This window comes from Drosophila teissieri, chromosome X (assembly GCF_016746235.2).
Source record: "Drosophila teissieri strain GT53w chromosome X, Prin_Dtei_1.1, whole genome shotgun sequence".
Taxonomy (NCBI): Eukaryota; Metazoa; Arthropoda; class Insecta; order Diptera; family Drosophilidae; genus Drosophila; species Drosophila teissieri.
The window spans coordinates 21760735-21888487 of record NC_053034.1 but is presented as its reverse complement, the minus strand read 5'-3'; the positions used below and the strand labels follow the sequence as shown (position 1 = coordinate 21888487).

The 127753-nt window shown below is 43.1% G+C and overlaps 16 protein-coding genes and 1 long non-coding RNA gene across 61 annotated transcripts; 7 read left to right on the top strand and 10 right to left on the bottom strand.

Moving 5' to 3' along the window:
* Window positions 1–7329: 7329 nt before the first annotated feature.
* On the bottom strand, window positions 7330–8607 carry LOC122624976 (104 kDa microneme/rhoptry antigen-like). Its single transcript, XM_043804785.1, has 2 exons — window positions 8433–8607; window positions 7330–8123 (listed from the first exon to the last, which is right to left on the bottom strand). The coding sequence occupies exon 2, from the start codon at window positions 7858–7860 to the stop codon at window positions 7330–7332; it is 531 nt and encodes a 176-aa protein (XP_043660720.1). The 5' UTR covers window positions 7861–8123; window positions 8433–8607.
* Window positions 8608–17610: 9003 nt separating this feature from the next.
* Window positions 17611–18717, bottom strand: LOC122624593. Its single transcript, XM_043804231.1, has one exon. The coding sequence runs from the start codon at window positions 18611–18613 to the stop codon at window positions 17897–17899; it is 717 nt and encodes a 238-aa protein (XP_043660166.1). The 5' UTR covers window positions 18614–18717; the 3' UTR covers window positions 17611–17896.
* A 2989-nt stretch (window positions 18718–21706) lies between these two features.
* On the top strand, window positions 21707–23618 carry LOC122624611 (clusterin-associated protein 1). The gene is made up of 4 exons (XM_043804266.1): window positions 21707–21766; window positions 21830–22993; window positions 23128–23412; window positions 23478–23618. Exons 1-4 carry the CDS (start codon window positions 21745–21747, stop codon window positions 23585–23587), a joined length of 1581 nt encoding a protein of 526 aa, XP_043660201.1. The 5' UTR covers window positions 21707–21744; the 3' UTR covers window positions 23588–23618.
* Window positions 23619–23917: 299 nt separating this feature from the next.
* On the bottom strand, window positions 23918–39440 carry LOC122625296. Of its 5 annotated transcripts, XM_043805376.1 has the most exons (7): window positions 39109–39436; window positions 38037–38586; window positions 37413–37886; window positions 37230–37351; window positions 25216–25333; window positions 25027–25155; window positions 23918–24596 (listed from the first exon to the last, which is right to left on the bottom strand). In XM_043805376.1, exons 2-7 carry the CDS (start codon window positions 38520–38522, stop codon window positions 24129–24131), a joined length of 1797 nt encoding a protein of 598 aa, XP_043661311.1. In that variant the 5' UTR covers window positions 38523–38586; window positions 39109–39436; the 3' UTR covers window positions 23918–24128. The 5 variants fall into 5 exon arrangements, with proteins under 5 accessions (XP_043661311.1, XP_043661310.1, XP_043661313.1 ...); XM_043805375.1 differs by having other exon boundaries at window positions 25027–25333; window positions 39109–39440; XM_043805378.1 differs by lacking the exons at window positions 37230–37351; window positions 37413–37886; window positions 38037–38586; window positions 39109–39436 and adding an exon at window positions 25551–25609.
* On the top strand, window positions 25688–29686 carry LOC122625295 (protein phosphatase 1H). 2 transcript variants are annotated; one of them, XM_043805374.1, is made up of 3 exons: window positions 25688–26368; window positions 27665–29130; window positions 29341–29686. In XM_043805374.1, exons 1-3 carry the CDS (start codon window positions 26013–26015, stop codon window positions 29454–29456), a joined length of 1938 nt encoding a protein of 645 aa, XP_043661309.1. In that variant the 5' UTR covers window positions 25688–26012; the 3' UTR covers window positions 29457–29686. The 2 variants fall into 2 exon arrangements, with proteins under 2 accessions (XP_043661309.1, XP_043661308.1); XM_043805373.1 differs by having other exon boundaries at window positions 29338–29686.
* On the bottom strand, window positions 32430–36699 carry LOC122625294 (ribosomal protein S6 kinase 2 beta). Its single transcript, XM_043805371.1, has 2 exons — window positions 34130–36699; window positions 32430–33697 (listed from the first exon to the last, which is right to left on the bottom strand). Exons 1-2 carry the CDS (start codon window positions 36279–36281, stop codon window positions 33114–33116), a joined length of 2736 nt encoding a protein of 911 aa, XP_043661306.1. The 5' UTR covers window positions 36282–36699; the 3' UTR covers window positions 32430–33113.
* Window positions 39441–41346: 1906 nt separating the features above from the next.
* On the top strand, window positions 41347–42392 carry LOC122624785. Its single transcript, XR_006326511.1, has 3 exons — window positions 41347–41531; window positions 41600–41829; window positions 41974–42392. It is a non-coding gene; the product is annotated as an uncharacterized LOC122624785 (long non-coding RNA).
* Window positions 42393–55466: 13074 nt separating this feature from the next.
* On the bottom strand, window positions 55467–76439 carry LOC122624485 (inositol hexakisphosphate and diphosphoinositol-pentakisphosphate kinase). Of its 26 annotated transcripts, none has more exons than XM_043804047.1 (17): window positions 75824–75939; window positions 74934–75064; window positions 74273–74331; window positions 69312–69744; window positions 68970–69212; window positions 67774–68272; window positions 67437–67708; window positions 67202–67382; window positions 66952–67149; window positions 65119–66139; window positions 64748–65060; window positions 60364–62370; window positions 59257–59649; window positions 57848–57920; window positions 57565–57796; window positions 56734–57310; window positions 55467–55971 (listed from the first exon to the last, which is right to left on the bottom strand). In XM_043804047.1, exons 1-17 carry the CDS (start codon window positions 75829–75831, stop codon window positions 55619–55621), a joined length of 6993 nt encoding a protein of 2330 aa, XP_043659982.1. In that variant the 5' UTR covers window positions 75832–75939; the 3' UTR covers window positions 55467–55618. The 26 variants fall into 26 exon arrangements, with proteins under 26 accessions (XP_043659982.1, XP_043659983.1, XP_043659981.1 ...); XM_043804048.1 differs by having other exon boundaries at window positions 74273–74325; XM_043804046.1 differs by lacking the exons at window positions 74273–74331; window positions 74934–75064; window positions 75824–75939 and adding an exon at window positions 70870–71894 and having other exon boundaries at window positions 60364–61200; window positions 61258–62370.
* Window positions 76440–76442: 3 nt separating this feature from the next.
* LOC122624486 lies at window positions 76443–80200 on the bottom strand. 5 transcript variants are annotated; one of them, XM_043804069.1, is made up of 6 exons: window positions 79932–80197; window positions 79659–79839; window positions 78080–79585; window positions 77314–77547; window positions 77052–77199; window positions 76443–76573 (listed from the first exon to the last, which is right to left on the bottom strand). In XM_043804069.1, the coding sequence occupies exons 1-5, from the start codon at window positions 79943–79945 to the stop codon at window positions 77077–77079; spliced, it is 2058 nt and encodes a 685-aa protein (XP_043660004.1). In that variant the 5' UTR covers window positions 79946–80197; the 3' UTR covers window positions 76443–76573; window positions 77052–77076. The 5 variants fall into 5 exon arrangements, 4 of the variants coding, with proteins under 4 accessions (XP_043660004.1, XP_043660002.1, XP_043660003.1 ...); XM_043804067.1 differs by having other exon boundaries at window positions 79659–79842; window positions 79932–80193; XM_043804068.1 differs by lacking the exon at window positions 76443–76573 and having other exon boundaries at window positions 76851–77199; window positions 79659–79842; window positions 79932–80193.
* Window positions 80201–80917: 717 nt separating this feature from the next.
* On the top strand, window positions 80918–88229 carry LOC122623850. 3 transcript variants are annotated; one of them, XM_043803210.1, is made up of 4 exons: window positions 80918–81063; window positions 82175–82561; window positions 85948–86252; window positions 86614–88229. In XM_043803210.1, the coding sequence occupies exons 2-4, from the start codon at window positions 82479–82481 to the stop codon at window positions 87348–87350; spliced, it is 1125 nt and encodes a 374-aa protein (XP_043659145.1). In that variant the 5' UTR covers window positions 80918–81063; window positions 82175–82478; the 3' UTR covers window positions 87351–88229. The 3 variants fall into 3 exon arrangements, with proteins under 3 accessions (XP_043659145.1, XP_043659144.1, XP_043659146.1); XM_043803209.1 differs by having other exon boundaries at window positions 82172–82561; XM_043803211.1 differs by lacking the exon at window positions 80918–81063 and adding an exon at window positions 81130–81262 and having other exon boundaries at window positions 82172–82561.
* A 17-nt stretch (window positions 88230–88246) lies between these two features.
* Window positions 88247–89373, bottom strand: LOC122623851 (tRNA methyltransferase 10 homolog A). Its single transcript, XM_043803212.1, has 2 exons — window positions 88528–89373; window positions 88247–88467 (listed from the first exon to the last, which is right to left on the bottom strand). Exons 1-2 carry the CDS (start codon window positions 89273–89275, stop codon window positions 88247–88249), a joined length of 969 nt encoding a protein of 322 aa, XP_043659147.1. The 5' UTR covers window positions 89276–89373.
* Window positions 89374–89869: 496 nt separating this feature from the next.
* Window positions 89870–91752, top strand: LOC122623938 (uncharacterized protein C18orf19 homolog A). Its single transcript, XM_043803336.1, has 3 exons — window positions 89870–90552; window positions 90614–90759; window positions 91010–91752. The coding sequence occupies exons 1-3, from the start codon at window positions 90122–90124 to the stop codon at window positions 91159–91161; spliced, it is 729 nt and encodes a 242-aa protein (XP_043659271.1). The 5' UTR covers window positions 89870–90121; the 3' UTR covers window positions 91162–91752.
* A 1741-nt stretch (window positions 91753–93493) lies between these two features.
* LOC122623016 (ubiquitin carboxyl-terminal hydrolase Usp2) lies at window positions 93494–105227 on the bottom strand. Of its 8 annotated transcripts, none has more exons than XM_043801894.1 (11): window positions 105169–105227; window positions 103576–103700; window positions 102856–103508; window positions 99187–100083; window positions 95983–96193; window positions 95337–95483; window positions 95062–95275; window positions 94676–94998; window positions 94407–94556; window positions 94272–94350; window positions 93494–94139 (listed from the first exon to the last, which is right to left on the bottom strand). In XM_043801894.1, exons 3-11 carry the CDS (start codon window positions 103360–103362, stop codon window positions 94067–94069), a joined length of 2601 nt encoding a protein of 866 aa, XP_043657829.1. In that variant the 5' UTR covers window positions 103363–103508; window positions 103576–103700; window positions 105169–105227; the 3' UTR covers window positions 93494–94066. The 8 variants fall into 8 exon arrangements, with proteins under 8 accessions (XP_043657829.1, XP_043657830.1, XP_043657832.1 ...); XM_043801895.1 differs by having other exon boundaries at window positions 105071–105176; XM_043801897.1 differs by lacking the exon at window positions 99187–100083.
* Window positions 105228–105625: 398 nt separating this feature from the next.
* On the top strand, window positions 105626–108481 carry LOC122624380 (DDB1- and CUL4-associated factor 7). Of its 2 annotated transcripts, XM_043803890.1 has the most exons (6): window positions 105626–105775; window positions 105844–106411; window positions 106481–106673; window positions 106953–107412; window positions 107470–107651; window positions 107708–108481. In XM_043803890.1, exons 3-6 carry the CDS (start codon window positions 106483–106485, stop codon window positions 107904–107906), a joined length of 1032 nt encoding a protein of 343 aa, XP_043659825.1. In that variant the 5' UTR covers window positions 105626–105775; window positions 105844–106411; window positions 106481–106482; the 3' UTR covers window positions 107907–108481. The 2 variants fall into 2 exon arrangements, with proteins under 2 accessions (XP_043659825.1, XP_043659824.1); XM_043803889.1 differs by having other exon boundaries at window positions 105626–106411.
* Window positions 108482–109828: 1347 nt separating this feature from the next.
* Window positions 109829–111492, bottom strand: LOC122624379 (protein tilB). Its single transcript, XM_043803888.1, has 4 exons — window positions 111345–111492; window positions 110436–111282; window positions 110045–110257; window positions 109829–109979 (listed from the first exon to the last, which is right to left on the bottom strand). Exons 1-4 carry the CDS (start codon window positions 111352–111354, stop codon window positions 109868–109870), a joined length of 1182 nt encoding a protein of 393 aa, XP_043659823.1. The 5' UTR covers window positions 111355–111492; the 3' UTR covers window positions 109829–109867.
* Window positions 111493–112591: 1099 nt separating this feature from the next.
* On the top strand, window positions 112592–114059 carry LOC122623155. Its single transcript, XM_043802133.1, has 2 exons — window positions 112592–113463; window positions 113849–114059. Exons 1-2 carry the CDS (start codon window positions 112760–112762, stop codon window positions 114057–114059), a joined length of 915 nt encoding a protein of 304 aa, XP_043658068.1. The 5' UTR covers window positions 112592–112759.
* A 107-nt stretch (window positions 114060–114166) lies between these two features.
* Window positions 114167–117625, bottom strand: LOC122623154 (solute carrier family 35 member E1 homolog). The gene is made up of 4 exons (XM_043802132.1): window positions 117088–117625; window positions 116399–116607; window positions 116197–116322; window positions 114167–115455 (listed from the first exon to the last, which is right to left on the bottom strand). Exons 1-4 carry the CDS (start codon window positions 117413–117415, stop codon window positions 114997–114999), a joined length of 1122 nt encoding a protein of 373 aa, XP_043658067.1. The 5' UTR covers window positions 117416–117625; the 3' UTR covers window positions 114167–114996.
* Between the last annotated feature and the right edge of the window lie 10128 nt (window positions 117626–127753).

The following is a 127753-nucleotide window of genomic DNA, read 5'->3' as shown; positions in this document are numbered from 1 at the left end:
CACATTACTATGTAATTTGTAATCAACGGCTTGGCTTTTAAAAAGGACTGCAAAACTGCAGACGAAATCCATGTTCAATTCATTTTCGCAGCGCTTCAATTAAAATGTTTGTCCACCACTTGAAACTCGAAACTTTTTCTCCGGACGAAATTATGGCCCGCCCAAAGTTTGCAGGGTGACCGGGAGGACGCCCTAAGCTCCAGCTCCGGCAATCCCCCAAAGAGCCGTTCAGGTGGCTCATAAATGCTAACTGACAATCGATAACTGCCGGGCATAAATCACGGCGGAATCGACGGTCCCGCTGGCGCCATCTGGGGGTCGCGTTAGCCGAACGCCGAGCGCCGAAAGTGTGACCGAGTCCACGGAAAAACGGAAAATAGAGCGACCACACACAATTCAACTTGCAAATTGCATTTATGCATTATTCAGCGGATCTGCAAGCAGCAGCCAAAAGCGCAATTTGCAACTTTTGCCAGCCATATCAACTATGTATTTAAAACAGAAATTAGACACGACACCGGCAATAACAAAAACAGAGAGGTCCACACGTCGAGGACACGGCACCATCAAAGGCAGCGTTACGCACTCGAAAAAATGTCGGAACTACTTTTCAGTATTTGAAAGTGTTATTACTTAAACACGGCTCTCAAGTTACTTAATGCACCCAGCGGAGTTCAGAGCTCAAAGTTTATCCAAATACCTCAGACTCATGACAAATATAAATGTTTCCGAAAGTGGGTTTTCAATAAGTGTTTGAGTGTAGTAGGCAGCCAAACAGCGCTGACAATGCGCGCCCAAAGGGCGCTGGAAAAATCACAAAACTTTTACAATTTCAACGGGTAAAAAACTGGCATAGCGTCAAAGGGAACACGCGCGACGCATGTACATATGTATGTATGTATGTATGTTTATATGTAAATGCATGTGCACTTCTGTGGGGCGCGGGGGCGTAGGCGTGGCTCGTTCACAAAGGGCTGAGGGTGTCAGTCCAGGACAACGCAGGAGGACGAATTTCTTGGAGCTGGAGCGCGACCAGCAATATTTGCCGGCATTGTCGCCGTCGCGAACCGCGGAGCCAGTGTTGAGAACTGCAAAGTGAGTGAAGCACTTAAAACACTTTAGCACTGGAAATTAGTAAGATGAAATATAGTGAGTGGGCGCAAAGTCATAAGATTGCTTATGGATTACAAATTATAGTAATCGTAATATTCAGAAGTATAGTATGGATACATACTATGTTTGCAACCTTAAGATACAGAAATTCAACGTAAAAATACTGCTTTTTTAATCGAAGAAATTAAAGCAACTTTTCCCCCTTGCCAACACTGTTCTTTAAAACAGTTCCTTAACACTGGACCCGCAGACAGAGAGGCTTCGAAAGTGAAGGGAAAGGAAGAAGGAGCAGAAAGAGTAAGATATATGTATAGGTATGTAGGTAGTTACATATGAGTGTTTGTTACCTCTGTCCGCCGTGCGCTCTTTTCCTGCTCGTTTTGCAAAAGTTTTGTTTTTCCGAACAAAACTACAAACACAAGCAAACATGCGCTTTCACACACTCTCGCACACACACCCACAGACAAGGAAACAGGACATGAAAGCGCATTCATTGCTGCTGTTTGCCCGCAGTTGTGCGTGTTTGTGTATGTGTGTGTGTGTGTGTGTGTGTGTGTGTGTGGACGAATCTGTGTGCTCGTGCGCTTGCAGCAACTTCTAACCCAAAATGAATGAATAAAGTTAGTCAGACAAATTGCATTTCCCGAAAATATTATCCCAAACAAGTAATTGAAAATTTGTTGGTCGTATTTATGCGCCCGTTCCCCACAAAAATGAATGTGTGACTGAGGATCGCCGGATTCATATGGAATTGGCATAAACATTGGTTGATAAACAATTGATCCGAGGTAAAGGAAGACATGTACATATATTAGCTTTATAGTCCTGAGAATTTATACAAGCAAACGAAACAGGTCCCAGCTGCTCAAATATGAAACTTTTACCATTGTAAACTATAAGCCAACTCAGCTCTTATATTAATAGCATATTTTCTGCAAAATTATTTATTAGGGCCCTAAATTTTCGCTCCATAGTAAATTTAAACATTCACATGTGGTCCTCCACAGAGCTTTTAACTCCACAATTCATAATATACCTGTTACTCGTGGAATAAAGGGGTATACTAGATTCGTTAAAAAGTTTGTAACTGGTAGAAGGAAGCGTTTCCGACGCTATCAAGTGTACATATGTATATATTCTTAATCAGGATCACTAGAATCGATCCATCTTTTCTTCCGTTTGTTTGTCCGTATAACCGTTAACATCCCGGGAACTATATAAAATAAAAGTTTAATGTTAGACGTGTTTACGTAATCGCAGGCACTTTTGTTTCAGAAGATTGCCACGCCCACTCTAACCCTAAATAATAAATCTAATCCAAAAAATTAAAACGACTGTTTATAGATTCGTTGTTGCATATTTACATTGATGGGCTAATCGTTAAGATCACTATGGACAGAATTGAATTTATTTCAATTTTTGGAGCCTAGTTGGAACAGTGTTTTGCAGTTTGTGGGCGTTAAGAGACGTGGCGAACGTGCACTGCGTATGATTCACTACAATCTACATACGTTTTAAAAACATTTTTTCTAATAGCTCATGGGCTCCCGACGTTCATACGGACAAGAAAACGGACAGACAGATAGGCGGGCATGAACTCGATAGTCGGCTATGAATTCTGATAAGGAACAATTAAAATAATTAATTATTATACTTTGCAGCGAATTAAGCATGCTCTTTTGCTAACTGGTATAAAAATTAGAGAATTTAATTCTGTGCGTAAATATGGCTCATTGAATTTTCGGCCTGCATTTCTACTACTTCAGTAGTAGTAAATGGTTACACGCTTAATTTTCCAAACACATCCTAACATTTAATGCATACTTCATTTAACTTTACCGCATTTACATTTTAGTGACTGCAGCTGTAAAAGCAACGTTTAACGTTATTCATCCTGACGTGGACTTATTTCCATGACTCATTCTAAGTGGGTTCTTACAACTTTTCCGATCATATGTTTCACCAAGTGTTTGATTTAAAGGGAAGTGCAACTTTGGCAGGCACTGTGGGTGAGCGGAAGTGTTGCCTTCTACACGTACGCACATTTCGCAAACTGCACTAAATTAAGGTAACTTCATGCGGTTCTTCTGCTCCCCACTTTAAGCCCAATTTCCACCCTGTAAGCCCCTTTCCTGTTCTCCTTCGTGACCACGTTCACTCTCTGTTTAAAGTGTTGGCCCGGCTAAGCCAAAAAACTAACTTACACCTAACTAAATGACAAAGTTTTGCCAGAACACCCCAAAACACACATATGCAATTGGGCAAGGGGGTGTAAGTCGGGTAAAAGGAAGGGAGGTAAAAAGGTGGCTGGGAGTGCGGGCCGAAAGGAACCAAGAGTTGGTTAGACTGCGGACCGGTAATATAAGGTAAACATTTCTTTCTATGCATATGCGAGCAGCTTGAACAAGTGCCTCCCTGTGAGTGTGTGAGTGAGCCACCACACGGACGGCAAAAGGCACGCGCTTTGCTCACTCACCCACAATCACATGCATGCAGCAGCAGCGGAAGTACTACACTGCGAGAATACAGTCGCAAGTTCGGGTATTACAGAGATTATATTAGGCTCTTAATAACTGTACAAAATATCATAATAAATAATGAAATACAAGGTACAAATAAATCCTTGATACTTCCCAAGCCCGCTCGACGTGTTAAACATTTTATAGCTGATTAACAAGAGCCACTTAAGAGTAACCTATATATTTATAACTTGTCTTTGCTTATTGTTATTGCTGTGTTTTTTCGGTGATTTTTAATATATTTCTATGATATTAGGGTTCTTTTCTTTGTAATGCTTTCGGAATGCATTTTCTGCACTAGCTTGAGCAGTTGAATTTCAAGTTTGTTGTGTTATAATTAAAAAAATACAAATTTTCAAAATATTACTCATACGACATGAGTGCCAGTCCAAATTTGCGTAACTTTCTAAATCATTCATAGAACAAAAAGGGAAAAGCAATAAACAAATGTAAAATTAAAAAGAGTAATAACCAGTGAATAAGAAGACACATATCCAATTCTTCGGCCAACTGGTCGTATGAGTGATACTATTTAAGAGCGTAGATGAGCACCTACATCGCTTTTTTGTTTTTGTTTTGTCCTTTGAATTGTGCGGCTGAAGATAAGTGCCTCCGAATTTCCAGAAAAATTCAACTCACCCAAGGTGCACCTCCAAATATTTCCAGCGTAGGGCTGGTTGAGGTGCAGAATGCCGGGAATCTTCTCCATTTTTTCTGGTGGTTACTACTTTAACCGCATAAACGAATGCTGAGAACGGTGCTGCACGTGTGTGAGTGCGAGTGTGTGAGTTTGCGAGCGCGCGAGTGTCGGTGTATTGTATCTGTGTTTGTGAAGGGGCGTGGCTGGCCGCCCACGGACGTGGCAGTTACCGTTACAGTTACCATTACCGTTGCTACTCTCACTGTTGCTGTTTTTGCTGCTTGTTTGGTGTCAGCTAACCGGATGGCCATGTTTTGGTTTTTTGTTATTTGCGCGGCACACATACACACACATGCACACCAACCCCAACACACATGAGCACACACACACACACACACACACATACTGAGTTGTAACAGGCATTTTTACACATTTACAAGTTGCCACTTTATATTGCATAATATTACCAAGTCCCTACATGGGCCACCTGACTTTTTGCAGACCTCCCCCGCCCCACAACCATTTCTTTGCCGTGTGTGTGGTGTGTGTGGTGTGTGTGGTGTGTGTCAAGTAATTCAATAATTACGCTCTTGACATCATATTCGTGTGGCATTTTCCGGCTGTGTGTCTGCGTGCGTGAGCGGCTTGAGAGTTGTGGCTGGAAAAGTCACACGCCGCTTAACAATTAACCCACCGCCTTTTGTTACGCCCACTTTACAAATACACACCCAGCACACAGGCACGTGACATTGTGGTTGAGCTGGAAAAAAGGTGAGAGCCAGCAAAGGAAAGTGGAGGGAAAGTGCGGCAACTTATATTTGTCACTTTGCAGCAGCTGCGCAATTTACGTAGCAATTAAATTGGGTTTTCAACTCAAGGTTTCTTAAGGCAAAATGCAGTGGCTGACAAGAGGATTTAAAATTAGCATAATTATACATAATATTAGGTTGCGGAAGATGCATCGAAATCGAATTTCACTGCGTTATTAATTTGTTAACGACCAAAAAGAACATCACTAAACGGATATACATTTGTTTGAAATACTTGGCGATAACTTCACACGCAAATTATACATTAATCACATTACGTAATAATTACAGTGTAAGGAAAAAACATGGACATAACTTCTCAGTTCGTTCAATAAAATGAAGCAAGTGAGCATGGCGTTTTTCATCACTGAATTTTGAATATTAGCCCTACCCTAATCATACAGATGTATGTATGTATGAAAAAACTCGATGACACCGAGAAATTATGAATATATGTACATACATAACTTATATGAAGTTTATATACTCTTTGCAGAACAAGTATGGCAAGTACTTGCGGATTTTAATCAATAATAATAACAATTTAATCAACAGTAGGGCTTTAAGTCTTGGTAAATTCTGGCGGAGCTGGCTTTTAAGAAATACTGATAAGCAGTAACTTGGCTTCAAAATATAAACATACAGGCCAAAGCCTACAAAATTAGTTTAGTCGAATAGATAACGTGAAAAGGTGCAGTGGTACACCCATGCGCGCATGACTAGGAGCTGCGAACAAATCTTTCAATTCTTTTGCATCTTAAAACAGCTTCAGAGAGGACGTGGCCAAAAGTGTTTAGGTTAATCGGTAGGTAGATGATGGTAAGATCAATATATTCGCTTTGGATAAGCCAGCTGACACGGCCATTGTGTGACCCGCCGAACGCGCACATAGTAGTAAGACATAAAGAACGAAAATGAAATAAATTGAAGTATAGAAACACACACACAACCCGCATTTAAATTCAAACCCAATGCGCGCGCGCTCCAAGGATCGTGCGCGACGGGTCACACTGGCCCGCAATAGAACGGCCACACTAATGCGGCCCAAATTCGGTTGGGATATGCGGACAAATTGCCTCCGCCAAAATGCTATATAAGGCGCACCACAGCCCTCCACTCAGTTCGGCCAGCGATCGGCGACAAGACCACTAGGAGGAGCTAGCACAAACGGACCAACAGCCAAGGATCAGCGGTAAGGAGTTCAGAAGAGCCATAGGAGACGGGTAAACGACGTGGTAACTAACTAATCATAGTAGTCTTTGCGTATTACGTCTTATTCTCCGGCTCGGTTCACCGGCCCGCGTTTGTAATTCGTAGTAGACCTCATCGGCCTCTAAAACTCTTCCCATAATTAGTAGACCTGACCGGCCTCTCAAACTCTTCTCACTTAGAGTAGACCTGGTCGGTCTCTCAAACTCTCTCCCCTAATTGGTTCACAGGCGTTGGAGGAACTCGCAGTCGCGTGACCCGACGACTATTGAGCTGCCATCTCGAGAGTCCGGCGTCAATCCGTACCCGTCGTAGCGCTGTACGGCCCTAGGAACGAGACAGGACGGCACCGAGCCAACTGGCTGCCGATCTCGCTACGATGACAGTAGCCACCCTGAGACGACTATGAACACATTGCTTACTTACGAATAAAAACCCGATATCCAGTTACTGTGTAATTCCCCCGTCTTCTCCTCTGGGACCCGGGTCGGATTCTCTTCCAGCAACTCACCTATCTGAGACGAATCCTGGCCATCCTTGAGCCACCCGAGCACTGACAGATCGTCACAAGAAGACTTTCGCCAGCATAATCCATTATATAGCCATCAGATTTGGTTAGCCGAGGCTTATATACTCTTGCAGTAATTATATATTTTACAAAAAAACCCCGGTACACCAATCAACCAAACTATGATTTATTTTCTATTATTATACCCGTTACTCGTAGAGTAAAAGGGTATACTAGATTCGTTGAAAAGTATGTAACAGGCAGAAGGAAGCGTTTCCGACCATATAAAGTATATATACTGATCAGGATCAGTAGCCGAGTCGATTTGGCCATGTCCGTCTGTCCGTCCGTATGAACGTCGAGATCTCAGGAACTACGAAAGCTAGAAAGTTGAGATTAAACATACGGACTCCAGGGACATAGACGCATAGACGCCACGCCCACTCTAACGCCCACAAACCGCCCAAAACTGCCACGTCCACACTTTTGAAAATTGTTTTGATATTTTTATGAAATAACAGTTTACTTTGTTTACATTGTTAGACAGGGTCTAGGTTCCTTGGGTGCCTTTCTTTTTCTTTTTGGTGCCTTTGGTACCTTAGGTTCTTTCGGTGCCTTTGGTACCTTAGGTTCTTTCGGTACCTTGGGTGCCTTAGGTTCTTTCGGTACCTTGGGTGCCTTTGGAACTTTAGGTGTCTTCGGCACCTTTGGCGCCTTAGGCTCCTTGGGTACCCTAGGTGCTCTTGGTTTAGGCTTCGGTTTGTTTTGAGCAGCTTCTCTTTTCGGCGATATCTCAGTTGCTATATCCGTGCCCGATTCCTGAGGGGGCACCTTCTTAGCAGGTGCTTTTCTGGGAGCTCTGGGTTTGATCACCTTGTCGATCGGTTGTACGGTTAAATTCTGCTGAATCGGTGGGATCCCAGTATCAGTTCCCAGGGGCTCACCCAGTTGAATTGGTATAGTGGGTTCTGGCACCAAGACGTCGGTATGATTTTCGGGAAGTATATTAGGTTGTGGCACCTTGGCCTCGGTATGATTTTCCTGAAGTATATTCGTGTTCATGGCCTTGTTGGCTCTCTTCGTGTAAGTACGCTTGGCTGGAGGCTTTATTACCTTTCCGATTGATCGTATTGGTACATTTGGAGCAACATCTTATGAACTTCGTCTCACAGCCCAACGGGACTGGTTTTGTGATGCCACCAAATTCGCACTGCTGGAGTGTGTGGATTTGGTGGCATTAGAAAACCAGTCCCGTTGGGCTGTGAGACGAAGTTCATAAGATCGAAATCCATATTTTCTCCTGCAGTTGGCCTGATCCGATTGGCCTGAAAGCCTGAGAAAAAGTAATGTCAGATGAATTGTTCAAGTCGAAGATATGAAAGGAAAAGTCAATGCCTACTATGAACACCAAATATATATGTATATATATATGTTTGCTGTGACAAAAAACAGCAAGAAAATGAGAAATGTATTGTTAAGTCTGCCGTTTGAAATGCGTAATTGGTAGAAGTATGGAACAAAGACATGCTGTTTGAATGAATAGTGGTAATAGTGGAGCTCGAAGTGCGGCCAAACTGCGGCGTCGAAGTTTTATAACCTATATGTATGTAAGCAGGAAAATAAGTAAAACTCACCTGCGAATGGGAGCTCCGCAAATTGTCTTCAGTCCGATTGTCCGCATTGGCGAAACCATAGTGGTCATATGCAGCCGCGTTTCTGTTGTTTTGGTGATAACTCATGATTGTGTGTTGGCGATTTATATTTTTTCGTTTGGCAGTGATGTTCTCCTGCCAACTGAACTAATAGTACTGAATTACTGACACCTCACTCCACTGGCAGCTCTGAACTCGTTGACGTATTTGTCAGTGCTACTCGGATAAATCAAATTAATCGGCAAAGACGTCTACGATTTCAATTAGTATTTAATACCAAAAGTTACGAAAAAAAGGAATGCCACAAATTATGGCAAATGTACGGCAAGAGTTGCCTTCAAGTTTCGACGCTCGTCCAATGATATTCCACCTGGCGGCCTAAATGTTCTGTTTATTAATGTGCATTTCAATTGGGGCAAATAATATGCTTATGTGATTTATGTATGTCAAAATTGCGATCGGCAGTTGCCGTTGCAGTGGCAGTTGCAGTGGCAGTTGCAGTTTGGTGGCCCACGAGCGAGGCTCCTTTGGATGGCCAGTGTTATGGTGGCTCCTGTTTGCCATTTGCCTTCGCACGAGTTACAATCCTGTGGCCGGGGGAGGAGAAGCTTTCAAAAAAACAACTGTGTAGTTCGGGGTATAAAAGGAGAGAGAGTCTCTTTATTACAAAAAGTTGTATGCTTAGGCAAAATGTCTCTTCGGCCGAGCTCGTGTTGGCGATCTTCGTTAAAACTCCTCGGCTCTGGATTTGTTGCCGGGTCGGTGTTGTTTCCCTGTGGCCGGGGAGAGGGGCATGTTAACTCCTCCCCCCCCAGTCCGAAGAGAAGGCCATAAGGGGAATGGCCGGATCGGAGAAAGGTGATTAGGTGACGTGTAGTTGGTGCCACGAACTCCGAGGACATTTTGAATTTGACAGTTTTTTTATACCCGTTACTCGTAGAGTAAAAGGGTATACTAGATTCGTTGAAAAGTATGTAATAGGCAGAAGGAAGCGTTTCCGACCATATAAAGTATATATATTCTTGATCAGGATCAGTAGCCGAGTCGATCTGGCCATGTCCGTCTGTCCGTCCGTCTGTCCGTACGTCTGTCCGTCCGTCCGTCCGTCCGTCTGTCCGTCCGTCTGTCCGTCTGTCCGTATGAACGTCAAGATCTCAGGAACTACGGAAGCTAGAAAGTTGAGATTAAACATACGGACTCCAGGGACATAGACGCAGCGCAAGTTTGTCGATTCATGTTGCCACGCCCCCTCTAACGCCCACAAACCGCCCAAAACTGCCACGCCCACACTTTTGAAAAATGTTTTAATATTTTTTCATTTTTGTATTAGTCTTGTAAATTTCTATCGATTTGCCAAAAAACTTTTTGCCACGCCCACTCTAACGCCCACAAACCGCATAAAACTGCCACGCCCACACTTTTGAAAAATGTTTTAATATTTTTTCATTTTTGTATTAGTCTTGTAAATTTTTATCGATTTGCTAAAAAGCTTTTTGCCACGCCCACTCTAACGCCCACAAACCTTCAAAAACTGTCAGTGATGAAGACTCTTCTTCACACTTCCACTAGCTGAGTAACGGGTATCAGATAGTCGCGGAACTCGACTATAGCGTTCTCTCTTGTTTTTAATTAATATTCTAACGGTAGCTATAAGATATATTCGTCCGATTTTGATTAAATTAAAGCCCACATCCCACACCTTATTAAATAAAGTGAAGTGTGCTTAATTCCAATAGCCCATTTAAATATTTTTTTAAGAACCTTTGAACGTAGTAGCGGATAAGGCTCCTATTTCGAGGTAGAATACAAAATAGTTAAATATTTGGGTAATGTTGAAAGGACGTAACCAAAAACCCATAATTGTTTTGCAGTTTACCGAATTACCAATGCAGTGTTACCTCATAAAGAAGAGATCCTATGAAACGAGAAACATTGAATACGTTGGTGGAAGTAAAAGTGGGGAATATTAAAATTCCTTTAAAATACCCATGTATAAACATGATCATGACATATTTTATAGTACATATATAAGCACTAAAAGCGTTAGTACAATCAGCAATAGAATACAAACTCCTATCAACCAATAAACAGATACTACGTAATTTGCAGATAGTTTCTTCTAATTTCCACCTCCCTTTAAGCATCGACCTTTTTAAGTCCTGGCGAAAACCATTTAATGCTCATACTTAGAAAGTGCGAATAAAGAAGGTATTATGTATGTTTGCAAAGGCCAATTCCGAGTCCTTTGATATCTGGCAAATGAAAGCCCGTTCTATTATCGACCTGTCAGTCATCCGCAGTCCACTGGCAACCACAAATATGTGGGCGATACTCAGCTGAACTCGATGAACGTACTTCAGAAACCTCTCATAATCCTATTCCTGTACCAAGCGTCTTTCCATGAAACCGACCAGGGTATAACAGGGCGATATCAAGCTCCAGTTTCCAAGAAGCTTCTATGCGAATGGCGTAGAAGGATGGGTTTTGGATTGGGGAGAAATGGCTCTCCTTAGCTGTTTTCAAAGATTTTGCTTAGTGGAACAACGATTTTGTAAAATGCAGCAAAAGCAAGAAAGTCCAAAGCACAGGCACGAGATAGTGCCACAGCCGAAGTCCGAAAGTTCCATTTTTGTAGTTTCCTTATTGTTGCATTAATCAGTCGGAGCGACGTAAACAAAGAACCAATTTATAGAAATCCTGGTTATTAAGCGATATATTTGAGTGCCAAATAGTGGAATTAGGTCCAGAAAGAAGTGGGTCTTAAGTTTATAATATTTTAAAATAGTTTGCGCTCTCGTCTTAAATGGACTAAGTCACTTAAGCTTGCTTTCGTCAACTCATCGTCAATCATCCACCTTGAGTTCACTTGTATACCCTTACTTGTGGAAAGAGTAGATTAGGCATGCAAATTGTAAAGATGATTGCCATTCCCACACTTTTGAAAAACTGTTGAATTTTGGTATCTTTCATTATGTGGTAACAATGTGAAATGTTGATATTTCTGCGCAGCACTCATTCTAGCTGAGTAACGGGTATCTGATAGTCGACTGCGGCATTCCCTCTGCCTATATTGGAAATCCAGAGAGATTGCCCCGATATCTAGCAACAGGAAAAACAACGATCTGGGAGGGGGCCGACGATTAGTGATTGCCTTCAAGTGCTTCGCCCTGACTTGCCGCCCACCACGCCCCCCAAAGCGGGCGTTAAGCGAGGGGGGCGTCACCTGAAGCACTTGGGAGCACCCTGCCTATTCCAACTTTCCCAGGGGAGGTCGCGAAAATCTGGGGCTGGGTCGGATAATTGGTGGTGGGTGGTGGGTGGTGGGTGGTAGACGGAGGCTGGCGTGTGGCTGCTGAAAAGGCGCGTGTTGAGCAACAGAATATCGATTAACATGGCTTTAATGGCATCGTCCTTGGCTGCCGTCAGTGTTGCGAATTTTAGTATATAAATATTTTTTTGATTTTATTACACACAAAAAACACTTTGAATAGAACTTTTCTTTCGTATGGTTTGAAATCTTGAGAGCTGGCCTCTTTAAATTGTATGTAACCAAAAAAACAGAAAGATATACATATTAACGGATGCTTTACATTGGCGACCCTACTACAGCAAAAGTTTGAAATCCATCCAATGAAAGAACCATGTTCAGCTTTTTCCAATCCGGGCCAAGCTGAAGCGCCGAACTTTTTCACATTTTCGAGACAAGTCCGTACCCGTGGCCCCCGCACTTCCGGTGTAAATATGCCAACATCTGGGCCCAGACTTCGTAGGCCTCTTAAATCGTGAATCGTGAGCGAGTTTGGCGGCATTAATTGTGACAGATTGACGCCATCATCCCCCCAATCGCAGTCCCTTTAAGCCTTAAAGTCTGAAATGAGATATTAATGCATTTAAGTTCGGTGCCTTGGGGGGATTGTAATTGACTTGGAATGGCCGGCATCTGCAGCGTACCGACAGTTGTCGGTTAAGCGCTATTTAATTGATTTGAACTTTGGCAAACCCAAAAATGTGCAGTAAGCCTGCCAATTCCATCTATTCCATTTAAATAATTAATGTGAATTGCCCAATTAAATTGCAATTCGTAATTGGACTTGCATAAGACCACCCCTATAAAATCTATAACTCGCATAATTTTATTTATTATTTTATCATTATTATTATCCAGTATTCCGACGCTTTTGAAATCGTTTTTACACGTTAATTATTGAGTATACAAATACAATAGGTAATTTTTTTTTTAACATTCTTAAATTCCAGTTGCAGATCTTCGGAACAAAGTATTTTAAAATATATGATCGAGTTCCTATATAGCTACTAGTGCCAAAATGTTTTGAACGCCAGAATTTAGTTAAAATGGAGGTTAAGGAATATCAGCATTAGCAGAAAATATATTTAATATTTAGACATGACATTTATACGGACGGACAGACAGACAGACGAACATGGCTTAATCGCCTCTGCTAGTGATGGAGGTTAAAAATACGATTACTTACTTTCGAAGGCGTCTGGTTTCGGCTTCGGTTTATATTAAAACACCCAAAAAAAAAGCGAAATATTTCAGGAACACTTCGATTGACCGATTTGATTTTCAGCGGTAATCCAACCGATGCGAGTGCCCCAAACAAGAATAAAATTCATAAATCAAATTTCCAACCTTTTCGAACGCACGCCACGGCAAACTCAAATGTATATCTACACTCCGAGGCCTAATTGAAAATGCAAATTACAGTCGAACACGAACTAAAAATAATAATTGAAGAAAATACCCAAAATGAAAGTGGAAATGCAAAACAAAATATCGATTGCGGAATCACAAACCTGGTAATGCTTTTAAAAAATGATTTTTCACAGAACGGCGCACGCAATTAAGGCGTTCTAAATCAAAAGGCAATGTGTAAGCAGGCGAAAATATATAAAATATTCGTTTCATATACATACATACGTATATTTACACAACGGAGTGTAAAACCAAATATATTTAAAATTCTTCCCCTTCGAAATAACCATTAGCCGATCAGAACGATTCCTGTCATAATAAAAAATACCCAAAAGTTTTAAAATGCAAATCTTATTGTGGCTATCGATTACTGCGGTCGAAGAGCAGAACAAAACAATTTCTGTGCATTTAACTTGTTCGCCTACATATTTACAATCACACAAATGTACTTCTAGCTCTGGATTTGGTTCAATTTAAGTTTTGCTTTTTGACAAATTGCCATGTACATACATACATACATGGGTGAGTTCTATTATTTATTGCCAATGCGAAGCGTTGATGAAGCGCGCACTCAACTCCTAACTGAATTCCAAGGATACAAAAATTGGGAAAAATATTTAACACACACATGTAAGAAGTTGATTTGAAATATTCAAAGACTGGATACTGCCTTTTTGCGCGTACTTGGTGCAATGTATAAAAGCCAAGTAACTGGTATATGTTGGCTTTAAATAATATATTCTGCAATTTACGTATAGTGAGAATGGTGCTTCTAATAAATTATTTGTATTAGTTGGTGTATGTGTAAACTTCTTTAACAATTAACCGCCTTGGACATATTGTAGTACAAGCTGGTTCCCTATCTAACTACTTGCAATGGAACTCAAATTACAGTAAAAACCAAGGGAGAATGCTATAGTTTAACTCCTCGAATTTTAGATACCCGTTACTCAGTCCGAACGAGAAAGATCAATCTTCTTTTTGCATACCGAAAGAAATTGGCCAAAAAACAAAAAATTTATTACAAAAAATAAAAAAGAATAGAATCTCAATTAATCTCAATTTTCTAGCTTTTATAGTTCCTGAGATCTCGATGTTTATACGGACGGACGGACATGACCAGATTGAGTTGGCCATTGATCCTGATCAAGAATATATGGATGTACCTCATGCGGTCAGAAACGTTTCCTTCTACCTTTTACAGACCTTTCAACGAATCTAGTATACCCTTTACTCCACGAGTAACGGGTATAAAAATTAAAATGACATGCTTTGCGAATGTCAACGCGAAATGTTTATGCATCATTGATTTCAGCAACAACACAATCCAGCAACAGCAACAGGAACAACAATCGCCTAACAATGACCTTCCCCAACTAATAAAATTCGCTCCCCTGCAACGAAAACCACAAAGGAGGATCAAGTGTGCCTGCTAATGACAGGACATTCGTGCTAATGCCATTCAATTTATATTAATTTAAGCAAAAGCACTTTTATCCACCAGCAGTTCTGCCAACATTTAATTAGGATTTTAAAGTAGTTATGCATGGAGCAGTTATGATGGGGTAGATGAACATAATTAGAAAACATGAATCCCATATTTGGTCTAAATGTAAAAAAACTGATGGGAATAATTGGGGAGAGTAACCTAATTTTGTGATTAATTGATTCTGTTTTTCTTAAGCCGAACTTGATTTAAGCCAAATACTCCGGTTAATTTCGAATTGATCTGAACCATTTCGGTTCGGAGTGGTTCAGCTCCGGAGCGGTTCACAGTCCTGACTTTAATTTAAGTGGTTAGTCTGTGGACCAAATATTAATTCAGTTGTGCATCTTCGAAGGCTTTCGTCTCGGGTTTCACTCATCCGCCTTCTGTTTATAGTTGCATGGCTCCATGGTAGTGTATGTACACAAGTGTCGCCACTGCCCCGCCCACCATCCTTAACCCCTCAACCCCCCTCGCATGGACATCCTGGAGCCTGGAACCTACCCGAGACCACACTTATCCCCTTGATGTCGGTGTGCGTGACTCAATGCCTGTTTGTAGTCTGATGCAGATTGGCCGGGCTGCGAAACGTCAACGGAACTTTAACGCATTGCAAGTGGGCCATCCAAACGGCCGGCCGCCTGCCACGCCCACCAGCCCCCAGTGGTGACCTTAAAGGATACAAAAAGATAAGCTAAAAATCGAAATAATATAGTATTGAATTATGACAGAATACACAAGCGGATAAGTCAGAAATTAGAAAACCATAGTTAAATTTGTTTTAAATAAATAACTCTTTCTCTAGCTTTTTCTTTAGATAAATAAGAATGATTTGGTCTACGAATATTAATTCTTAGAGCCTCTTACTTTGATATTGCTAAAGCAAACCTATTTTCAGCTTGCAAATGGCATATAGCTCTTCTATTAGCATGTGTTATGTATGTGCTACACATGCGAATGAAACCAAACCAATAACTGCGAACTTCAAACCAAATCCCCTTGCCGAAAAGTGCAAGCTTGAGTGCACATAATAACTGCGGACTTGTTGAAATATTATTATGGCCAAATCAACGTGCCAATTACAGTATAGCTGAATAATGGGCGCACTAATTTAACGAGCATTTATCACATATCATTTTTGACTAAGATAAACAAAGAGAAAGACCATAAAAGCCGGGGTTTCCAGTCCACTGGCAGACATTTGGCATCAAGATGCGCTTCTTTCTGCTGTTCTTGTTGGCACTCAGCTGCTGCCCGACGGTAAGTTTGAAATTGAAAAGCACCATTTAATATTTTAAATTGAGTAAAGTACAAATGTAAGCCATACTTCCCAGCGACTGGCCAAAGCTGAATTCAGCTCAGTTCGTAACCCGCAAGCTGGCGATCAGTTCCACAACTCCTCAAGTGACCCATTCAGACCGCGACCACCGCCTCCTAGCACCACCGAGGCCGTATCCACAGGTTAGGTTGCTCTGGAACCCTTGAGGAGAAGCATCTGTTTCCTGATCCCAATGTGGAATTGGTTCTGAATTGATTCTGAAATAAAAAGATTCGGCAATTGGCAAATCACTTTATTAGTTTGCCTCAGGTCGCCTTTGTTGAGCAAATAATCGTTCCATTTAAAGCTCTCCATTGCTATGGCTGTTGGTTTGGAGTCTGGACTCCTGGAAGGTTCGATAGATGGCTAATAAATGTCCAACTTGGCAGTACTTCGACGTGAAAAGCGCAGTTGGACAGAGCGTCGCCCCGGGCAATGCAAATATATGCACATGTTGACATAAGTACATGCAAGCCGACGCCGGCCACCAAATGACGAGGCCAATGGAGTTGATAGAGCCAGCTAAGAAGCGCTCGTTCGCCGCCCATCCCCCATGCCACGCCCACACTGATATGACCCCCATCCCCCCTCAGTCCGCTGAATTAACACCAGCCAGTCCCAATTTGGAGGTCCCCAAACACCAACAACAATGACCACTTGCCGGCCGCCCACTCTTTTCACTTGGCGTTTATGCGGAAATATCAACAAATGATTTCCATAATGTGTTTATGTGTTTCAATTTATTATATTAGTTCATTATGTATAGCATTCCTTTGAAGAAAAATGTGATTTACTAAACAGCCTCTTTGTTCGGGACAACCCATAGTTGTTCTAGAAGCAAACACACATCTAATTACAGCACAGTTGTATATTAGCCTCTACCCAAGGTATCATGATCTTCAAAGAACTATATATTTTAGATACTCTGCGCGCCGTGTAAACATGCGCAAAATCAAGACAAAACTGGCGGTTGGGACGTGCAGGAAGCCTTTGAGCCTTGAGGTCACTGTAAATGCGTGACGCGTGAAAATTCGTCAAATGCAGGCCAACTGACATGGGGAGCGACTGCATCCTTCGCATCCTTCGCAACCATCGCCACCTGCTCCCCGCCAGATGCTGCTTAAATATGCACAAAGACTCAAGCATGGCCAAAAGCCCAATCCCAACAAGATGTGCCAGGTCCGTGTGTGTGAGTGTGCTGGTGTTGTTGTACGGGTGTTGGTGAGTTGGTGTGTTGGTGTGTTCTTGGTGTGGGCGCGAGTGGGCTGGGACTGGGACCTGGGACCTGGGGCGTGGCTCAGTTGGCTGTGAACTGATTAAGCAGCCGAGGAGAAGGCCAAGGACCAAGGAGCCAGCACACAGGACCAAAGACCAAGGACCAACGACCAAGGACCCATGTGAGTGGCTGTCATCACCGCGACTCGGGGCATTCATATGGTAACAAGCGATTCACACCACTTGAATTGCAATTAAAAGTCACAGACTGAATCTTATGGCTGCCCGGAATGAGACCTGTCATGTGGCGGCTGCATTTAAAAGGCTCTCTCGTGGCATTAGGGACTATTACCTCAAAAATCACTTGCAACGAATGAGAAAGACCGTTAGAAATATGTTTATATGTTTATGTTATTGTCATCATCAATGGTTACATGCGTCTTTTGTAATGGTGCATCTAACTCACTGCAACTGTAATTGTAATAAACCTATTCGCTTGCATTTTCCATTTCTGAAGATTGATACTGACTGAGACCAATTTCAAGGTTCCAAGTAATGAATCTTGTAAGTAAATTTATGAGATAATCCGCTTGTTGTGTGTTGCCATTGAATATCTAATGTTGGATTTGTCGACTGTGAGATACTATCAGTAGAGAAGTGTGAACCGTGAGCCATGGGAAGAGGTGTCAGTGAAGGTAGGTCTCCACTTCCTAAGTCCCTCCTGCAGTCTTCCGCTCGTCCTGTCCATCTGCCGGCACCTCATCCTGTCCCTCATCCTGTCCCTCATCCTGTCCCTCATCCTGTAGCTCCTCCCCCTGCCCCTCGTCGTGGCCCTCCTCCTGCGCCCCGTCCACCTTGCACTTCTTGGCAACCGGCAGCTCCCCGCGGTCGTAGGCCTCTATGCGCTGCTCCAGCCTGTCGACCTCTAGCCACATCTGGGTGGCCGAGTTCCAGCGCGGCGGAGGGTCGCCGTTGATCTGGCCCAGCAGCATTTCCAGACGGTTGCGATCCCACAGGTTGGCCTCTTCGCGACGATTGCTCACCAGAGACTTCAGGTAGTTTATCTGCCGTTCGCCGGAGTTGGGGGTGATGACCCGATCGCCCGGGTCGGCGATCCCGTCGGCCACCGCCTGGCAGGACTTCTCATTTGGACCGGGCACAAACGATGGCAGTCCATCCGACTGCCCCTTTCCTTCTTCGGCTGCGGCCACTGGCAGTGTCTGTGGATTGAGCGCCGGCATCAGGATGGTGGCCACGTGCGGGGCCAGCGGCTTGACCTTGTTCTGGCCCTTCTTGCGTTTCTGTGGACCCGTAGCCTGGACATCGGTTTGGGTGGCAACCGAGCGGCCGTTGCTGATCTCAGTCACCTGCTCCACTGGCGCCGCACTGCGCGGTGCAATCCTCGAGATGCGCTTCCTTGGGGCCATTGATGTGGCTATCACAATATGCAGACGCTTCTGAGAAAGTTAGGTTAAAAGTAGGGGCACAATCTGACAGGGTTTCCTTGATATTTTCTAGCTGACACCGGAAAGAAAACGAAAACCCTACTAAAACCAATCGGATAAAAGCATTTGCACTCGCCTTGAAATGTGTACACAAATCACATAGCTTTAAACTATGCAAAGTCAAGCAGTACTTTCCACAATAAACATTCAATACACTCGTAAATTTCATCAACACTTTCATGTAACACTACACTAAATGAAATCAAAGCAATGAAAACTTAAGATTGAGGAAGTGTGTGTAATTCAATTCATTCATTCCAATTATTTTAAGGTATGCACCGATGAAGGTCAATAAGAAAGCCTTTTATATTTAAATATTAATAACAATATAATTTAAATATTTATATTAATATTTAAATATATATAAAGTACATTTTAGCTTGAAAATAAATTTAAACCTTCTCTTTTCCTTTCTTTCTCAGTTCCGATCACCTTTTCACCCTGAATTTTGTCCACAATATACCAAAGAAACTGACATATATAAAGGCTAGTAGTTTACATATTATATTAACACGATTATTTCATAATTTTTTTATATTTAAAATGGTTAGAATTCTAAGCTTTTAAACAGTGTCAGTTTCAGTTTCAGAGTTTCAGTTGGGTATTGTTTATTAGATCGACTGGGCTGGGTAGTCAATTAATCAAAGGTCAGAAAAGGCTTTTACCTGTACGCACTTTATACCGATTTATTTTGGCAAGTTCTTTTTACGGACACTATATGGATTAAGCTAGAATGCTATTTTAGTTATAGGATCTTAAACGATCCACAGAAGTCCTACCAACTAAACAAAACTCAAACAAAACACTATAGGATGTGTTAAGAGTTGCCTCATGTTTAGAAGCTGCCAGTTTATTTGATTATCCAAAAAAAGGTCTTACTATTATTTTAAAACATATCCAAAATAGGATAGGTAATAAAGTTTTGTATCAGATTGGGGTTGACCCGAGTATCTACCATTTCATCAAATTTGGATTAGCAAATCAGCACCTTTAAAATTTATTACCATTTACCATCCATAATACAATATTAAAACGAAATTACAATTACATTTACAAATAAGTTTGTGAGATCTCGTAGGTTTGAGCCCACTTCCATTTATTTATTTGAATTACTTTTTTGTGCAATCGACTTTTGGTTGGTCGTTGTTTAAAAAGTCGGTTATCAGCATGATCTGAAAATGTTTGAATGTTTTATAGCAATAAACGAAAAAATTGAAAATCTTACACACTAGGCTGTTTCCAAATTACACCGATGAACAAAAGATGTTGAGAGCTCTCAGACATCACACTTTTACCTTTCATATCACCTTCCCATCAAATTAAACTTATACTACATACATATATGTTAAGGATTCAGCATACATTACGCATTGTCCGGAAATAACCTGGCTATGCTCATCTATTTTAAAATGTAATTGTGTGTACAAAAAAAATTTAATAACTTAAAGCAATGGGGAAACTTTAAGTCGAGATCTACGAGCCTTTTGCAATAATTACTATCAATGTAGTATGTATGTAGGTATAGAATACTTTAATACATGTGTACAAAAGTCCATATAACAAGACCATTATAATAACATTTATGATTTTTAAAACACTACACCCAAGTAAAGATTTATATGAAGCAAAAATACCAGTTGACTATTTTCGATTTTTGAACTACAGAAGCTGAATGGCTTTAATTAAGTGCGAATGATATAAATAAAAAAATATAAATAAAACAAATAAGGCATTGTAGACTATTAAAATATCTATTTTGACTTGAAAGATGGGAATATTAACCTTGCAAAACAACATAGCCTAATTTACCCATCATCTGCCTCAACTTTGGCTGGATTTGGCAGAAAACCGATGTTAAACTGATAAGTATGTAAGTTTGATTCAAATACTTATTTAACATAATCGACACAATTCAAACAGTAAAATTTCGATTCCTTTTTATTTTGTTTGTAGGCGACTACTGCGTACAGTCAAGCTTGCCAATGTCTCGATGTATAATTATGTTAGTGCAACTTTATTTTAATTGGCAATATACAACGAAAAAATTGTATTTCAAGTTTAGGCAGGCAAAACAATTTACAAAGGAAATCAAGTGGCGCTTTTGAGAATTTCAAATGTGCACTTAAGTAAGTGCAAGTGTTTAACCCAGGGTACAACTTGTATTTCCTCTTGACTTCAAACGCAGGCCGGAAACTGAAAGCTATCGCTGATTAAAGGCGGGCCGTGGCATAAAGAAAGAGATTGAAATTGAGCGGAAATTAGATAAAATCCTCGCTTTGATTACAAGATCAATTATACAGTAATATACAGAACATCAATTGGAAATTGTGTGTGCAAAAGGTCAGTTTCAGTCGCGATAGTAGCGCCCTCTGTCGGGTAAACTGAGTTCGGAAAAATCCCAAATGTATTTCAATAATTCCTCTTTAGCAACCCCTACATTTCCAATAGAAAGGAAACCGCGCAACCGTTTCCTAGGTGAAAATCGTACGACCGACCACAGCAATCGAATGAAAATTAGCCAAAGTTTGCAGGGGGACACTGCGAGAAAATCCATAGCATGACAGTAATCTGGGCTTATCTAACGAAAAATGTAATTTAAATAAAGGATTAAACATACATATATCCTTTCGCTTTTATTTTTACATTTATGTATATCTGTTTTTGAGACTTTTTGTTTATTATTATGCTTGTTTATATTTTTTGTAAAATTTTAAACGGTATCTGATAGTCGGGGAACTCGACTATAGCATTCTCCTTTGTGTTTATTACAATTCCTCACACAAGAATTAAATATGAAAATCTTCCGAATTATATTGTTTACAATATTTGTTATTTCATATTAATAATATATTTTAGAAACACATTAATGCTTAAAAGTAAAAGTTTGTAATCGTATTTTCTCGCAGTGCCCTTTCCGTAACCTGGCAACCTTCAATTTGGGTTTCGATGGCCCAAACAAAGGCGCCAACGACCACAACAAATGACGGTGTGGAAAATGCAATTGTCAGCGCAGCCGGCGCATCGAAAACAGGTGAACTCGTCGGAATCCAGGAATGTCCTTCAAGGATGTGCGAGGTGCGTACTGACTCCCTCCTCCACCTGCCTCCTCCTAACGCGGGCATGCTGACTCTCTTCCAGATCTGGGGGAACATCTTAAGCTGTTGGGGTTCCCGCGTGTGTTTCCCCTCCAATCCCTGGCCAATCAGCATGGCAGCCTGGCCAGTTTCCACATAGTTGCCGAGCTCCTTCAATGGCTAGCAGGTCTGATGGAGCCGGGAGCCACTTTGCCCGGCGGCGTGGAATCGGAGGAGCAGCGGGTTCTCCTCGTCCGTTCGGCCACCGAGTTCTTTGTGACCAAGGCGGCCATTCGTCTTAATCCCCGGAAACTGTATGCAGCTGCTGCGGTTACGGCGGCCGAGCTACAGAAGGTAACCCGACTCCTGACATCCCCAGGACAAAACGAAGCGGACAACGACGAGGAGGACCAAAGGGACCAGTATAGGAGCCTGAATCCCGTGGATATTGGCGACAAAGCGGAGGAGTTGCGTAAGGCTCGCGAACTGGCCGCAGACTTAACTCAGCGAGGCACAACCATATGCGAGATGCTTTCGAAGGAACTGCTCCACAAGGAATCGCGGATGTCCCAATCCCAACGACCCCTGGAGCTGCTCAATGTGGAGAGGACCCTGAAGAACGCCATCCAAGCTAGCCAGGTTCGCCTCCAATCGAGCAGAGCCCAACTGGAGGCCGCCAAGGTGGAGCTCAATGCCCTGGGCTCCAAGCTGCAGCGGCGTCGAGCGGAGCTCGAGCGAACCCGCCAAAGACTAGAGGCACTGCATCGCATTCGACCGGCGCACATGGCCGAGTTCGAGGACTGCGAGAAGGAGTTGCAGGAGCTCTTCCAGCGCTACTTCCTCAGGCTGCATGTACGCGATGCTCTGAAGTCCCAACTGGAGCTGCGTACCAAACGTGCCACACCTATCGCCTCACCCATCCTGCAAAAGCCCGCAGAGAACTCCATGCCCTTCATCCCGGAGGGACTCATCGAGGACGATGACGACGACGACGACGACGATCTGGATGACGAGGATGAGGGCGACGATGGCGGCGAAGCGGTTTCCGGCCTCGACATGGTGGTCAATGGCAGAAGTGTCTTCGGCCTGGACTCGGAGATACCCGACATACGGGACGAGGACAAGCTGATGCAACAGAACAGCCTGGTCTCGGCGCAGGGAAAACGTCCGGGTACTGCCACCTCCAGGATTAGACCCACAACGGGCAGAAGCAGGAAGGCAGTCGGAGGTAAGGAAGTTCTGATTTCGCAAACGTGTGTACAAGTGTGAAACAATGCTTCGCACACTGCGCTGTTAAGTTGAGCTGAAAACCCAAACAAGCAATTCGTTCATATTTTCCTTCTCGCATAACGCATATCCTAGGAAGAGGCGCCGCCGGCCCCGAAGGAGGTAGCGATGCCAGGGCAGCCCGGGGCTCCAGGAGAGCGGCTGCGGCTGGAGGAGACGCAGGTGGCACCCATCGAAACGGCCGCAACGGACCCGGCAGCAGTATGCTCAACTCCCGGGACGACGACAGCAGCTTCGGGAGCTCCGAAAGCGAACTGGACGTGGGCGAGATCATGGGCATGAGCGGGATGAGTGGCATGAGCGCCATTAGCGGAATTAGTGGGATGAGCAACATTGCCTTGGGCGCCGGCGATGACGATTGTGAGTCATGTAGCTACTACGTCCTTTACCTATAACCAAACTTTACCTCATTGATTTACCCCCAGTTGATCTGAACTCGATCGATGACATTAGCATTTCAAAGTTGACTGGCGAACTGCCGCTGCGACCGAAGACCGCCAACAAAGCGGAGCACCACAGCGACGAGGACTTTTAGGGAGAACTATTTACATCTCTTTACTAATTCTATAAACTCAGCCCGAGGGCACACAGGTTGTCAGAAGTAAATAAAATATTCCCATCCTGCAACTGAAAGATTTCTCTTCACGCAACTAGTTCGGTTAACAAACTAAAAAGTCTAAAATGGCTTATCCTAGACCATCCTTAACTGCTGTCCTGCTAAGTAAGAACATCGTTGTTACGAGCTTCTCGGTTAATAATTTAGTGCACGAGCCGCCAAACATCATTTTCGATTAGTGTTTCATCTAAAAATCGTTTAATATGCAAAATTAATTTTTAAAGGTCATCTCAATAATCGAATTCCGTTGTTTAATATATCTTTATTCGATTCATATTTATGTGTCTTAAAGGCTATGCGCATATGTAAGTACGTTGATAGAGTTGAGTTATGGGTAGGACTAAAAACGGGTAATTTATCTGACAACGCCTCACTGTGATGGGACTTCGTCGTCGCTCCGTGGAAAGAATATATACAAAAGGCTGGGAAACTAGGTCCTGTAAAGCGGAAGCTCTTCCCGTCACATCACCACATCCCGGCAGACGATCTTCGTTTTGGAGGATGCCCTCTGACCGCCGTACAAGTCCGAGGAGGCGGACGACGAATAGTCGACGTGACTGCCCGCCTGTGACTGTTCCTGCCTGGCCAAGAAGCTATCGGCTATGGCTCGATCAAGACCCGTGTACTGGAAATTAGGAGCGCCGTCCAGGACATCCGCCTCCGATTTGCGACGCTGCCGGCGATTGGCATCAGACTTTCCCGCCCGCCGCCGCCTTCGCTGTCCATTGATCTCCGCCGACTTGGTGCTCTTGTGCGTCCGGTACGTCCCGCTTTGGCTGGCCGGGTGGGCGTAGAGCACGGATCCGGGCCCGGGTCGCATGTAGGGAAGGGTCATCCCACGGTAGTGCGGCGGCAGTGGAGGCACAGGAAGCAGAAGTCCCGCGCCCGGCGGCGGAGGTGGCAAGCGTGTTGGTGGTGGTGGTGCCATCTGCATATAATAATTTAAACAAAAATCGGTTTTTTAATTACTTCAATGTTATCTGTTTCGTCTTGTGTATGAATGGTTAAGAAAATCTGACAAAAACTTAAATCTCAGTTTAAACACCTCCGGCATATTCAATTTGAACAGCCAGAGCTTTGTTTATACTTTTAAAAAACAAATTACTAACAAAGCACTAACTGAGTACTAACAACAAAATATTTCTAGTCCAAGCTGCTACCTTTCATTTCGACGGTAATTCAAAATTCAAAATAGCATAATAACATAAACTTAGCTCGGCTAGAGCTGCAGATTACTGGGAACCCATTTACTTTATAGGTTCGAACAGATGGCCCACTGCTGCTCCAAGCTTTTCAAAGGGTCTAGTATACCCCTTACCCGCTGACTCGCGGATTCGGAATCTCAGGATTCAGCTTACCCCAGTGCCGGCGGTGGAGGGAATGAGCATGATCTGCCGCGATGGAGGCGTCAGTTTGCGGACTGTGGGCGGAAGGCTTCCCATTTGAGTGGCATACATCCACATGGCCGCTAGCTTCTCGGTGTTCACCTGCAGGAAATGAAGTCGCATTAAGAAAGGACCCACTGCATTCAACAGAATCCTGCCCACCTTTTCACTGCCATTCAGAGACATCGCCTTGATGTACTGGTCCACCTTTTGTTGGTCCAGAGCGATTCCCGAAGCATTCGACTTGATAATCACGTCGCGCAGCTCACTGTGTTCCGTTCTGCAATAAAGTGAAGAAGTGTTTTATTCCCTCTAGAATATTCTAGTTATAATAACTACTTAGTTATATGTAACTATAATAATAACTAGTTAGCTATTAGGCACTCATTAAAACATAGATGTGGGTTCGCAGTTCATGACGCCAATTTGAAAACCAGCACTCTCCAAGACCTTCCACGAACTTGACGTCCTCATTGTTCTTTCGAAGCGACACATACTTTGCGTCATTTATAGCTTTTTTATATTTCAAAATTACACAAAGTTAACAAGATTTGCCGCTTTTAAAAATATTACTGTATTTTAGTTACATGGTTAGTTTTGGTATTTTTCACTCTACATCGTTGGTATTCTGAGAGCCCGCGTGCACGGCCACACTGTGCGCCAATCGATTTACTTTGTAAAAAAAAACACACCATAAACCGAAAAGTTGTCGCCGAATAGCGCAAAACTCGCGTTTCCCGTAGCCCAGTGCACAAGATCGGAGACCCCACGTCGCCGTATATGTAAACCAGCAGCCAATATAGCCGATAAGCCCAGTTTTCCAAAGATCGAAGGGAATCAAGTGGAAGAAGAAGCAGCACAACAACAACGCAAGCTCGCCACGTCAGTGGGAGTGAGCGAGAGCGCGAAACACTAGCGCACGGGAGTAAACGAGAGAGCGATAGACAAAAAGAACGAAAATGTTTAGTAACTTTAAGGAGCGTATTATTTCGGCCATAGCGCCCGACTTGCCCCCCCTGCCGGGCAGCGGGGAGCGGGCCATCGGCGCTGGAAGCGGGCACCACCACAGCTCGCCGCACCAGCGACTCCGGTTTGGCGGCTCCGGCGGACAGCCAATGCCGGACAAGTTCCCCTATGCCCGGCCGCCCTTTCTGCAGCTTCTCACGCCGGACGAACTGCGCGCCTCGGCGGACCACAACGTGCGGCCCATCATCGTGCCGCGTGACATCAACCTCCTGCCCTGGGGCACCGGATACGCCGAGTGCGTCAACTCCGGCAAATCCGAGTGGAACGAGGACCAGGGCGCCTTCTGCCGGTGAGTGGGGCAGTCGATGGTTCTATTGATCGCCACATGGGTCTATTGATTTTACTAGCATTTTGATCTGCACCACCAGAGTACCCACCGCACTGGTTTATCATTTCCTAGCGTTATAATATATATACAGTATATATTGGTTTATGCTTCCTGTTTCATCTATGACACACTACTGCCCCATCTGGGCAAACCATTTCACATTTGCACTTACGCATATCTTAAGGAATGTATTAAGTCTGAGAGATTTGTTAATCAAGCAGAACTAAATTCTTACTGGGATTTTACTGAAGTGAAAGACACTCTTGCCTCCAAATATGTAGAAATTTTATTATTATTATTATTGAGAAATTAACGCATAATTAAAATTATGCGGAATTTTGAATGAGCTATAGCAGCTGAGGGCCTTAAGCTAGTGTAGAAATATAATTCTTAGGACACTTGAAGCAATATATTGTTTCTACTTACTATAAATTAATTGCCAGTCTCTTCAGGATTTTCTGTTGCTCTTTACTTATTTTTGTGTTTATTTTTCGTATCTGTTTGCTTACTGGCCTCGCTTTCTAGACAAACAATATTTAATGAAATATAAATGCATTTATAGGGTTACCAATAGGTTTACATATGCAAAAGATACAATTTGGTGGCAAAAAAGTCTGAAGACAGTGAAGATGATCAAAACAAAAGCCTTAAGCACTATAAGAATGCACCTTATTCTCTGTCACTAATGGCAGATGAGTCGTAATCTGCCTTCTATACATAGTCACCCGCCATTTTATACAGATTTAGTAATTGCTCTTCAATTTGGTCGCAGGTGAAGTACATGTTTTTCTTGTTCTTTACATAAAAGCCTTGATTTGTAGGGAATGTACAGTGTAGGTTGTAGATATTTGCCGAGGGTTGCGCCACTGGAACTGAACTCGTGAGTTTATTCTTAGAGATAGATGTATTTGTTTTAAATGTTTTCTTAGACGCGAGTGTCACATGTCCGCAAGAACCAACTAAGAGAATTGTTTACGCATGTTGAAGATAGTGCTTAGAATTAGTGTATGCCACTTTTTGGACAGTGTACATGTTTAAAATCAATAAGGTGCCACATGTGGAACATACGGTATCTAATTGCTAAGAAATTTTGTGGAATAAATGTAACATATGTAATAGCTGAAAGCTGATTTGCTAACTTGTGCAGCACAGTCACCCACCATTAAGTACAGAATTATGTTAAGCTATATTCATATTTCAATGAATCTTAAATAGTTTGCCAAGTAACTAAGCTCCTGTGTTTTTTCCCATACCCAGGCAAGTTCTTTCGGATCCGGAGCATAAACACCCAGATCTCCCGTACACATACTTCGGCATTTTCGACGGACACGCCGGATATGGAGCCGCACTGGCCGCCTCGCATCAGTTTCATCACATCCTGCACGAGAAGCTAGTGGACTGCCTGGAGCTGCTCCTCCCACGGGATGCGGACGCCACAAATGGTGGCGGGGATGGCACCAAGCTGAATCCCACATTCCCGCACCCCATTTACTTCCAGCGCCGGGTGACCAAGGACGAGCTGATCATCGGGGCGCTGGAGAGTGCCTTCTTCAACATGGACTCGCTGATAGCGCAGGACAGTGATCGTTATCGAGATGCCGGCGGTTGCACCGCATGCGTTTCATTGTTTATCGATGGCAAGATGTATGTGGCGAATGCCGGAGACTCCAGAGCTGTGCTCTGCCAGCGGCGTGCCACTCCTGAGAGGCCACAAACAAATACTGACTCTGGGATCGAGCCGGATCCCTTGGAAGCCAGCTGTTATCCAGTGCCGTTCTCGGCGGACCACACGCCTGAAACTGAGCGCGAACGTCTGCTGAATGTGGCCAGATTGAAGCCGCACCTCATGGGGAAACATTATGTGGCCATGGAGTACGCAAAGCGGCCGCACGTCAAGGACATGGGGCAGCGCATTCTCTGCCGACAGGGCACCATGCGTGGCTGGACATACAAGACCCTAACCATGGAAGATCTCTGCATGCCGGTGGTCAATGGCGAGGGCAAAAGAAGTCGCTTGCTGGGTACGCTGGGAGTCACGCGCGGCTTTGGCGACCACGAGCTTTTGGCTATCAACACAGGTATTCAGATAAAACCATTCCTCACGCCTCACCCCGATGTCAGGCAGCGAGATCTCACACAGGTGGTTTCCATTCCGGATGAGGACAACCGGGATGGCGACTACGGCGTGCTCGTCATGGCCACCGATGGCCTGTGGGATGTGTCCGAAAATGAGGCCGTTTCACGCACCGTCTTCCAGACGCTCTCCAAATATCCAACGGAGAAACATCGCTATACGATGGTCGCCCAGGAGCTGGTGGCCCGTGCCCGTGGCAAAATCAACGACTCCGGGCACTGGCGACTAGCAGATAGCAAGGCTGCAGCCACTGTTGATGACATCTCGGTGATTGTGATCCCGGTTTGCCAGTATTACAAGGAGCACGTGGAGTGGACGCAAAACTACAAACGAGATCTCGAGCATCGTCGCCGCCAGGCTCAGGCCAATATGGCCCAGGAAGCAGTCAACGTGCTCAATGGCGTAATTGCCGAGGAAGCTCACGTAGTCGAAGAGGAAGAGGAAGGCGAGGTGGTTGTTCATGAGGCCAGGACCTCTCACAAGCAAGCGGAAGCTCCAAGGCGGGTGGACGGGACGGTCGATGACACCCTGGTGGTAGAGCTGACCCCTTCGCTGGAGCAAGTTCAGCTTAAGGACCCGGATTCGGCGGGTGAGCAAATAGTCCCAAGCTAACCCGTAAACAATAGTTCTTCAACTAAAGTCATAAAGTGATCAATCTTAAAAACTATCTCAATCACATTTCTGTACTAAAACTGCAATAAACGAAGAGTTTTGTCTGAGAATCATAATAATCATCATTTTTGTATAAAAATTTGTACCCTAATGAAAGCAACGCCTAACCAATTTTACTTTTCAGCAGCCGAGTCCAACAAGGAGAAAACTAATGATAAGGACAGAGAGGCGGGCACGACGCGACATCAGTCACAACAACAGCAACAACAACAGAAGGGTCGCAAGGGCAAAGGCAAGCACTAGGACGAAGGTCCTGCCACACGGGCCTATACATTAGTCGTAATTTGACACAGCAATATTCGAACGGATACAGATGCGGCCGTAATAGGCCCATCTATATTTTTTTACACTCCCGCACACGAGGACGAATTCAAAACATTCAAAGTTTACATAATTTGCTTATGTACAACCCAAAACAAAACAAAACAGAAACACAAGTCAACTTAATTAAACTGTACAATAATTTGCTGTAATGAAGTGTATTTATTTTACTCGAAAAGATTGATAGATGAACAAAGGATGAACAAAGCCCCGCAGTAACAGAGGCGATATTTTCAATTACACAAATCAAAACCTTATGATTCCAAATGAAAACATAAAAATTAATTTAAGCTGCGTATTACATAAACAAAACTATTAAAATAAAATAAAACAACAAATATTGTTAACTAGAAACTGGAGAGAATTATTGGGATAATTGATAAGAAACACAGGCGATAAGAAAAGGTTGACTTTCTTTTATGTATGCCAATCAGATTCTATTTGGAATATATACGCTTTCTTTGTTCTTTGTAATCAGAAGCCTTCCGAAAATATTTATATTCTTCTTTAACGAAATTGCCATACACTGTATTAAATTGAGGTTTAATATGTGATGCTCAGCATTAGGAATATCTTTTGATCTGAAGTTTATGTATGGATGCATGCTTTTGTTCATAAAAAGGTAATTTTTGGTTGCATTGTAAACGGGTAGAAAGCCCTTTTAAGCCTTTAAGCCCGTTTTGCGATAGGACCTTATCTATAACGATACAAATGAAGCGAAAAAAATGACAATGATTCACTTGTGCTGTCTCATAATCAGGCAAACGAAAAACGGGTAAACGGCAATACAATAAAATTGTATTATGCGAAGTCCCCATTAGATCAAAACAATTTTGAACTGTTTATTTTTATTTCTCTTTCAATTAATTTCATTCACTTTGGTTTGAAAAATTCAACATTACAATAATTTCGAATCGGTTTAATTTAATTAGTTTATTAATTCACAATTAATCATGTCGGAATTCGATCATAGGGCTGTCTTAGGTCTGGAAAATGTTAAAATCTACTAAGAAAATATATTTACGCATTCATATATATGATTTTGATATAAATGTTCTTGGGGAATTCAGCGAGAGCTGGCTTCAAAGTTTGCTTGTATTGTGTGCTTAAACTGTCGGTTGTCTCTGTCTTATTTGTGCAACCCGAACATTTTTGTAACGAACCGGTCGGAATAATAAATAAACAATTAGAGTTTTTATCATAGTAGGCCACTTTTGTAAAGGAGTTTTACGATTAAAGTATACATGAATTTTAAATAAATAATTGTGCGGCAGTCCAGAAAAGAATAGATTTCTCATAAGTGCGCGCACTGAAATCTTATTTCTGCCTGTAACTATTTCCTTGTTTCATAATTTGTGTATGAATCTATTCGAATATAAAGCAGGGAAATATATTCCTTTCGAATTGGTTGGTTGTCATCATTGCAAAACAATGCACTTAAGTATAGATTATTGCTGTACAAGCAACATATTCTGGAAAAGTTTATCATAACCACTATTAGGCGAAAATGTTCTGCTCTTCGCAAGAGCTCTGTGAAATAACTTCTGTTTTTTATGACAATGTGTATACATTGCTTACACTCCGCAGCTAGCTAATTTAATATGTATTTTAGGATAATCATACCATTTACCCCTCCAACCCCTCTGCATAACAGCACGAAAATACGGTTTTATTCTAGGGTAGTTATCTATTTTAAAAATTTGCAAGTTTAACTAACCTTGTTTAGGTGGTGTATATATGTATATGAAGTTATTGTTTTGTTTTTTGGTAGCAGTAAGTTCAGTAGTGGCACAGCGCATTAATCCTTGTAGCACACACACACGCACACACATACGGGAAGCACACACACACCCTCCTATGCACACACATGCAGCCACATATAAGCCTAGAAATCGCAAGGAAATTACTGATTTCCAGGTGGCTTGCACATGCAGTTTGCAAAAGAATTGGTTTCGATTCACATGGATCTTGTACATAATTTATTCGATTTGTTCCATTTTTGCTTGTATTTTATTTTGTTTATTTCCTTCCAACACAATTTCAACAAGTATCCTTGGCAGAATTAAAACAAAGTTGAATTGCATACGAAGGTGAAGGTGTGAAGTTCGTTCCGAAAATCATAAAATCACATTTCTGTTGTCTTTCAAGAGGCAAACAAGTTGTTGGGCAGCAGGATCAGTTTTTCTTGGGAAACTAGCATAGACAAATGGAATTCTGCATAAACACAAGTTGTTTATTTGACACTATTCTATCTGTATCTGGAATTCAGTACGAGTATGATGGAACAACGCGCTCGATTGGCGCGGTTTCGGTTCTAAATCATCCAAGTGTGGTTCGGAACTTTCTTTATCTGGTTACAGCGCAAAAGGGAATGCTGAGTGGTAAAATGTATGTTGGAAGACTTTAGCAAACGAAATGGGAAACCAATTTGATGTTGTCACAACTGTTGCTCGGCATTTTTACGACTAAACTGTGCATTTCGGGACTTTGAGGCAAGTTAGCAGGATTTACGCTTCTTAATTACAATTAAATAACAATATGCACCCTTGTGCAGTGTTGGAAAGAACTTGGTTTAATTTTATTTTTAAGGGAATTATTGATAAAATACTCTTCTCTGATATCCTTTGCCTTATAGCCCCGAATGCACAGTCTCCGCTTTTATGTACACATTCGGTATAATATAGTAGTTATGTATGTATATCTTCTGCTTAGTTTCTTATATCATTGTGCAAATTGACATTCCAAGTAATAATTGTGGGAAACTCTTGTTATTTGATTCTCAGTTTCTTTTTTAGACTTATTATCTTATTACACAGTTTTTTTATGTTCTTTATGTTTGTTTTTCTTTATAGTTTGGCGACAAAAGTTGTTATAATAATATAAAAGGATTGTGACTTTTATTCTTCTTCTTTTTTTTGTTTTGTTAATACTTTTTTCAGTTTTCTTTTTCTTGTTCATTTTAATTAATTAGTTAAACAACAATAACACGGTGATGTTGAAAAATTTAGCTACGATTAATTTAATTAAAAATATGTATGTATTTTGTTATATGTTGTAAACTTGTGTGTGCGAGAAGCTTCACTTCAGTTTCCAGTTTGGGATAAATATTGTGGCATCAGGCATCATCTGGGATGATTCTGGCGCCACATGCACACACGCTCTCTAGGCCCTTGCTTTAGGATTCGTTATATAAATAGCTATATATAGGTGTATATCCGTATTTGTATAGTTATATATGTGTATATAGATGCCCCGCACATTGCTTTACGGCCTTGGCATATTGGTATGCTTTCATATAAAATAAATAATTAACACTTGTCAAATACTTAAAGTTGGGCCGATTCCTCGATTCCTCGACTCCTCCTAACCACACTAAACCACACGCAGTTTGGTGCTGCGACAGCGTTGGCGAGGATTGCCCAGCGTATTTGGATGTGAACCAAGCTTGTGCACATTGCCCTTGACAAGACGTCGCCGAATGGCACAGCAGCATTGGATTAGAATACTATAGAGTCGGAAAACTATTCGGATTATCTGCCTCTTGGCCTGGCGCCGCGGACACCATGAAGCCGCCCAGGATTAGGAGTGCAGGTTGGCTCGATCTTTGGCCCGCCTCTTGGCCAGCATGGAAAGTTCTACGGGTCCCACATTCGCCGCCTGAGGTATGGCAATAGCCCGGAATGTGGCATCAACAGCTCCTCGTAAAGCCATGGAGATGTGATTCTGTTGCTGCTGCTGGGCACCCAACGAAAGTTGCGACCCGGGCGCCACGGCATACTCCGTAAGCTGTACGCCGCCGGCGAATTGTTCCCGCAGCCAGGCGTGCTCAAGAATTTGCGCCGCCGTTGGCCGATTCTCCGGTACTATGTGTAGCATCTGGCGCAAAAGTTCTTTGGCAGGCACACTGATCAGTGCCCAGCGACTGCTCGTGAAGTCAATGTGTCCCGATCCGATGCGCTTCAGTATCACGTCTGGGGAATCATTTGGAGTGCTGGCGAAAGGCGTCCTGCCAGACAACATGATGTACAGCAGCACACCGAGAGACCAGATGTCGCAAGCCAGATCATAGCCCTGTCTCTTCAGCACCTCAGGAGCCACGAAATTGGCCGTGTAGCAGGGCGTCATCAGGAGTCCGTTGTCCGCACGCAGCTGCTTTGCGAAACCTAAGTGGAAATCGGAAGGTTACTCCTGCTACCAAGAAGGAATACGCGCACAGCGAAATATAGCCTTGCAGAAATAAATCCCAGTTTTTATGAACTCTAATTTAAGCACCAGCATCGCCTGGATTTTATACCATGATTCTAAATGATATGTTGCCAACAAGTAATTTCAATTTCAATTGTAATAGAACGGAGATTTAACTCACGCATCAAAGTACATATTAAATCTTAAAACGAAAATCTTTAAATTATATTCAGTTTGAAATGGATAAATCCTTGGAAGTGGAAACAATTCTAAATAATATAGAAAACAAATAATAGTATGAGCTTCTAATTACGAAAGTTAGGCTTTTAAAGGGAATCACATTTGCCACCAGCTGGAAAATGAACTGCAAGGCTATAACCAAATTTGAATAAGCTGCGCTGCGCACTCACCCAAATCGCAGAGCTTCAGTGTCTCGGGAGTTTGCCGCATGCTGGCATATATCATATTCGAGGGCTTGAGGTCCCGATGGACCACGCCATGCTCGTGGAGATATGCTACCGCGGATGCAATTGTCCTCAAAACAGCGCCCGCCTCACTCTCGCACATCTGACCCACGGCAAGTATGCGATCGAGTAGCTCGCCACCCTTCAGCAGCTCCATCACGAGATAGGCGGATCCCGCGTCCTCGTAAACGGAGTACAGGGTGACGATATTTGGGTGGTTGCCGTACCTCAGCATAATCTCCACCTCCTCCCAACAATCGGCGGATGTGGATGTGGATGCGGCGGCCACAGCTGCCTTTTCGATTATTTTTACTGCATAATGTTTCTTGGAGGCGCGATGCTCGCACAGCCGACAAACTGAAAAGGTTCCACGGCCCAGTTCTTGCAGCAGATTATATTCCGCATGGAAGTTTCCGGGAAGGACGCCGGGTAATGTTCGAGGGGCTCCCACGGGAGCAGCAGGAATAGGAGCTATACTATGCAGCGGACTGGCACTGGTGGAGCAGCTATTCGAGCCGGCACACTGACCTTCCAGGAGGACAGGAGCCACAAAGCTGAACCCGCGGAATATCTCATGGGCAGATGCGGAGATCGGACCACCCGGCGAATCCCTGGGGGACTTTGAGGTGTACTCCACATCAAAGTAAAAGGCATCGTCTCGGCTAACCGCCGGTATAAAAGGCGGACGCACCTGCTTTCGTTCTAATCTCACCCAGTCGATGGTGGCGAAAAAGCAGTGCGCCTTGATGTCCAAAATTCCTTGGGCACCCGCACCCAAACGATTCTGGGGGTTCCTTTTGAAGAGAGCCCGCAGCAGTGACTGTGCCTCCGGCGATAGATTCTCCGGCATGCCCAGCTTACTTCTAAGGATCTGATTCATAGTCTCCTGGCGGGTTTGGCCATGAAAAGGTAAATTCCCGGTTAGCATTTCGTACATGAGCACCCCAAAACTCCACCAATCGGCAGCAAAATCGTGTCCCTTTCGGTTCACGATCTCCGGCGCCATGTATTCCACGGTACCACAAAAGCTGTAGGTTTTTGAGCCATCCAAAGGCTGCTTGGATAGGCCGAAGTCCGTCAGGGCTATATGGCCATGCTCGTCAAGTAGAATATTCTCCGGCTTCAGATCCCTGTAGATAATGCCCAGCGTGTGTAGGTGATTCATAGCAAGCGCCAGTTCCGCCAAATAGAACTTGACATCTTCTTCCGTAAACATAACTTCTTTCGACAGACGGGTAAACAGATCACCACCACGAAGAAAATCTAGTATCAAGTAAAGTTTTCCGGGAGTTTGGAAGGCATAGTGAAGTCGTACGATGAAGGCATGCCCCACGTCCGCTAGTATTTTGCGTTCGTTGGTGCTCCTTACGCGATCTTTTACTTTAAGGGTGGCCTTTTTGAGCACCTTCATGGCGTAGAGTGTTCCGGCATCTTTGCCTATGATCTTGCGCACTAGGAACACCTTGCCAAAGCTACCTTCGCCCAGGACCCGTAGGAGTTCGAACTGCGAGGGATCGGCCTTGTCGTGCCCCTCCTTAATGACTTCCTTGAGCTCAAATTCGTTTTCGGTTTCGTCTAGGGGCTCCGTGTCTTCCAAATCAGGTGCACTTCGTCCAGTAGCCCCTTCTCTTCTACCGCCAGTCTCTACGCCTCCCTGGGACTCGGAATCACTCAGCTCCATTAGTTCTGGCGGCGGGCACAGTGTTCGATGCGTCGGCCTTTCCCTGGCGGAATCCAGGTCTGCTGCTGGTGAGATGTGATGCTGCTCGAGGGCCGCCTGCAAAGCAGATTGCTGTTGCACCTGTTGCAGCTGCTGGCGACGCTGCGATGATGTCACAGTGGTCACCGAGGAGGTGACCCCGCTGCTGCCTCCACAACTCTCTTCGTCCTCGGTGGGCGTGTGTTCCATGGGCGTGACCGCCAGGCTGCTGCAGCCGGACGAGGTAATTTGCATGCGCTGGCGCAGCTGCAGGCCCAATCCGCTGCTGCTGCTGCATTGCAGCTCCGCGTTGTTGTTGCTGCTGGTGGAGGACACATGCTGCTGCTGCTGCTGCTGAGGCTGCTGGCGGAGATCCTTTTGGGAATCGGCCAGCGGCATGACTTCGATGGCTGCTAGCGTTGTGAGGCAGCTGCTCCTGGCGGTTCCTTCGCTTCCAGATCCTGCTGCACAATTTTGGCCAGCTAGAGCCCGAGTCCCACCTGCGTTTCCAACTCCTCCTGCTGCTCCTCCTCCTTCTCCTCCGAACTCTCCCTGCTTCCGATTTCTCTTTTCTTTTTTATTACTTCCGCTGCGTGGGCGTCGCTGTCGACTGCGCTGTTGCTTCTCCGGATTTCTCTGGTTTCCGTGCTGCCCTTACGGCCAACAAGCAGCGCTTTCTTAATGCGCCCTCGTTTCGTACGCCGTCTGCTTTACTATCCGCTTCGCAATCCGCACAGCTGTGTTGCTTCTTATCACTATTATTTACACATTAACAATAAAGTTTTTTTAGAGCTGCAAAAAAATCGATGTTACCATCGATTACATCGATAGTTTCGGCTTTACGAAAACATCGATTCCCTTTTCGATGGCGATGTTTTTAAAATGCGCGTTCACCAAATTTCTATTTACACTCAAATTCATTTTTTCGAGTTCAGTAGTCTATATAACTCAAATATTAAATAACTTTTAAATATAGTTTTATTTAAGAATGTTTTCGCCCGTGTGACCGTGTTTTGCAAACATACCGAACGTGTAGAAAATACCAACTCGTTATCTGCTAGCGATAACTCAAGTCACGAAATTTTATTTCCTGCGTTTACTATCTAAAAACCGTTATTCTATCTTCCTATATCCTTTTTATATAGATTTTTGAAGAACGTTTTTTGAAGTTTTACTGTATAATACGACAGTTTTGCAGATTTATTGTTGTCTGTCGCTTCAATTGTAAAAAGCTTATGGATAGACTTAATATTCTTTTGTTGAAAATAATCAACTACAACTTGTCATCCCAATTAACACCCAATTAAACATTTATATATGTATAGTGAATAGTGAAAGCCGACTTACTTGGTGCAAATCTGGAGGGCGCATCGATAGACGGATACAATACTGACCACGAAATGCAGAAACAGGGCAAATATTAGGCCGCAGGCTGCGGAAACCTCGCTGTTGGCATTGATCAGGTCGAACTGGAAAGGATGAAACCATTAGAGAAACACGCCTCAATGCGAAGAGACCTGTTACGTGTACCTGTTCGCCCTTTTGCTCCGCCAGTCTGTTAAGATCCCTGGACAGTCCCACTCCGGAAATGGCCAGAGCCAAGGTGCTGCTGGCGATGCAGACCAAACTGAGGGCCAAAAAGGCTGTCTGGGTCTTGCGCATGCTCACTACTCCGAGGGAGCCCGTGACGGCGGCTATCAATCCCGTCCAGATGCCGCAACCCGCCAGGGAGAGCGCTGCCTCACGGACGATCAAAAGGGATCCCAGGGCCACCAGCGATATGGCCAGGAGCAACTGGAGAGTGCCCAACACTATTTGCAGTGGAAATGCCGAGCAGCATTCATTGCTCGCCTTCCGCTTGCGCCGATCCTTCGAAGACAGCGATGAGGAGGCACTGCCTCCGCCCTCGCTGCCTTCCTTGTACTTAATAAATTCTGGCGGACAGCGCTGTTTACGGCTGATCCTGGAGTCCAAGGTGTTGGCCCCACTCTTGGTGCCATTCACCTGCACAGAAGAAAAAGGTATTTGTTACAATATTCAATTGAGTGACGTTTCATGTGAGCGTGGTATCACAGAAATGAAAAAGTAAAGATTCTAATTTGAACTAACCACCATTCACTGATTAAAGTTAATTGATTGCATTGTGTGACCTACCTGGTTTGGGTTCCGCGACGCCATCGCTTCCTCCAGCTGTTGCTTGAACTCTTGGTGCGAAATCAACTTGGGCTTATTATCCTCGTCCTTGTTGGCCTTGGCTTTTTCCGCATCCAAGTCTAAGGCGGCGGATAGGAGTTTCACCGCTGGCGGCTTTTCGTCGTAGACGGGACTCGAATAGATGTGACTCTGGGCATCCTGACGTGCCTGCTCCTGGTCCTCCTGCTGTTTCCGATCCTCATCCCTTTGGAGCATGCCAATTTGTGAGTTGGTCAGACTTCCTGATCCCGCCATGTTCGTGGTATTCGTGCTCTGCTCGATGGTGGTCACCACCTGATGCAGTTCCTCACGATTCAGGCTGCGATCAACAATGGTGTCCATGCTGCCGGTGGTGGAATCATGCGAGTCAATGGTGCGGGCCGGCGATGCCGAGTGACGGCCACTGAAATCTCCGCCGCCAGGCTGCTGATTACTGGTCTCTATCATTGCTGCTGATTGGCTGAGATGATTGGGCTATGATGATAGGTGATGTCACTGATTCATTGACAAGCTGCAGGCAAAAGAGGAGAACATTTAAAAATTATTATGAAAAGTTGTGTTTATTATAGCTTTAAATACTTAAAGACAAATCGTTGGGTATTATTTTAAAAACAATTTGATATAAAAACTTTTTTATAAATTGCATATTGAAAATGCAGATACACATATGCAATGCATAAAATCTCCATATTCACATATATGTAATAGTAATTTGTTAAAGTTAATACCCAAAGTCAGTAAAAATAATTCGCAGCAACGGCCCTGATGTATTTTAAAAAGCGTATTTTTAGGTATGCGCATTTATCGCCTAATTTGATTGCTAAAGAATATTGTTCTTTTAGAAAACCCATGATGGTTAATCTAAAAAATTGGCACTAATCCAGCATTCATAACCCTGTCGAGTGTAGCAAACTTGTGCCCTGAACACTCGCCATGCCTTTGGATTAGCGAATCGACAGCGATCACCCCGCGGCATAGCAGGTTCGTTGCCAGAGTCTTTTGTTTGGCGCACACACTTTCGAAAGGCGCTCACTTATCGCTTAGTTATCCGTCGATCGATTGCCTTTTGCTATTCATCGATCACTTGATTGATCTTTTCATTCGCAGTTTGGTCGCATAATTGCTGCAATAATCGCCTGTTCTCCGCCAATATTAATCCACTTATGATACCTGCTCAGAATCCGATCAGATTCGAGCCAATCCGATCCGATACACACTCATCGAGTGTTAACCGGCTGGCAATGCCAGTATTCTGCCTTGGAACACCTTGACATTTGCCTGCCGCTGGTCGGTTGTCATTGTGCTCGGCTTCTGCGAACCGGTTAGCACTTTGTTGGCAATTAAACAAAACCCAAACTGAAACCGAAACCGAAACCAAACCCAAACTGAAATCAAAAGCCAAAAAAAAATCTAAATAGCTTGACAAAAAACGCAAAGGTACACAAAAAGTACATTCCTTAACTAATAAAAAACTATACTTGTTTTAAGCATTTCCTCCTACAAAATTATGTTTATATGGTTTTTTATGGTATGATATAATAAAAACTTGTTATCTTATTATTATATCTTAAAAAACTTATGTATATAAATTATGAAACAAAATTTTTCTTCTAGTTAGTACAGTAGGTAGTGCTACCTACAAATAAAAGAGTTAAATCTATATACTTTTAAGTTTTATAATTGAAAATGGGTTATCCCTCCAAATTACATTTTCAAAGGTTAGGAACATTTTCCGAGCTTTTCAAGCAGCCGTTAAACGCTCTTAAAGACGGGGGAGTGGCATGGTTTTGTTGCGGGGGGCATGAGGTCGCATTGTTTTGGCGGTACCAAGCGGCGTATGCGCGATATCGTTTGGAGGTAAACCACTCAAATGGCATCTGATATGGCAAATTGTTTGGTGCAAGTGGCAAATTGGTTGCTAACTAGGGGAGTGGAGCAAGTACAGCCCTGCACTAGTGATCGGCTAAATTACAAAAGTTCACAAAGATAAAAAGTAAAGTTAAATGCATATTAACCAAAGCAAACTAGTAACGAACTTCTTTCAGAAAACAACTTTGTTAACGTTTTCCAATTCATAACCAATTAAAATATAATCAAATATATATATCATATCCTCATATCCCAAATAAAAGACACGCTGAAGACAGAAAGGCATGCTTTTTGATTCCACCTCCGCTTAGGAACTAAAACTGGGTCTCTAAATGCTTGAGGCGACTGCAAAACATGCAGGGGAGCAGGGGAGCGGGGAGCAGTGGAAAAGCACAAAGATGCGCTGTGAGCTGTAAGCCCAGGAAAGTTGATATTTAGCTTGGTATTTCTCTGTTTGCTGTTGACATTTCGCCACTTGCAGTGAGTGAGCAGTCTTTTTCCCCCGTTTTCCACTGATTTTCCCCGCTTTGGCACCGACGACGACAAAGCTTTCCACTGTCCCAAGTCCGGCTGGTCATTTGTGGCACTTTTCATTTTCACTGTTGTCGCCTTGGCAGCAATTAGGCGTAATTGGCCAGACACACACCGCCATACGTGTACGGCTCACTCTTCAATTAGCACTGGAACATTTAGCCGGCTGCCTTCGCTTCGGTTTCGACCAGCCGCCGTTCCCCTCCAGCCTTTTAATTTGAAGTGCTGTTTTCCATTTTCCAAACGCAAATACCCCAGAAGCCATTCCCACTCTCGCAAGTGCTGCCGACTTTTGAAAGCCAAATTGTTGCACTACAACGTCGTATTGGGGAACATTTTTTGGTCTAATCAAAAAAGGTATTAATTTGAATACAGCCCAAGATTGCTTTTCTATTAGAAAATACAAATGTGGCAAAGTAGTTTCTAAAGCATAATACTTGTGGAAATAGCTGTGTTGAATAATTAAGAGAAAGTATCGCGAAAAATAGTCGTAAAGGCGAAAAAGCTTATGGCTTTTAGTATGTTAAATACTTGCTGCAATATTTAGTGGCCAACACTGTTGCCAAACAGCAGCTGTTGCTGCACTCGAAAATCGCCCAAGCGCTCAACCAAGAAAACCGCGACTGCAACACCAGAAAATATTGCAAAAAATCCAAATTTGCCGATAAATCAGCACAGCAAATTACCGAAAATAACAAAGAGATAAGGATAAACAGTGGGACTTTAACAAGCTAAATTGCGACTTAAGTTTATCTAATTGAGAATGGGTGCGGATGGATAAATAGTTAAAAAGCTGGCATAATTAGCCAAGAAAAAGCAGTCAAAAAATCAGGCATGAGAAAACTCAGAAGAAAATGGACTCAAAATTCACAAAATCAAGTATTGAGTATACATATATAGAACATTGAATTAAGGCTTTATCAGCTTCAAGTACTTGTATAGAGAACTAATGAAACAGTGATGGGTTTTTACAAAGCTTAGAACTTCATTCAAAACAAAATATGTATGTTTTTAAAATAATAATAATAATAACTTTTTCGTGGTGTAGCCCAGCAGGTTTGTAAAATGTGCAAATAATTCGTTTTGTCTCTAAACGAAATCTCTCTGCTGTTTTTGTCCAAAAGGGCAAGTCCAACGGAATTATGACAAGATGAAAATAGAAAAAAGAAAGAAAGGGGCTGAGGCTAGAAGGAGCTGGTGGCTTGTTGATGGCCATGATGGCCATGACGACCATGACGGCGTGAGGGGAAGTGGGATGTCGATAGGTTTTCCTGAAAGCAAAATTGCACCGGTTTGGCAGCAGAAAAAACTCCACCACTGCGGTCAGCTACGCCGTCTACAGATGTACGAGTATGTATGTATGAACGAGTATATACCTGTATTCAATGTAAATATATCAACACTTTCACTGGCCGGCTTCCCATGTTGGCCATAATTTTGGTGGCCAATTGATTGACATACACCAATTTTCGCCCAACTATTTTTTAATGGGAGCCAGCTTGGATGGAGGATTTCCTCACATTATCGGCGTTGCCTTTCCAGCGGAACCAAATAGAAATATCTTTTCGAAACCATTTCTTGCGTGCCAGCCAGCCAGCCAGCCAGCCACTGAGGCAATCAATTGGATTTCCTAATTATTCACATATCGCATCGCTGTGCTTCCCATTGCTTTTTCGGCCTAAACGAAATTGAAACTTTGCAAATTCGATTAATGTTATGACAGCTGCAGCCAAATACGGAATGTTTGCGCAGCGCTGATCGTGGCTTAAATTATGCATTGAGGCAAACGCCAAGGAGGGGTGCAAACTCGCAGTGGGACGGCAAAGATTCAGTTCGAGGAGTAAATGGCAACCCACATGGGTTTCAACATGGAGAACGTTGTAGACGATTCTCGCTCAGATCGTAATGCCACACAACAAGCCGTAGACTTTAATTACAGTGTAGTACCAGTGAATCGTGTAACACAACGAAATTGGAGAATCGCTCCATGCATGCAGGGAAAATACATTGTACAAAAGTGATAATAATGCATTTTTAGACTTAGGTAGGTATCACTCAGGTATTACCAATGGATTAAATGATTATTTCAGTTTAGTCATTGAGCATGATTTACTCTATGTAAAGTACAGTAACTTAAGTCCCAAACAGACCACCTTTTCCACTGCAGACACTTCAAACAGCTGCCTATCATCAGCAGCTGCGGTTGCTTGGACTGAGTTTTAAGTGCAGCTAAATGTTTTTAGATTTCGGGAGCGAGCATGGATTGCGCAAGCAACTTTAAAGCTGTGTTTGGAGCATAGCAACAGTGTGCCTTGATTTTACCTATCACAATGCACTATAAGACTTTTTATTTGCCAAGAAAAATGGTGGAAGATAACTCAAGTGCAGGGAAATCTTCGTGTATTTCGCCATTGAAGAATTCTTTGCAAAATTCCTTACAGTCAAGCTATCGGCAATTGGACAGCCGAAGAAAATCGGTAATAGAAAAGACACCTGCAAAAATAAAAAGATAAAAACAAGCGTTTCGAGTACGAGTATGTGAAAATTCCCACAACATTGACTGACTGACTGACTGATTGACTGCCTGACTCATGGCAAATATAGACAAAGTCAAGACACGAGATGCAGTTGCAGATGACGGAGCTTCCTGCTACCCACGCAATCGCGGCTCGTTGCTGTATCCATGGTATTGTGGCTGATATTATATGATTAGATGTGATGCATGTTTGCATCGCCGTTGCCTTAGGTAATTAAAACGCCGCCTGCCGTGACAGACGAGCGACAAAGGCAAATTAAAATATCAAAAGAGCACGTGCAACAATAACAAATAACTGTGAAATGTGACACTGCAGCAGCAGCTTGCAACACCTGAGTTGCTGTGCGTTGCATCACCAACATCATTGTAATTATCATCGTCAGCCACAGACAACAATCAAGGAAAACAATCTTAAGAACAATCCGATGGCAAATGGAGCAGGTACTTTAAAACGGGGGAGTGGGAGACAGCAATCAAAGCGCTTGACAACTGTTTGACTAAATTGCGCTCCATTTGCTAATAAGATCAAGAACAACAGCGTCGGGGGGCATACCTCTTGAAGCAAGTTCGTTGTCTAAGTCATTCGTTTGCGGGGGTAATTTATGTGTCCACAATCTGTGTATCTGCTGGAAAAATAAAATTGGACCAGCACGTTCTGCTTATTACATCATATAAAGTTAGGGTAACTAAAACTAGTATGTGAATAGTGAAAATAAGTTGTCAAATGCTAATATCAAACTGTTCGACTTGCTTGCGAAAGTGAGATGAATTGAATGAATTCAATTTAAAATTAAAAGAGCACTACTTTGAAATAAAATATAATCGTACCAATTGTAATTAAAATGCAATCTACTAGTTTGTTGTTTCAAATTTTTAGATTAAAACCAAAAAATTTCTTTACGTTCTTAACTTTATATTTATAAGTGATGCTATTTGATTACGATATCTTAAAAAAACAAAGTAACCTCTGTATTATTACAGATAGCTAGTGCCTTCTACTTTATCACAGTTGGCAGTTGGCCCACTGTTAGATCTGGAATGCATGTATCTCTTATGCATGCAGCTCAAACTCTCCGCTTGAGGTCTCTTAACCCACCACACCACTCTTAACCCGTCAGTCCGCCAGTCGGTGGTATTTTTCTGGCCTGACATGAGCGGGAGTTAATTTTATGCAGGAATTCGGACAGACAAATGAATTGGAATGAGAATAATTATGATCATGCTGATGATGGTTGCAACTTCAAGCAAAGGCTGATTGCTAGGCTAGTCAATGGGCAAGAGCGGGTTAGCACACACATGGGCTGCATTTGAAATGCAGACAAAGGTTGAAATGTCAAAGTATTTAAGTCACACGATCTGGGAGTTGAGAGTCGCTGGCCAAATGACAATTTTGCATTGTTTACCTTTTCGGTTTTGTTTTCTTTTCATTTGGATTCGGATGTTGGCCAACAATGGGTTAAGAGCAGCCTTCAAAATTGTGGTCAGCCCGCAATGCGTCGTTTTTTTGGTTTTTGTTTATTTTCCTATGGAATTTAGTACCTGACTGTTAATTTTGGCCAATGGCACCTTAGCGTATACTTAATATTTTATGTTTGATGTTTTTGGGTGTATTTCAAGGAGAGTTCGGCCAGTGACAATAAAGTACCTAGTTGTTATGTAGTTGATTACAAGCTGCATACAATATAATCCGTATGAAATCATTATTTTTTGTCTTCTAATTGAAGAGGAATATTAATCAAGCCCCAGCTCCGCGCAATTAACAATTTTTTAAGGTATTCGTAATTGGTTTGGGTTCACTTAAAAGCTCAAAAAACTGGATATAACATCATTAACGACAACAGCGGTGCTTGCTTCACTGTTTTAAGATTTCGGGCTTTGATCGTTTGATTGGATCTTCGACACATTTTTGCCCTACAGCTCAAATTCGGTTTTTGGACAATTAATTTTCGATTAGCACAATGATGAAAGCTCGTCATGTTACATAACTAAAGAAGATAACTATTTAATTGCAGAAATCAGTATTGCCAAGGCGACCTTGATACCTGTATTGAACTTGAACTAATAATCCATTTATTTTTACAACGAGGTAGTATTTAGGATTTTACTCTAAAATAGCATTTTAAGTGAGTTATATATATGTATAGTTGCTTATGTAAAGAGAAAACTAAATATGGTACAACCAATATATTTAAGTCAATACAAAAGAAGAGAAGGCTACAGTCGTCAGTAAACGCGAATTCTTTCGAGCCAAAGATTGAAAAACAATGTCTTCGCGCTGCGCTGGAACATCTTAGAAGATAAGGAATAAGGAAGATGCATTGGAGACTGCTGATAATTGCTTGCATGATTCCATGATTGCAAACAATATTTGATTTACTCGCGGTATTGAAATTTTGAATTTATGAATACCTTCATGGAAAATGTGGAAATTAGAGATTGTTAATTCAATTTGATCCCCGAACTTGCCACAAATTCGCTGGCTGCCGTTTGTCTTGGGGCTTATTAGCAAAGTCAGGTGCACAGGCAGTCAAACTGAAAGACTCCGACTTTGTACTCGTATATACAATGTACAATACTTATTCCATATAGCGCATATGGTTGGCTCGCGACGTGCCTGCCTAATCTGGTTTGAACAACAATCGTTGCACGCATTCGAATTCGCAGTCGCATTCGCACTCTCATTGCCCGATCCCCACCCCCCGGACATCATACCCCCATGAACCACGGTCTCCGCTCCCCGAACTGCGGACAATTAAGGCGGCAAGGTCGTCGCCGTTTGCCGCCGCTGGAATTAGCATTTGAAATGACTTCATAGCAAATTAATTGCACGAACGGAAAGAGATCAAGCGGTGTGTCTGCCTTGCAAAGTCTGCAAAGTGACTTACGCACTTGCCACAAACACTCGAAAACGAGTGCAACGCACGCGGCTAATAGCGGCTGGCCGACAGGCCAACTGGATAACTGGATAACTGGCCAATTTATGGCCGAGCTTATGAAATACCAAAAAGCGACCACAAAACACAAGACACAAGATATCTCGGAGGCAATCAAAACGAATCGAATCGAAACGAAACGAAACACTTGCCCGATCGCGAGGAAATGAAGTGGCGGACCAGGCACAAGGCATATCATTAGATGGAACTGTCGATTTTCGGAGGTTGGGCGTAACACTCGAAGAAATATTGCAGAAATAGCGAGCCCCTGCACGGCGTTCAGAAAGGCACTACAATATACCATACAATATACCATACAATATACCATATATCGCATATTATAAAGTACTTAAGAAATGCATTTTTGAAGTAATATGATCCCTATACAAGAGCTCATAAGAACTGTTTAAGCTTCTAGCACGAATACTATTTGTTTTCGTTGAATAAAAAGATTGGCTGTACGACTTCAATATTAACTAGTTGACATTTGAGACGCTCTACACCTTTTCTGCCTGTGCACGGTGCGTCTGGTTCCCCCTTTCACTTTCAATTAGCCAGTGGGCAGCCACGCGGCTTTTTTGGCCTCTTTGCAATTTTCTCGTTTTCGCTTCGCATTTATTATTATTTATAATATGCGCATTTCGAGGAAAAACTTTCGCTGCATGCAACATTTGGTGTGTGGTGTGCGCTGCATTTCCTGCAATTATCGCATAAGTACGCGTGCTGAGGGCGGAGAATGGAGTGGGGTGTGGGGTGGTAATGGGTGTGGGGGTGTTTGTAGCCGTCCCAGACGGATTATGAAACCAAGAGTACACATCCATATGGAGGTCCATAAATGTACCAAGCGCCATTATGCAGAGTGCAACCTATGTGCAAATTCCAATCGAATACGGCAGGTGAGGAAATCGCAGTCCCCCAAATGGGAGTCCCAAGACCCTTAATCGATGAAATCACTGGCATTACCGATGATTGATATTGTAATTACTGTAGATACATACTCCTATGAGCCTTGGTTGTGATTTTGAGAGCAGTCTTCTAAATCCTGGGATTTATATTAACTTCCACAATTTAGGGAGAATATGTGGGAAAGAGTTGAAAATAAATTGCTTAAAAATAAAATAATAATTAACTATTGAGTGTTGTTATACAGCAAAAAAGAACTGTTCGTGTTCAAGTGCCATTCAAAACAATAATTTTTCTGAAAGCCAGAACTTCGCAAGCGGGTAGAACATTTCGCAGCCCAAAATCCATTCAAGTTGGGACCAAATCAATTACCCCGCTTACTTGTGACTCACAAACTGCTTAATTTCAATACTTTAGCCTTTAACATTGTTTCCTAACTGCCAAAAGCCATTGCGACCCCGACCGCACAACAATTCCCATCGAATTTGGGCCACAATCCACGGCGAAATCTTAAAAACGAGTGCAGTTTCTTTGCAAATGTCTTGTCAATTGCCTTTGCTCTTTTGATTATTGTTATGTTGTTGCTGGTCAGGCCGAATAAAACAATTACTTAGAGGATTTACTCCGCGAAATAGAAAGCATTTATGAGCCGTTTTTGCTATTTTGTTGGCTACAAAGGCAGAAAATTGACAACCTCAAGAGCGGAAGTTTGTTGGGTCTGTTAACGACTTTGCCTCGAGACTTTGAAGCACTTAATGTGCGCTGGTCAGCGGGTCGTTTAGAGCCATTAGAATGCAAAAACATCTCGAAAAATTAGGAAAATGTTGCGCTATATGTACATGTTTAAATGAAAATAGTTAAAGGGGCAACCTCTAAATTCCTAGTCATCAAAATCTGCAGATTGTGGCAGCTTTCGTAGCCCTAGCTTCTTCCCCTTACGTATGCAAGTCAATTAGCCAAAATGACTTAATGGAAGATCAACCTTTCAAAAACAATGCCGTTAACAATGCTTTCCAACCTTAGACATCTTCCACTTAACCCATCTGTACACTTCAAAGAACACGCACTCGTTGCTCTGGGCAATCGGTTGACTTTGTGCAATTTCTCAACTGCTGCACAGACTCCATCTGTGGCAAGTTGCCTGCTGATTTTGATGAACTTTTTCTATTTCCAAACGGTGTGATGCACCGCCTTTTGCACGTGCTGATAGTGTCATTTGTAATTCATGATTGTTGTTTTCTTTCGTTCGCCACTCTTATTTTTTCAGTTTCTCTGTGCAAACTTACGCTAATTGAAGCGGCGTCCGTGGCCTTTGTGTGTATTATTTATTTATTATTGTCTATTTATCAGCTATTTTCTCCTGCTGCGCCTCTGCGTTGTGTTGTCTTGTGTTGTGTTGTGCTGCGATTATTGTTGCTTTATCTCAGGTTGAATGAAATCTGCCCGCTAATTTTGTTGTTTCTGTTGTTTTCGCCGGCAGCGTGCTGCGTGCAATTAAAATTCAACAAATTCCATTTCACTTCAACACACAACTGCAAAAAAATACGTGGAGCGATAAAATAATCGAAGCAGGCAATGAAGCGATCGATTAATCGGCGTTTCACACACGGTACCGTTACTCGAAGGCAGACGAAAGCAGAAAGAGAGCGCAAAACAGCGAGCATGCGCGTGCGTGTTTCTCGGCGGCGCGTTCGTTTCCAACTGAAACCAAGTTGATCGCTTCGCGCGCTTTCAACCGCCGCCTTTCTCAGTCGACGTCGCTGCCCGAAAAGCTGGCAAAGCGGAGCTTTAACTTTTGGTATGCCACCACATTGTTGTTGCAGCGGCTGCCGTCGATGGCTAGGCCCCAAAATAAGTAGCTAGTAGCTACACATGTTGTACACACACACACATGTACGTATGTACAGTAAGTGCGAAAGTATTTATGGAAGAAGACTTCCACGAGGGATATCTTACTTGCAATGGATAAGCAGATGAAGGAATACATGTATTGTTAACTATGTAGATCGGAAGTACTTGAGTTAAAAACACCTTATGTCACGTGGACAGTGCCAGCCGAATTACTAATTAATATATGTTAATAAAGTCTTCCTTGAAGAGGCTACACAAACATATATATGTATGTATGTAAGTTATAAACGTCGATATTCAACATAAGAGTAGGGAAAACATCAAACAAAAACCCCTCTTGACGAAGTAAAGATTGTACATTCAGCTTTGGTGACGAGAAATGATTTTGTGCTTGACTTTAAACCCTATATAAAATGTTCTTATTCGGCACGCTTAAATGGAAATGAGTACATTTTCCTTAATACCATATTAAGTCTTGGAATACAATCCTTTTAGTTTTTACGCTACCCTTCGCTTGGAGTATCACTCGTTCAGATCGGAAAACCACAACCGATTTTCAATTCTTTGTGTATATATTATACATACACTTTTCTGGTGCGCTTCGTCACTACGTGAGCTGCCACCGACAGTACATATGTATGTACATATGTATGTATAGACTTACATACTTCAAATGGCCTCAAAACCTCCGGAAAAATTGAAAAACAAATTTTTGAATTGAATTCCTTGCAGATATTGACAAAGCCAGATTTGACATCACTGTTCGGACAGCTTTACAACCTGTTCGCGTAAATCTGCGTTTAAAGAAGTGCCGACAAGAAACAACAAACGGTAATGAGCGTGCGCAGGCGCAGCAACAACAACGAACTTTCGAATATTGAACTTTCTGCCAGCATCTTCAACCTGGTGACCGCCGTTCAATTATAATCAATTTCAATTTGCGCTTTCAACCTGCTCTTCAACTGCAGCTGCAGACAAAAGGAAAATTTTGCTGACGTCACGGCGGCATTCTACGACAGGCGAACAAAATTGAGAGTGATTTCAGGGCGAGAAGTCAGGTGGAAAATCGGATAAGAAAATTATCACCGAAATAATGAGAACGCGGGGAAAATAGTAACCCCATGGATGTATTGGATGTACATATGTATGTATGTATAGTTATATACCGATCAAGCATCGCCAATATAAATCAGTACATCCAAGACACGTCTTGTGATTTGTGACGTACATTACTAATAACAATAAATAATTATGTATAATACCAGTCTAGTTCAAATATTTATTCTTAGCGATTATTTGTTATTTATTTATTTACTCGACTGAAGAAATATAAGATTTCCACTCCCCTTCGATTTTAATAAGCATGTTTTGGGGATTCATTTTCCAATGAAAATGCACTTCTAACCCAGAACATCTTCAATTCAGGTACGTACATTGATCTACATTGCTTTTCAATTGTGCCGCACATTAAGGAATGTTGATTAATCGAGGCACGAAGTTTTGATCAGAGTTGTTGGTGATTGTGATCATGGCCATGTTGATTTGGCCATCTGTTGATGATTCTGGGCACACAACCGAAAGTGAAGTTGAAAACTTGTTCTCCACCATTGTGGTTGCTGTAATGTGTACTTTATGCTAATTGAAATCGCATAAAAAAGAATTCAATGCTGTTGCCTTGTGTTGGATTCAAAAATGCGTTTTATTTGTTTTTTTTTACACTTGCCGAGAAAGACGTGACTGGAGAATCTTTTTTCGGCTTTGGCTTTTACATACATATGTCCATGTATTTTAGCCTATTGCTATTACATAACTGACTTCGCGTTTCTGGGATGGCAAAGAAAAATATACGAGTGTTCGTTTTGTAAACTGGAAAAGGCGTGTAACGGTTGCATTGCGAATGCTTAACGGCGGCAGCAGCCCACAAGAAAGGCAACAGATCCATAAACAAAAGGCTACAAAAAATATAATACGAAATTATAGGCCATAAAAAATAAGCCGAAAGAAGAAGCGACTACCATTTGAGTGTGCAATTAAACATTTTGATCACCTTTTGGCGCGCAAAGCAGACACCTCAACTGCTCTTAAGTAAAGTGTCTTATAGTAAATAGAGCGTTCAACTCGCGTTATATGTAAGCGACAGCAGCAACAACCAGAGTCACAGCATCGAAGTCGCAAAAGAAGATGCCCCAGGATCTGATTTAAAGGAACCCAGAATACCAGCAACATCAGGAATAGAGCACGCTCTAGTCGAGTTCGTTAGCCAGCTTGAAAGACTGCGAAAAGTATTACAAAATAAGCTAGTTATTACTCGAAACATTTTCACAATCGTGGGCGTTACAGTGGGCGTGACAATGTTCTAAGGCAGACTAAGGCTAACGATATTATTTAAATGTTAATATTGCAGAAGTATCCGCTTCTAAAAACCTTGTCATCTTCACTCATATAAAATGTATTGACCTATTTAAAATTATTAGGCTGCTTGTACTCATAATTGCAATTATAGTTCTTTGATTTTGTTCAACGAGGGATGTACATATGCAATTTAAATTCAGATCGAGTTTTTCATCGGTAAAGATGAAATTATATCCCTGCTAAAATTGTTTATTTTGTATGTTTTAAAATTACAACTCGTTTACTGCATTTTAAAATGTAACTGAAATATCTTACGTATATAATTAAATAGGACTTTGCTAACAGTGTTGTATTTTTATCAGTGTGTGGTATTAAAAGCAGCAAAATCAAGCATCTGCTAATCAGGTGGACATCAAACCCACCAAAGATAAAAGCAAAAGTAAGCCATTTTTAAGTATCAGACGGAAAAAAACGTAAAAGCCGAAAAAGTCGACTTGGGGGAGTCAAGTCGTTTAAAAGCTGGCGCGAAAGTGCAGTATAAAAAACTTATTTTACGCAAGTGGTAATATAAAAAGACATGAGACAACAGAAACCCAAGCCCGAAAAAAGGAGAAATACTTAGTCAATTGCACAAAAACTCCTGGCCGGCAACTTCATGACTGGTTTTCCACTTGTTTGCAGCCTTTTTTCTGATTTTTCTTTATTTTGGCTTTTGTTACTTCTGGCACTTGCTTTATGTAAGTTGCAACCTGCTGCTGCTTGCTGCTTGCTGCCTGCTGCCTGCTGCAGTTGCAGTTGCAGCCACTGCTGCGACACGTTTGTGTCTTAAGTCTTTCGTTTTCTTTTCCATTTGGCGGCGTGCTCATAAATCGCTGATCACATTGCGAAAGGCAACTTCATGATAAGCAGAATAGATATCCATGAATGCATGAGCATATCGGCGGATTGAGGTGCCTATACTTTTATACACATATATTCGCTGTCCAAATATGTCGACGAACTTTTGGATAACTAAACAGCCAGCACTGGGGAGAATTGAGCTGTGAAAAGTGCAGTGGATAAAATGGGAATTTATGAATGTTTGTTGACAAAATAATAATTCGCGGAAGGCGGGCCACAATTCATGGGCCCCTAAAATAGGGCTATTCAACTAAAATTATATTCGGCCTTAAAAGAATACTTTTCCAACAGCACATAACTGCAGCTACTAACAAATCGCAGTGGGTTAAATGCACACCATAAGCCCACACGATCCGATGAATTCCCCTTAGCTGTTAACCAGACATTCAATAAGTCTAGGGCGACTAAAAACGAGTTCACTACTTTGATTGCCGATCGGGCCAAGCCCAAAAATGAAAACACGCAGCAAGTGTGGTACACACACTGGCACAGCTCAGTCCCACACACAGGTGGAAAAAATCACACGGACATGAACATTCAGAGATACGAAAATTACACAGATACAGCGACAGTCAATGATCTTTGGGAGTTGTTCGGATTTTTTATTTGGGGGCTCCGGCGAAAGACCAAACGAAACTCGCACATTTTGCCGGCTGCTTTCACTCTCCATTGGATTTTGGAATTCTTTCAAAAAGATTTTTAAGGGGGCGAAGGGAGAGAGAGCTGAATAATTTCGAAAACGTCGCCAGTTAACGACTTTTTTCCTCTCGTTCGCATCTCGGTATCTTTCACTTGTCAGCTTGTCAGGCGGGGCGTATGCGCGATTTGCAAAGTCCGTTCCTCGGCCACCTCCTCCGCCCTGCCCTTTGACCCACCACTGCCATGGTGCGTAATTAGCTTCAGGTGGGATCAAATAATGCACAGCTCCGGCTCATTGGACACATGATTAATGAGTCCCCTTTCGAAAGGCGAATCAAACAAGTGTTCAAGCAGCTTCCTAAGCAGCACTCATACCTATGACTGCCAGCTAACTTTTTTTAAAGGAATTCGAAGTTGATCAAATTGTCTTTCAATCTGCACGCGCACATCAATATTTTCCATGCAACACCTCCGTAGACAGTCGTCAGCATCATCTCCCTGCTTTGGCAACTCTGTCCATTTCAAAGCGAGAAAGAAAGACAGGAGAAAAAACATTTCTGGCTGGGTCCGAGGCCGAGGTGAAGTGAAAAAGAAAGTGAACAACATGTCGAACACCGGGTGACTCTTTCCCCGCCGATCTGAGATCGCGTCGATTCTGCCAGCAGCCAAGAAATGAGCCACCAAACGAGCTTAAACATTTTCTATTATGCAAATAATTGGGGGGCTGCCGCCGCCACGCTCGTTTCCATGAATATTCAGTGGTAGAGGCAAACAAATCGAAAATTAAATTTTAAAAAACACACCAAGCAGCGTGGTTGCGGAATGCCAGTGGGCTATGCCAATTTTTTCATTTGCTCGACAAATACATTCGCCAGCTAACTAGTGTACATGTTTCACTCATTCTACATATATTAACAGGGCGTGAAATAATACTTATTTAATAGGGCTTACTTGGCTATGTAATATTTTGTTGGGATGTTGTGTCGCCAAAAACTTTTTTTTTGTGTGGAAGCTCAAGAATCTACTAGATAAACCAACTTTTTAACTCATATTGTATTTCCTTACGTCTCCATGCTCATGCGGACAGATGAACGGACAGATGAACGGACAGATGGACGGACGGACAGACTTACATACTATATACAGACAAATACCTCTCAAGTGTTTTATAAAAATTGCTAAATTTGGCTAAATAAATTGCAGTCAGTCGGCCTGTTTATTTGGCTGGGCTCTCTTGGCACTCTATTTGCATTTGCATAAATTGGCGAGACCAAAAAATAAAACGTAGAAAAAGGGTCACACTCTCTAGTCTTTTAGAACTTTCGCCGGGGGCGAAACTTTTACGGCAAGACGCGGCCGCACCTGTATGTTTACCTTTATTTTTACCTGCACCTAGCCGCCACTCCCCCGAAACAGTCCCCACCCCCACAAGTGGCCCGCATACTACGGAATACCAAGCAGCGCACAGCTAATGGCTAGCTATGCGTACACTGAGAGAAATCAATCATGTTAGCAACCGATTATAGATCGAATGAGGTGCTGATCAAAAAAATATACACTAAAAGGGGCGGTTAGTTCTCCACTACTTGGCTAAAATGGAAATAGGAATTGTAAAATGGTGTGTGTAGAACGGGCACGTCAGCGTTTTCAGTGTATCACCACGCGAGAGTGGGAAAGTGTGTGCTAGCCGCACTTTTGCTCTTAATACAGTTCAATCGCCCCTCGGCACCCGCCACTGCATAATTGCTCAGACGGAGGTGCGCTCGCAAACTTAACCAAAAAACTAAATCGAGTGGAAACGTTTTGCTCTGCCATGATTTTGTTTTCCTATGCTAATTGCTAATTACCATACTAAAAACTAAAGTGGAGTGAAAACTGAATTCAGCACGCAGTGCGTTCTGTCAAGCAGCAACACAAAATAGAGCGCTATATTAAACTAGATAAAGCGAGGGATAACTTCCACTACCTATCAAGGGTAATTTTCTACCACTTTCTCATAGCCATGAAGAAATATTCAAGCCCAAGTAGCAGTGCAGGCTTAGAAGGGAAGAACTCGATCGTACTCCAATATTTCAAATAGAAAGTGGCAAGAACTTTTAGCAATGCTAGTTTAGCTTTCATTGAACTTGCTGTTGTGTTTTATATATGCTTATTATTTGTTGTGATGTAAACAAATGCTGGCGACCCCACTGGTGGGGCTTTATTTCTCTATTCCAAACATTCGAAACCACTTCTTTTCTTGTTGGCATATTATATCAGCTGATATCAGCTAAGAAGCCAGCTCTGGAGCTCTGGCCATCCGATGAAGATGCGGATTACTCAACGAGCGGCAACAATCGCCCGCCTATGGGACGCTAACAATGATGATGGTAATGAAGTCGATGATGCCGGGCTGATGGCTGATTGCTGATGGTGATGGCCTGCAGCTGTAGATGGATGCGATGATGCCATGCTAATGCGCGGGCCAAGTGAAAGTGCGATTGGCTGTCAATGACCCACCTGTTCTACGGATATGGCGACGCGGTTCGGCCTGCGGTTTCACTTGTCAACCTCGATCCACATTCGGTGTCATTGCGAATTCTAAATTGCGTATTGCGTATGGCAAGCACGTTTGCATAAGATATATGTACATACATTTGGCTTTTATGTGGCACCCACTGAAAGTGTGGGCCTTCGGATGAGGGCGTTTTCGGGGCATGAGTCTGAGTTATGGCCCGCATCGCTTCGCATGCCAGATGTTGCAGAGAGTGCTGAATAACTGCAGAACTACTACTTATTTGCAGTTATTTGCAGCACCGGAAATTCGGAGAGACATTCGGATACGGACTTTGCATTAAAACAATCTTCCTATGGACAAAAATAGAGATAAGCCTTTTATTTGTATTTTCTTGGCCCAACAACAACAAACAGTTTGATTAAGAGTAAAGAGTCCGTAAGCGAGTTGATCTATGCGATAACTCGAGTTTTACATAAGCGCGGCTCAAGGATGCGAGTGCTTTTAGGATCTGGATCTGGAGTTCGATTGAAATTTAGGCGTGCCTTTGCTTCGAGTTGCTAGGAGCGTCGTCATCGCTAACCTGGTCGATATCGGAACTACCAAAGGATAGGTTGGCGGGCGCCATGGCCGGCAGCAGTAGAAACTCGTTGAACAGGAAGTCGGCGTCCATGGATTGCGTTTTGCCATGGTATCCGCGCACGACGCCCCGCTTAGGTGGTTCGATGAACCGCTCCTTGACAATCAGCGCCCCCGGCGAAGGGGACGGCGAGGGGGACGGCGATGCCGAGGCGGAGCAGCATGTGTTGATCATCCGTCCGTAATGGACACGCGGTGGCTCCCGCTCTGCCGGGACTCCACTTGCACCTGCGCCTCCACCATCGGATCCTGCAGAACATACGTTTACATTTAAAATTACGAGATACAGGAACATCATTTAACTTGTAGTAACTAAACGACTCACGTAGCCTATTAATTCCTGAAATTATTGCTAAGTTATATCAGTTTAAATGTGTTCGCCGCTAAGGGATTCAGACTTCTACGATACCACATTGTCCTAAAGCTCATATTTTTTACTTATCCTAAATTAAACACCGTCTGGTATACATTCAACCCGCAATAAAGGAAAATCTTGAATTAAATGTCAGGGCAATAACAAGAACTGTATAGTCGGCAAAACAATTACTTTCCGCACGTATGTGGTAACAAGCAAAAGCTTGGAAAAGATTGAAAATAACCGTAAGATATCTTTAAAAGTTTAGTGCCCTTAAATAAAATCTTCACCTAGAACGATACAAGTTCGTGCCGCGAAGGCATCACAATAGACTATTTACACACTTATACAATACAATACTTCTTATACTTTCTTACAATGTAATCTTTTTTATTACCAAACCGGTTTAAAAATGTTTCCTACATATGAAAATCAATATCGGTTGGTATTCTCATGTAAAACATTCAGTTGAACATAAAATGGTTTACTTTTAACATACAAATGTGCCAAAAAAAAGGTTGTAAATACGAATAGATCAAGTTACTGTCCTTATTGCAGCATTGTTTTTCGTATCAAAATGACACCACCTTCTTAACTTTATAAGAGGTATTCTGCTTGGTTTATATGAGTCAAAAGTTGCCCATTATTGGCACTACCTCTCTGACGCTGAGGCGATCCTCCGAGGACTCCACTGCTACCACTTTTGAGGTTTATGCAGCTCTGGGTGTGGCTCACGTTGTCGTAGTCATTGGTGGTCTGCATGGGCACCCGCTTTAGGGTGTTGCTTTCGAAGGGAAAGTTCGAGTTCGATGTGGACTGCGTGAGGTTCTCGAACTTGCGCAGCCGAGCATCCTGGCGCAGATGAAGCGGTCCCGCCGCCGGCAAGTTGATAGAGGCGTGCAGAATGGCTCCGCCCCCAACTGACCCGCTTGACTCGGTCTTTTCCTGACACGTTGCTGGAGCCGCGTTTCCCTCGAACAAGCTAATCTGTTTCTGGATCCTGGGAGAGACGGGATCATGGGCACGGCGCACTGGTCGCGCATGCTCCGGCGAAGCTTGGGTGACTCGAACGGGCAGTGCAAAGCCAAATCGTGGATCGTCGCTGGAGACCTCCGGGGGACCCTCTGCATGGCTGGGGCAACAGTAGCAACTCTCGAGTCGCGGCTCACAGTCGGCGGGAAGGGAAGGTGTTGTGGCCGCCGACAAAGTGGCATCTTCATCATCTTCGAACCCCTTGGAGAAACACGAGAAACGATATTATTTGCTAATATATAAGTAGAAAGCAGACCTAGGTTAGTGACCTTGCTACAGGAAACGTGAATTAGGAGTGGGAATTTTAACTGATAAGAAATATTCTAGAATTTGTAGGCTTCTTTCGAAATCAAAAGGAATAAATTAAATAAAGTATTAAGTAAGTTACTGTTTTCTTAACGTGTGTATGGTTAAAATAGGTAACCTATAATATTATCGAAATAATCTCCACTCACTTCCATGGACAGCGTAATGGAGCCCTTGTTAGCCACCATGCTCAGATCCAGATCCATGCCAAAACTAACTGGTGTGATGCAGGTGCTCCCGCTGCCCTGTTCCTCGCAAACACTCAGAAAGACTCCGCCGCCCATCGTTCCCTCGCCGGACTCCAGGCTGTCCCGATTCATCGGCTGAAAGGAGGCGGGACCCGCGGCCCCTTGCTCCATAATCTCCATGGTAAGGTCCAAGCTGGTAGAATTGTAAATTTGATAAATACATTATAACAAACTAAATTGTCACCTTGGCTTTGTTTCCAATTCGGGTAGGGTTACCTCCTCCTCCTCGGCTGCCTTCAGACTGTCCTGCTGCCAAACTTTTTGTTTACGGATGTGTGGTTCGTGATCAAGGGGTTGAGATGTTAGTTAAATAATTACATATTACAGGGAGGTAAGGACACGAGCGAGAATAAGATCACGCATAAACAGAAATTTAGTGTTTAAACCAATAAGTAAATAAGAAATTTGTGGCGTAATAAATATACAAAAACAAATAAAAAATATGTATAATCACAATATTAATGAGTTATACATTTTATATTGGTAATGTGTTATATTTTGATGAATTTCAACACGCATTCTTGTTGAATTTTCGGATCTAAAAGATGCAATCTCTCGACGAGATATGGTTTACAAAGAACGATACTATACTTATTTACACTATTACTTTCCCATGAATTTGTAATGCTTCTTTAGAAAGTAAAGAAGCAAAAACTTTGATTCCATTTCTTTTAGTGTTTTTTTCTAGACGCCCAATTAATCTTCATAAAATATTTACAAATCTTTAAACAGACAAGGGGAAAAAGTACAATATATAAAAATAGACACATGCAAAAAGAAACAAGCGAAAAAGACCATTAACACTTCGACAGCAAAAGTTAGTACTTAAAAACTTAGTGTGTACAAGAAAGAAGGAAATTGTGAAAACAAACTTATATTGGAGTACTTCTAGCAATATTTATTGCAATTCTGAACAAACGACTTAAAAACTATAGGAATTTAATACACAGTTTTCATGCATATCGATACATACATATATGCATAAATATGAAATTATATTGGTTATAATTATACACAAACTGGTAAAAGAAAGTGATTGCTGCATTTGTTTTAAATGCTGGGCTCTGTTGGATTTTCTGAAAACGAAAGTAAAATATAAGTGAATAAATTGTAAGTAAATAAAAATAATTTTTTTTGATTTGCAGTTTTCCTGACTTTGTTCTAAAACAAAAAAGTTCTTTTGTTATGTAAAATTTGGTCTTTTAAGCCTCTTCTGTAAAAGTAAAAATAAAATGATTGCATAAAAAATAATGTCATTTGTCATTCCTTAAACAAAATTATTAACACATTTGTTCCTACGCCATATTTGGCTTTTTATATTAAAATAAAATAAGTGCTTAAAACAGACATTTTATTAACAACATTTCAGCGGAGAGACAGTGAGCATAGATAATTTTAAATTTTCATAACATAAGTGCAAGAATATTATTGGATAAAACTTATAAGCTCTTAAAATTTTGAACAAAAAACATCCCAGCAATTTTAAATTTGGTAGGCTTGAAAAGCGTAGGGATTGTGTGGTATATAAAAAAAGAAACAGATCTTAGGCCGTTCAGCACTGCCACTCGATCAGGGACTTTTTTCGGCACTTACGCTCCATCTTTCCCACCAGCGATTCCCGCACTTCGGCGCTGCTATCGTCCAGATTAGGGCACTGGCTCTCCGAGAGAAGTCGCAGAGGGGCATTCGCTGTGGATCCGGACTCGCTGCCACGCCGGTCAAAGGTGGTCGTTACGGTCGTTGATATCGGCGGTTGTCTACCAGTTTGCGGCTCGTGGCCGATCGCCTCCGCCTGATTTGGGGCGGTTAGAGTCATCGAGGAGACCGCTGGCAAGGTGTTCTTAGAGAAACCCCGAGGCGGAGACCCAGTCGGCGTCTTAAAGATCTGCGCCAGGATCATGTCCTGCAAGAAGCAGTCCAGCTTGCGCAGCGAAAGGGCGTTGTGCAGTGTCTCAAGCGGGCGGATTGGTGGTACATCGCCAAATCCTACAGAAGAAAGTTGTTATATTCACGCAACAAAATTGGGATCTTTATATTTAAATGTTTGAAGGAGTACACAACCTTAGGAACAGATCGTAAAATTAATGTATATCATAGCGAGGTAACACAATAAGTAATAAAGAAATTCAAAATCGTTAAGTAACAGGTCTACTTTTACAGAAGTTCTTTTCCTACAATATACATCTTTTTAGAAACTACCAATTTCTAGTTAAATACAACACATTTTTGGCTTGCGTGTGCCAATAGACTGTTAATATACTTTTCGGTGCTTCTTTTTGGGTACCCACACATATTTTCATTTATTTTTGAGTTTTTAGAATACCATAATCCCTGTCCGTGCTCTGCACACGGCGTTCATGATATTACCTTTTGGACAAGTAAGTAAAAAGTTCCTAAGTTATTTTGTCGTTCGAAAAAATGTAAAAATCTATTCCTCCTATCCGAGTGATGAGCAGGATTTCTGTTTATTTCCCATTTATTTTATGCCCTATTTTATTTGTAATAGGAGGCAAAGAGGAGGCAAAGAGCTTCGAAGCTAATTTTCATAAAAAGATGCTAAGCTCTATTCATACACCTTCCCAAATGAATAATATGACACGGTAAAATAAAAAGGAAAAAGTAATGCCTAATACTTCCTTAACGTAGAAGACTTTCTCCTCCCAATCATATCATATCATACCACGCATGTGGTGTACTCACCGGATGAGGAGACCGGTATCATGTCGCGAAGATTAGGAGCGGACGAGCTGCCGCTGATGACGGCGGTGCTGAAAAGGCTATTTGCGCTGGTGGCCATCTTTTTGCTAAAACCACCGAAACCCAACATTTTCATATAGGACATCTGGCCGGCAATACTGTGTCTTTGGCGACGCGACGACGTGGACGAGTTGGCCGATGACACCGATGCCGAGACCGACACCGAGACTTGGCTATCTGTGGCGATGGTATTGGTACAACAAGACGGGGTCGTGGTAGTGTTGTTTGTAATTGTGGCGGTGGTGTGGTTTTCGTTCAGTGTGTTATTGATGGTGCGTGAATTTCGTTGTTGTTGATCGATGGTCGTTGTGGAGTTTTGGTGATGTGGGTGTTGGTGTTGGTGTTGGTGTTGGTATTGGTGTAGGTATTGGTGTTGGTGTTGGTGTTGATGTTGATGTTGATGTTGATGTTGATGTTGATGTTGATGTTGATGTTGATGTTGATGTTGATGTACATAATGTTGGTGTGGTGCGTCGTTTGAAGTGGGATCGATCGATTGGAATTGGTTAGTAAATGGTCGATTAGAAGACATTGTTGCTGTATTATCAAACAAAGCTGCTGCTGCTCCAGTTGTTGTTGTGGTGGTGGATGTTGGTAATGTAAATGTTGGTGGGGATGTTTGGGTGGCTGTGGGTGCGAAGTCTCGTATACCTTTTGTAATATCGGTAGTAGTAGTAACTGTTGGTGTAAGCCCTGGTGCACATTTTCCAATACTTATATTTGTTTGTATATCCATTGGTGTATCTTCTGCTGTCTCTGTTGCAGTAACCGTCGTTGGATCTGTTGTTATAGTGGTTGTAATCCCTATTGTCTCTATTCCTATATCGTTTGATATACCTATTTCTTCATTTATTTCGGTTCCTATCGGTGTAAGCATTGCTGAATCTGCGTTCGTTACAGTCGTTATATTGCAATTTCTGGTGCTGGTCAATTCTGTACTACTTGCTGTTCCCGTAATGAGCACAGTGGGCAGATTATATACTACTTGAGGAGCTGGCTGCAGGGCTTTGGGATCTACCTCCATTATAGGCGTGACCTGCTCTTCTATGGGTTCGAAGCTGCTTACAAAACAGGCGCTATTGGAAGCTGCAGAACCCACGGATGAAACAGTGAAGCGAAATGGATTTTCCGTCACAACAGGAGCAGAAGCTGCCATGGACAGCTGACCACAGGAGCTACTAGTGGCCTTGCGTTGAGCAGAGGACGAGACAGAAGCCGAAGCCTTGTCCATGTCCTGACAGAGTCGTAAAGTAGAGGCAGTGGGCGAAGTGGTGGCATGCACCATTGGCGAAAGAGACGCCACCACGCGCCTTTGACCGAAGTCTGCGCTCATCAGGATAGCCGGTGCTGAGCTGGACAACTGAAAGTCATCATCAAAACTACTGACACTCACATCCGCCGCCGTTGACGGGTCACCACCTTGCTCCTGATTCTGGGTAGTTTCTTGCGGAGAAGGCACCACCACCACTTGTGCCAAGTCCATTAGGCTTTTTGAGTGCGAGTGCGTCTGGGCCGCTGAGCTACTGCAATTGCAGGAACTTAAGGGTCGCTCATTGGTGGCCATCGGCGAGATCTGTGGCAGATGACGGAGCTGCTCGAGATATTCGCCATCGTCGCAACTCTCCATCCGCCGCATGGTCAACACGTGAAGGCGTTTGTGCGCCGAGGGACCGCATTGGGGAGTGGCTGGATGCAGCGAAAAATCAATGTCCGACAAAGGCAGCTCGTTTGTCGAAGAGTCAATTTTAAAGAAGGACAGACTATTCGTAACACGGATCTGAAAGGCCGTGCGAAGATGCGCTTTCGGATGAGCTCCTCCATCCGAGTTACTGGCAGCGCCCACTCGAGCATGGGGAATCTCCCCGAATTCAGAAGTACGAGTCCGAGAACTATCCTCATAATTAAGTATAGGATCCTGGGAAATTTCCCCGACGTCAGGGAAAGCAACTACTATAGTAAATATAAAAGCAAAATTCAGTCCAAGAGCAAAAACGATGAAGGGTAATTAGTTTGGCATGATTATGGGTTTGGGTTTCCGGTCCAAAGTCAGCCAAGTTTGCAGTGATATATTCGAGATTTTGAGTGTCGGTGCGTTGTGTATGTAATGTTGTGTACAAATAGAAAACTCATTAGCCGAGATAATCAAAACGACGCAGATCGCGCACAGTTTGTAAAAAACAAAGGTTTGTAAAAACACGGGGATAGAAAAAACCAAGGAAAACAATTTGTAAACCAAAAGGAGAAGATATGGAAAGGCAATAAAATCGGCAAGCCGAATGGAAAATACTCTTGCAAGAATCTTAAGACTTATGAACTTAGCAAATTAAAAGTAATTAACATTTATAACGAAATCATTTCACATCTTTCACTTGTGCTCTTATTTACATTTAAACTTTGCTATTCCACCAATACATTTTTCCTTACTAAGGGTAACCTTAAAGTTATAGTTAGCTACAGTGTTAGCTTCTGAAATACATTTAAACAACGCATTTCACCACGCGTTCTAAAAATTATTTGACAATCTTGTAGACCCCACAAGAGCATTCAAAGACATTGGAAGCTGGCAAACTTGGAAGCTGCAGAGGCAAAGGCCCTTAGTAGAAGCTATTAGTAGTGTATACAAATTGCAACTGGAAAACTTAAGCTTCGGAAAGTAAGTGCGTTTTTGAGTCCGGTTAGGTCCTGTGGTGGAGTCTGTGGTGGTCTGTACTTTGTGTGTTTCCATGTGATTGTGGGGGTGGTCGTGGATGGGTGGGAAGGGGTCTGGATCTGCAAACAACGACAACGAGCAACGTACAGATACAGACAAGAAAACTCCGCAAAACCAAGCACAAATTTTCTCTTTTTTCCGTATTTTCAAATTCTTGCTTTTCATGCACGGAGAGAAAAACAGAGATAGATAGACAGGACAGATAGAGGCAGACAAAACAGGCAGATATATGTATAGAGATAGAGAAACTAAGAGGAGCCAAAAATGGGATTGAACATTGTGTGACCGTGGCAGCTGGACACCAGCAAAGATTTGTAAAATGCCCTCAAAAACTTCTTTGGAGGCGCAAATCTATCCGGGTGTTCAGCTGCCCCTCTGTAGGGGCGGGGAAGAAGTGCGGGGGCGTGGCTAGAGTGGCTGTGTGTGCGTTTTGTTGTGACTGAGACGATGTGACCAGCATTGCCAAGTACACGGGATTCCGCGGCCAGATGCTTATAGATTTTCAGTTTTTCTCGAAAACACGTTTGTTTGTTTCTTTTTCATTTGATACAGATCGAAATACAGATCGAAATATATACGTATATATAACGAAAAAGGCTTGTTTGATGTGTCCCATGTGTGTGTGTGTTATTTCGATTCTTATACAACAGAAAAAATGAAAACCGAAAAATGTTGGGCACAGCTCAAGAGAGGTAGAGATGAAAATTCTTTAAAAGTTGTTCTTGAACAATAGTGAATATGATGTAAAATCACAACTGAATATTATTCGTTTACCATTCGAAATAGAGACATCTAGCTAAAGGATATATATTATCTATTCATATATATATGAAAATTAAAATAGGAGTAAAACTCGTTTAAATATTTTGAATGGGGGGATATGAAACAAAATTTAAGCGATTTCTGGATATTTGGGAGGGCGGGGGCATTTCCTTTTTTTTTAGTGTTTTCTTGGGGATTTCCCAGTGGTGTTAGCTGGCTGTGCGGACGGGAGACGTGAACACAGAAAACAAAGGAACGGCATGCAAATACCCCACAAAAAATGTATCTTAGAAACCATAAAAGAAGACACGAAGTTATACACATTTTACAGAAGAGGTGGTACTTCGGAGCAGCCGAAGTCTGAAAAATCTGGCAGAGGGATTCGTCTACTTTAAGTATTTACTTTAAGTATTTAACAAACTTGCCTTACCTACAGAACTTTGTTCTCAAAGATCACTAAAGCCAGCCTTGTAACCATAATATAGAGGAAACTAGTTCGCAAACGAGCACACTTTTTACCCGTTCTGTGAATAGAAGTCCGATATAATATAAAATGTTGCAATCATCATTATTCGTTAGACGAATAACTCCTCTGCCAAATTGTTTTGGAAAACAATGTTTAAGTAGGAAGAACCAAACCGAATCAGAGCGGATTAGTCTAAAACTGGGAATAGCCAATCGGGTGATTGTGAGATGTGTTAGACAAAAGAGGAACGCGCAATTTGGGAATTTTGGGAAGCTGGAAGAAGGTGGGTTGTGAATTCCCCACCCCGAAGAAAAGGCGGCTGCGAAGGCGGCGGCGGCGGCGGCAAGCTTTGCTCGATCGACCGTCAGGCCCTGCCCAAACATACATACCCGGTTCTTTGGCACAGACGCCGGACGTGGGACGCTGCTCAAAACTCCGGGAGCGTGGCTCGCAGTCAGGACTCACTGCCCTCATATCCGGACTGATTGGTCGAAGCTGCTGGTTTTGCTGCTGCTGCTGCGAGGCCAGCTCCTCGTTCAACCGCTTGGCTAGATCCATGGCTTCATGGCCACTGACCGTGTGATGGGCTCCGATGGGGATGGGTTTCGATTTGAACTGCTTGGATCTAAGCTCCAACCGGTTGAATCCGAAGGCAGGAGAGGTGCGTTCCGCACTGCGATCCGAACTCCTTTGGCCGGATGTCTGAAGAGAAAGGTAAAGAAACATAAGCTTGAATGCTTGCACAAATGTAACAACTCACCCCTCGCTTTTTGCCCTCCCGCTCCTCTCCTGAATTCGAGTCGTTCTCCTCCTCGATCCTGGCAGGATTTGACTCGTCCGAGGATTGCAAACTTACATTGCAAGCATTGTCGCCGTGCGAATGCGGCCGAAATCCCGGACCTGGTGGTAAATTCTTTTGCACACAACAATTTACACCCGGACTAAAGTGCAGTTCGACATGGAAACGTTCCTCAGAAGTTGGATCTTTGGTAGGGTCCTCGTAGAGCATAATGACGATCTGAGACATATAGTTGAGCTCCGATACCATCGAAATATAGTCCATAGCCCGACGCCACTGCTCATCTGTGACCACATTAAGCAATCCCCCATAACGCAAAACTGTGAGCAGCGAGTGGACATGCGATTCGCTAGTAAAGTAGAGCCTTGTGCGGACATGCCTCTGAGGACTTGCAACACCATGGCTGTAATGTGGATTCAAACGGTTCATAAACTCGTCTTCCACTTCATCGATGTTTCGCTGCAGATCACCCTTGATCTTTCTTAGCAATGGTGAACAGATACCTTGACCTATTGCCAGTTTCTCCTGCGGCGTCAGGCCATACTCCTGTGGTATGACTATATCAGCCAGATTCTTCGCGTAGATATACAACTCCTCCGCCTGATCATATTGCAATGTGTGCTGATTATGCTGCAGATCGTACTTAATGCAATCATATATATCTGGAATCTTTGAGATGTCAAACAACTTGGATTTGGTGCTAAAATCCTTCTCAATTTTTTCCCAGCGACAGCGCATCAGGTCCCACGTCTCGCCGTGATATAAGATGGCGTCCTTGGTCTTCGGATCATCCTTTTTGATGCTAATAATGTGAAGAAGCTCGCGGATGAGCAGGTGTACGTGGTGACAGCAGTCTACAGGATTTTTCACAAAATCCAGCGCCTGGGTAATCGATTTGCTATTGCAAGGATTAATCAGCTCGCGATCCTCCTTAGAAAACTCTCGATCGTTTTGCATAAGCTCGTGAAGGCGACCTTTAGCCCTATTGAGGTGAAACGAATTTGACAAAATTCATAATTAATACAAAATAACAGTTTCAAAATAAAAAGATTCAATGAATAAAAAATCAAAGTAATATCTGTTTAAGGAAAGGATATACACATTCAGTACATACTTAATCTCAGTTTTCTAACTTTTATTGTTCCCAAAGTCTCAGCGTTTATACGGACGGACAGACAGACGGACGGACATGACCAAAATAACTCGGCTAGTGATCCTAATCCGGAACATATATGTACTTTATACTTACTAGAGTCGGAAAAGCTACCTGCAACATATTATTATTCAATTTTGTTTTTATTCTGTGTTTTGTGTTTATTCCTGTAGAAACGAGTGTCACCAACAATTTGTAAATGTCATGTCAACCGCATATCAACTTTTTTTGCAAACAAAAAATGTATTATTTATTTATAAAAAGCCAACTTAATATGGAAATCTAGCGCAAAATCTGATCTATATCTATCTGATATTAGGAATAGCATTTATGGCCAACAGCGAAATAATATAAGATTATAAAATGTGTATCTGTGTAAATTATGTGTAATAGTACTATAACTAAAAGTAATTAAATTGTAACCAGATATAGATACAACAATAAACAATTGGGACCTTCTATCAATTTCGATTGCAAGCAATTAGTCTTAGGAAAGCCCGGTAAACAATTCAATATAAGAATACTAGATCACTTATCTATGTCATATTCGGATATAATTTGCTTATTAAAGCAATAGTTTACATATAGCTGCTGATAAGCCCCATTGAGAGGGTTGAAACAGGCTTGTAAAATGAACTTACAAGTTTTGATACTTGCTGGAGTCGCAATCATTGTCCAGCAGTCCATTTGTATTGGCGCTCTTTACCATCTGGACAAGAATAGGTGTAAGTTCTCCCTCCAAGGCCAGCAAACCCTTGGCAAAAGCGGCAGCCGTCATCTGGACACGACCCTCATCTGAGGCGTAGATCTTCAGGTCATGCCGGAACGTGGAGTGCAATCTAAAAGGAATATGTTAGAATAATAATCGTTAAAAACTAGTGGTGATCTCACCTTAGCAAACCTAGACCTTGGGTGCCCGAGTAATCCGATCTTCCCTGGCCACCTGGATACATGCATCGAAAAATACGGCCCAACTCCTCCGCCTGGATGCGGCCTGCTGGCGTCAGTTCGCCGCCCCACTTAAGGATGAGAACCAGGGAAGGCTCCACCGGCTGATCCGCTGCTAGATTGGCTTCAGTTTGATTAATCGGGGAATTCGGATTCGGGGGTATTCGACTGGACTTACTATCATCGGAGCTGGAACCACGTGGACGACCTTTTGGTTGGTATTTCATCTGAACCTTCCGGTTTATACCTGAAAAGTGACCGTACATCTCCAGAACGTTCTTCAGCTGCTCCAGCTTGCTCTCCTTTTCCTCAATCTCGGCATGCGCTTTGGTGTGGATCTCGCTGAGCAGGAAGCGGGCGATGTCCAGGATCTCTTGAAGCTGTTTCGGGCGCTTAAGCTTAACGTGGCCCAGCTTGTAGCCGTCGTACTTCTCGAAGATCTCGAAAAATCTGGTTAAAAGAGATTTGTTTTTATATAGATTCCTCAGAATTTAACAGAAGTCACTTTAACTCACTTGGGATGCCGCACCTCAACCTTCATTTTTTGTTTGGGCGTGCGGTCGCCATGTCTAATTACAGCCACCACGCAGCGCAGCTCCATCATTTTGCCGAAAGTGGTGGGCACAATGGGGGGATCGTCTAATTGAAAGGGCACTGACCACGGGATGTGCAGGGTAGGTGTCAGCTCCCTGAGAATCATGTTGCCCAGTATCTTGGCGCAGTCGTCATAGTACTTGTTCGAGTTCTTAACGAAGCTAAACCCGTTAACATCGCAGACATAGCTCTTTCCGTTGGCTCGCAACAAATCGAATCCACAGACGGTTTGCTTAAAGGCCAGGCACACCTTGCGTGAGATGAGCTTCTCGGAATGATTGAGGATCACTGGATAGCGGATCTCTTTCCCCTCGCTGTCGCGCTCTACTTTGCCATCCAGAGCAGGACTTTTACGGGCTTCGGCATGGGCGTAGTCCGGTCCCACGGTGTACACCTTGACATCCGTGCCTGAAAAGTATACTAAGTTGTAAAGGTGATGCTGGATTCAGTGCGTTCGACTGGCGGCCACTGGTGTGATTCGGTGTTTTTCTTTTGTTTTTCTCTATTTACTAGATTTCTGTGAGCTTGGCGATGAGTCGCGCGTGCGGAGCGATACGCAGGACAAGGCACAATGAGCGATGCTTCGTTGAAGGATTAGATTAGGTGGGTCGGTCTACAAGAATGGAGCTAGCCAAAGCCATAACAAGAACAGACAGCCAGAGCGCATAGTGGATTAGGGTAGCGATGGAAAAGGTATACAATATTGGGTATACACTTGTTTTTTAATTGCAAAAAGGTTGTTCTACACAAATCCGGAAATTTCTAAACTTATTGAACAGTATTTTCGATCGATTTAATATAACATGTTGAGTTTACCAAATGACTTAAATAAATAAATACTTAAATAAATCAGTCAATAAATTAAATTTTAAATGTAATACATAAAATAGGATTTTACGATTAAATATGTATATATGGCCACATGATATACAATTTAAAACCAATTTGAACCCATTTCATAAATTAAACAACAAATATATACGTGGCTAAGTATCTAGATATGTTTGGCTACCTAGATACTACCCATTTCTTGTGCAGAATGGGCGGGAAGTGGAGGGGTTTTAGGTAGTACCTACAGCTGCATTAAAAATGGGAGCATAGAGAGCAAGTTGCATACCATCGGTGGGCATAAAGTCCTCGTAGATAAATGATCCTGTCTTTCGCACCCTTGACTCCGGAGAATATACGCTGCTCCGACTGCCGATCTTTCGGAAAAGTCGCTGACTTCCACCGCCCGCCGACGTCGGGTAGTATATGTATATGTTGTGGTCCTCCGCCGACACAGGCTTCTCAACGAACGGCTTGTTAAATGTAATGCCATTTACCTCCACATGGTCCTCGGATTCAATAAGCTCATGGTCTGTGGGGTGGAAGTTAAAATTAAGCCACAATCAATTTTAAGTACACTGGGTTAAGTAGCAAAAATGACTAATTCTTTGTATGCATGTATAGTACTCACGTTTGGGATCCGGCGAATCGCGATCGAGGACGGCATAGCGCGGAATCTCAATGCCCTCCTTCTCGAGAATGGCGTACACCCTCCTCCTGTCCTGAATATCGTACTGCATGTGCAGGTTATTTAACACAAAGGGATTCCTTAGCTGGGCATACTCGATGGCTTTCTCTAGGGGAAACCCCTTCGAGTGAAACGACACCAGGCAGTCGCAGGTGGGCCAATTTTGGACCGGTTCTCGCAGGATCACGTTCTCCTCGAACGTCACCAGTTTGATGAACTCGAACTCCCCAAGCCGTGTCAGGATCTCCTTCATTGGCTTTGACTGTGTCTTCTTGGCCATCGCGCAAATGCCGACGACCACCTGCTTGCTGTTGCTGGAAGAGGTGCTCGTGTCGGAGTCCATCCCGTCATTGCTGTCTCCAAAGTCCGTGTCGCCCTTTGAAAACAGAGAGAATCGGTCATAAATGAGTTATATACAGTGATTTGCGTAGGCAGGCAGCAGGCAACGGAATGTCTGGATTCTCGCTTCTCAGATCTTTCGGGTATTACTTTTTTTTAAGTTTATTAACGTGTCACTTTTTCCCACTCCCACTACGCAGCTGTGTCTTTGAAAAGAAAAAAACGGCCCATTTTAATGTCGAATTATGTTATATTCACAGAAAAAGCAACACACAAGTAAAACGTATGTAAATCCTAAATCTTATTTACATTTTTTAGAAATGAGTTGTGACACTTAGTCATAACCATTTTTCAGTTCATTATTATACCCGTCACTCGTAGAGTAAAAGGTAGTAAACGGGTGTATTAGTTTGGTTGCCAAGTATGTAACAGGTAAGAGAACGCGTTTCTGACCCCATACAAAATACTTATTCTATAATCACTCAATCATGTTCGCCACGCCCATTCCAAGCCCACACATTTCAAATCCCTGAAGAGACATGATAGAAACTTTGGTTGGCTGTAAATACTTATTTAGTCAACATGTAGCGAAACGCCGATAGTCAGCATTGATAAAGATATATATAGAGAGAATCTCCGAATGCATTAAGTTTAAGTTCGTATATGTAGATCTGTTAAACAAATAACGATTTTCAGAACGTAATAGAGTCGTAACTTATAAATATAACTACCGCTAGGTGGCGTTCGTGAGCTATATATGTAGATATCTCACAGACACCAACTCCTGTAAGTTTTACATTGACTTTTGCCCAATTGTTTTAAGGTGAATTACAATACATTTTGTTGTTGGGATGTGGCAGTTGGTTTATAAAACAGCAAAGTATTGGTTGCCAGAAAGTTTTGGCTTGGAAATGGAAGATAACCTAAGGGAAGATAATCTCTAGAACATGGACCATAAATAATGGTCAAACCACGAATTGGAGAGTCCCTAAAATCCAATTGTTCCCTCCAAGTCACTTAGGAAGACATTTGAAGCCTAATGTGGTTCAGGTGCCACCCGATCCACAAATCAATTAGCGCTCAATTCGATCTCGACTTCGCAAACTTTTAACGACTCAGGGTCCGATCAATCAATATCATTGATCTAACCAATGAGACCTACATTCATACAGACATCACAGTAGCAGAAATCATCACTCTCCTCGTCGCTGCCAAGACTCTGTCCGTAATCCTCGTAATCGCTGACGTTAAAGGGTCCGTACTCCCCATCGTCGTCGTCCTGGCTCCTATAACGCGCATTTCCTGCACCAGGTTGACTGCGGACTCCGGCACTTTGACTCCGTCGCTGGCGCTGCAGCAAGCGATTCCGACGCAGGCGATCGCGCCCACCACGGCGTCTTCTGGCTATGGTTTCATTAGACGGCACTGCGTCCAAGCTGTGGCGACGACTGGTCTGCGGATCCTTAAAACCACTTTCCTCGCACTCGGAGCCGGGCATAACCGCTGCTGCGGTCACGGCAGCTCCAGCGGCCGCGGCGGCTGCTTCGAGTTTTTTCTTATGTCGCTGGTGACGAGATCGGAGCTTCTTGAGACGCCACCAGTCCTTGAACCAAGTCCACTCCATTGTGTTGCCAACTCAGCTGCTTTCTGGCCAAATCAGGCTGTTTTCCGAGTTGAAACTCCAAACCAATTATATATTGGGAAATTGTATTAATCTTACGTTTTAAGTGTAAACGATTTTCAGTTTTTTTATTCACGCAGGACGGTATCTTGGAACAGTATTTGAAATGTTTTAGCTTACGTTAAGTCAAAACTTTAACATTTGGGGTTCTCACTTAAGAGAAACCAGTTGAGAGCACTTTATTTATAAACATTCAAGTTGTTATCTACATTTTATATGTGTGGTCTGTGATATTAGCGGGATTTAGCTGCGCTCTTGCAGTCCACTGCAAGACAACACTGATGGATAGTTCGGGGCAGCAAACCGTACGTGCCAATCCGGCGGATTCCCCAAAACCAGATGACCTAACCCGAACAAATACTGAAAACGCCAACCGTCGAGGTCAGCGTGCGTATTACGACCGTCCCGTGCAACGCGGCCAACTGACTAACGGAACTGAAAAACGGTTTGCTTGGGATCGCTGGGGATCGCTGGGGATCGAATCGGATCGTATCGGATTGTTTCAGGGCGTACGCCAATTCGTTTGTGCGCCCACTCACTCAGGGGAGAATCTGATCAGCCAGAGACAAAAGCGCAGACAAAAACAGAAAGAGAAGTGGTCGCACAAAGAGCAAGATAGCGAAATACACTGGAAAGAAATGCATCATTTGAACCAATTGATTCTAACTTTCAACACGATATATACCCGCGTATGAATACCGAATTCATACGTACGTGAACTGAAATATCCCTTCATTTTGCCACTTTACTCTTGATTAAATGTCACCTGCTTTGCTTTTTTAAGGGGTTTAGCAACCTGGCCAAAAGGAAGTGTTAACTATCATATATTAAAGTTCCAGTTAGTTATTCGAAGCTTCACAAAGTCTCAAATCAATGTCTCCAACGATCTTTTTCAATATGTGAGAATCACATACTGGTGCTCTATAAAAATGCAGTAAGTGAAAATATTCACGTAAATTACATTCGCCCGCAGTGCATTTTCAGTAAATTATGTATGCGTTTTTGTGGTTAAAGTAAACGTAATTTAACAACAAATAAAATGAAAGTAATTTTTTATAATTTTCAGTGCATGAAGAGACCTAGAGCGGGGGAACGACGGAGAGGCGTTCTCTTTGTATAATTGCTTCGACATGCTGAAGGCGTCTTGTTATCATCGTCGCTTTCATTTGTTGACGACACGACTTAACTACAACTTATATAGCGAACACGTCCGGCCGATCGACCAGTGTTAATGAGAGCGACTACAAAGGCAACAAGAGCGACACAAAGAGCAGCGACGAAAATCGGTAACCGGTAACTGCGGTCGCTGAAGCTGAAGCTGATAAGACCTTCAGTGATAAGGGCTCTGCGGCTCTGGGAGCACAGATCTGCCTCAGAAATCCGGCCAAGCGCCAATTGGCCAAGTAAATAATTGCTCTATATATAGACCCTGCCATTCGAAACGGTGTCCCCCATCAATTATCACCTTCATGTATCTTTCCGCTGAGATCTCAGTTTTCCCACTTCCCGCACTTAAAGATGAAAATCAGATGAAAATACAAAAATACAGGTGTAATTCATCGCGGCGTCAAAACGGCCTGACAAAAGGGGGGTTTCCAAGGCGGGTTCGAGTTGAACAATTTGTATTTTTTCAGATTTAATCCGGTTTCACCTATGAGCAGTGCAATGCTGTAGACTACACTTCTAAACTGCAAAACCCGAACCGCTTATATTGTATTTTTATGAAACTCTCAAGCTCGCCTTTACTATTTGTTTAAAAGAGAAACTAGCTGGTCTATAGTTTAGCTGTCTTAATACCCTTAAAGAAGGTATATACTGTGCAAAAGCATGCAACGCTGTGGAAATGACGGTTGGACTTTATTTCTTGGCCACATACGTCCGTCTGTATATAAATGTTCACTGCCATTTTCTTTTAACCACAGAAGATAAAAGATTCATTAAAAAACATATATCAAAAAACTGATAAAATATGTATAGAATAACAATAGGTCATTTGCAATAATAATTATGTGCAGGTAAACAAAACTAGAAACAAAAATGTTTAAGCTATGTAACAGGTAGAAGGAAGCGTTTCAGCATATATATCTGTATATCCTTGATCAGGATCAAAAGCCAAGTGGAACTGTTTTTTGATATTTTTTAATTTTTTTGTTAGATAGACTTTACATGACAATTCTATCGATTTGCCAAATAACCTTTTGCCACACCCACTCTAGTAGCCTTTTTTGCCCAATATTAGCCATATTTATTCTTCTTCTTGAATGGAGCTTGAATTCACTCGTTGATAAGTCTCTTTTCAGTATATATGTACATATGTACATATATATATATATATGGACAACTAAGTTCTATAGTTTCCATATAGCCACCCAAAAGTATGAAATGGAAAAATAAAGTTTCGCCCAAGTGCAGCCCCAAAGATTGTCTATAAATCTTGGGAAATCTTTGAGGAAAACTTCACTTTACTATTATGCCTCTTTAAGCTCTTATGCAACCAAGCACTTTCATTTTGTTTACCTGAACACAATGGTTTAATAGGAAACCGAGGAAAGAAATGCCGCTCTAAAACCGTTCCGTTCGAAAGTCGGACCTGGACTGCGAACCTGAGGATGCAAGTGGGCCCACATCGGGGGTACCCGAGATTCCAGACGGAGTCCGAAGCCAAAAGCAAACAAATTGAGCAAACAAATGGCATAACCGGGTAATTAATTAATGCAGCCAAGAAACCAAAAATGTAATTAGAACTTAGCGCGCCCGCCCATTGGGCAAACAATCAAAACGTAACGGAAACCAAAAAAAGGAGATTCTTAGTAAAACAGTTAAATAGCGAGCAAAATAGTGCAACATAACGGGAACGAAAACAAGTGCAAGACCGAAGAATCACCGGATGGGAGAACGATGAGGAGCGCGGCTCCAGGGGCTCCAACTCACTGACGTCTGTCTCTGGATTTTCGAGGGGGCGGTGGGAACAGCAACGGATGGTCGGGAGAAAAGGGATAACAGAAAGTGAATGTGGGAGCTGCGCACAGAAATAGACAGTGCACTGAGAGAAAATCACACTGCCTTTTGAAATGTTGTTATGAACATAATGCTGAACATAATTACTGTTTGAAAAAACTTGTTTAGGGCTTAATATATTTAATTTTTGGAACAAGTCAAATGGAATTAACTATGGAATCTTCATAGTTAGCAATACAAAACATCGTTACAAGCTGCAAGTGAAACTATAATTATTAAACGCTTTTAACCAAATTCGGAATATTATAACACACTCACAAAAATTCTGCAAAAATTAAAGCAGTTTATATCAACATATTTTTAATCGAACATAAATTTAACATCTCATGTAATAGCTAAAATCATTTCAGTTTATTATGAATTATGAATTATGATATTATGAATTATTATGAATTATTGATTTCCCTGTGGCTCGTGTTTTATTTTTCTCTCTCAAAGATTTTGTAATTTCTCTATTTAATTTTTAAACAGTTCGGACACTTTTGCTTATATTATCTGTGTTTTTCCGAGTGTAGAACGTAACGCACCGCCCAGATTCGGAGTGGAGTTTACGTGCGTCAGCCAGCGGCGTTCCCCCGCTGCGCCACGCCCACCGCCTCCGAATTTATCGATGCTGTTTCCCATTTCTTTTTTAAGGTTCTTTTTGGTTATCTTTTCGCTAGAAGGGTACACAACAGATGTAAATTATGTACATATGTTTATTCCAAGACCACACACACACACATTAGAAAAAGAGTAAGAGAGAGAGTCTAAAGGAGAGCAAAAGCTTTTGGCATTGACATTGAACAGTCAGCTGTTGGGAAGAAGCACAGGAATGAGAAGAATTTAGGAGGACGGGCAGAAGGACGAGGAGGAAAAGAAAAAGCTACCACTGCAAGAAACCCGCAAAAAGTCAGGGTCAGCTCCCGCATGCAAAAATCTACAGTCGAGGTCAGCTTGATAATAGCACCAGGTTTAAATATTTTGTAATACCGTTCTCCTACTTCTAAGACCATAATACACATTATTTTATAATATTTGACTTCTTTAATAAAACAATAATATTCAAATTAAAATCACTCAAATTTGTTTTAATAAAAACAGCCTGTCCTAAAAAGTCAGGTCCACATAATAAATGGAATTCGACTAAATGAGGTATTTTGTAGATTTTTTTTAATGAAAGGCAATGGCGTGGCATTAACCGTATTGGTTTGCAATTTATATAACTCATAAAATGTAAACCTGAATATATAATAATTTCGGATGCCATTTTAAGGAACTCAAAGATTTCTTGACCATTTCCCCTTGATGTTATTATTGCGACCTTCAGTATAGACAAATGCTATGTATGCTGCGTATTTATGCACATAAACAAGAAAACTAATGCGTTTTAGTTGGTTAGGCTAGATTTTAGTGGTAAAAACGATGTAGCGCATACGTTGCCATCCTGTAATCCCAAGTAGAACCCGACCCGCTGCTGCGGCTGACTTTGGTGCGGATTTTGCTGCTGATGCTGCTGGGATATATCCTGGTACCCCGATTCCAACTCGGTGTAGGACATGGTTATCCTGTGCGTTGGTGTTAGTGCGGGTTATCCAAACAAAACAAAAAGCAAGCAACAACACTGGGAAATTTTTTTCGATTTTCGATTTTTGTTTTGTTTTTACATTTTTCACTCTCACACACACGCACGCAACTTTGCCGCGTGTTAAAAATAAGAGGGTGCGCTTTTATTTTCGTTAACAATTCTTTTTCTCTCACTGTCCTTCGATTTACGAGTTACGAAATCTGTTTTTGCTCTGGTTTTATTATTTGTAATATTATTATTTCAATTTGGTGAGTCGTGCTGAATTCGCCGCCGGCGGAAAGATAGAAGTGGGCGGGGAAGGCGCGCGAGCAGCTGGGGGAGTGGCAGGGTGGACGGGGAGTCGGCCAGTTGCTGCGGGTTAGGTGCTCAATGGTAATTAATGGTTATTAAATTAGTTTTCTCTCGCTTTTGATTCTTTTTCTGCATTTGCTGTTTTCTTTCAGAGCCAACACACGAACACACGTCCACTCGCTTCAAAAGTTCCGTTTGTTTTGGCAATCCGCCGCAACTTTCAAGGCGAATTCGTCTACAAAGCTCTGCACCGTTTCGAAAGCTTGGCGGCAAAAAAAAAACCAAGCGTGCTTTTGCCAATCAGCTGTTCTGCAAATCAGAAAAAATTTAAGGTATTAGAAATTAATACAAATCTTTTGGCTGTTCAACAAAAATGGATGTATCTTAAATACTTTTATAGAGTTTACTAAACTTCTGACTAAAATTATTGAATGCCTTAGGAACATTTGGCTTTTCAAGATAGCAAGTAGTATATTTTGTGGTTACCATTGCTTATCAATCGAGGGAGTAAACTTTTATCTAGTGAATAGTTATATCTAGTGACTATACCCCTGGAATTTAAGTAAAAAGTCTTCACCGCCCCGAATCTTAGTATTTAGATATATTTCCTTTCATTTCATTTTCCATTTTAGCTCAAATATAGATATTTCATAATATTAAATATAAATAATAAAAACGTAGAATGTGTGGTGAGAAAGTGGAAGAGGAGTACTTAAATACAGTTAAGATTTGCCAAGATGGGACAGGAATGCTTTTTTCATCGTTTCCGTTATTCGAGCAATCTAACCTACGAATTCCGATTCCGAATTGGATCAGCGATGTTTGAGGAGCTGTTTGGTCTTGATCCGCTTGCGATCCCGAGCGATGATCTCTATGCGGTCCTTTATGCTGGTCTGGAAGAAGATCAGGTGCAGGGTGCGACTGGCGGAGCAGAGCTGTTCGTAAAAGGAGTCAGAGGAAATAAGGAAAAGAGTAGTTAGTTCCCAATCCTGAAGCACACATTCCGTCGTCGTTTACAACTTTTACAACTGGACGAGTAAGCTACCCACCTGTTGAAGCAGTCGCGCCTTGAGGCGCAAGTTTGCAGGCTCCTCTGCATCCAGGCCATGTCCACAAGTTTCCAGGTGCAGGTTCAACACGAAGATCAGGGTGTCCCTGATGGTTTGGACAATTCGCTGCACTTGCTCGGTTGCAAAAAGCCGGCGGACCAAGAATCCTCGCACAGCTGCATTTATACGTGTGGCCGCCCACTGGCGCTCTTCCTGCTCCAGGTCGACGTGTTTCTGGCGGGGATCAGAGGCGAAATTAAACAGGGAACGAAGGCACTTGCTGAGTGGGTTAGTAATTAGGTTAGCTACTGGTGCTAGAGGTTTGGTCCCTCGATTTCCTCGCAGTCTTTGTTAAGGCACTTGGATAACTGACCACCTGGTTTGTTAGGGCTTCTTGCGCTGTTTGTGTTGGGCAAGAGGAAATAATGGAATGGAGTACAGGAAATAGATATTATAGATAATACGGGCAAGGTTTTCACTTTATATGGGATTAAAATACAAATTCAGCTGTTAGATTATTATCAATGGAAAATGGAAACACTAGGAAGCATTTCCCGGCAATGTCTAAAAAAGAATATCGTTCATGCTTTAGTGAAATAAATATGTAAATGTACGAAAATGAAATCAGGTCGTTTAAAGCTAAAGTAAAGTAGATTTAAAGAGAATTTCCAACAAGAGTTGCTGCTAATTTAGTATGGCAAAAATGAAAACCTTTGTGATATAGAAAGCAAATGAAATATCGCTTGAGTTCGCTTGAAACACTTACATTGCCCTGTCGCTTGGGCGGTGAGGCGCTTTTTGGTGATGCGCTTTTTGGTTGTGGAGTTCCCCTTTTCGCTATAGTGGAGCTATTTTTCACCGGGGAACTCTTCGGTCGTCCTGCTCCACCAGCAAGCTTCGCTGGTGATTTCATCACCACGCGGTCTGCAGGGGGGATCGTTTTCCGGGGACTACTGCCCACAGTTTGCGATCGTCGTCGGACAGCTTGGCCACTTCGCCTGGTATTGGTTAAGCTGCTGTTCCTGAGGGGCAACGATCGCGGTGTGCTGGGAGCACTGACCTCCTCCAGTGGCTGCGGTTCCGAGTCGTAGCCCTGTGATAGTTTCGGACTAAACAGCCTCTTCCGAGCGGAAGAAGGAGACGCCATTTGGCACATGTCCTCCGCCATCGTCAGAAAGTCATTCACATCCTGGTAGCTGCGCGGCGTGGCATATGAAAAGGGGGACATGGTAGGCGCGGGTGAGAAACGCTGCAGGTCTCCCGTACTGGTGCTTTGCGACATGAGACCGTCAGGATTTTCGTTGCCCGAGGAAACATCGATTTCAGCACACAGTTCCTCTATAAGCTGCCGCTGCTGATTATAGAACTGGGCCTGCATGCGACGACGTTCCTCCTCCTGGTGGATGACCAATTGATTCATCCGCTCCCGATGGCCACGCAGATAGTTACGCACTCCTGCCTTCCGACTGGCTTCCAAAGCGCCGTGCTCGTCTAGCGCCCGTTCTATTATACGCTCCACCTCGCGATCCCGGCTGGAGCAGCTGCTGCCGGCGGCTGTGGTGTTAGTGGCGATGGTGGTTTTCGTTGTGCGGCTAGAGTTGCTATTGTTGCTATTGTTACTATTGTTGCTTTTGTTGCTGCTGATGCTCCTAGCACTACGGTTCACCCGCTTGGCCTGAGACTCGATGGTCTGCCTCTGGAAGTTGGCCAAACTCTGGCTGGGCTTGATGGCCAGGGCCTCCCTCTGCATGTGCTCTACGAGAACTTGAGAGGGCTCCTCCAGCGTGAAACTTCTCGAGCGCTGAAAACTAGCTGGTTCTGCGAGTGGACTGTCGATCTCGTTTGCCCTTGAATCCTGATGCTGCTTTCGCTGGTCCGCTGCTTCGGCTAACGCAGGACTTGTGCCCAAGATCCTCTTGTCTGGAACTTTGGGCAGCAGCTTACCCAGACCCGACTGCTCGAACTGCAGGATACGATCGGTAATGCGATTGTGCCGTCTTGGGGAAGTGTTGTCTATTGGCTGTACAAGCGGCTGAGGCGTGGGAGGATCCACCTGTATGGTGGGCAGCTGTATGCCCAAGTGAAGAGTCTGAGGCCGAGCCTGGCCCCGTGTGCTGTCATAGATGAGCGTCTCTGTCTGCTGTAGCTGCGAAAGACTTCTCCGACTGGCCATGTCGGTTCCCGCCGAGTGTCTGGTCAGGCGGTACTGCTCCTCAAGCTTTTCCGCCATCTGGCGGGCCAGCTGCACCTCGCGCCTCTTAGCGCTCGTCATCTGGAACAAAGCAAGAGGGTTACGCCTGAGTACACTGAGTTACGGCCACTCCCCGGCCGAGAATTCAAATCACCAGCGGTGGCAGTATGGGCTGCCCGTCCAAGCGGAACCGAAAGGAGACAGTGTCCATGGAACTGGAGCCACTGCCTTGGGAGGGGGCGCTGCAGATCGATATGGTGGTCGTGGCCGTTGGTGTGGTGGCCTCGCTCTGGCTACGGCTCAGCTCAACTGCAGCCAGCAGCTGCTCCATTGCCCTGCTAAAATGGAGAAGCCACCAGATTGGGAAAAAGCAGCATTTAAAAGCCCGTAAGCAACCGTGATCTATAAAATCCCATGGTCCACTCACCACGTCGCATCCATTGGTGTTTTGCTACTGGGAATTTTCGTTGGGATGTCTAAATGTCGGGAAGGCTTCTCAAAGGCAGCTAAACCTATTTGTTTTGTTAAAATTCGTTCAGTGTCTGCTATGTTTCAGTTGCCATTAGAGATGACGATGGCACTCTAGAGCCCTCGACTTCCCGCCAAAAATTGGGAAACCTCTAAAGAGAGCACATTAAATTAAAAAAATTAAGCCCCAAATCGTGAAAGCTTTGCATGTAGTTTGTAATTTTTCTTTCGCGAATCGCACTTGCTTCTTAGAGCCACTTGGAACGCATTTTATGCAGGGAAATACATATAATTTCAAACGGCGATTCAAAACTCACACGAAGTCCATGCAACCATGAAATCAGTTATCGATAACATGATATCACCACCATATTTGAAAGTTGCGTTTCTAGTAAAAATATAAGAAATGCACAGAGTTTTAAGTAGCAAACAGTTTTAGGATATTATGTTTGTGTGTTCTGGAATATATGGGGTGTTCCCAAAGTCATTGAATTTCGAACTTAAGTGGTGTATTTCGTATGCTTCATTGAAATTTGCTGAAAATTAAAGTAAATATATTCTGCGATTTCCACAATTGTTCAATTGAAATGAGTTGAATCTTTGAACTCAACAACAACTTTCAGCAATTGAGCTAACGAAATAAAAGTTTTTACTTTAGCGAATTATCATAATTGCTCATCGAAACTCATCTCATTAGAGTTTAAAATTCAACATTTCTATGTTCAGAAGACAAGTGCACAGGGCTAAACTGCTACTTTAGTGGATCGATTCAACAACATTTTGAACAGCCTTGGTGCTTATATTGGTTTGTTTTGCTTTTATTGGTTTTTAACCAACTAATTTGAAACAGCTGACAAACAGCTGACCGAACTCAACAGTTTAGTAGATGGTTATTGCAACTGGTGTGGTATTTTGTGGTATTTGCTTTTGCGCCGGATGGTATTTGCTATCGTTCTGCGCGCGGTCACATTCACTGAATGTGTTTTTCATTGCGCTGGTTGTTGTTGTGGCGCGATCGAATTTGTTTGGAATTCGGAAGTCAGCATAATATTTTCGAAAGTCTTTTTGGATACAACCAGCAAAACCGAAAAGTATGAGAATTTTGTAAACGCTTTTATATGTCTGTGCTCGTTACATCGCTTGCATTCGCTTGTGTGCTGTTGTCTAGTTACAAGACGATCGAAAATCGTTTTCGCCGAGAACGTGCAGAAAACTGAGTTGTACCGAAATTATGAATTACTTGCGGTTTAGATTGCTCCAGTTTTCTCCCTTCAAAATTGCGTTGTAAATGTATGTAAAGAGTGCGTGTAGTCGTGTGTGTGTGTGCGTGAGATGGGGGTGTTATTTTTGTGCAAAAATAGGTTTTAGCAGCTTTTTCTTTGTTTTTTAAGTGGAATACAAAGCCATTTTTACCCTTAACCGTTTTAACGCCCCCTTTTCCCTAATAAAAATACGGTAAAAGTGCAGGGAAAACAAAAACAAAATGCGCCAAGTTTCGCACATATGTGTGTACATATGTATATGTATATACACACGCTGAATGTGTTGTGTTTCTGTGTTGTTGTTTTTTTTTTTTGTATCATTCTGCGACGCAATTGAAAAAGACATCGAAGGCCAAACAACTTTGCTTTTTATACGTTTTTGTATAGCTCTAGTTGTTGTTGCTGCTATGTTGGGCGTTAGTTTTTGGCTCCGTTTTTGTTATTATTATTATTATTACAAGTTTTCCACGCGCTCCGCTCTCTGTTTCTCTCCCACATGCTTGCTATCGTCCTCTCCCACGCTGCAGTGCCATCTCACTTGCACACAGCCGGTGAGCCAAGCAGTAAACAGCAACGACAATATAACAACAACAACAGCGGCGACAATAAAAGCAAAACAAGGGAATAAATAATAAAGAAAAACAGGCTACTTCGCGGAATAAGTTGATAAAATAAGTATTTCGAATTGAGTGGTTAATCACTGGTGGAAAAGTCGCAATTCCAATGCCACCTTTTCCATGCTGCACAACGCAGTTTTCTTTGTTTTTAATTGTTTTCCATTTGCGAAAAACAAGTGCGCTGGTGTTAGTGAGACAGGCCCTCAAATGCCAGAAAAACATGCAAAACAGGCAAAAACATTTTGGTAAATTGCCATGTAGCCGAAATATTGCTCATGCAACAGTTATATGTAAATATTGTTATTTTATTTTCTACGCAGCAGTCGCGGATTTTCAACAAAGAGCAAGCATAGAGAAGGAATAGAGGAGGGCAAGGACGAAAGCAAAGAGAGCTAAACCCCAAACCGTTACTCTGCCCATGCGCACAGCTGACCTAGAACCTGGCCTAACGGTAAACCGATTGTGTCTGGACAACAAGCGGAAATTGACAGCGAACCGGAACCGGAAGTCGCCTAGAATAGCGGAGCGGAAAGGAAACCAGCCCGCCATCTGCGGGAGCCGAAAATCGAAATCACAGCCCACAAAGGCGATTCGCAAAGTGTTATCTTGCTGCTACGCTCACACAAAATGTTCCAAGTCCTGCCCCGTCCGTCAAGGTCCACGCTCCACTGCGGAGCGGCAGCCGTGGTCACAGTCATCCTAATGGCATGGTAAGTCGAAAGTAGAAATCTTCAAAACAAAGAAATCTTAATCTTAACCTATTCTAAGCCCATATTCACAAAGCCGAGCCACTACAAATTCACCATTCAGTTGAATCCATGGTCACAAAATGACGTTTGGATAGACACATTTAAAATTCATTGACAAATTACAAAGTTATTAGTACTAAACTGGTAAAAGTTTAGTGGTTTTTGGAGGGCTTTGCAACGTTAAAGTTAAAAAGAAATCCATAGCTCTATTTTGGGGATTTAGACAAAAAATGAAACACAATATAATTTGTGGTCTTTCGGACACGTCGTCCGTTTTTGGAAATGTGAAGCATGTACATATGTACATTTATTAAATACCGATAGCAGCACTGTGATTTGTGTTAAACGTTGACAATTGTCGGCGGGTGTTAAGTAGGCCAGTAGTCCCTATAAATAGCGAGGATATATGTATGTATGCTTTCACATTAAGGCCTATAAGTACTTTACGCACTAAAATATTTTCATTTTAATTGGGTCGGGCGAGTCCGAATTTCTTCCCAGCCATTTCAGTCTCATTCCCATTGAAAGAAAGCTGCGCAGCAAAGTGAATAAGTAAAATATACTGTGTAAAATCGTATGGTCGGCGACACAAGCCAAGTTGTGGAGCTGTGGGAAGGAAAGAAAGAACCTCGTCGCGTGGCCAATTCCGAGCTGAAAGTTGCAATGTTTTATTTTCGGAATATATGTATGTGCGCACATATAAAGATTGTTCCACATATGTAAAAGCGAACCGAAATGAAGCTCGTGTGCATGCACATGCCATTCAAACACACCTATGGCCACAAGCGTAGAGCTCGCATTGGAAAAGCTACTGAAATTGGCATCTCAGATTGTGGTGCTTTTGCAATTGATTTTTCTGAGAACTGTGTTTAGTGAATCCCAAAATATAAACGTTTCTGTAATTTTAAAACAGGTTAATGTGCAATGCAACTAAAATCGATTACTATATATTTATCAGACTAAGCAATTTTTAAAAGTAGGAGTATAACTTGCTTATTTGCGCACTTGTTAAACTGATAAAAAGTGTACCAATTTCCGTTCATTTCGCTGATTATAAATCAGTTCTATTGACTTAGGCTCAGTTGTAGGTTGTTGTGTGTATGCCGGCGATCTTTTGTACGTGCTTACACCTTCGTTTTAGCTGACTGAAAGGCCCCCCTCCTCGCCCCCGCCGCGCCGTCCTTGCTTTATATAAATACTTGTGTATGTATGTATATACATATATGTATAATACTTTTACATAAAATGTCACTCCATGCCCATGCACACCGACCACTCCTCCGCCCATTTAAAGCGTTCTGTGTGGCGCAATTAACCAAAACAGAATTAAATGAAAAACACAGCATGAATGCACGCAGCCGTTTCGTAGATACAACTCTATGCGATGGATAGTGTATTCGCAAGATGCATTTGTATTCGGGAAACCCAATTCGATCGATTCACCCCGTCAAATAGGGTTGCTATCTTTATTAAGCCGAGTTCTTGCACAGATTACGTTGGTTACTATTTCCCGTCACTGTTCGGGGAATCCTGTGCCCAAGTATTTCATATAATAACGTCTGTGTACATACATAGCTGCATGTCACCGTGCTTTTGGGCGGGTGTCCACTGTGCCAGCGAGAACATTTACGACCATGCAACGCTCTCCGCATCCGTATCTAAACGCGACAATTGCGCCATTGTGGCTTTCTGCTTTTTTAGCCTTTCCACTTGTGCCCCAATGGCTCCCAGCCACAATTACTAAACAGAAATACGTCGAGGCAGTGATCGAAAGGCAACAATAGCAGCAGTGTCATGCCATTCCACTGCGGCACATGCACTAGATCAGTGGAGCGTCCGAGCCGAAAAAAAGCGCTGACCACTCCAAAACTGGCCGCCAACGTCCCCACGCACCGCCCTCCCATCCACATCAACATCAACATGAATCCAAAGTGCGAATTAGCAGCGAAACAGCGAGATAATTAATTAGACGCTTTTCAAGAGCAAAACAAGTCGTCAGCGTTTCGTAGGGCGGGCAAATAAAAAACAAGCAAACAAACACCAGGGCACAGCAAAGTCAAACGAAAACAAAAACACACGATAGAGTCAGGCGGAAAATGATACGATATACACTGGCGAAAATTCGCGAAGATGGTTATTTCGTTCTGAAAGAAAACCTCAAGTCGACCCTATATGAGAGACATTAAGTTGTAAGTTCTTTTGCAAGCAGATCATTTGCACACAATCTTTTTTTTAAATCGCCAATTTTCGTACTTGGAAAATGACGCTTGTTTGGTGTTTTTTATAACGTTGTTGGCAAGGATTTTTTCTCAGTGTATGGCAGATAAACAGCACCCGGGCCATAAATCAACCAATCGTAACACCGAAGCCAATAATACCCTCCTAGTTTGGGAGTTCATTTCGAGTTCCTGTTAGTGAGAACCGAGCGGCGCTTGAATAATTTATGAGTCAGCTGGCAGGCAATAGCCCAACTACTGCTACAGTGGGCCCTCTTTCCGGCGGATGGGTGGTGCGTAGTTGTATAGTTCGATAGTCCGATGTGCTGAGAGGCAGAACCTGAAGATCCGCAGAGGGGAAACCCGATCGATGGGCGATCATTGCCTTCGTCAGCTATCTGGAATTTGCTAAACGTTTGTTTTGTGTTTTCACTTTGCACAACTTGTTGGCGGCAGCAGTGCGATTCAGTAGTGTAATCGAGAATCCAAATAAAAATGGCCTTGCCATTAATTTGGTCTTTAATAATAATATATAGGCATCAAATGTTACAATAAATACAACTTGGGGTTGGTAAATAATAATGATATATAAATATGTACTTTAAATCTCCACGGGTTTAGATAGCAAGAAATGCCAGCAGTGAGAGTTCAAATTAATTGAAACCAAACCAATGGGCTGCCCATCCGTTGGTAAAACATACTATGTATATGTATAAAAACACATTTTTTCAATAATAACGCACGGAGCTGTGATGTTTGGCCTTAAAGTCGAGATACGCACTGTAGAAGCGTTCTGCCGTTTAATGGAAACGAAATGTCCGAAAATACGAAAATACGCTGCTCGGCCGACCAGGTTTGACCAGCTTTTTGCTTCTTTTTTGGGAGAGGAACTGGGTACGCTTCTGCTTCCTGCTAGAACATGTTTCGCCACTCGCTGGCGGTTATTAATTATTGCCCTAAACATTTGCAAACGTAATAGACTTCATCGCGTTTTCGGGCTATCTCTGGCAGTAGCTGGCGAGCCTTTGTCCCCTGTAGTTCGGCTTCATCTAAATATTCTAAATATAGCTATAAATATATCATATATCCGCTTAAAATCAACCAACTCGACGTGCGCTGTGATCGTTCCAGGGTCCGACCGCTGGGCGTGCTGTTCCTGGGACTACTTGGCTACTGGATCTACTGGACACGCTGCAGCTTCCGCGTTGTGCCCACGGACGAGCTGCGCGGCAAGATCAACACCTGGCTGCAGAGGATCGACGACTGGCGCCACAGCAGTCCCAGCATGTTCTGCTTGGCCAGCAGCGGTTGTCTGGGCACCCTCGCAGTGCTCGGACATCTTATCTCCGGCTCCACGCTGGTCCTGACCATCCTGGTCGTCTCCGCCCTCGTCTCCACCAAGTACAACTTCAAGCTGCTGAAGATCGAGCACAGGGGTGAGTCGTCCTCCAGAGGTCATGGGCATGTTGTGGGTGTTAGTCGGGGAAAAGGTCATGTTTCGCATAGAAAGTTATAACTTATCCGCAGGATGCCAATTTTGATTCAGGATGCCAATTTCAATTCAGGATGCCATTTTGTTGTCGACTTGTTGATGTTGGATTCGGAAATAACTGGTATCGATTAAGGCAACTTTGTTTAAATGATTTTTGGCAATTTTGTATTACCACTTCTCACTTACCACTTCTCACTTCAACCAAAAGCGGCATCCCTATTGCGGCATAATTTCAAATATAACAAAATAATATTATTTTTGAGTATCACAATAGTTTGTAAATTAAAAGTGTGTTGTTTCCGCAGACTTCCAGTGGTCGGAGAAGCTGAACTACAACAACTTGGAAGCCGAGGCAGAGGATGAGTTTCTGCCGGACGTGAACGAGTCGAATCTGTTCGTGCTGGAGCGGGCCAGCGATGTGGCCACCATCAGTTCGCCCACCGAAGCCAATGACGAGGATGATGACGAGCGCAGCGACGACATACCGTCGGAGCTCCTTATCCCGGATGTGATACCCGAGATTGATGAGCACTCCACCGACGAGGACGATGAACTAGCCCCTCTGGCGGCGAAGAGGCAGGAGAAACCGCAGCAGCAGCAGCAGCATCAGCAACTGGCCAAGGAGACCGAGGATATGAACTTCCGAAAAGGCCACTTCAAGCGCGACTCATCGTTGTCCACCACCTCCTCCTCGTCGGAGGAAAGCCTGTCCAAGGGGCTGCAGTTCCCCGATCACACCACCGTAGATGCCAGTGGCAACCCTCAGTTGCGCCAGATAACCGCTGGACCGGATGCCGCCGGCGAGCTTGTGGCCCTGGCCGTGAAAACCCAGGCTCAGGCGTTGCTGGCCAACAGCGGGAAGCTGCTGCCCAGCCTTGTCTCCGGCCTGGTGCAATGGGGAGCAGGTGGTGCTGCCGCAGCCGGTCCCGTCGGCGATGAAACAGATGCAAGTCGAGATCGCGACCAGCAGCGCATTGTCACCGCCTTGGATTCGTCGGACGAGAGCGATTTTGAGATACTCGAATCGGATGACTTCAAGTAAAGATTGGATCAATGCCAAATCGGCGATCGGTCCGATTTGTCGTATTATAAAGCTATTATCTTAACATACATATGCATACACACATAGAACTCAACAAATCGACAGACAAACGGACAAACAGACAAACGGACAAGAAAACAGACGACGCCAACGATTGGAGCGGTTCTATTTTCCCTGGTGGAGATCAGTTATATATTTTGCTATACACTAGTGCTATATATACATATATACTAAACTAATCATCCAAAACTATCCTAAAGTTAAGCCAAAAGTTTCCCTATTTTTCATTTCCTTTATCTTGCTTTGTACATTTTTGTTTATTACTATTTTACTTTATGACTTTAGTTTGTATTTGTATTTGTCCTTTGTGTTTATCTACTGACCACAAGCAGAAGCAACAACGAGCGACGGCACGCAACTTGTACATATATACTACAGATACACTTACCTATATGTATGGTTTATATTGATGTCGCTGTGAGGGCGCTAAGTTACTTAATCTGAATCCAAATCAAAAGCCTGAAACAGCAATGAGAAAACCAAAAAAAAGTGGCAAATAAGAAACGCAAGCAAAAACATTAAGACATTTTGGTTCGGTGCTATCTTAAAACGCATTCGCCATATAACGTAACGTGCACAAATCACTTCAGCAATATACAGAATCAGAAGACGTTATCCCCGTTTTGGCGACTTGGCGCTGGCCATCATTGTGCGTTGTAAAACATAAATTAAACATTAAATCCAGTAACACACTTTTTTTGTATTCTTAATATTATTTGCGCTATGTATTTTAAGTTATGATTTAATTTGCGAAACAAAACTAAATGTGATTTTGTAAAAACAAAAGAAACTGAAATAAAAATCAAAAAGACCTCGAAATGCGATGTCGACTGTTGTCAACTGTCCAAAGTATGGGATTCGATTTCAAACTCGATGGCGGTTTCAGTGGGGTTCCTTGACTCAGCTTCCTGTTTCTCGTCCTTCTGCTCCAGATCCTGACCCGGCTCATCCTTTTTCTCTGTGATTTTCGCCTTGGCTCCCTTGCGCATGGGAATCGTGTCCAGTATGGCCGCAGTCCAGTCCTGACCGGCAGCCACCTTGGTCAGCAGCTCAAAGACTGGAAGAAATACGGTATGAATAGCAATAGTACTGAACAATGAATTAACACACCACATACCGTGGTAGGTGCTGAGCACGGCCCTGGTCTTCATGTCCACGTGCTCGCTAAGAGGGAGACGGGCGGTGGTCAAGCCCGCCTCCGTGGCCCTCGAGTGGCACAGGCCCTTGAAGTGATTGTGGTCCACCAGGCCCCCGATGACGTAGGTGCAGCCGGGCTGCAGCTTGTCCAGCACCCGATCCGACTCGCAGGTGAGGTAGACCAGTTGGCTGCGGTCAAAGACATCGGCGTGCCCGCGATCAAAGTGGTACTGCACGTGCCAGTTCTCCCAGCCGTCGTTCTTCTTGAACGACTCGTGGATGTGGCCGTTGCGCCGAATGCCTGTGAAGTGCAGTTTGCCCGGCTGCGGGCTGCGCCGATTGATGGTGTAGATGCGGAGGCACTGCTTCACGCACTTGGCGATGTCCCGCTCCTGCATCAGATCATCGTAGTCAAGATCAATAGCAACCGAGAGGCCAGACTCTCCGCCTTCTGCCACCTGGCGTTTCTTGAGCTCCTTGCGGGAGGGGCCCGTCCGGAGGGGAAGACCCAGCTCCTTGGCCTCCCGGCGCTTCTGCTTTTTCTTCTCACGCTCCCGTTCGCGACGCAGCTTCCGGAGTTCGGCAAACTCCGCCAGCTTGCGCTGCTTCTTCAGTTGATTTTTGCTCAGCGGCGTTCCGGGCGTCGTGCCCGGGCAATTGCTTAAGCTGAGCACCGCCGGGGGCAGCGCCAGGGGCACCTCCTTAGGCCCCTGTTCCGTCGTGTCCATGGATTAAGTTAGCAACTATGTAAAATAGTTTAATTTGAGTGGCATGGAACCGAATATCGCAAACAGCTGATTTGACAGCGTATTCAGCGTGCTCCGCCTAACAGCGCTGCTGTGGGTAACAGCACTCTGTTACGCTAGCAACATGATTGAAAACCGATTCCAGCTAGAGTCCCGTTATTCCATTGTAATTTTTGAGCTATTTTAAAATTTTGCATGTATGTACAAACAACATACATACATACTTAATATTAGACATAAAGAAGATTTCGAAATTCTGTCAATGTCTTACAATACTCGTACAACCGGGTCGACGATTTTGGAAAGAAACCGAGAAATCTTAGTGTTGAGATCCGTAGCTTGGATTTGTAATTTGTCGACGGTTATAAATATATCATTTGGAGTACACCCTAAAATATACGTGTTTCTTCTTTTAGTTCAGATAAAACCATTTCGGGTCCATCACCGATTTTCAAGAACTCAGCAATTCGTTAGTTGGCAAACACAAACGCGCAAAATTTAAGTGAACTTGAAGCTTTTAGCTTAAATGCCCACTATCACCAGCCCTGTTACTTAACATCCAGTGCTTTTTCAGTTATCGAAAGCCGATAACCCGATGACTGCAGCAGGCCAGGTGAAATCAGAAGATATTTAATAAACTTCATTGAGCCGGCTCTGCGTGGGAACGTGCGTGTGAAATAGTCGGGAGAATAGCCCGGAGAAGCTGACGAAGCAACTGGTGAATCTTGAGTCGCTGCTAGCAGTAGAAGCGAACCCTCTGCGAAGACCAGCCGTGCACGTTGCACATTGCTTAATTTCTGGACGGGATTGTCCAATCCAGTGTCAACCATGGCAACAGTGGCCCTACTGTCGCGGCAGCGCTTGCTCGCCTGCTCCTTGCGGCTGTTTGGTGGCGCCCACTCGAGGTGCCTGTCGGCGATGTCCGGGAACAGGACAACCAGTCTGGCTAGCGATTCCTGGGCTCTCGCGAGTCGCCGAAACCTGCTCCTGCCCACCGTCACCATCCGCTTCAACCACAAGTCGGCGAATCCAGCGGCGGCGGCGGCACCAGCGCCCGCGGTTAACGACCCGTCCGCCGGCGACAAGGATGTGAGGGCCACCAATAGCACCACCTCCAGCGACCTCTTTGGCGAGGCGGCTAACATGGGTCTGTTCGCCAAGTTCAAGCACATGTACAAACAGTACTGGTATGTGCTCATTCCGGTGCACGTGCTCACGTCGGTGGGTTGGTTTGGAGGCTTCTACTACCTGTCCAAAAGGTGCGTACCCGAACTCAGAAGCTGCTCCTTTATATTGCTATATAAATCCCTCCTATCGCAGTGGCGTCGATGTGCCCGCTTTGCTGCAGTACGTTCACTTGAGCGAGAACATCATTGAGAAGGTGCAGGGCTCGGATATGGGCCACTACGCCATCGCCTATCTCTGCTATAAAGTGGCCACCCCCCTGCGCTACGCCCTTACTCTGGGTAAGCTTCAGATTCTCTACAGATTCAAGAATCATTACAGCGGCAACGTTGATGCGAACTACATCAGGACTTTGTCAATTCCAAAACGTTTTCCTTTAGAAAAGATTAATTTCACAATATCAATTGAACGAATTGCATACATAACTAAATTCCAACCTACTGAAAAAGTTATTTTTTAATATCTTTGTTACAAGGGAAGATAACCGGAGTTCCTTACCACTTAATCTCATCCTCTTCATCGCTTTTTCAGGTTGCACCACCGTATCCATTAAGTACCTGGTGCAGCACGGCTACATCAAGCCCATGCCCACCAAGAGCGAGCTAATCAAGATGTACGAGGACAAGAAGGCCACTCGAGCCAGCGCTAAGGCAGACAAGGCAGAGAAGGACGAGAGTAAATGATCCTCGGCCACGGGCGAGGACATCTCCACTTCGGCGGTGTCGTTGCCTTTGCCGCAGTCACAAGATCCTAAACCGCCGCCACCGCTGCTGCCACTGTCAATGCCCCAAAGGATCGGCGACCAGCAGCGACCGGCCGCCGGCGAGCGGCGAGCAGTTGACCTGTTGTCTTTTTTGTTAAACTGCCGCCGTTCTTGCTGGCACTGGTGCTCAACGAACATAACTCTTGTCCGGAATCATAGTCGATCGCAGAAGCAGCAGCCGCCGCACTGAGCTACCGATGCATAAACGCCCACTACCACAGTCACAGTTAAATACCCGCCATCCCAACCACCCCACCCATCCCACGTATTCAGATACAGATACTCTTGGAGTTGCATATGTACTTTGCCTATAGTTTCTGCTGCAGTTACTAAACCGCTGGACGTCCTCAATAAGAAACCAAAACATATTTCACAAAGAAACCCAAAACACAGAGCCGCAGGACGTGGAGTTCAGTAGTAGTTATTTATAGATATATTTTGTAAATGTGAGAATGTTGTCGCAAACAATAACAACCTAACTTTTAAATTAAAATAAAAATAAAGTGAAGCAGAGCCTAAGTTCTGGGTGCAACCCTAATCGCCTGAACTGGGGTTCAAATTGTTGACAAATACAAATAATGAAATATTATTTTTATACCCGTTACTCGTAGAGTAAAAGGGTATACTGGATTCGTTGAAAAGTATGTAACAGGCAGAAGGGAGCGTTTCCGACCATATAAAGTATATATATCCTTGATCAGGATCAGTAGCCGAGTCGATCTGGCCATGTTCGTCTGTCCGTATGAACGTCGAGATCTCAGGAACTACAAAAGCTAGAAAGTTGAGTTTTCTGAAGGGGGATTGAAACATGTGAAAGATGCTATATCACAAAAGATTCAATAATATATTTTCGGTTTGGTTATGTGTTTGCCCAATTAATAGTATAAACACAAAACTATTCAAATATATTTTAGCTGTTGCTTTTAAGATATATTTATTGCACTCGTGCCCGATGAGATGAATATAACAGATTTTAGAATGTTTATTTTCAAATTGAATTTTTGCGTTTATTTTTCCGTTTTTCTCTTGGTGTTTTTAATGATTTTTTTGCTTTCCTTTTTAGTTTTTCAATAACGTTAGTAAAATATCCAACAATTATAATCGTAACTAATATTTAAGCCAGAAAAAGGAGTTGCACTTTTATACAAAGAAATAAATAATGTGTCTTGGTTACTTTTATTATCTTTCGTCCAAATTTCAGTGTGGTTTAGTTGTAGTTTGTAGTTTGTGTAGTTCTTCATGGATCTGTAGGAAACAAGTTACATTATGTACACATCCTGTTTCGCTGAGTGTAGGTGTAGGTGTTTGGGTGTTTTTCTCCATATCATTTACATAAATACAATAAATAAATAAATTACATAAGATATATTATATATGTAGGTATAAAAACAAAACAAGCAACAAAAATATATATAGCCAGTATAAGTAGGATTGCTAGGTTGTGGAAAAACGCTCGACTTAAACTACAAAATACGCACAAAATCCAACAAATAAAAAGTGTATTTCGTTAAGTGGTGGCTCAATACATAACTTTTCTTCTTTGAGACTAGTTTTGGTAGCTTTTCGCAAGCTAAACAAAATAAAAACACAAAATATGGTATAACATTAAAACGAACTTCGTAACGGTCTTTTGTACCCTGGGAAAATTCCCTGTTACTGGTTGGTGTCTTATTTCGGAAATCACCCTTTACTACATGGGCTTAATGGTTTTCTTGGTTGCTTGATTGGTTGGTTGGTTGTTTGGTTGGTAGGTGTCTTGGCCAAAGGATAACAATGGGTTTTTGGTGTTGTTGCTGGTGATCGTTTCTTTTTAAATTTTACTACTAGCAATTATCATAAGTACGTTTTCACAATTCAGATTTCAGCTTTACTTCGCGTCCCCTTTCATTAAATTGGTTGCTCGTTTATCAATTAATTAATATTACTTTCTTCTTTAGTAGCTAAAAAGCCATTTCTCTTAGCTACGGTGATTTTTGTGGTGCGATTGCGTTTTGTTTTTGTTTTTTTTTTTTGGGTTTGAACCGTTTTTAGTTTGCAGTGCTTATTGCAGTTAATTTTGTTTTGTATCTTTATGAAATATATTGCACAAGACGAATTGAAAATATATATTTAGCTTCCTTTCCCACGCTCTATTTTATTTGTTTATCTTTACACACAACCACAGGACACTTTCCTTCGGCAAACCAAAACCAATGGAGTCAATCAATAAGAAAGAGATAGAGTGACACGCGAAAAAGAGACAGGGAGAGTACGTCGATGCAAATTGAAAATTTAGTTTTAATAAATAACACTTAGAAAGAGAGAAATATTGAAACATTGTATCGTTGCTGCCGCTGATTGCTTTCAGTATCCTTATAAAAGAATATCCTGTCACTAGTTAGTATTTGTTTCTCTTGCGTTTATCCTGCGGCTTGAGGTTGCTTGGTTTGCCGAAAGTTGTTATTGCACAGATTCATTGTTTTTCGTCGGAGTTATATTCTTGTTCCTTTAGTTGTATAGTTTAGCCATCGAAGTTCGTTTTTATATGTACATTTACTCTCGTTTTGTATGCACTTTTCTTCAGTTTCTTCCGTTTTTGTTTTGGTTTCTGCTTTAAGTTAGGAGTTAGTTTTGTTTTGCTTTTAAGTTGAGTTAAATTAAGTAAATTGTTTGTATGCAATTCTACGAAGCGTTTCTAAGAGTTCGTTTGATCCATTTCCTCCTGCTCCCATCCCGCCTCATGGTCAACTTGATTTCCATCCTATCTGAAGAGTCCGCCGGGGCATCTGGAACCCCATTATACTCGACACTGCACCTTCCGGTTGCCGTAGAGCACGGATTGGGCCTTACGTACGCTCGTAGAAAAGAATATAGGCACTGGATGAAACGAGATGGTTTTCGGACAAGGCCTCGCTGACTCTGCAAAGTTGAGGGAAAACTCAATTAACAACTTTAAAAGAAATGATTGTCGTAAAGGCAATTGAAGTACAAGTACAAAGAAAGTACCTTTTGCAAGATAGTGATTATAAATACGAGGGACATTAGACTTACATATTATCATTAAATTCGTGCCACTTGCGGGAGACTGGATGCTTGCAGAGGGCAACATAATGACCACCAGCCGTTGAGCCTGTTTGATAAATATTGATAAGTGAACTGAAAGCACCACATTTATGTGGCACTCACCCATATGATTCGATATCGCATAGAGCGAGTAATGCACATTCGAGTTGGAGTTGGCGCCATAAGAGCCCATGTTCAGCTCGCTGTCTGATGTGGGAAATTCAACGATGTTGGACAGCTTGCTCCAGCGCGTCTCCGAAAAGCGTTTTAGGTCTGTAAATAAGCGAGTATTTAGAATTTCCTATGTTTAACCTTGCTAGAAAGTCATAATTTATCTTTGCCATTAAGGCAAACGAATACTAAAAGCTACGTTAAAGGACGTGGAAACTTACGTATAACCAGATATTTGGGGAAACGCTGGATGGTGAAGCTTTTGGTGCATTTTCGCCGCGTCTTGCACTTGGCGCACGTGGGCATTTCGTCGCCGTCAAGGACCTCTTCGCGGATAAAGAGGTCGAGGCAAGCCTCTAGCTTGCAGCGAGAAGAAGACGGCAACGGTACGCTCAGATCCCAGAACGGATCGAAGGTGACGCTGGTGTTGCCGCAGGTGGTGCACTTCAGTGTGCTCTTGAGCTGACCCACGAAGAGGTCGCGCACCAGAGAGTTCTCGTGCCGCGTATACCACTCCCAGGTTAGGTCTGCCTTCTTATTGTCACTGCAGGTTAATCATTAATTGCATTAGGGGGCAGGTTAAAGGTACCAATTAATCAAGACCCACCTGAGATTATCGTCAATGTTGAGCGTCTCCCCCTTGACGCCCGAGTTGAGGGCCGAATGCAGCGAGTCAAGGAAGAAACGCAGGAACTCCTGCGCATCCTGTTGGTTGTAGTCGCTGTACATGCGGTGTTTGGTGGAGAACGCCCTCTTTAGCTCCATGGGCGTCACCGTGTGCACGTTAGAGGTCCACATCTCCTGAATGAGTTTGGCAAATTCTGCAAACGCAAAGGTGGTAAGTAAAAGAAGAATAATATGCCAGTCGAACAACAAACTAACCGTGGAGTATCTGCTGATCCTTGGTGGATGACGAACGAGAGCCGTGGTGCGACCGCAAGAAGCGGGTCAGCTCTTGCGTGTGACTCAGGCACTGGATGACCGAGTTCATAAAGCAAGTGTTCCCGATGTTTCGCAGACCGCACAGACCTGTGGATACGCATTTCAGAAAAGGGATTCAGATTAATTTCAATGGTCAGGAGGCCGGCCGGCTTAGCCGAGGTTTCTACTCCCCAATCGGGATGCGTGGGCTTGCATTCGCTAATGGAAGAAAATATCATCCTCGCCCGACCCTCAGCCTTCTGTTGACACTTCTGCAATGTGCTGTTCCCTGAAGTAATATTTCTTTTCAAGTTGATACGAGTTGATATGAGTTTTTACTTCGAATTTCAACAGACTTTTTGAGAAAAGGGGTTTACAGCTACTTGATTTCAGTGTTTTTCACAGTGATCAAGTAAAGCAAATAAAAACAAGCCTATTGTTTTCATTACTTACTTTGATTGGCAGTTTCAAAACGAAACCAAACTATTTTCCATTTTCCTATGCCAATCTGCTGCACGGCTTATGATTACGGCTAACAACGAATTTGTCAATTGTATCTAAAACATATCCCCAACATAAAACATATCCCCTATAAAGTATTACCCACCTTCGGACTTCTCATCCCGCGACGAGGAGGCGCTCTTGTAGCCATCATCCGAATTGTGTTTCAGGGATGACGAGTTGAGCGCGGAGGAGGTGCTGATGCTGCTGCGGCTGGTGCCGCTGTCCCGATCCCAGTACCGACTTGACGTGGGAGTCATGGGCGGCAGGACGCTCCGGGCACTGCTGCTACTCCCAGTGCCGCTTCTCGCCAACGTCTGCGCAACAGAGAAAATATCGCACGTGAATATCAATTGGGTTTTATTCATGTGCCCAAGCGCAATAGCAACCTAGCGAATGATTTTCAGCGATGGGGACATTCGATTCTTCCATTAGTTTTTGAAATTGAAATACATTCATATATTCATATTCGATCCAACAAAGCACAATTTCCGACTTGCTAACCACATTCCCATCACTGATAATCTATAGCTGCCTATTGGCTTGGGCGATATATTGATCGTTAGTATTAAGGGTAAGGTTAAGTTAGTTAATTAAAGCAACTAGCAGGTAAACAGTAAGAGATTAAAGAAAAACAATAATAAGTCGAAGTTAGTACAGGTGTTTTGTGTTTCATAATGCGGATGAAGAGTGAGAAGAGACAGCGACAGCGACAGCGATAATAGACCAGCATGCAAAGGATAACACAAACGAAATAGTGCCTGGCGCAAATTGAAAGCGAGAAAACGAGAGACGATAACAAAGGAAATAGTGTGTGATGAATCCAAAAGATGAATGGGGTAAATACATGTTCTAGCTACAAATTGTTTTCGTAATTTCAGTTGCTTGCTCTTGCCAAGTGCAAGAATTTCAAATATCTTAATATTTATAAGAAGAAAACGGAATGGAGACAGTAAATAAAACTAAACTGAACTGATCGGTGACCTGGCCAAGGACCGACTTACACTATCGCTGGCGGAGTTTGAAGCTGTGGCTGTGGCTGTGACTGTGGCTGTGGCTGTGGAGACGGAAGACGTGGCTGGTGTGGGTGTGGCTGTGGCAGTGGCAGTGGCAACAGTAGGTGTTGCTGCTGCCGTTGCGTCCTTGTTTGCCTTGCCGGTTATGGCCAGGCTATCGCACTGGCTATCGATTGGCTGCCGGTTGCCGTGAGCACCCCGCACCGTTACCTTGCTCGTGGGCTGAACCATCGCCGTGGCGGCTCCTCCTCCTCCGCTGCCGCCCATAGGGCCGCCTAATCCCGAGGTTGCCGCCGCTGCCGGCGTGCTAACACTATTCATTGTGGCTGTAGTCCGATAGGCGGCTCTGGTCAGGGAACTACTATATCCGGCCGCCACGCGGATGTTGTCCAGGTCGCTGCTGTAGCGCTGCTGCAGGTTGCTGCTGCTACCACCTGCCTGCGACCCGTGATTGCTACGGATAGCCCCGGACAACGGTCCGCCTCCTGAACTGGACCCTGTAGCACTGGCAGCTCCTATTCCCGTGCCGGAGCCCGGAGTTTGCCTCTTCTGACCACTGAGGTTGTTGAACTTCTCTATGGAGGCCTTGATACTCAACGAATCAATGCCGTATCTTCTGGCATTGCTGCTGGTCCTGCTCTCCGCGTTCGTCTCGCCATTGGCCTGCCTGTAGAGACCACCACTGAACTTCTCATAGCTGGCCGCGAAGTTCGAGTGGGCCGATGCTATAATGGTGGACTTGGGTCGTGGATAGCGATGGCTGGCTGACTTGGAGCTGCTGGGTTGCGGCTGTTGTTCCTGCTGCTGAGCTTGATTTTGCTGGTGCCGCAGCTGCAGCGGCGGAGTGATGGGTTTGAAGTAGCAAATGCTCGTCTTGGCTGTCGATACTCCGCCTCCAGGGCCACCAGTTGCCGGCGGATCATCGCTGTCTATGTAGCTAATGTCATCGTGTTGCTGTTGTTGGCGTTGCATGTTGTTGTTGCCGCCGTTGTTGATGTTGCTGCTGGTGCTGGTGTTGTTATTATTATTAGTGGTGTGTCCATTCATCATAGCTGCTCCAGCGGTCGTTTGGTTATTATTGAGCGGTTTCAGCTTGCCGTAGCTCCTGGTAGACGTGGAAGTTGCAGTTGCAGTTGCAGTTGCCGTCGTGGAGCGGACGCTGTACTTGAGCACTCCGTTGCTGGTGTTACTGGTGCTGTTCCTGCTGGTGGTGTTGGTGATGGTGGTGCTGCTGGTGGTGGTTTGTTGCTGATTGCCATTGAACATGGACGTGCGTCGCATATTAACCAGCGTTGGTGCCCGGCTAGCGTTGTAGTTGTTGTTCCTGGACTCCTCACCCGCTCGACTCCGCCTGTGCGGCTGCGACGTGGTTTTCACCTTGCTCGTTGTCACATGCGCATGGGCCAACTCGCATTCGGCCTTCAGAAATGTGGGGTCCTTGTAGCTGGACACTAGGAAGAAGCGCTGGTTGGCCGCTCGCACCGGATTAGTAGCTCCTACTCTTGATGCTGCCGATCCTCCTGGTGATGGCACTTCGTTTGGACTTGTTCCTGATGTGGCTACTAGTGATGATGCTGCTTTCGTTGTTGACTGTAATTTGGATGCCTGTGGAATCTTGTGGAATCCTCTGGTCTTCTTAATGTCTAACATCATTCGACGGGATGGTCACCGCACTCTCTTTCTTTCTCTCTCTCTCTCTCTGCTGCAGTTGCTCCTCTTCTGGTTGAACAGTGTTGTGGCGTTAAATTATATTGCCTGCCTATGGTTGACCGGATACGAGATTTTGTGTAGTGTTTGTTTGATTCCTCGCCGCCTGCCAGGTATAAACTACTCTCGACTAACAGGATGATCCTGTCCTGCTCCGCACTCTATCCTAATCAAATGGTATTTGGATGATCTTATGATGGTTTTATAGGGGGCTTGATTTTAGTTGGGAGTATTATTAGTTAGCCTGGCGTTTAGTTGGACTTGATTTTGAGTTTAGTTTAGTTTAAGTTAGAAGGGTCGCAATCTGCAAGAGTTAAGCTAAAAATACATAAAAATGTAGACTTGATTAAATGATCGGCTTTTTGCTGGGCTGACTGACGAACACACAGATGGTGGAATTGGAATAAAATGAGGTAAGGTGGTGGTCAATGGTTAATGCTGGGGCTGGGTTAGGGGTAAATGGTTTCTTATTCGATCGCAAACGCCATATAATTGTTCAGGTTGTGGTGGCACATGCAATTAGTTTGGTTTTCGTTTTCGGGGGCAGCTCTTCTAGTCTCCGTTTAACTTGTGGACAAAGTTTTTACCTTGCTGCTGTCGTTTAGCTTAAATGTGGCCGAGGTGCTCACATCGGCATTGTCCGCACTATTGTCCTGCCCAACACCTGCATCATCGGTGGTGTCCTGATTTCGTTCGTAGATGGCATTTCTCTTGGGCGAAGTGGAGAGCAGCGATAGACCGTTCAGCTTGGCTTCCAGTCCAATTCCGCCATTCGATTCAGCCGGCCTGTGCCCATTTGTGGGTGGAGGTGGTGGCGGTGGTGGTGGTGGCGTCGGTGGTGGAGCTGCAGCGTCTGCCTGCTCCACTCCCGTGCTCGTGGGGGCCTCCTCCACCCGGCTGCGACGCGTGCGGCTGCTTCGGAGTGTAAAGGTGGCCGTGGGCACATCGCCACTGCTGCTGCTGGTGCTAATCGAGTACTTGCCGGAGCCCAGTTTTCCCGTGGATGCTGTGGAAGCCAAGGAGTCCCCTCCTGCATCGCTGCTGTTGCTGTACAGGCGGCTGTATCGACTGGTGCTGCTCCGTGGCCTCTCCAGGGTCACCGTGCAGGTGGGCGTCGTCTCCTTGTTGCTTCCGTTTTCTAGATCCGCCTCAGAATGCCCCGACCTGGAACGTGACAGTTCACAGTTGGGTTTATAGTTGGCCGGACTGTACTTTTCGTAAATGTCCAATCCGGAGGTGGCCACCAAACGGGCCAGCGATGGGGATGAGGATGAACTGGACAGCCGCTTGTTGCCATCGACGGCTTTGGTGTCTCTACCCGCACTGCTGCTGATGCTGCTGCTGTTGTGGCCACCACTTCCTCCGCTGATCGGTGGCTTCCTGGCGGTATCGTGGCCACGCCGCAGACCGTAGTCCTCCCTCTTGGCCGATCCGGTCAAGCTGTCGCCGTTGGTGGTAATCTTGGACGCCGATTTGCGCGGCAGCTTTGGTTTTCGGTTTTGGTTTTGGTTTTTGGTTTTCGGTTTTTTGTTGGATTTTCGATTTTTGATTGGATAGTTTGACGAGTGTTTTTTTGCGAAACATTTACAGGTGTCAATGAATTTGTGGTGGTGGTGGTTTTTGTTTTTCGAATTGGAGTAACGGTAGGCGGTAACGTTTAACGGTAAACGGTAAACGGTAAACGGCAACGATAAAACATGTTTCATGTTTATGTTTTCAATGGCAAAAAGTATACGACAAAAACAAAATGTAAAGAAAAGAAACATCAATGATATGGTCAATGGCTGGATTATACACAAATGAAACGCAAATGATACAATCGAAACAGTAATCACACATACATATGAGGGACAAGGTCCTGATATAGCGACTCCAAAGGCTCTCTTCTCTGATGATTATGATCGGGGAAAACCCATCAGTTTTGAAAGTTGTAGCAAGTAGTAGCAAGCTCACTAACGGAACTAGTCGCGCGTGTTGGTTCTTGTCAACAGAGCAAGCTCATCAACTTCGGCACAACTTCATATTTAAGGTGCCAGGTGTTGGGCCGAAAGTAACATATGACTAAGTGTGGAATGTAAAATGTGTGGTATGCCAAGGGGCGCACCTTGCAAGTGCTTTTGTTTTCCCTACACCCCAAAAAACGTGAGGCATAGTAAGTTTCACATGTGGTGTTCTCTGCGGCACACACACACGCACACTCACACACCCATGCGCCCACCCATCCACCCACACACGCACACGCACGGGCAGGCAGAGACAGACGGAGCCAGTGACAGAGACAGAGACAGAGAAAGAGACAGCGCTAGCCCCATTGCATTAACCTTGCTGCGAATTCGCAAGGCGGTTAGAGGCGGACGGGGGATGGGGGGTGGGGGGTGACACAATTGCTGGTGCTGCGGCCTTTCGCCGTTATATTCCCGTTATTTCGGTGTTGTCATTCGACTGTTGCTTGCTTTATTTGCCATTGGATCTGTGCCAACAAGTGGTTCGCCGCTCTGTTCAGCTCTCTTCAGTTCAGTTCAGTTCAGTTCAGCTCAGTTCGCACACACACGCACTCTGTGCCTGAGGCCATTGGAATGTGGCTGTGACTGCGACTGCGAACGTGACTTGAACTGTGACTGTGACCGTGACTGCGACTATGAGTGAGACTGTGACTGTGACTGTGCACAGTGCACGAGCAATGACGCACTTTGGCATGTTTGCAGAGAACTAGCTGGACATGTGGATCCCGGCCCTGGAGCTGAATGGGTTGGTTTCATAGCAAGTCTACAGTGGTCGCTCCATTGGGAGATGAAAACTCCCAACTACTGTTCTATTTTAATCGGATAGAAATGCACAAATGAGAAATATTGGTTTACGCGACCTTATCTGCGTGTATAAAGCCAAAAATATAAATTATATATAAACAGGAAGTCTGTTTAGAAGTTCAAAATTGAGCACCATTAGTCATTATACTTTTACTAATCTCGGTTTATTCTATCGACTTGGTACATAACTTGTTCTCAAAAGAAGAAATAAGTACCGAATGTAAAGTACATGTTTACCATTTCTAAGCTTTTTATTTTGCAAACAGCCCACCAATTGTCATCGCTAAGGAGCGACTACTGTACCGGTGTCCGTCGTGAAATAGGTACAGAACCTGGCAGACGAAATACACACACTATTTCCCAGTGCGTGAGTGTTTGTCGACGATTATGTGGGCGTGCATGGGTGATTTCGAATGGGTGTTCGGTGTTTCGTTGTTGCAATGACAAAGTACAACACAAACAAAACGAAATAATCAGCAAAACGAAAATGGCAAAATAAAATATTCTAAATGCCATCAAAAAAGAAACTATCAGGGCTAAGGGACAAAGTAACACTAAAGGAGGCGGCGGGTAAACCGGCGGGATTTCGACGGGTTTCGGAATGAGCCCGTGGGGTTCGGGGCGGGAACAGGATCACCACAAATAGGGGCGTGGTCGCATGAACCATGAGCTATGAGTGAGTGTAGTCTGTTGTGGGGGTTTATTCTCGGGATCGAATGCATATAACCGAAAGCGGATTACCAACTAATGTAATATATTTGCGCGGATAAAACTGATAGAACAGATGCAGGCATAATACACGATGCAAATGCCAATGAAAGTTCTTAAAATGGGTGAAGACCGCAAGGACTTGCAAATCGAGTTGTTAGTCTGTACATCCTGAGCTATGTTATAGCTCTTATTAATACTGACATTTTCAAATCATTACTTGAAGCTATAAATCTAATTCATTGAAACCAGTTGCCATACCATATAAAGCACTAAAGTTCTCAAACTCGACTTCATTGAATGTGTGTATATAAAAGTACTTGAAGCAACAATCAAATCGAATCATATTAAACAATTGCAATCTAGTTATTCAATATTTTTACATGACCTTTAGTGCAACATTTCTAAATGGCATTGCAAAAGTTCTCTCGACTGAAAATGAACAAGATAACATTAAAATAGTACACCTTATGCTACTGATTAAATGCCTTCACACCAATTTATCGAGCTTTCATATTGAAAATACAATGAGTCTTCACCAAATATGCAGATACAAAACGCATGATGATTTTGGGAATAGGGCAGTGAGTAGAGTTATACCAGGGGCCCAGCATACAGGATACTTATTCGCATAGAGATAATACTGAAAACCGAGAGATCAGCCACCAAACTTAAGAGTAATCGATCAGGAGTGGGTGTAAATCGAGGTACATCTTATGAGGTAAGTAAAGTGTTACTCACTCCGTATCGGCTGTACGTAGGTGAATCATAGCTGGACCCGCTCAGATACGAGGAGGCGCGGTAGGCGGACGAGCTGCTACCAGATCCGCCGCTCAGATACGACGATGACGACGTGGAACCAACGCTGCTCCTCTGCACGCTGGAGCGCGGCGCATACGAGGAGCTGGACGAGCCGCTGTTGGCTGAGTACGTCGAGTACGAGCTGGGATAGTAGCTGCTGCCGTAGCCCGACGAGTTGGAGCCGCCGGACGAGGTGGGCAGCCACTTGGACAGGCTGCTGCCGCGGTCGTAGCTGCTCGATATGCGGGAGTAACCGTTCGTGGTGGCGCCTCCGCTGGTCCGATCCACCGCACCGCTGCCGGTGCTGGTGCTGCTGATGTGGTGACTGCCGCTGGTGGAACTGCTGCTGGTGGTGCTGCCGCTGGAGGTGCCGGCCGCCGATGTACCGTAGAGACTGCCGCTGCCCGCCGCTGACGTTGACGATCTACGCGGCGCAATTACACGCATATTAATGGCAGCAGCGGCAGTGATCTAACCCCGTGTTCAGGATGAAGTCGAGAGTGTCCTTGGTCTGGTTGCAGCACGTGGTATTGCTGAGCGGCTGATTCCTGTTTTGCTTCCGGCCTTGCTTCCGTTTCTCTGTTTTTCGTGGACTAGTGGGACAGCGGGATTGTGTTGCATTAATGGGAAAGTTCAGCTGTGACATGCACATGTACCCACCTGCGTCACGTTATTTACATTATCCTTGCATCATAACCCTAGGTTTGGTTTAGTTTTAAACTTAATGGCTGCTTATGTGCTACATCTAAGACCCGTTCTTGTTGCTGCTAAAGTTGTAGGCAAAACTGAAAGGAACGAATTTTAGCTATCATATTATTTCAAACTCAAAAGATGGAATTAATAATCGCAGAAGGGTTGCCTTGAACAACTTTTTTTTTTACTTGTTGGCAAAGTGAAGGCTGTTAGGCGCAAGGTTATCTTGAATTCTGGGGGATGCAAAATTATCCTTCGCGAAACTTTTCAAGGGAAACTCGCCCCTCCTCCCCTTCCCTAGATTGATTTTTCGCAAGCGCAACAAACAAACACACACACGCACACAATAATCAATTAATTAAGCTCGATTTGCACATCTCGGCCATTTGTGGCCTTCGATTTGCCCCTGATGAACAGTTAGGCGGAAAGTGGAAAACCGATCAGCTGCTACGTCACTTGTTTACAATTGCAAAATAGCAGTAAATAGAGAAAAACCGTTTTCAAGTTTGCCATAACAACAACAGTAGGGTGTCGGTGGCAAGTGCGGGGGCGCGGGCGGTTGGCCTTATGCGGTAACACTTAAAACGAAGTTACGTTCGTGTGTGTGCCGCCAGGCTGTCTACGCTCCCATTCGAGAAAACCGTTGCTTTTCACATACATGCACGAGTGCGTGGCTCTGCGGGCGGCATAGTGTTAGTGGGGGTGTGGGGAAGGGGGTGGTAGGCCTTAACTAGCATAAAATGGCCACACTTTCACGAATCGATCTTTCGTTCATAAAATGCTACAACTACACTACAGCCCATTCACACACACGCACTTGAAAAAAATTGAATTATCCAAGTTCACACAACCGCACGCGCAGGCACTCACAGGTGTAGCTGAACTTATTCCACGGTTACCACGTTTTAGGCGCTTTCTTTGGATACAAAATTCATACATCCTTTGCACGTCAAAAATCGAAATAATTATGATAAAGGCAAAAACAAAATATAAAAACGAAACGAAATGAGATTCTATTTTTAAAAGGCGCACTCACACACACACACGCGCACGCTTGGCAGTGAAATGTGTGAGGGAGAGGGGCGAGCCAGGAGTAGTAGTAAAACAGCGCCGAGATTGTGCGAGCAAGCGAGATAGCACTTTTGGCGACACAGTCACACACACACACACAGGCGCCTGGCAGCGTACGAATTACGCAAAGTGAAATATCTTTCTCAAAATGGAAAGTGGAAAAGTGACGACGACGACGGAGACGACGGCTATTGTGAATTTTTCATACGTCCACCGAGTACATAAAATGTATATAAGCAAATGTGTATATAAAGTGTATAAATTCATACTAAAAAAGGAGACTACTAGGCGAGGGGAGGGGTGGGGAAGGAGAAAATTTGACCGCAAAACGAACATCACGAGGCAAACGAGGTCGCGCTGCCGAAATCCCCGTGTCTTATTGCTTGCTCACAAATTTTGATGCCAGTCAGGCGTTAGCCTCGTTTCGCGCCGCAAAAGCGCCTATTTTCGGTCGAATTTAAGCAGTTTTCAGCACAGCACAGAACTCACTTTTTAATCGTATTTTTTTTATTTTGGCCAGTGTGACCGCATGCCGAAACGAAAGCACCGACACTAGATCTCGAAGGGAAGTTCACGGTTGTTCGATAACTATCGATATGCCCGATTTACGTATGGTGCGTGTACTTGCTAACAGAGGGGCATAGCTCTGCTTAATATTTCAATCACAATTGTAATTCATTTGAGAGTGCAAAGAAGGTCATTTATAAACAGCTGGACTCCCCTCTCCTGGGTCAAGTTTGCTGTGTGGAAATAAACTCACAATTCTTAAGAAGAGTAATACCAAGCCCACGAAATTATATGTTAAAGTTCATAATAGTTTTTGTTGTTAATGATCATTTTAATACCATTAAATATAGAAATAGATCACTTCTCTTTTGAATAAATAGTATTTTCTCAATCTGGTATATAAAAGTGATTTTCCACGAGGTATTTCTTATAGCTATCTGCGCGGTCACACTGTTTTTGTGTGTGAAAATTCTGGCGAAAAGATTCTGTTAAAAGTTCTTCGAAGACGAATTTCGCGCAACGCCTTAGACCGATCTCGTGCTACTTCACTAAACTGCGATTGGATTGGAAACTTTAGCCAACAGATTAGGTAAAGCCGGACCAGATTGCGAATCAAAGGACCACACAAACGAATTGTCGCGTCGCATTACGTTTCAGTGCTGCCACCTTATACGGAGTGCCGGGCATAATTCCACTTGCAGGCCAAACGGACGCATTGCGGCCGCGATGTGCAAGCCGTTGGATTGATTCGCTCGCCCTGTTGATTGGGTACACTTCGAATACTCCGATCGGTGTACGCCAGACCTCAGTTTGGCTGGAAAAGCGCCGGCGAACGGACGGACTCTAGTCGGAAAACGGGCGAGCTGGCAACACTGCCACTGCCAGGGCACAAAATGAAGTGAATCTCGGAAAAAGAGGCAAAGCTACAGGAAAAGCCAAGGAAAAGCAAGCCGGTAAAGTGTGCAAATGCGAGTGGCAAGCAAAGACCTTTGTTTCCCATTCCATGACGTTTTGTTGAGTTGTCCGCTGCTCTGAGTGGTCATTATCAGCCATCATCATCATTGTCATTATCATCGCCAACGGAGGTCGTCGTCATTTAGCCAGCCACCCACCACCCACAACCACCCACCAGCTAAACGGCCTTGAGGGAACTCAGCAGCACCTTGTCATTCAAGTCTTGATCTTCGTCTTGGTCTGGATATCCGTATCCAATCACCCAGTTCAGGTGGGTTCTTGATCCCTATAACGAATCCGAGCCCCTGATCCTCATGCAGATCCTTTTCCCAATCTACAGTTATGTCATCGACCGCCGGAAAGCGCAAGGAGATCTACAAATATCTCGCGCCATGGCCACTATACTCCATGAACTGGAGTGTAAGGCCGGACAAGCGATTCCGGCTCGCACTGGGCAGCTTCATCGAGGAGTACAACAACAAGGTGCAGATCATTAGCCTGGACGAGGACACCAGCGAATTTAGTGCCAAGAGGTATAGCGAATATTTGATTAGGGGGATCCCGTCTACTTACTGTTTGAATCGCGTCACAATTGTCGGCTTTGCCTTTATCACGTTTTACATTTTGTAAAATTATAAATGAAATCTTTATTTATATCGTATCTTTATAAATAATATTATTATAAAATGATAAGTAGTTCGTTCCACATAATATCACACAGTATCATTTAAAATAATCTATGTATACGGCTATCCGAACCATTTTCCTCAATTCCCCTTGCTCAATGTATGAATATTTATTCCTCCAAATAGCACCTTTGACCATCCATATCCGACAACCAAGATCATGTGGATTCCTGACTCCAAGGGTGTCTATCCGGATCTATTGGCCACCAGCGGCGACTACTTGCGGGTGTGGCGTGCCGGCGAACCGGACACGCGGCTCGAGTGCGTACTGAATAACAACAAGAACAGCGACTTTTGCGCCCCCCTCACCTCGTTTGATTGGAACGAGGTTGATCCCAATCTGGTGGGCACCTCCTCGATAGACACTACCTGCACTATCTGGGGACTGGAGACCGGACAGCCGCACGCTCGCGTCTATGTGGCAGGACACGTGAAGACGCAACTGATTGCCCACGACAAGGAAGTATACGACATTGCTTTCTCGCGGGCTGGCGGCGGTCGGGACATGTTTGCCTCGGTGGGAGCCGACGGATCGGTGCGCATGTTTGATCTGCGGCACTTGGAGCACTCGACCATTATATATGAGGTGAGTAGAGCGCACGTTAATATGAGCAGATAACCACAAATGACCACAATCCACCAGGATCCTGCCCACACAGCGCTGCTGCGCTTGGCCTGGAACAAACAGGACCCGAACTACTTAGCCACCGTTGCCATGGACTCGTGCGAAGTAATAATTTTAGATGTTCGTGTTCCTTGTACACCCGTTGCAAGACTGAGCAATCACAGAGCGTGCGTCAACGGTATTGCGTGGGCGCCGCATAGGTGAGTTTTTCCTTAAGCCTGACATGTTCCATCACAAATGGTATTTTATTCTGCAGTTCCTGTCACATCTGCACTGCCGGTGATGATCACCAAGCACTGATCTGGGATATACAACAAATGCCACGTGCAATCGAGGATCCAATTTTAGCCTATACAGCTGCCGAGGGCGAAGTCAATCAGATCCAGTGGGGCGCCACACAGCCCGACTGGATAGCCATTTGCTATAACAAAGCGTGCGAGATCCTGCGGGTCTAAGAGTCAATTTTTTTGTCTGGTCCCTTGCTGAAGCACCTGGCTGCATTCGCTGCACTTGCTGAACAACGCACAGTCAACAAAGAAAGACGTCAGAAAAACACACACCACCCACAAAGAAACATACATTTGCTGTTGGTAACTTGGAGGCGGAGAGCAGTGAGCTTAAGTTGGATCAGTTCTGTCAACCGCGTCCGCAGTTTGTTTAATTTTGCTGTCTGTAGAGAGAGGAGGAAAAAGTGAAAGTGAAGGAGATGGAGATGGAGAAAGAAAAAAAGAAGAAGGGGTTAAAGGAAAAAGAAGAGTTTGAGGGAAAAAGAAGAGGACGGAGCACGTATTTTAGAATTCTTAGCTTAGTTGATTTAACAAGTATGTAAGTCAAGTCTATAAGGTATAACCAAAATATGTATTTATAATTGTAGTTTATTTCACACTTGACAAGTACCGACACCCCACACCCCACACCCCCGAAAACTCCACTCAATTAGAGGCGCTTTATCTCATTTAGTTCTTTTTTATACAAACCCAAGTGGAATGCAGAAAAGTAAGAAAGAAAACAAAACACATTTAAAAAACAATGTCCTACCTCGTTTTTCCAAACATGAAAGTTGTTAACCAAGTTTTTGAGTCTGGCCAAAACAGCAACAGCAACAACCACAGCAATACACAGAGAAAAAATGAGAGGGAAAAAAGTAGTCGGCAACAACGCTTTTTCGAAATATTTTTACTTTGTTCGATTTTTGTAAGAGAACCAAAAAACGGAAAACAACAAAAACAAGAGATAAACAAAAGCAAACGCAAATCCATGGACTTAAGCAAATGCAAAACAAACATAATACGAAATGAAATAAATAAATAAGCAAAATACTTACATATATTACAGATTAAAACCAAAACAAGAAACTGAAGACAAACTGCACACAACACAGCTAGAATACAATACTATTTAAAGATACAAACTAAAAGCAAAGGCAAAAGCAAAAACAAAAACAAATACCGAAATATATGAGCGAGAGAGAATACAAGATTGTTGCTATATCCATTTAACATACGAACGAAAATAAACAAACAAACTATGATCATTTCAGATAAGACACGACCCTCCATCAATAATCTCAAGTCCCAGCCACATCCCAAACTTTCCACAGGACAAAAGCGACTTTTCCAGATCAAATCGAATAAATTTTTTTATGTATCTTGTAATTTATAGCAATTTCACAACTTATATATAGATATGTATACAGAAAGCGATAGCAGTACCGATAATCCCGATGATCATGTATTGTAAATACAGCATGAAAGGCACATTTTTAACGAAACAACCAACAATCAGCAGCCGTAAAACTTTTGAACAAGACTTAGGCCCTGATTTTGTATAGCCATTTAAGAGGCCACTCCAATTGAGCGGGAATTAATATCCTCATATCCAAATACTGTTTCGTTTGCTACACAAGAGAAAGAAACTGAAATCAAGTCGATTGAACTTTGAATTTGATTTGTACGATTTTGTACGTTCGTAGATGGCTACCATCGGGCGAAGGCATTTTCATTGATTTGGCGAACCACGGTTTCCGTACAAAATAATCGAAAAAACCAAAACCAAGTTAGAATATAATGTATAATGTACTCCAGTTTCTTTGTTTTCGTTTGTGCTCTGTTTTGCATTATCCGACTTACGTTATATTGGCCATGTGACTACATTTATATATGAAATGTGTATGTACACACACTCACTCACTCACACACACACACACACAAACAAACACACACACTCAAGCGCGTATATATAAACATCCGATCGGGCTAATGAAGTTACTAGAAAGCTAATGATTGATCGACGGATGGATCAGAAAAAAACAAAAGAACAGAAAAACAGAAGAACAGAAGAACAATGAGGAGTTGGAGAAAACAAACCAAATCAGACAAATATTTAAATAAACCATTTTTAAATAATGAACTCGGTCTCAAATTAAATCGGGCAGATCTTCGGGTGCGCAAATGTTACTGATGTCCACCACTCCCCGAAATGCTTCCTCTGGTTTCCCATCACTTTTTCCAGCATCAGAAGGGGCGGAACTACAAGAGAAGGCGGCTAGGACTTGTGGCTTATGGCTTATGGCATGCATATTGCCGGCACTTACATTTTGGCCGGGCTTTTCTTGACTATCAGCAGCTCGTTGACTTTCAGTTTCTTCAGCCTGACCATAAGGTGACCTGTGATCTGGGAACGCTGCACCGTGGACTCATCCGGCTTGACCTCCTCGCGGTACGCGATCTGGAAGATCTTTTTCTTGACGGTGACTCTAGTGTACAGGGTCTGCACATCGACGTCAATTAGAGAGGTGTCCAGGTGTCTGAGGGGAGGAGTAGGTGCAATATTTCTTTAGAACTAAATCATATTCATATATGATAGCAACGTAGGAACGATCGGATAAAGTGTGGAAAAACAATACAAATATAGAGGTTTCTGTTGTAATATTGGCTTTTAAGATAAGTTTGGTTGAGTAATCTTGGCCCAGCTCCTGTACTCACTTGTACACCTCCAGTTGGAGCAAGTAGTGATCGGCCTCGTCCTGGAAGTTAAAGGGCAGCTTGCCCTGGTTCAGATTGTAGGGTCTGCCGCAAGGAGCGAAGAGTTTGCGCTGCTGCTTCGGAGGATCCAGCGGGGACTTGGTTTCGTGCCGTTCCCGGCCCAATCGGTGTTGCCGGGCGATCTCGGTGCGAATCTCCGGGCAGTGCTCACTCTTCGCCTGCCAGAAGGCCTTAAGGCGCTCTTCTTCGTCCTCTATGCCGGCACAACGTTCAGCCAGGGCGGACTGCTGGTCCGCCACTCGGATTCGCTGCTCATCGCGTTGTATGGCCTGATCTGCCTGCTTCTGAACGATGATGCCGCGGTTCTTGGTCAATTGCCGCAATGCTTGAAGACGTTCCGAGGGCGTGATCTCCACGCAATCCAAGCTGTTCAGTTGCGGCAGGGTGGCCACCACGTAGTCCCTGTAGTGCGGGTAATCCACGCAAGGATTGCCAATGAGTACCAGCTCGCGGAGATTGTGGTTGCCACATAGCGACTCCACACTGGTTAGCTCTCCTATAAAGTTTAAAGTAAGATCCAGCTTACTGAGCGACTCACAGCCCTCCAGATTCTCCACCCGCTCTATGTTGTTGATGGCCACATTGAGGTACTCCAAGCGCTTCAGCTTGTGCAAGTTCTGCAGGCGCGCAATCAGATTGGATTGGAGAAGCAGGATCTTGAGGTCGCGACACCAGTTCTGGATGTGCTCAATGACCTCGATGTCCTCCTGGTGCAGGGAGATCTCCTCCAGCGTGCTGATGAGACATTCGTTGTGCTCTGATTTCTTGCGGACCAGCTCTTCGGTGACTGCGGGATAGTCAGGATTAAAATCACGTTTATATTTCCTTTCTACAATCTCAACAACTCACTGAGCACCATGATGACGAATGTCTGCTGTGGGAAAAGTTACTAGACTTCCACCAGCCGGAAGGAGCCAGGCCTACTTCGTTGCTAGGCATTTTACAAAGCGATGGGAACGCTTGTTATTATTATTCCGCTTTTGTTTTTCCAAATCATGTTCAAAATCAATATAAAACAAGATAGAACGCTATAGTCGTGTTCCCCGACTATCTGATACCCGTTACTCAGCTGGTAAAAGTGCGAAGGGAAATTACAACACTGACCGTTTTTGGCGGTTTGTGGGCGTTAGAGTGGGCGTGGCAAAAAGATTTTTGGTATATAGAGTTAAATTTACAAGACGAACAAAAATGTGAAAAAATTTCACATTTTTCAAAAGTATGGGCGTGGCAGTTTTGTGCGGTTTGTGGGCGTTAGAGTGGGCGTGGCAACATGAATCGACAAACTTGCGCTGCGTCTATGTCTCTGGAGTCTGTATGCTTATTCTCAACTTTCTAGCTTTTATAGTTCCTGAGATCTCGACGTTCATACGGACGGACAGACAGACGGACAGACAGACGGACGGACAGACGGACATGGCCAGATCGACTCGGCTATTGATCCTGATCAAGAATATATATACTTTATATGGTCGGAAACGCTTCCTTCTGCCTGTTACATACTTTTCAACGAATCTAGTATACCCTTTTACTCTACGAGTAACGGGTATAAAACTACATTATTCTATATTAACTTCTTAAAATAAATCATTGCTTTCAAACTTATGTTACCACCGGTTGCCAATTTTATTTACTATTTTCATTATTTATGAAAGGGTACCTGAATGATAAACAACTTTAGCTTGTATCCATAACTGTAGAAGACTGTTTAATCCGAAAAACAATCAGATTCTTCATTGCCACGCCCATTCTTACTCCTTTAAGCATCAAAAGGCTGCCACAGACCTTGACCATATTTCTCAACAAACTATGTCTTTGTTTGTCACTTGAGAAACTATGCAGATGAGATAGATAGATAGGTGTGTACGTATCTATCCGCATGTGGATTAGCTGAGTACCGGGTATGCGGTAGTCGATATATGTGAGCAAGTATGCAAATATGTCTTGCATTCGCAACTCATGCAGATAATACGTTGCAGTTCGTTTTTAATTCCAGATAACAACCACAACCATTTAATGGCGCCCCAGCTGTGCTGTGCTGCCCGCACTGACTGCACTTCGCCCCTGGACAAACGAGATCTAATCAGCTGAATTACAATTAAGTAGTTGAACTAGCGAATAAACAACGACGTGTTTACTGCGACCGGCTCTCTAGTCATTTGGCAGCAGGCAGGCGGAAGGCGCACACACACTAAATCCAAATCGAATTGGCGGACAGACAGATATACATAGACCATACATTATAGACCATTGATCATAGACCGGCGATGAGTAGCGATAAGGACGGTGATATCTTGCGGCCACTTAGCGATAGCGAAGTGGACGAACTGCTCGATCTGTACAAAGCCAAGTTCGGGGTAAAGAACTTCCACTACCTACTGCTGTACAACCAGCGGAAGTGGGACCGCCAGCTAGGCGAGGCTCAGATACCGCGCGACGATCCAAACTACATATCCCTAAGGAAGCAGTTCTACACCCATCGAAAGGGAAACTTCTGGGAGTGGGGCACATATGTGAGCCTCCATCGGGACATCGTGCAGAGCGTCTCCTTCTTCAGCTGGCAGCCAGATGGCGCTGCGGAGCTGTGGGAGTGCCTGGAGCACACGCAGCTCATCGAGTGGACACAGGGTGCCCTGCTGACGAACGTGGACCTGGGATTTTGTGATCGGGTGAAGGAGTTGGCCGTCCGACGCGGAGTCACCTCGATTCAGCCTCGCCAGTGCTTCGGGATGGTTTTGTCGCACGAGGATGCCTTGGGCGCAGAAGTTCCAGAGCTGCTCTCCGAGTTCGACATCCGGCGGCTGCGGGACGAGGATGCGGACATGGTGCACGATTCCTGGCCCAACAAGGGTGAGGGCTCACTCACCTATCTCCGGGCGCTCATCCGCTTCAACAAATCCTTGGGCGTCTGCCGAAGCGACACTGGGGAGCTGATTGCCTGGATCTTCCAGAACGACTTTTCCGGACTGGGGTGCGTATATCTGAAATATAGAATGCACGCGATATCACCGATACATTTTAACTCAAATATGGGGCTTGTGTTCTAGTTTTGATCACAAAACTAATGCATTTTAGCAATAGCTTTGAAACCGAAAGGTCAACCAATGCTTTTCGTAAATGTGCTTAGCTAATGTGAAATTGTTCCGTACTCACGGAAAAATTATCCTACAGCCTAGAATATACGATCTCAATAATATATGTTTTTCATAGCACCGTGATTAATAGTGTTCAAATAGTTCCTTATAAACGACATGACGACTTTTCCAAATGATAAGCAACTACACAGAATACAGACCCATTCCAAGATTAACATGTTCAAAGGTATATTTGTTTTTATGCGTTTATGTTTTCAACAGCATGCTGCAAGTGCTGCCCAAGGCGGAGCGCAGAGGACTAGGTGGCCTCCTGGCCGCTGCGATGACCCGACGAATTGCCCGGGGTGAGGAGGTCACCCTCACGGCCTGGATTGTGGCCACTAACTGGCGGTCGGAGGCGCTGCTCAAGCGGATCGGGTACCAGAAAGGGCTGGTCAATGAGTGGATCAAGTTGGTACCGAATTCTTCATAGACGCACCACCGCTGGAGGGCATCTGCCGCAACTGGTGACGGTGGTGGTTTCCGTTGGATACCGGTGGATTCCGGTAATTAGGTTGGGTCAAGAAGCACTCTTGGCGATTTGCATTTGCTATGCCTATGTACATGGTCAACAATTTTATTTTGGCATTTAACATGCGCTCACGCTTTCAGAATACACTTTACGGCTTAATCAAATTCAAAAACAAATTCGAAACTAGCGGGCGGGAGGGGATATGGAAATCGGGGACTCGAACTACTTATTTACACACTCGGCTCGCCTCTAAAACAATATCAAAAATACATTTAATTTACAGCATTGCTTTGCATTCTAAGTATACACACATATATTACGCACTTTTGACGCAATCGACCCAACATCCAAACTTTACATTTTCGAGTTGATTAACTAAAGAGTGTCATATGGTTACGCATTTTATACACCTTGCGGAAGAATGTGTCGATTTCTCTCATAGCGAGATTTGAATTGAAAATTTGAGAAACATGTAGAGCTACAATATATTGGAATTAAGACACTTCAGTCCCTTTACTTTAACTACTAATCATTAGCCGCATTGTTTAAGCACCATCTACGTCGTATTTTCTTAATTCCATTTAATCGTATAAAAGAAGCGAACTAAATATTTCAAAAGTCGGTTGTGATCTTGTTTGGTTGTTTATAAAGGGAAATATTTTGAAACAACAAAGCCGCTTCCTTTAAATTCGATTGAGAATGAAATGTTTTTGCTTCGTTCAAATTATTAAATTTAGAGTTGCGCCTCTTTAGTCAAACGTATTCAATATATACATTGATATATATATATATAAATATATATATATAAGAGAGAAGGGAGTCGGGATTTGGATGGTGGTCGTCACAGGTTAATACTATTCAGCTAACCCGCTTATTGGATACATTCACTAACTACAAACTAGACAAATAGTAGCCGCGTTGCCGTCCCGCTCGGCATTCCGCTGCCGTTCGCCAGCAGACTGTTTCCGGGCGTTCGGTGCAACCCATTGGATAGCTTCCCGTTGACCGATCCCCGGTAATAGGGATCCGTCCGCTGCTCCAGCGGCGAGTACTTCACATGGCTGGTCTGCGACAGCGGCAGCGTCGGCTGCTCGCGACCCCGCGTGATCTGTTTGGCGCGATTGTAGCAGAGCACGCCCACAATGGCCAGCGTCATGCCTACGCAATTGACCCACGTGACTGGATTGCCCAGGATTATGAGCGATACTGCGATCACAAATATCCGCTTCGATGCGCTGGCCACCGCATAGGTGAGCGGAGTCACCAGAGACAAGACGCTGAAGGCGATGATGTTCTGCAACCAGTTTAGGACACCGTCGGCGAAAAGCAGGGCAATAACCCGGTAGTCGAGGTTTTTCTGTAAAAGCGCAAATTTCGGTTAATTAAAAACTTTGGGTAGGAAATTGTCTATAACTTTGATTTTGGTTTTTTGGTTTCTCCTACTGAATATTATCAGTATTGAATACATTTTGTACTTTTTATTGCTTGTGTGCATTGACGAAATATGTTTGGAAGGGACTTGCTTTACACGAAGCTAATGGTTTTAATTCTCAAATCATATTAAAATTGTCATCCCAATATCCTCGCAAGGCAAATGCGCTCTTAAAGAACGTTTGGCACACACACAGGGATAAAAAGATACGACGAGTGTTTTTTCATGTCTTTTAAGTACCTGAACCTGAGCTGGTTATGTCAGCTCTAAACCATTTTTTAACATCCATGTAAAATCTATCAGATTAATTGGCACAAGTGTTTCGACCTGGCAATTTACATTCCAAATCGAAAAAAGTCAAGGTAGAGACAACGTCAGGAACTATTAAAACTGCTTTCAATTATAGAAACTAAATAGCAAACAAGAAGACAAACACAAGTGTTTTAAACAACGCACTTGCGTGCGTGGCCAGAAAATGGTTGAGATAACACTAAGAACTGATGGACTGGCTTGTCTTACATATAGGAAACGACTGGCTGATACTGCGTAATCCGTGATTTGCCCCCTCTTCACCCCACTGCCGTAACTTTACCTAGCGCCCAATCAAAAAGCCTATTCAGTAGATAAGATGTCCCCAGTTTGGGCAGAATTAGGCTCTCTACTCACAATGGCCGTGTGGCGGAATACAGCAAAGCTGTCCATGTAAAGCCAGAGGGGGAGGAAGATGAACAGCGACAGCTTGCCGAGCAAATGCAGCAGCCGTAAATGGTGGATGTTGGTGTCCTTGAGCACCTGTCGACGAAAAATGTTATTAACAAATTGAATTGAATGGAATCAAACAAGAGACTTTACGTTACGGGTACGTTACCTTCTTTGAGAAGATGTTTTGCATGGAGAAGCCCATTGTGGAGATGAGGGCGCTGATAAGGCCCATCATATCAAAGGAGATCTCCGTGACGGTGGCTATGCCCACGCCCGTGATGATGGGCAACAGGCTCAGGTACACGAGCGTCGGCTGTTTCTCGCCAAAAAAAAGGCGCGTCAGGACGACGGTGAATAGTGGCATAGTGGCTTTGACTGGTGAAGAATAAAAACATGGTAAAGTTGAGGACTATTCTTCTACCGGAAAATAATAGCTCACTTTAAATTTAAATTCGTTAATTACTGATTTGGCGGTAATCATATACATATACATATATACTTATATAGTTTTTAGCTTAAGCATTAATTTTTATAATTTTTTGAATTCAGATTTAAAAGGTTTATATATACTGACACTTGATATACTTTTTATATTATTTTAAAATTTTAACACACGAGAATTAATTGAGATCATTGACTATCAAAACCTTTTGGACACCTTGAATCATTTTTTGAATAACTTATCAAAATAATTTTTACTGTAATGAGGTAAACTAAATTGCCTGCCAATATCTAAGTGCATATCAGTAACACGATCTTTATCACATCTTGCCGCTCGGAAATTCCCCTCGAGCACATCATACAGATTCTGCTGACGTGTTGGGGAACCACTAGATTGGCGGGCACTCGACTCACCCGTGTGCGCGTAGGAAACTGGCACCTTCCACAGGGAGATGTGGGAGGTGACGGAGGCCAGGAGCTTGCCCAGCGCCAGCGGCACTATCAGCCGGTAGTAGTAGGGGCGGGGTATGTCCTGGTACTTCCGGATGCGCCACAGGTTGAAGAAGGGCCCGCTGTACAGCGTGATGCTGCACAGCTGCACCAGAGTCACGGTCATCGGGAAGGGGAACTCGTTCAGGACCATCTTGCCGATCACGTTGTTGCTGGAGGAGATCACGTACCAGAAGAGGCACATCAGCAGCACGACGGCTATGTGCCGCGACCCCGTCCGCTTGCCCAGCATTTTTCGTCCGGGATTGGCCCGTGCTCTCGTGGCTTAAGTTGGTGGCGATGGGCGGGGGCAAGTGGCAAGGCCTGGTCCTGGTCCTGGAGCTGCTGGTACTGCTGACAATCCGACACGCGGGGCTTATTGCATTGCGCCTGGTGTTCTTTAAAATTTAAATCGTCGAGTAAAACGTCGTCTGTTTTTTGTTTTCGGCCAGTGTTACCAGACTGTTTTATGCCCTTTTGCCCTAAACGCTCGCGAAAAGCCGTAAGTTTTTACTAAAAAATCCCACAATTCCGCCAAAATTCAAAAAAATTTATACCTCTATGCTCAATATACTGCATATTTTTATAATTATGTATATTCGGGTTAAAACCCAATAAAAAAGGTCAAGTACAGATATACTATACGATATTCATTAGTTTTACATTTCAGTTACATGGTTTTAGGTTTCCATCTTAAATTTGCTTTATATAGAGTATTTGACAGTGTTGGGACAGGTACGCTTTATTTTTACCTAGTTAAGGTACAAGGTAGTTACAAAATTTGAAAACCTTTTACCTTACCTAGGTAAAAGGTAAAAACAAGTTTATGAATTTTTAAATTTTGTATTCGGTACTTTTTAAAATTAAAATAACAATTCATATTTAAACTTACAAAAACTATTATAGTAGGACTAACTTAATTAATGGTTTTTTTTAAGCATAACTAAGGTTTCGAATACGTTATAGTGGTAGTGATAGTGGCAGCATTTCAGCGATAATATAGTCGCATATGTTGTTCTTCAGCTATAAAAAAAGGTTATTAAAATATGTATAATTGAATTATTAAAACAAATAAAAATTTTTTCTTTACCTGGCTTGAATTTTGGAAACAGAAGAAATTTGGATTTGTTTGGATGCACCCTCTACAAAAAAGTATAAATAGAGTCAAATATTTTTAAAACTTCATAACATTTACTTTTGTGACGGAATTTTGGACAAATATTGTAAGTGCATTTTGTTAATAAAATTGCCTCTTTTACCGGACAGCAAAATTGTCGAAGCATTTAATCTTCTCGAAACTTAAGCAATTGCATTGAGCAATGCGAAGTTTTCGCCTTTCTTAAAATATTTTAAGAAGCAGTGGCTTAAAAAAGGTATTTCTCAAAATTTTTGTTGATTCAAATTTATTGTTACTTATAATTTTTTTCGTTTATTTGAATCAATTATCTTTTAAAATTTTTTCAAATTTGTTGCATTTTTAATTGATGCAGAGTATGAAAAAAATCGCGAATTCGCTCTACTTTATCAAAACGGTGGAATTGGCAATCAGTCACAACCAAAGCACCTACGTGTAAGTTTATACAATATGCAATTAAATTTATTGAAATTTAATGTATTAACACTAATTTTTTTTGCAGGACCGCGCTCAAAAAATTATGGATGCCATGCAAATTTTTGATAGAGGAGAAATCGACATCCAAGTATTTTTGACACGCACCGTTTCTCTGAACGAAAAGTTCACTAAACAAGACCTTTTAGATAGTGTGGATACGCAAACAAATTTGTCCAAAATGTCGTCCGAACTTAAGTCCTCATCATCATCTCTTTCCTCTAATTCTTCTTATTTAAGTCAGTTGTCCGATTCATCATTTGTTCAACAAAATCCGTGCAAAGTCTGTTTTGAAAGCCCCAAATCGGTTTTGTTGCGCCCATGTAACCATGTAAACATATGTTGCACCTGTTGGGATCAAATTGTTGTACACAACGAAATTAATAAAAATGGAGATAAGCCTAAATGCCCAACCTGTCAACAAATAGTACAAGAGGCTATCAAAAATGTATTTATTTATAATTAAAAAAAACGATTGTACGAAAAATTAATCGTTTTCTTCTTTGAAAATCTCTTTTCGGAAGCTGAACATACTTGCACATGCAAACATCTACATACATATGTGCATGTTCTAATAATATACATACATTACCACATACGTATTCACATAAATATATTTGTATGTCGCTAAAAGGTTGGCGGAAATATGCCGTTTTTGAATCGACATATCTTCGGCGAACTAAGGGCGACATATGTCGTTTTTAGATCGACGGAGATATATCGCGCGGACTTATGTCGTTACCCCAATCTGATGATCTTTTCCGATGACGATGAATGATGGGGACGTTATCGATATGCGTTTTTTAAATTTACAAATTTTTTGTAGTGGTAATGTAAAGTTTTTAAGTTGTAAGAAATAAGCTGTGCAGAATTAGAATTAGTTATTATAGTCCAATTTTCTAATGGATCTGTCCAAATAAATGGTAGATGGCAGTGTTGGATAATGGTGTCTTTCTGTGTGTTTCCTACATTTTGACTCATTACATATGATGATGTCTACAGAGAATGTGGAGCGGAAGAATGTGGAACACGAGGCATCATGAATTACATATTTTCTAGCTTAAAATTAAGAATACAAAAATTAAGAAAAGAAATATTCGTCGATCTAGCGTTTGGTTACGTATAAGGGTACAAGTGCCTTTGAAAAGCATTCGAAAAATCTGGTCCCCACAATTTTCGGGTTTTGCTCCCCTTATAGAGGTTGTACCAATTTATACTTGGGTGAAAATATGAAGATTTTTAAGCCGTCACCAACCACCGTACGTTGATGTAAATCAAATAAAAGACATAACCCAATATGTAAAATGTTATTTTCTTGACATTTGACCAATGTCACTTGTACGGTGGTTGGAGTTAATCAAATAAAAGACATAACCCAATATGTAAAATGTTATTTTCTTGACATTTGACCAATGTAAAATATCTTATTTACCATTTATTTATTTATATATTGCTGAAAAGCTTAAATATTTTAAGTTTCTAGTTTTTCTAAAACTTTCTTTTTACCATCGATAGCTAAGAATTGTTCCCACTAACAATAGCAACAAAAGAACTATAATTATGTTATTATAAAAGAACTATAATTATGTTATTATAAATCAGCAATGGGTAGCGGACCGTGGTGAACGTGAATGTCCCTTGGCAGACGCCGTGGGCCACCAGAGGGAGCGGATGATCCACCACCACTCTCTTATTACATTTTTAATTTACAGGGTATGACTGCTTTTAAGTCTATTGACTAATTACAAAATCCTTAAATTAAATTGTGTAACCCTTGTTCCGCTCTAAGGTAAACCAGGTATACTCCCTCTCCCAGACGCCGTTGATTTGGCGACGTTGACTTCTTTTCAGCTGCTAGATCGTTTTTAAGGATGTTCCTCTGGCTGGGCACACACAGTGTAATTTAGCATTCATTCGAATTTATTGCTAATGTTTCGTGAGACCGTTTTTGGAGTTTTAATCGGACTTTTAATCGCCTGGATAGCCCCAAGACTATCAGTAGGGAGCGCTATTCCACAAAAGATTTTAGATAGTACCACTACCAGCAAATGTATCTGGAAGTTAGTTGCTAGCAACACTGATTGTAATGTAGCGATATGTTCGGCTGCACCCGCAACCTATGTTTCAGCAACATGACGGTTGAGGCAACATGTTGCGGGCTGATTGTGCTCCGGAAAAATCGGTGGCGGTGTGTGGGAGAGATCGGATTGAGTGGCAATAATTCGCGCCTCTCTTGACCAGAAATGCGGAGTGGTGAAATCCCGGCTTGGAGGCGTCCAGCGAGGGTATATAAGGCGGTACCCAGGACACAGGAAGCCACAAAGATGCAAAGAAATTTAAAGTGCAGTCAAATTGAGTGTCAGGTTAGTGGTTCTGAATATCGCGCCTGTGGAGGCTGTGGAATTGCATAGTGGTGGCTTCTACGCAAAGCAGCAATCACGCATATTCGTCACTGGCGGCAGCGTGGATAGCAGAGGGTAAGTTGTGGTTGGGATTTTAGGCTCGGTTAGGCTGATCAGATTTTCTTGATAGCAGAGAGACTTGGAGTGCGAAAGGTGGAAAGCGCCTTATGAGCAAGGCTATTGAGGGTCGCTACTATCTTCGTCGCACCTTGAAAGAAATCGGTCCTTTTAAGCACCATCAAAGAGAATTTTGCGCAGGAAACCGTTCCGGCATCCAACCTCTTAGCGGCATTCCGGTGTTGGTACAGGCCGCGCTTGGCCAAGGGCGCAAATACCACCAACAACTAAATTAATATTGGCAGCGCAGTGGAGCTAGCCAAGCCCCAGCATAGAACACAAAACGGGAAAAAACATAGCCCGGCGTCGGCGTTACATAAGAGAAGCCGGGAAAACATAAATCCAAACAAAGAAACACAACAAAAGAACAGAATAGCATAGGAGGCATTTATTTTTATGTATTATATATGTCGGTGAATGCAATATTCATATTCAGAGGAAATAATAAGGAACATTAACTATGGAACAAGAATCTTATAAAAAGAGGCAATTAGAAGCCGACCAGTTAATCTTCGTTGATCGTCGCTGCAATACAGATCGAAACGCGCTATGCCCAAACGGAACAGAATTCGACATCAGAAGTGCGATCTGGCACTCTACCTTCATCAGTAGATGGACCATGGCTTACCATATTAGAACTACAAAATCAAAACTTAATAGAACTAGTGACTCAGTGCAAAGTAAATCGGTTCAACTTCCCAAATATACCCCGGCGCCATCGCCTCACCGTCGAAATTATATTGAAACAAAATCCATTAAAAGGCTTTCCGTTGGCAGTGCTTCGCAATGGCTATCCAAAGTGTGTTAACCGATATAACCTGGCTCGAATTTAAGGACTTGTTTATACAACGTTTTGATGCAATGGAAACACCAGCCGCAATGTTTTGAAATATGCTGACAAAACGACCGACTGATGGCGAATGTCTCGCAATCCATGCAAGCCGTATGATCACAGAACTGAATGTTCAGAATGTTCACTGCATAAAGAAAAGATAAGTATGTACTACATTTTCTGGTAAAAGATTGAATAAACAGACATGCTCCGGTAATTGTAATTTTTTTCGAATTCGATTTGGGCCAAAGCTTTTGATTTCGTTTTTAGGTGCTCGGTTTTCGCAAAATTATTGCTATCGTTTTGTATATTTTTTTTTGTCAAAATCAAACAACGAAAAAAATTCCTTTTTTATTTGCAATTGCTTGTTTTGAAGCCAGGAGAGGCAGAAATTGGAGGGCTTGAGAAAATCTAGAGCTGACACCTTTTTCACAGTTTTAATTCCGATGTTCGCAATTACTTTTTTTACTGCACTTTGTTCTATGTAATTGGCAATGTTAACATGCAAAACGATTTTGTCATTGGCCGCGAAATATTAAATCAGGGTTTTGATATGTAGTGGCGACTGAAGAGCTAGCGGCTCTTCATAATAATAATATAGATAAACAATAAAATATACAAACATTTTCTACTTGCAAGAACAGGAGATGCTCGTATCCAACAGATATACAGAAGGCTTTCAAATCGGCTTCATAAAGTGCTGACCCACAGAAAACAACACCAGATAGACAACCTTTTAGAAAACATGGGTACCGACTCCTCCTCAAAATTCTCACTGTGGAGAATCACAAAAAGGTTTAGGTTCCAGGCTTCTCAAAAATCCGCTATAAGGATCCCTTCTGGTGGCTGGTGCCGCACAACACAGGACAAAGCAGAAGTGTTTGCAAGCAACCTGGAACAAAGATTTAGGCCACTCGCATCTGCCGATGCGAATCATAGCCGTCTGGTTGCGCAGTCTCTCAAAACGCCATTTCAAATGGCACTGCCCGCAGATCCTGTCACCCTCGACGAACTGAAACAACTTGTTTCCTTGCTGAAGCCAAAAAAAGCCCCGGGACATGACCTTCTTGACAACAGGACGACAGGACAACAGGACAAAGTCTTACCAGATCAAGCTCTTCGGTTTCTGGTACTAATTTTTAACAGAGTTTTACTTGAGGTCTATTTCCCAAAAGTCTGGAAGGCTGCAAATATAATCCTGATACTGAAACCAGTAAGAGTATGCAGTAGCAGCTTTTCTGGACATTCAACAAGCCTTTGATAGAGTGTGGCATCCTGGAGTCCTACATAAAACAATACAAATATTAACACCTCAGCTATACCAGCTTATAATGAGTTTTTTGTTAGGACGTACTTTTTGTGTGACGACCGATGGATGTACCTCTTCCGTTAAAGTCATCGAAGCGGGAGTACCTCAAGGAAGTGTGTTAGGACCCACTTTATATTCTATCTTCTCTTCGGATATGCCCACTCATACAGCAGTCACTGGACTAGATCGCAAAGATGTGCTGATTGCGACATATGCTGATGACACTGCAGTTCTGACAAAGAGCAAGAGTACCTGGATGCATTTCAGAATTGGGCTGAGATGTGGAACGTCTGCATCAACGCTGACAAATGTGCAAATGTTACTTTCACAAGCAGAACAAAAAGCTGCAGCGACGTCTCACTTAAAGGAAGAGTGCTTGACCACAAGTCATCCTACAAATATCTTGGAGTGATCTTAGATAGAGAATTATTATTTGGAAGGCATATTACGGCGATACAGCACGCTTTCAAGACCAAGGTGAGAATCTACAAGAGCATATTAGCTTAGGCCTATTCTATGCAATACAGGTGTACGGGATCGCTGCCAAAACGCACCTGAATAAAATTCGGATTCTCCAGGCAAAAACGCTCAGGATGATCACGGGCGCTCCTTGGTACATGAGGACCAGAGATATTGAACGCGATCTGAAGGTGCCAAAAATTGGAGACAGGATCCAGGAGCTAGCGAAGAAATATAATGATAGGCTAGAATCTCATCCCAATAGCCTAGCTAGGCGACTAAGTATCGCAGCCCAAAGTCATCGGACAAGAATGAGAAGAAGACTAAAACGCCACCACCCTCAAGACCTGATTAACCGGGACTTGACATAAACGTGCTACATGTGAAAATTATTCGAACACACAAAAAATAAGCTAAAACCACACCGACGGTTCAAAAACTAACTGCATTATAACATTCGCCATAGCAACTGACACAAACATCTTGAAACAGGGCATACTGCCTCCATACTCATCCGTCCTCACCTCCGAAACAATTGCTATACTAGAAGCAAAAGAACTAATTAAAACCCGAAGAGGTAACTTTATTATCTGTTCCGACTCCCTATCAGCAATAGACTCAATCAAAAACCCGAATAACAACAGCTTTTACCCAAACCGAATCAGATCCCTATTAACACAACATGCCCCTAAAATTAAAATAATGTGGGTTCCTTGGCCATTCAGGAATAAAAGGAAATGAACTTGCCAATCAAGCTGCAAAATCAGCAAGCAATATGCCACTAATTGTCACCCCAAACATAAACAACACAGATATAAAAAGACATCTTAAAACTGAACTTGCGACAAAACAAAAAGAAAACATTATAAACTGCAATCAATGGTACCAATCACTTAACATAAATAACACACACACCTGCGATTACCTTAAACAAACTCACCAAAATGGGACCAGACTCGACCAAATAAAAATAATACGACTTCGACTAGGACACACAAACACCAACGCTACCTAAATCCAAATCCAATAATAGTTTGCCCTTTTTGCCAAGGAGATCTTTCAATAAGCCACATAATGCACTCATCTCCATCCCTTATACAAACCAAGCAAGACATATTTAGCAACTCTAACCCCCTAGACCTTCTTAGCAAGCCCAACCCAGAAAACAATCAAAAAATCATACGTTTCCTAAAAAAACAGAATTATACCACTAAATTAAAAAAAAATATTAATAAATGTACAAGAACAAACACAAGAATCATTTAACCAACTAGCCATTAATTAGATTAAAAAACATTGTAACATATATAAAAGCAATGATGATTGCGTGTTATAAAAAAAAAGTGAAAAATAATTAAATAAAATTTCGAGAAAATGAGGGGAAAATGGTAAAAAGGTAAAAATCGAGAGTGATCAATAATAAAGAAACCGAAAGTGATCTAAAAGCCCCTCTACCCCTCCCGACAGATTCGCCGAAAGCGCTTTCGCCCGACTGCAAATGGAGAGGTAAATCTGCATAACCATTGATCCAAAACCAAAAGCAAAGTAAAGTAAATGTAAGATCATGTAGAGAACGACGCAAAGTAAAAATCTATGTCTCCCTATAAAGTAGATATCAATTCTCTCGATTCTCAATCCATTAATTATTTTTAAATGCTTTGAATTTAATACCGTCTGAGCTGCCATATATACGCCACCGAATTCCTTTTTATAAAAATATGCATGGAAAACCCTACTTTTGCCTTTCTCATTATTATTATTCTCATTCATTTTATACTTAATACTTATCATATACAACCTATGTTACATATATAAATACATATATGTAAGACGGGGTATTGGGACTTCTCAACAAAAGCAGTACTCGAGTAAATTTAAGAAGAGATGCAGAAAAAGTATTAAGACAGGAGAAGCGACAGCAGAGCGACAGAAGAGAATAGCGGCAGCGGAGAAGCAGGAGAAGCGACAGCAGAGCAGCAGCAGAGCGACAGAAGACAGCAGTAGAAACAGCAGAGCGACAGAAGAGAGAAGCGACAGCAGAGAGCAGCAGGAGAGCGAGAGAAGGGGATTGGGAGAGTAGAAGTCAGCAGATACGGACGTCAGAGAACGAGTTAAGAAAGCGGAAAAAACAAAAGCAGAAAACTTAAACTAAACTTGTAACATTCATCGTTAATAATAATACTGATATTTAAATACCTATAATAATAAAAACCAAAGTTGAGTAAATCTCATCTTACATATATACATACTATATTATCTACCCACAGCACCATTCTCACGATATTTCTCACATGTTAAAAAATAAATAAACTCATTTTAAAATTTAGGATTTAGGTCAATTTAAATGGAGAAATTTGTTGAAATATTAGTATAATAAATAAAATGTTTGAAGTTGAAATGAATTGCTAATCTATACATACACTTAGAAAAAACCCACCCATCGTCCCGATCCTGAGCAGTGCCGGAAGCAACGCGTGCTGTATCATCTCGTACGTCCATCAGCTGGTCCGAATACCCTGGTATTATTCACCCGTGATTTGCTACGTGTCGGCCAACCGGCAAGCCGAGTTATGTATGCTAACTGACCATCTCCATTGAACAACTTTTGGAAATTAGCAGAAGTTTAGGCCAACTAATCCCTCACGCACACTCTTTTCTAGAACAATTTCTATCTTTTGTCTTGTGAAAAAAATAAAATAAAATAAAATAAGCAAATGGACCAGATTGGCGAAAGTATCTTTCAATAGATTTTGAGGCCCTGGCTCTGCAAAAGTATACATATTTAAACCTAGACTCTAAAAGTTTAGACTAGCGAATGATTTCAAGCAATCGCGCTTCGACCAAAGAGTCTCAGGTTAATTATATTTTAGTCGAGATAAATGGGAAAGTCGAAGTAAAGGATTTCTGGATGCAGTGTAAGCCTTTTCCTTTCTTAAATTTGCCCGACTTTTATACCCTTCTACATGTCTAATAATTTAGCTATTGAATACGATTAGTTTCAAAATAACCAACGAAAAATTCTCTGGGTTGATTGTTTTCCTTATTATACTTTAGGTTCTGCGTATATTGAATTCTTTTATGGTATATTACTACAAATGTTGTCTATACCAAACTTAGAAGTAATCCTATCTAATTCTACATATCTAATAATTTTGCTATTGAATACGATTAGTTTCAAAATAACCAACGAAGCTAGCTAAATTCTTTGTGTTGATTGTTTTCCTTTTTTTATTTTAGGTTCTGTGTATATTGAACTCTTTTGTGGTATATTATGTACAACAAATGTGTTCTATACCAAACATAAAATTAATCCTATCTTACAGAACTGAATTAAACAAGTTTATACCCTTTCTGAAACAAGTAATAGCATGACCCCGGTATTTTCTTGAATAATACTTACCACACCTTTTGAGTTAGATTAAATTAGTATAGTTTTCTTAAAACCATGCCTTTAAATCGCAGCCCAGAGACAGTACATGAGGAAGAAAGAGCTGCACATTGCTTCATATGTATTAGAGGGCTGCATAACACCATTCAAACCGGCAAATGAGACATTCGTGTTGAAACGGACGAAGTGAATTCGGCGCGTTTGCAAATAAATGAAGTGAAGTCGGCGCGAGTTATCATGCCCCTCTCCCCGGCCACAGGGAAACAACACCGACCCGGCAACAAATCCAGAGCCGAGGAGTTTTAACGAAGATCGCCAACACGAACTCGGCCGAAGAGACATTTTGCCTAAGCATACAACTTTTTGTAATAAAGAGACTCTCTCTCGTTTCATACCCCGAACTACACAGTTGTTTTTTTGAAAGCTTCTCCTCCCCCGGCCACAGGATTGTAACTCGCGCGTTGCCGACTTCAAT

What these genes read in the sequence shown, in the direction of transcription:
- LOC122624976 (XM_043804785.1), bottom strand. Translation starts at nt 7,860, where the DNA reads ATGAACACGAATATACTTCAGGAAAATCATACCGAGGCCAAGGTGCCA.
- LOC122624593 (XM_043804231.1), bottom strand. Translation starts at nt 18,613, where the DNA reads ATGGCCCCAAGGAAGCGCATCTCGAGGATTGCACCGCGCAGTGCGGCG.
- LOC122624611 (XM_043804266.1), top strand. Translation starts at nt 21,745, where the DNA reads ATGTCCTTCAAGGATGTGCGAG. An exon ending in GTCCTTCAAGGATGTGCGAG is followed by an intron (nt 21,767 to 21,829) that starts GTGCGTACTGAC and finishes ACTCTCTTCCAG; the next exon opens with ATCTGGGGGAACATCTTAAG. An exon ending in GGGCGCCGGCGATGACGATT is followed by an intron (nt 23,413 to 23,477) that starts GTGAGTCATGTA and finishes ATTTACCCCCAG; the next exon opens with TTGATCTGAACTCGATCGAT.
- LOC122625295 (XM_043805373.1), top strand. Translation starts at nt 26,013, where the DNA reads ATGTTTAGTAACTTTAAGGAGCGTATTATTTCGGCCATAGCGCCCGAC. An exon ending in GACCAGGGCGCCTTCTGCCG is followed by an intron (nt 26,369 to 27,664) that starts GTGAGTGGGGCA and finishes TCCCATACCCAG; the next exon opens with GCAAGTTCTTTCGGATCCGG. An exon ending in TAAGGACCCGGATTCGGCGG is followed by an intron (nt 29,131 to 29,337) that starts GTGAGCAAATAG and finishes TTTACTTTTCAG; the next exon opens with CAGCCGAGTCCAACAAGGAG.
- LOC122625294 (XM_043805371.1), bottom strand. Translation starts at nt 36,281, where the DNA reads ATGCCGCTGGCCGATTCCCAAAAGGATCTCCGCCAGCAGCCTCAGCAG. An exon ending in ACTGAAGCTCTGCGATTTGG is followed by an intron (nt 33,698 to 34,129) that starts GTGAGTGCGCAG and finishes ATTTCCACTTAG; the next exon opens with GTTTCGCAAAGCAGCTGCGT.
- LOC122625296 (XM_043805375.1), bottom strand. Translation starts at nt 38,522, where the DNA reads ATGATAGAGACCAGTAATCAGCAGCCTGGCGGCGGAGATTTCAGTGGC. An exon ending in CGGAGCAAAAGGGCGAACAG is followed by an intron (nt 37,352 to 37,412) that starts GTACACGTAACA and finishes CATCCTTTCCAG; the next exon opens with TTCGACCTGATCAATGCCAA. An exon ending in GCCCTCCAGATTTGCACCAA is followed by an intron (nt 25,334 to 37,229) that starts GTAAGTCGGCTT and finishes ACTTTATTGCAG; the next exon opens with AACGGAACACAGTGAGCTGC.
- LOC122624485 (XM_043804041.1), bottom strand. Translation starts at nt 71,331, where the DNA reads ATGGAGTGGACTTGGTTCAAGGACTGGTGGCGTCTCAAGAAGCTCCGA. An exon ending in ACTGTGATGTCTGTATGAAT is followed by an intron (nt 69,745 to 70,869) that starts GTAGGTCTCATT and finishes CTGTTTTCAAAG; the next exon opens with GGCGACACGGACTTTGGAGA. An exon ending in CAAGGTCTAGGTTTGCTAAG is followed by an intron (nt 67,150 to 67,201) that starts GTGAGATCACCA and finishes TATTCCTTTTAG; the next exon opens with ATTGCACTCCACGTTCCGGC.
- LOC122624486 (XM_043804067.1), bottom strand. An exon ending in AGCCCATACTGCCACCGCTG is followed by an intron (nt 79,586 to 79,658) that starts GTGATTTGAATT and finishes GCTTTGTTCCAG; the next exon opens with ATGACGAGCGCTAAGAGGCG. An exon ending in CGCCCAAGCGACAGGGCAAT is followed by an intron (nt 77,548 to 78,079) that starts GTAAGTGTTTCA and finishes GATCCCCGCCAG; the next exon opens with AAACACGTCGACCTGGAGCA.
- LOC122623850 (XM_043803210.1), top strand. Translation starts at nt 82,479, where the DNA reads ATGTTCCAAGTCCTGCCCCGTCCGTCAAGGTCCACGCTCCACTGCGGA. An exon ending in ACAGTCATCCTAATGGCATG is followed by an intron (nt 82,562 to 85,947) that starts GTAAGTCGAAAG and finishes TGATCGTTCCAG; the next exon opens with GGTCCGACCGCTGGGCGTGC. An exon ending in GCTGAAGATCGAGCACAGGG is followed by an intron (nt 86,253 to 86,613) that starts GTGAGTCGTCCT and finishes TTGTTTCCGCAG; the next exon opens with ACTTCCAGTGGTCGGAGAAG.
- LOC122623851 (XM_043803212.1), bottom strand. Translation starts at nt 89,275, where the DNA reads ATGGACACGACGGAACAGGGGCCTAAGGAGGTGCCCCTGGCGCTGCCC. An exon ending in CGTGCTCAGCACCTACCACG is followed by an intron (nt 88,468 to 88,527) that starts GTATGTGGTGTG and finishes TATTTCTTCCAG; the next exon opens with TCTTTGAGCTGCTGACCAAG.
- LOC122623938 (XM_043803336.1), top strand. Translation starts at nt 90,122, where the DNA reads ATGGCAACAGTGGCCCTACTGTCGCGGCAGCGCTTGCTCGCCTGCTCC. An exon ending in TTCTACTACCTGTCCAAAAG is followed by an intron (nt 90,553 to 90,613) that starts GTGCGTACCCGA and finishes CTCCTATCGCAG; the next exon opens with TGGCGTCGATGTGCCCGCTT. An exon ending in GCGCTACGCCCTTACTCTGG is followed by an intron (nt 90,760 to 91,009) that starts GTAAGCTTCAGA and finishes TCGCTTTTTCAG; the next exon opens with GTTGCACCACCGTATCCATT.
- LOC122623016 (XM_043801891.1), bottom strand. Translation starts at nt 98,545, where the DNA reads ATGATGTTAGACATTAAGAAGACCAGAGGATTCCACAAGATTCCACAG. An exon ending in CCCCAAATATCTGGTTATAC is followed by an intron (nt 94,557 to 94,675) that starts GTAAGTTTCCAC and finishes GCTTATTTACAG; the next exon opens with ACCTAAAACGCTTTTCGGAG. An exon ending in CACGAATTTAATGATAATAT is followed by an intron (nt 94,140 to 94,271) that starts GTAAGTCTAATG and finishes TCAACTTTGCAG; the next exon opens with AGTCAGCGAGGCCTTGTCCG.
- LOC122624380 (XM_043803890.1), top strand. Translation starts at nt 106,483, where the DNA reads ATGTCATCGACCGCCGGAAAGCGCAAGGAGATCTACAAATATCTCGCG. An exon ending in ACTCGACCATTATATATGAG is followed by an intron (nt 107,413 to 107,469) that starts GTGAGTAGAGCG and finishes ACAATCCACCAG; the next exon opens with GATCCTGCCCACACAGCGCT. An exon ending in ATTGCGTGGGCGCCGCATAG is followed by an intron (nt 107,652 to 107,707) that starts GTGAGTTTTTCC and finishes TTTATTCTGCAG; the next exon opens with TTCCTGTCACATCTGCACTG.
- LOC122624379 (XM_043803888.1), bottom strand. An exon ending in CTCCAACTGGAGGTGTACAA is followed by an intron (nt 110,258 to 110,435) that starts GTGAGTACAGGA and finishes TCCTCCCCTCAG; the next exon opens with ACACCTGGACACCTCTCTAA. An exon ending in AAGAAAAGCCCGGCCAAAAT is followed by an intron (nt 109,980 to 110,044) that starts GTAAGTGCCGGC and finishes CTTCTCTTGTAG; the next exon opens with TTCCGCCCCTTCTGATGCTG.
- LOC122623155 (XM_043802133.1), top strand. Translation starts at nt 112,760, where the DNA reads ATGAGTAGCGATAAGGACGGTGATATCTTGCGGCCACTTAGCGATAGC. An exon ending in AACGACTTTTCCGGACTGGG is followed by an intron (nt 113,464 to 113,848) that starts GTGCGTATATCT and finishes TGTTTTCAACAG; the next exon opens with CATGCTGCAAGTGCTGCCCA.
- LOC122623154 (XM_043802132.1), bottom strand. Translation starts at nt 117,415, where the DNA reads ATGCTGGGCAAGCGGACGGGGTCGCGGCACATAGCCGTCGTGCTGCTG. An exon ending in AGTTTCCTACGCGCACACGG is followed by an intron (nt 116,608 to 117,087) that starts GTGAGTCGAGTG and finishes ATTCTTCACCAG; the next exon opens with TCAAAGCCACTATGCCACTA. An exon ending in TATTCCGCCACACGGCCATT is followed by an intron (nt 115,456 to 116,196) that starts GTGAGTAGAGAG and finishes GCGCTTTTACAG; the next exon opens with AAAAACCTCGACTACCGGGT.